Here is a 144,179-nt window from a genome sequence, read left to right as displayed (position 1 = left end):
ACTGGTCCCTGTCCTTAACCAACTTCTAAAGAGTGCCTAAGCTTAACCAGGCATGCGTTGTTCATGGGACGGGGTAGCACGGTGTGCAAGCTCACTCGCTATTTGCATATCAATAGCGCCGGTCGTCAGGTGTGTTAAATACGTTCTCAGACACATTCACACCTAACTTGTTGTGAAGACGTGTTACATTCCATTCGTAGAGGCAATTAGGCACTGTCTTTAGTCTGTGCCCAAGCGAGGGGACATTAAATGCGCATTCGCGGGAGCGCGCGCACGTGCCGGGAGCGCGCGTGCACGTGGTGCGTGTCACCCCAGATGATTTCAATAACGCACCACTGAGCTTAACCGGTGTAGAAACGATTGGGCGCACATGTCACATGAAGTAGCCAATCAGAGAGCGTCTCCGCAAAATGCGGCTACGGAAAAAAATAATGCGCCTGAGTCTCCTGAACACGGAAACCAACATAGATATAATTATGGAGACCTCGGCTCCCCAAACTCCGCATGCGCAGATTGCAACAGGGAGTCAGATCCAGTCCCTGCCCTGGGCAATCTGCGCATGCGCCGGTTGTGGAGTAGGTGCGGAAAAGCACCCCCACAACCATAGATATATAACACTAGATGGCTCAAGGCGGAGTCTCCTGCGTACTTCACCGGTGGCCATCTTGCGAGGGTGGACAACTGTTTTAAAGTGATGATCTGCACAAACAAAAATACTCTTAACTCTCTGAAATCGTGACGGATCTACAAGCAGTTTGGTTTATTACAAACGTGGCTATGATTCTTGCTTGGAAGAATTTTTTATTTTTTTTTGTATTTTATTTTTTTATTATTTTTTAAACAAACATATAAACAAACATGACAACACACGATTAACAGTGCACATCCAATGAAATCACCATTTAGTTAAATGTATTATACAGGATATACCCCTAATACCTGCTATCTAATACCCTACACCAGTCCCGGCGCCATGGGCGGGCATTAGGGGGCCGGGCCCGCCCACTGAGTCAGCTGTGCCCACCCTGGTAATTTTTTTTTTTCTTTTTTTTTTTTGTCAATCAAAGTCAACTATCCAAATCCTTAGTCGGGGACAGCCCTAGTGGGCACTGATGTCAACAACAACACTACTGAAGCTAGCACGACACTCAATTTAATTCAGTTGGCATTTGAGATGGACTTAACAAAAAAGTTCAGGAATGAGTGGAGGGGCAGTGTTTTAAGAAGATTTCACTCTGTCCCCAAACACTGCTTGCCTCTCTACTTATGATGGTGAGTAGCCTGTGGAGGAATTTTGTTTGCTTTTTTATGCACCTTATTTTTGTCAGTTCAGTTCAGTTTGTCAGTGAATTCAGAAGTGTTGAATAAATGGAGACTTTTCAAAGATATAGAATAGAAATGTATTATCCTGACAAATCACTGCAAATCACTCAACATTAAACATTTAGACAGAACAAGTCACAAATACGAATAACAAAACAAATGGCCTAAGAATAGAATAAAATGAAATAGAAAAAAATAGAATAAAAGATACAGTAAATAAATACAGTAAAAATATACTGAAGTATACAGTAGGTGTAATAATGCACAGTGCTGTTTAAAAAGTAAGAGTCCAGGAAGATGGTAATTGTCACTCTGTGCTCAGTGATGCAGTGAGGCACAGTGATGCATTGTATAGTCTGATGGCTGTCGGAATGAAGGACTTCCTGTGCCGTTCAGTGCTGCATTTAGGTAGTGTGAGCCTATAACATGCTCCTCCTGTCAGCCAAGTCTGTGTATAGTGGGTGGGAGGGGTTTTCCCTGATGGCCTGGAGCTTAGCAAGGTTCCTCCTCTCCGCCACCCTCGCTAGAGTCCAGCTCCACCCCAACCACGCTACTGGCCTTCTTGACCATCTTATCCAGCCTGTTTGTGTCCCCTGCTCTCAGTCCGCTGCCCCAGCAGGTCGGTTATATATATCCGTTCAGTCTGTTTTTGTATAAGTGAAAGTTCTTAAGATAGAGAGAAATTAGATTTTTCAATTGCCTCTCTGCTGTTTAGTTCAGCACCGTGGGCAGCGCCAAGCAAGCCACAGCGCCGCTGTCCCAGCTGAAACGTATAAAAGGGAACCTGTGTTGAAAAACCATTGTGCCCCCCCGAGAAAATGTTATGCCCCCCCACTCATTTGTTTCTGCAGCCTGGTCTGCCCTACACACATATGCTCTAGCTTGTACCCCCCCTCTCCCGGACCCCCCATTGGATAATCCATCCATTATCCCTCGCTCCTAACCAGACACTACCATTATATGCTAGCTTTTATTATCTCCACCACTTCTAACCACATTGTCATTTTGGATTCATTGAGAATTTTATTTATAATTTTTTTTCTTCATGTCAAAGTCTATTATAAGTATGCAGTATGATGACTACATCTCTGACGTTTTTAACAAACGGTTTAAATGTTAGTACATGCATGTTATGAGTGGGCGTGCTCCGCGTCTATACAAATAGTAGCTCCAGTTCTGCAGACCCCTCTCTGATTGGTTGAGCTCCATTTCTGCAGCCCCCTCTTTGATTGGTTGAGCGAAGCCCCTCTCTGATTGGTTTAGCTCGTCATGCGGTAAAAGGCGGATGTAATGTTATCATCTCAAGAAGCTAAAAATAAATGTACTACCAGATTCGCGTTTATAACGTTATTTCGCGTGACTTCGCGGTTTATTCATAACGTTATGCACATTTCACAACACAGCCAACTGTTAGAAACTGTACATTGTAACATTATATAACATAACGTTATGTTATTTCGCGGTTTATTCATAACCCTCCCTCCCAAATCATATTCAGAAAGTATCACAGAGACTTCTATTGACCAAGGAATTAGTTATTATTTCGCGGTTTATTCACATAAAAGTTATATTGTTTACACTGTCTTTCTTCTATTATAACCCTCCCAAATCATATTCAGAAAGTATCACAGAGACTTCTATTGACCAAGGAATTAGTTATTATTTCGCGGTTTATTCACATAACGTTATATTGTTTACACTGTCTTTCTTCTATTAAAACCCTCCCAAATCATATTCAGAAAGGCACACACAACATATTCCAGTTAACGGTATATTTTTTTAATGATTCGTTATGGCGTAATCAATACTTCCATGCGTATAAATTGCGTTCGCGACCTCCATGTTTTGGGGGTAGTCATCAGAAACCTCGGATCCGGGATTCGCTCCCATCCGTCGGGCAAGAACTGTGTGTTTTCAGCCTCTCTCTCTGGAAACGGAGTTTCCTCCGGAGTTTCTGGAGGAGCTTGTCGCGGCTCATGCGCATGCACGCGCTCAACCAATCAGAGAGGGGCTTCGCTCAACCAATCAGAGAGGGGGCTGCAGAAATGGAGCTCAACCAATCAGAGAGGGGTCTGCAGAACTGGAGCTACTATTTGTATAGACGCGCGCCAGTGGAATGAAAGTGGAACAGTTCCGGTCTCTTGAGTGGGTGGGATCTTCAGTAAACCAAATGCAGCGCATGTAAATTACTCGGAGGTGCGCCGTCTCCTTTCTGCAGCATCTCTGGTACAACGTGCCAAAAATATGGTTACGTCAGGTCAGGTGATGCGACATTATAAAACTCTAACATATACAGTGGTTCTCAATGTGGGGGTCGGGACCCCCAAGGAGGTCGCAAGATTATTTTGGGGGGGAATGAATGAAAACTTTATTTAACAGATTGCAGAATGGGTATGTAGATGGGTGGATTATCCCTACTTTATGAGAGTAGATGTGCACTGTCACCAGGTAGTGGGAACACAGCAGATCTGGGTCCGGCTGAGTCCCCGACTGTAGTGTAGGGCAGGCACGTGCACACATAGAGGCCAAGGGGTGCTTGAGCACCTGCCTTTTTGAGCCTCATCAAAAAAGTGCCCTTTTTGAAAAAAAAAAAAAAAAAATTTACCGTTACGCATATAGACTGCTGTGGAATATATGTATGAACTACGCCCCCTTCCTCCCCTCCCCTTCCCCCACTCCCCCCATTTTTCACCTGGTACTTAACTGCTCCCCCAACTGGGGAACTAGATCTTTTTACCTGACTGACGGAGCTGGTCTGTTTAGGTAAGATCTCCAGCCATATTCTCTATTGTTGTACTGATTTGATTTGATCTGGTTAATAAACCTTATTATCTGGACCCTCTGAGTGAGCAAGTCATTTGACTCTATTCCTATTTGAATACTATTATTATCCTACAATTTGGCGTCGCGAATTTCGAATTTTGTGCAGACTGATCTGTTCTCAGGTGTAGAGAGAAAAGGATTAGTTTAGGCCGGCCGGTATCTGGAACACATTGGTGTGATCCCCACTTCTCTCTGCACAAGGTGAGCATTTACTGTGTGTTTTAATATTCGAGACTATGGCTGGACAATAGAATAAAGTGTGTTGAATATCTGGGCTGTATTGGGATTCGTTACGGGGGAAACGCGTGTACTCCGGTCCTATATCAGGAGGTTCTGGTAGGATTTGCTATAAGTTGAAGTGCTATTCCTGGTCGAGTCGGAGCCGACCAAAAGCTAAGGCACACAGTAAGGTTGTCAACAAAAGAAGATATGTGAGCTTATTAGAGTGATATCATTGGAAAACGCGACTCTCTTAGAAACTATTCTATGATTCTTGTGGCAAAGAGGCGGGACGCTAGGACCGAGAAGCTGTTATAATCTAATTAGATTTAACAGAGTAACGATATATATTCATAGATACAACCTTAAAATAAGCTCACAACCTCTTCCATTCCTGAAAACGATATATTTGGATTGAATTAATCAATTAATCATACAGAGAGCGGGAAGGAAACCGGCGGTGCCTCGACAGTACGTAAATGTACATTTAACGGGACATTAATCGCTGGTTGAAGGGACCGAGACTATGATTAAAAGGTATATATAATCTAATATATCGCTATTAAATTTCGAAGTTCAGGATTCGGTCGTTATGCTTTAATAACGGTGCATAGTGTATATCAAGGGTATAAATGCCTTATCGCAGCAGGGTGCTGGGCGATTAAACGAACAGCGATCCAATACAGACCAGGTATATACACACGTTAACTTTTATGTATTTTCGTTTGTTTGTCTGTTTGAGTCTTGTTTGTGTGTGCACAGTATTATAACCCGCTGAGGTGTTTATTGAGTTAAGAACGAACCGGCTGATATCGCAAAGCATTGAGTTAACGTTATACGTTATACGTTATACAAGGAAGCCAGGAAAGTGATTTCCGGTAGTGATTTCCGGTTGGGAATTGTAGTTTTGGTTCCACTTCCGGTTTCACGATAGGTAATGATAACGGCGCTATAAATTACATAGTGATAACGATACATAAAGTAATTGGAATAATATGTATAAGGATTCAACATCTAAATTAGGTATAGCAGTATACAACTGAAATACATATATCTTAGAATCAGACCTGAAAAATTAACTTTGACTTGAATGAATACCTAAATTGGTTCTCTAGAACAATATAGATTGCTACAGTTAATAAGCTATAATTAAGATACCAAGTATATAAAATAAGTTATAATTAAGATACCAAATATATAAGATTGAGTGTCTGGTCTCCACCTTATATACAATTATTTAGTTATAACTAAAAATAGGGCATATGTTCTAGTTTTTTTGTCTGTCTATCTCTGTCTGTCTATTTCTCTCTCTCTCTTTCCTCCTCACTGTTTACCAGTCTGATCATATCAGGGACGTTACATCGAGGGCAACGCGGGGCATATAGCTGGTATCATGGGGCGTTCACTAAGCAAAAATGACGTTACCGGCAACTCTCCGTGCGACTTCATGCTAACAAAATATGGACCTATAGCTGTAAAATATTTGGGATTGTGGTCAAAATGGACAAAAAACAACTGGCCAGTCCTAGGGTGTTTTCATAACGGGAAACTTAGAGGCGTACGCGAAAGTTTCCGTGAACGTGCCAGATCGTTTACCGTGAGAAAACAAAGTCGTATCGAACATGCATTGGTTTTGTGGCAATGTGAAATTGATTTGAGAAATATGACACGTTTAAAAGAAGAGGCGGAAAAAAGTATTATAACGCAGTCTCAAACTAAAACGCTTGACAACGGAAAAGACAGAGAAAGTAACACAAGGCCCAATATCAAAAATGTTAAAGGCCTATATCCAAGCCTGACCGCAAGCGTGGTAGAAGACGATTCAGACGATGACATATCCACAAGAGTGACGTTTAACAGAGACGCACATGTGGTTTTAGATAGGAACCCAGACGAAAGAGAAAATGTAGAAGCAGGACCATCAAGGAACAATAGACCTGCTAGAACACAGGACAGTTCACCAACAGTGCAACCGCCGTCACCACCAGCGAATAAAATAGAAAAGGTTAAAACGCCTCCGGAACCATCACAAATGGTCACTAGATCCGAGAAACCGACCAGCACATATCCTATGAGGATTGTCCCACTAGGCGAAAATGTAAACGCTACAGTTTACCGACCATGGTCACCGACAGAATTAAAAGGACTCGTTGAACAATTTCCCAAACCCGACAGAGACCCAATGGGTTTTATCGAACAATTGGATTTAATATGCCATTGCTATAGCCCGACCCCTAGGGACATGAAACAGCTAATGTTGGGATGTCTAGGAAATAAATATCACAGCGTCTCAACGCAAATGGCTATTCCAAGCAGTGATGCCTGGAGTGAAAACAACACTAGAGAACAGTGTATTACTGCGATAACAGCCGCGGTACAAGGTTTGGCAAGGCGAAATGCATGCATGTCAAATATCACAGCTTGCGTTCAAAACGAGTCTGAAACAGTCGATGCGTTTTACAGTAAATTCAAATCGGCTTGGGCCGCGAACAGCGGATTAACGGCAGACGAGGGACTCGCAATCCAGGTATCCTATTTCGTTAACGGCCTCCTACCACACGTTGGAAAACATTTGAAAGCCGTCCAGTTAGATTGGGAGAGCTCTCCTATTACAAACGTTAAGAACGCAGCCATCAATATAGAACGACAGCATCACGACAAGAAACGTGTCATCAAAGACATCGGAGTCTTTGTATCTCGACCAGAGGTGGTAAAAGAGGAAACAATACACTGCTATCCAGCTAGAAATTATTACCCCCAGGGAAACAACCAAAGGGGTGGGGGTGGGAACACGCAAAACGGGCCTCCACAGAGGAACGGGGTACAAACATGTTACCACTGCAATCAACCAGGACACCGAATACAGGAGTGTCCCCATGTAACATGTCATATTTGCCAACAAAAGGGCCATGTGGCGTTCTATTGTCCAAAGGAGAATAGAAACAATGGGAACAAAGGGGAATATATGCAAAGAGACTCACGCAGGCCCCACAAACCCCATCCTAGCGCCCCACCATATGCAGATTACACTATGGCGGATCCGTTCAAAGGAGACGAGGCGACGAATGTCGCATAGAGGTGCCAACAGGAAAAAAAGATCTGTCTGGAGAATGTTATGCAAATATTAACAGCAAATCCCGAAGAGGAACCCAAAATTAACTTAATGATAAATAACAAAGAAGTTACTTTCATGATAGACACCGGAGCCACACAATCATCAATTGATGAGAGCACAATGGCATTACCCTTGTCTGGACAGTCTGTATTAACAGTCGGGATAAGCGGTGTCCCACAGACAATCCCTTTGTCTATACCAGTTAAAATAGAATCAACTAGCGATTCTTTTTCAACTGAACACTCTTTGTTATTAACATCTAAAGCAGCAGTTAACCTTTGTGGACGAGATTTGCTTTGTAAAATGAACGCTAACATTTACTGCTCACAAGATGGAGTCTTTTTACAGCTACCAGAGAAGGGAGAAAGAATTGAAATGCAACAGATGATGTCACAACGAGTGGGAAATGTGATAGAATACAGATGGAAATTAAATAATGATCCTATCAATGAGTTTGTTTCCACAGCATTGAAAGAAATAACAGAAGCCGACACAGGAGTGAACGCGAGGTGTTTACAGATGAAGTTCCTGGCCGAACACCACGTAACAGCGTCCAAATGGGATACAGACGTACCAAAAGTATATATAGAAAAGGTAAAATCATCCATTGGTAAGACCACACTGTTTCCAGCATTCTCAGAAATATACATCTCCCATGAGGGCATTGCAGCCACAGTAATCTTATCAGAAGTTCAAAGAGTGGCAATTCATGACTCTGATTATACCCCACACATAGCAATCGCATTCGACACGGCGGAAGGAGAACAGGACTTGTCCCCCATGATGAAGAGACTACAGACAGACAAAAGAACAGCTACCTCCCACACTGTTAAGATGAAAAATGGGTGGAATTTAACTAGATTGAAAGATGGATACATAATAGCCACACCCCCATTCATGATTGAAGGGCCATTGATATGCATACCAGAGCCCCCACACGCTGTTTTCCTTCCTGAAACTTCATTGTCTAAGGTACCCCATAAACTGTGGGCATCACACTCCACTGAAGTCGGGCTAATGACATCTGCAGTCCCCCACAGAGTCACACTGAAACCAGATTGTACCCCTCCCAAACTTGAGCAGTATCCGTTGAAACAGGAAGCCATCGATGGAATAACACCAGTAATAGAATCACTGCTATCACAAGGCATTTTAAAACACTGCGAAAGTCCTTGCAACACACCAATTTGTCCCATTATAAAGGCTAACAAACGTGATTGGCGATTTATACAAGACTTGAGAGCCATAAATCAATGCGTGATCCCCATCACCCCATTGGTTTCTGATTCATCTACAGTAATGGCATTAATCCCCACAACAACAACACATTACACAGTAGTGGATTTATCCAGTGCATATTTTAGTTTCCCAATCCATGCCGACTCACAATATCTTTTCGCTTTCGAATTTAATGGTAAACAACTGACGTGGACGAGAGCACCACAAGGATACACAGAATCAGGAACATTGTATAGTCAAGCTTTGCACCACGACCTAAAAGATATACAGTTCCCCGGCGGAAGTACACTGTTAATGTTCATAGATGACCTATTGTTGTCATCCCCAAGTGAAGCAGCATGCCACACAGACTCTGTCATACTATTGACTGCCCTTGCAAACAAAGGACACAAAGCGTCATTGCCAAAACTACAGTTTTGCAAAACCAGAGTAAAATACCTGGGACACACACTCGACGGTTCGAAACGGGTAATATCCCACACCCGAGTACAAGCTCTGCAAAACTGCCCCAATCCAAAATCAAAGACAGAAATGCTATCATTTTTGGGAGCAGCTAATTTTTGTCGCCAACACGTGTTCAACTACGCCGCATTAGACCAGCCTCTTCGTGCACTAACGTTATCTGACCAACCCAAACAGATCGCATGGACTCCGACACTACAACTTGCGTTCCAAGCAATGAAAGAAGCTTTAACCACAGCGCCCGGCCTTGGCATGCCAGACTACAGTATGGAATTCTCACTTTTTGCCGCAGAAAGAGAAGGCTATGCGACAGGGATCCTAGCCCAGAGAAATTGCGACAAGATGAGACCAATAGCATACTATTCACAAAGACTTGATAGTGTAGCCTTGGGGTATGCTCCGTGTCTACGGTCAGTTGCTGCAGCCGCGTTCTGCGTATCGAGAAGCGCCAACATTACTCTAGAACATCCAGTAACAGTCTACGTCCCACATTCTGTGTGTATTATTTTACAAAACGCAGCTACACAACACTTATCAGCATCCAGACACACTACATACACAGCGATCCTATTGGCAAACCCAAACTTGACCATAAAACGTGCACCGCCAATAAACCCAGCAAATTTTGTTCCCCTATATGAGGATAACGAAATGTCACATAACTGTATTGATACAATCTCAGCTGTCACCTCACCCAGAGCCGACTTACAACAAACACCACTAGTTAACAGTGATCTAGTATATTATGTTGACGGTAGCGCGTCAAGACACACTAATGGATGTGATTTGAATGCTGGATACGCTGTTGTTGATGACCATGTGATGATTGAAAGTGCAAAACTACCTAATAATTGTTCAGCACAGGCAGCGGAGATCTTCGCTTTGACGAGAGCGTGCGTGTTGGCCAGGGGTAAGTCTGCTACAATTTTCACCGACTCAAGTTATGCGTTCAATGTAGTGCACAATGTGGGATTAATATGGAAACACAGAGGGTTCATTAAGACATCAGGCATTCCCATCAAACATGCTGTATTAGTCACTAACCTACTAGAGGCGTGTTTACTTCCTAAGCTATTGGCTGTTGTAAAATGTGTTGCACATTCTTCTTCTCCTTCTCTGGTTGCAAAGGGAAACGCCAGAGCGGATCACTGTGCCAAAAGGGCAGCGACCGTCCCCTCCCTGTTGGTAAAACAAATGGCTATCACAATCGCCAATGATAATACTCCCACTTTTGATCATGTCGTTTCATTACAGGCAGAGGCGACATCTGAGTGGCCAGTATGGACGTCAGCAGGTTGTTCCAAAATGCCAGACGGCATGTGGAAACATGCTGACGGTAGAGTTGTAGCTCCAAAACAACTCCTCCCCCTGTTAGTAAGATTAGCACATGGACTTAGCCACGTGTCAAAATTCGCAATGGTGGGCAGTATCACTTCACAGTGGCACGCGCCAGGTATCACCAGTTTAGCTCACCAATACTGCTCAAGATGTGTTGTATGCAATCAACACAATATAGGTAAAGCTATAAAGACTAGACGTGGCGCCCACCCACCACCTTGGGGACCATTTGTTAACATCCAAATGGATTTCATCCAATTAGAAAAAAGCATGGGATACCAGTACGCGCTAGTCTTAGTAGATATGTTCTCTAAATGGGTCGAAGTCTTCCCATGCAGATGCAACGACGCTCAAGCAGTAGCTAAGGTATTAGTCAGAGAAATAATTCCAAGATTCGGGTGTCCACACTCCATAAATTCAGACAGAGGTACGCACTTTACGGCACAACTGATAAACAACTTATCTACCGCATTAGGCATGAAAATACACCTGCACACACCCTACCACCCTGAAAGTGCAGGTGCGGTAGAAAGACAAAACTCAACCATCAAGAACCGTCTAGCTAAGACATGTACAGAGACAGGCCTTAAATGGCCCGACGCCCTCCCCTTAGTATTAATGCAAATGAGATCAATGCCAAACAGAGGAACAGGATTGTCACCTCACGAGATATTATTTGGACGTCCAATGTCGACACCAACCACAATGCTTCCCCCGTTATCACAAGTCCAGTTATTGCTAGCAGACGAAATTGCTATTAACTATTACAAAGCTTTGTGTGCCCAGATGAAGAGGCTCCACCCCTTAGTGAGGCAGGCACAACCACAACCACCAACAACACCATGTCATGGATTGAACCCAGGTGACTATGTATATATAATGGTGTTCAAAAGAAAAAGTAAACTAAACCCCAGATGGTCTGGTCCATTTCAGGTGCTGCTAGTAACGGACACGGCAGTAAAGTGCGACGGAAAAGCATCCTGGATCCACGCATCCCACTGCAAAAGGGCAAATCTACCATGAGACCAATAACAATAGGAAAAATGACCACCAACTGGAACTGCTTAATCATCGCATGTGGCATAGCGGGATGCATTGTGTGGGCGACACTGGACGAACCTCAATCATGGATCAATGGGTTTAAGGGCGGTAAGGGGAAAGCAGTTGAACGCACCAAAAGATATGTTAACAGTCACCGCAACAACCTATATTTAAAGCTAAGCCAAGCAGTCGCACATTTTGCTAACCAATCAAATTGCTATGTATGCGGCTTAATACCCCATTCTACCGAAGATGGTTTTCCGTTAATGGGCCTCCCACTAACAGAATGCCACAAAGCCTCTCTAAACAAGTCCACAGGGACAGCTGAAAGCTGCACAAAATCAAACATGAAGATTCGACAAAGTCATGATACAAATGGAATACCAGTTTCTATTACCCCAGTGAAGTTTACAGAATGTGTATCTCAAAAGGGTTGGGGAAAGAATGTCGGGGTGTTGGAACATTGTGAAGTGCCCCAGGCGACCCGCAAACGAAGAACGATATCCCCCCGGACCAGAGACAATATCTACCCCATCCGCCAACAAAGATTAACACCACCCTGGGACAACATCCACCCTGTAAAGACACCACTGAAACCCACAACCAAAGAAACCCCCACCACCCAACGAACGACAACACCAGCACCGCCTGGGACCTACTGGATATGTGGCGCACAAGCTTACCCGTCCCTTCCACCCGGATGGAAAGGCACATGTGCATTAGGATATTTAGTGCCAGCCATGAGAGTGACACCGACCCTACCACAACACCCACTGACTAGAAAGACACGCCACGCAAATCACTTCCACACACATGACCGGGCCTGCAAGACATGCGACTTTTTCAGAGCACTAATCCCCTCCTATGGTGTGATGTCAGCCCTAGATCAAATCGCAGACCTATCCACACTGATAGAAGACTTAGCCAACACAGATGCTGAAGGACTGTCACTCGTCAGCAACGAACTGACATCAATCAGATTGATGACATTGCAGAACAGAGCAGCACTGGACTTCCTGCTATCTAGTACTGGAGGAACATGTAAACTAATCGGTCAAGAATGCTGTGTCTACATACCTGCAAACGACAACATGACTATACCAAGCATCATTGAACACCTGCACAACATCTCCAGAGCCGCACACATCCCGCCAACGTATACCATGTCCGATTGGATGACCGAGAAACTTGGTACAATAGGAGCAGTGGTAGTTCGGTACATTATGTATGCAATAATAATATTTGTTATCCTAGTAGTGTGTGTGCATACTATAAAATTCGGAGTTGGATACATCACAAAAGTACTCTGCACAAGCCAACCCCCCCCGATAACCATGATGATCGCCACGACCATGAGAGAAGAAACGCAAAACGAACCCACCAACCCCCTTGCACCATACTTCCACAGATACGCACTAGAATCCACAATGCAGAACCTCTAATGTTTACTATTTTAATTCATTTTATATTTCTCTTTAACATTCCTGTAAATTGTGTCATTCACTGAGCTGATGGTCATATTTGCATTAAGTCCTATTCCATTCATGTTTTTACCGTTTTATCTCATTGTTTACTATTCTAATTCATTTTATATTTCTTTTCATTTCTTTATCCAACCTTTAAATGATGTATATTTTACCGTTTTATCTCATTGTTTACTATTTTAATTCATTTTATATTTCTCTTTAACATTCCTGTAAATTGTGTCATTCACTGAGCTGATGGTCATATTTGCATTAAGTCCTATTCCATTCATGTTTTTACCGTTTTATCTCATTGTTTACTATTCTAATTCATTTTATATTTCTTTTCATTTCTTTATCCAACCTTTAAATGATGTATATTTTACCGTTTTATCTCATTGTTTACTATTTTAATTCATTTTATATTTCTCTTTAACATTCCTGTAAATTGTGTCATTCACTGAGCTGATGGTCATATTTGCATTAAGTCCTATTCCATTCATGTTTTTACCGTTTTATCTCATTGTTTACTATTCTAATTCATTTTATATTTCTTTTCATTTCTTTATCCAACCTTTAAATGATGTATATTTTACCATTTTATCTCATTGTTTACTATTTTAATTCATTTTATATTTCTTTTCATTTCTTTCATTCACGTTTATATCTGTTTGCCAACCTTTAAATGCTTTTATATTTTACCATTGACCTGATGGTCATAGCCAGATGACAGTGTATATACTAAAGTAAAAGGTGTTGCCATCAAGTAAAAAGTAAAAGGGGCGATATTCACAACCCTAAAAATACACATAGATCTTAACCCACACTGTATAAATACTGACATTCAAATAATAACTCATTTTATCTTTAATTGTGTATTTTATATTACATTCATTTTATATTTACTTTGTTTATTTTATATTTCACCATATTCTATCTCATTTATTAATTCATTTTATATTTACTTTCATTCCTTTAATTGTTTATTTTATATTTCACCAAATTATCTCATTTATTCATTCCTTTAAATTGTGTATCTCATGTGTTTACTATTTTATATTTCTTTTCATTTATTGACCCTATGACCAAAATAGGTCACAACAAGTTTATAATTTTACTATTTTATCTCATTTATTATCTCATGTTATGCTGACCTTACCTATTCCAGTCATACATCTGAGAATACTTGTCCCAGCCACATTATAAAAGAGAAAAGGACCCAACTGTGGAATATATGTATGAACTACGCCCCCTTCCTCCCCTCCCCTTCCCCCACTCCCCCCATTGTTCACCTGGTACTTAACTGCTCCCCCAACTGGGGAACTAGATCTTTTTACCTGACTGACGGAGCTGGTCTGTTTAGGTAAGATCTCCAGCCATATTCTCTATTGTTGTACTGATTTGATTTGATCTGGTTAATAAACCTTATTATCTGGACCCTCTGAGTGAGCAAGTCATTTGACTCTATTCCTATTTGAATACTATTATTATCCTACACTGCCCTTCCAACTGAAAAATGTCAGGATAGAATCAAAATATTAGGTAAAGAGAGAGAGGTGCCCCATATTCCATTGCAGTTTGCACGGCATCCTCAGCGTGCCTCTCCGCGGACCTATATATTTTATGCATAGCGTGGGTGGTGATGATGATGATGATGATAGAAACCGCTGTGGCGCATACAGTTGAATGCTGGTATTACACTCATTGAGGGACACGAAGAAGTCAAGTCCGATGGGATTTGGGAATCTCAAATACAAATCGAGATTGGAATAAAAAATGCATTTATATTAACCCTTTATCTGCCACAGATTATTCTGATCTTAATCCACTCTCTGCCACCACTATAAGTCTATGGAGATGTTCCCCTTCTTTGCAGGGCTATAATTTTTTTAATTGTATTGCTAAATTGACATTACTATGGCCCATTCAACGTCAAGTATCTATCGTTTAGGATGTAGCAACGTTCTACTTTTTCATTCACATATTCATACTAAAATACGGTCTAAAGTATAAATATGTTTTTATCGTTTTCTGCAGCATTCTGCAGAATGCGAGTTATAGCCCTAAATACATATATTAGATCATCAAATGTAGTTTGATACCGATTGACGTCAGATAAAAAATTTCAATTGTACAAGGTCCTAAACGTCATGCCTCATCATCTGCTGGTGACTGGAGGGGGGGGGGGGGGGGGGGGGGGGGTTATAAGTCCGTGGCCGACGTTAAATCATTTATTTAGTATGGGCGATATGTTGATCATAGCAGATTATACGTTTAATAATAATCAAACACGCTGAAACTCACTGCAGCTTCCTCATAGCGTTGGGCGATCAGCGTCGAGCAGAAAGTTCGCTATTATGGGATGTTGATATATGCGATCCATGTCCAGGTTGTATAATGCTATATACGTCCAAATCATGTTGTTTATCGAGTTATTGGCAACGGATCGCTATCCAGTGTGTCGAGCTGGAGTCCCGCTAGCGATAGCGAGTGGCCGGACGAAATATGGGTGAGCACCACTTCCGGCGCGTCACTTCCGGTTTTGGCGATTCGCCGATCGGCCACCAGATGGCGGTCTTGAACCGTTGGAGAGTTGAGAGGAGATCAACAGCAAGCCTCAAGTCTCCGTGGGTGAAATATGATTGCCATCACAGATTTTTGAAATATTGATCTCAAAGACGCTTTACGGCGGCATTGGCAGATTACGCATGGCGAGCAATGACGTGGTAACACGTTCTTGGCGAGAAAAGGGTTAAACAATACAGAATATACAGCACTTCTTGGGGTCTGTAGGGTAAGCACTTATTCCCTCCCCCCTGAACATTTATGGAGATGTATGGGCCTTTTAAGTCAGTGATAAAAGTGTTTTTCAAGGATAAGTGAGCTCCTGCACTGATTATTATAGTTCAATATTCAATATTTGATCACCAAAACCCCCCAAAAAGCATAAAAAGGGGGCCCCTTGCCCGAAAAGGGCCCTTAAAAATCGTGCTTGCACGCTACGCGCGCTCGGTTAATAGATACACACAAGTGTAGTGCCCTTTTCAGCCTTTGAGCACCTGCCCCTCTAAAGTCCTGTGCACGTCCCTGGTGTAGGGGTATTAGAATTGGGATTTAGCAGAGGGAGCGGATGGGGCCTAGGGTTTACTAACCTAGGGGTGCTGCGCTGGTCCTTCTTGCCCTCCAGGGCGACTTACAGTAATTCCCCAAACACCCCCACTTCCCCTATACTTCCCACACCCGGTGGCAGTAGTGATCGATGATATAATTTCTCCCCAAAGCAGTACCTTTCCTTGTTGACGAGCGGAGACCTGTCCAGAACACCTGCCCCAATGGTACATAGGCCCAGGGGCGGATTTAGGATTGTAGGAGATCCGGGGCTTAGTCCAGATAGGTGCCCGCGTGAGCGGGCACGGATTTTTTTTACTTCGACACCACAACCTTTAACTTATACCACCACCTTAAAGCGGACAAAAGGCACTAGAGAACACTTAAATTCACACCCTTTAATTAATGAAGCAAACTATAATAATTTATAATAATAATAATAATAATAATAATAATAATAATAATAATAATAATAATAATAATAATAATAATAATAATAATAATAATAATAACTGTGTTTGTATAGCACCTTTCATACAAGAATTGCAGCTCAAAGTGCTTCACAGCAGTACAAAAAGACAGGCATAAAATGAGCACAACATTGGCAGATCAAGAGCAATGCATAAAGTGCAGACATAAAGCATAAAATAGATAGCAGTAAAATAGACAAAGTCAAGGTAAGACATAGAACATTAAATCACATCGTTTTTCATATTAGGATCTAAGATCTAGGGTTAACTCGATAAAATAGAATAGTAAATTAGTATTAGAATTAGGGCTGGGCGATATGACGATATTATATAAATATCGGGTACAGTTCATTAACGATACACTTTTTAAACGTATCGTGGATATCGTGATGTTTTGCCCAAGAGGATTGTGTCGCGTCAATCTGGTCCACACGTTGAAACTTTTGAACAGCGCCGCCCCACACACACACTACTGCATCAAAGTTACTACTTATGATAACAAAGGCATTCGTTTTGTGGCATTAACGTTATATAGTTACACGTTCAATAACATCAGCGTATTTACATAGCAACGTCCGAGGTCGACCTAGATATAGCAAGCATTAGTCGTTCATATCTCAGCCCGTGCTGACTCAGTTGTGCCCATTCTGCGGTCTGTTAATAAAGTTTTCAATCAGACAGATGTATGGAAAGGCTTTTATTATAACATCCGTTGCAGTAAAATCATTATGCCTCCAGTCGTTTAGTCATCCTGCGGAGCTAAAAGCTAAACGTCGGCCGCGGGGAGCTACCGCTACCATTGTTGTTGTCATTGAGCTCTCCAATTCATAAAAAATGAATACGCGCTTGCCGATTGGTGCTAAGAACAGCAGGGCGGGTGCAAGCGGTGTGACGTAATTGGCAGACTCGACTGTCAATCAAAATGATTCTGTTTGCCGTCTGAATGAATGAAAACGTTATTAACAGATTGCAGCATGGGTACAATACAGTACAGCTCAATACAACAACAGTGGACTGGAGGATGCAGACCAGAGAAAGACTTTCGTCTTGTTTACATCAGGGTCCCCCATTTTCAATTCATCATATTTCATATCTAAATCATATAATATCTCATTGCTAAATATATGCAATATATAATCTAATAATCCAATAATCTAAATCTAATATATAATATAAAAATGCTAAATGCATGGGTATTTTATTTTGTCTTTAATGTTAGCTTGCAAACTCAAATACTGTCTTGGTAAGCCTCATAATGAATTGTTTGGGGAAAAAAAGAAAAACATTGTGATGCGTATCGTGTATCGCCGAAAGGTCAGAAAATATCGTGATATCATATTTAGGCCATATCGCCCAGCCCTAATTAGAATTACAATTAGTAAAATAGAATAAAATAATGCAATAGTGCATTGCAATAAAATAGTTATCATCGTATTTTTTCGGGAGGCCGGTAAGGAGTGCATTACAGTAGTCGAGTCGGCTTGAGATAAAGGCATGGATCTGGTTTTCAGCATCCTTTTGATTTATAAATGGCCGTACTTTAGCTATGTTTCTAAGGTGGAAGAATTATGTTTTTGTCAACTTGTTGATTGTGATTTAAAGCTTAGGTCTGAGTCTACCATAACACCAAGACTTAACTCACTCAAATACAGTTAGTAGCTGGATAGACTACAGATAGAAATGAGCTTCTGCTAAATCTGGTGCAAACATATTTTCATGTAACAATGATTAATTGTCCACAATTTTTTTTTTTTTTATTATTTATAATATATATATTTTTTTTAATAGATTCGGGGCTTTTCAGTAAACATTCAGGGCTTAAGCCCAAGTAGCCACCCCCTAGCCCCGCCCCTATTAGGCCGTGGATAAGAAGGGGTTAAACAATAATGCACATTAATTGACACACAGCGATCAGATTTGTACACCTCTCCTTTTATATAAGTTATCATGCAATCAATACAAGGCACAATGCATGGCACATAGATCTTACACTCTACAGTAATGAAACAGGTCCCTGTAAGGGTTAAGATACTTTTCATTCACCCGTAGGTAGAGAGAGAGAGGGTACTGGCGAGCTCCGCGAGCTATTCGATGGGAAAGATTATTATTATACACACGTGCTGTCTGCACAACTTAACCGCACAACACATGTAACCAGAAAATACAGTGGGCCCACAGTTGAAACAAAAAGCCTATATAAGCCGGCATTTACCTAAAACAACAAACGTCGGGGCGCCCCTAGTCACTGGTGCACGTGCCAGTTCAATGTATCTATTCTCTTCGCCCTTAGAGGGCACGCTCTCAAAAAGGAGAATGTTCGCCGTGTATATTCCAGAGCGCTCGGAGCGCTAGCAGTACCTGGTGTGAGTGTACCAACCGAGTGCTGTTCCGTCCCCACAACGAATGTTTGGGGCGTGGGTTGGCCGTCAAACGGCCCCGCGTGATACACAGGAATGCTGGCTGGGCTGGTGGTAAACAGGTGCAGGCTGCCGGCGAGTAGAGCCCTGTGTCGTCGGGCGGCGGTGTCTGCTTCGAGGGCTGGAATCGGCGTGGCGACAAGTGGAGCTAACCAGGTTACTAGTCCTATACTTGAAGCTAAGCTGTGGTCAGTGCGACCCCCTAGCTTCTCGCCTATACAATCCTAAACGCAGCGTGTTGCATATCGACAGTACAGTCCGGCAGTCGAACGTCTTCTTCTTGGTTCAAACGTACCCTAAGCACTATACTGGGAAGCTAAACTGTCGCATACGACGTTACTATCCCACCCCGTGGCAGGACTCATATTTCGTGTGTCTTTATTATATCAGGAGCTCTTCGTCCACACGTCCTCTTGCTTCAGTGGAAAACGACAAAGAGGTCGTCCCGCTGTAAGAGCTCCACCTTCAGCCAGCCTCTTCTTCACCTGTTGCCACCAGCCCAACGTCGCACCAGCTCCCCCTGGCGACAGTCCAGTTACACAACGTTATCGTGAACACAGTAGAATACAAGGAGTTAGAGTTAGACACATTGAATTACGGTTAGACATATTCAGGTGTCTACACAGGTACAATACAGTATGGCTCAATACACACAAAGGGGATGCAGACCAGAGAAAGACGTTTGTCTTGTTTACATCAGGATCCCCCATTTTCAATTCATAGTGACATTTATGACATACACAACATACATGACATTTATGGCATAGGGACATACATGACATACAGGTATTTAGTACTGTTACATTTGTGACATATACAATATTCAAATATACAGTACTGTTACCCATAGATCCTGACAGTCTGTGACAGAGTATATAGATGGGGAGGGGACTGTACATTAGGAGGGGGTGGGTGAGTGGGAGAGAAAGATACATACGGTGGGGAGAGAATATATACATACGGTGGGGAGGAGACTGTACTTTAGGAGGGGGTGGGTGGGTGGGAGAGAAATATACATACAGCGGGGAGAGAATATATACATGCGGTGGGAAGGAGACTGTCTATTTTTTTTTTGATCCACTTTTTCTCCCATTTTTCTATATTTTCTCCCATCCCAATTTCGTATCATCCAATTCAACCCTCCCCTGTCACGAACGCTGCTTCTTGCCTCCCACAAGCCGGCTGCAATGTGGACTAAGTCATACATAGCACAAGTCCCCTCCGGTACTTGAGGTAACAGCAGTCGCATCTTTTCACCTGCGCAGCTCGAACTCTCAGTGGCGAGGAGTAACGCGTGGGACTCGTGGGAGGCTCACGCTGCCCCCGACACTTCCTGATTCCACTGCGCAGGTGCACCAACCGACCTGTAGGAGTCGCTGTCCACAACGCCCGATCCCCACCCATCAGTTTCCCACCCCCTAATACGGCCAATGTGTATTAGTATGAACGACCAGCTAAACTGAAAGCAATGTGGAGCGCTGGGCTCGAACAGGCGAGCCCAGCGTCTCCGCATTTGTGGCGAGCGCCTTGCCCACTACGCCACGTAGCCGCCCCAGGAGACTGTCTATTAAGAGGGGGTGGGGTGGGGGGTTTTGGACATTTACGGTGTCCAGTTTAGAATTGCAGCCTCTCGTAGGTGCTCTTTAACACATTAACTGCCACACTTATATCCATCAATGTATGATCACTGCCACCAGTCTAAGCCTATGGAGATGTTTACCTTCTTTGCAGGGCTATAACTTTTTAAATTGTATTGCTAAATTGACATTACTATGGCCCATTCAACATCGATTATCTATCGTTCAGGATGTGGGAACGTTATACTTTTTCATTCATAGATTCATACGAAAATACCGTCTAGAATATAAATATGTTTTTATCGTTTTCTGCAGTAATTCCTAGAACGTGATTTATAGGCATAAACGCATATAGATTATCAACTGCCGTTTGTTGGTGATACACACTATATTAAACATTTCAAATGTACATGATCCTAAACGTTATGACTTATCATGCGCAGATGAACGGGGGGGGGTCGTTTATAATTCCGTGATTGTCAGTAAATGCTTTATGTAGTATGGGTGATATATTGATCAGGGCAGTTTGCATGAATAATAATAAACAAACGCGCTGAAAATGACGTTAGTGTCCTCTTACCGTTAGCCGATGAGACTGGAGTAAAAAGATCCCACTTATTTGACGGCGATCGACTCAATCCATTTCCGGTTTGTATAATAATAATAAACGCCCAAATCATCTCGATTATTGAGTTATGGCAGCGATCCATATACACGATGTGTGTCTACAGTCCCGCAACAATATGTGAGTGCTGGACGCATTTCCCCGGTGCACCGAGATCACAAGAGATCCATTTCCGGTTGCAACTCGCCGATCATCCACCAGGCGGCAGTATTGAAGCGTTGCAGAGTTGTGCAGGCTCCCACTGCATCAGACCAGGCTCCGTGAGGGAATTATGAATAACATGGCGAAAAAATTAAATATGATCTCAATAACGTCGTACGCCGTCGAATGGCAGAATTCGCATGAACTTGAAACACGTCGTAAGCCGTTTCCGGCGTGGGATGTGTTAAGAGCGGTTTTGAATGTGGGTAGGGATTCACATTCCTTTACAGCTTTGGGTAGGGTGTTCCACATTGATGTGGCATAATTGCAAAACGTGTTTAGTCCCTTGTTTGAGCCGAATCTGGGTTTAACATGATTTGTTGAGCTTCCTCTGGTGTTGTGGTCGTGGTATTCACTGACCTTTGGGAAGTATTTTGACATGTACATGGGTACCTTAGTCGTATAGTGTATCTTGTAGACCAGGCCCATTGCAAGTTGTTGTACTCTGTCGTCTACTCTAAGCCATCCTAGGTTGTCAAAGTGGGCAGGGGTGAGGTGGGTTCTAGGGGTAAGGTCAAGTAGAAGTCTGACCAGTTTGTTTTGTGATGTTTGTAATCTTGTTTTTAGCGCCTTTGAGGTGCTTTGGTATGAGGTGCACGCATAGTCGTAGTACCCTTGAATGAGTGCTCCTGCCAGAGTCTTCAGGGTATTCTTGTTTACCAGAGAGGAGATCCGGTACAAGAATCTAGTTCGTTGGTTGACTTTTTTTATTACCTTGGATGCCATTTTGTCACAGGAAAGATTTGCCTCTAGGATGGAACCTAGGTATGTAATTTCATCTTTCCTTGTGACAATATTGTCACCCACTGTAACTGAGAAGCCGTCGGTCTTGCGGAGTTTGTTATTTGATCAGAAGAGAATGGACTCTGTTTTACCCAGGTGTAATGACAAGTCAAGTCAAGTCAAGTCAAGAGTTTTAATTGTCACGGCATACAGGTATACAATGAAATGCGGGTGGTCTTGCCCGCAACGATGTGCAATACAGTGGTACATATAATAGAATCAAAAGAAGAAACAACATTGTGCAGTAACAGGTAGCAGGTAACATGGAGTGACATCTCGGTATCTGTACATAGTTATTTACAGCGCATGTGTGACATGCTAGTTAGCTTTGGTAGTGCAATACACTGTTCCTGTTATTCTAATTTAAAGTGTCCTTTCCTTTGGCCATAAGTGTGCGTGTGTGCGACATGAGTGTGTGCCCGCTCATGTTAAAGTGTTAAGTGGCTGCTCGTGTGTGAGCGTGCACAGTGTGCGTGTCGTGTGTGTGTTCATGTGTGCTTGTGTGTGGACAGTTCAATGTTCTGAGCACTCAATGTACATTGTTCATGGCTCTGATGGCCTGGGGGAAGAAGCTGAGCCTAAGCCGCTCTGTCCTAGTAGCTGGGATTTGCAGGCGCCTGCCTGACCTCAGCAGCTGAAACAGGCTGTTATTGGGGTGGTGAGGGTCTTTCATTATCCTGCAGGCTCTGGATTTGCACCTCTTGTTGTATAGAACCTGCAGGGGGGGTAGTGCAATACCCGTGGTACGCTCGGCTGAGCGCACCACTTTCTGTAGGGCCTTCTTGTCCTGTGCCGTGCTGTTTCCATACCAGGCAGTGATGTTTCCGGTCAGGATGCTCTCTACAGCTCCTGAGTAGAAGGACTGGAGTATCTTCCCCGATACTCTGAACTTCCTTAACTGTCTCAGGTGGTAGAGACGCTGTTTCGCCTTCTTTACTACTGTGCCTATGTGTGTTGACCATGTCAGGTCCTCTGAGATGTGGACCCCCAGGTACTTGAAGCTGCTCACCCTGTCCACGGTAGCCCCGTTTATCATCAGTGGTGTGTGTGTCTCCTGCTGTCCTCTCCTATAATCCACGATCAGTTCCTTGGTTTTGCCAATGTTCAGGAGCAGGCTGTTGTCCTGGCACCAGCGTTCCAGTACCTCCACCTCCTCCCGGTAGGCCTTCTCGTCGTTGTCCGAGATCAGCCCCACCACCACCGTGTCATCTGCGAACTTCACTATGGAGTTGGAGCTGAACTTGGCCACACAGTCGTGTGTGTAGAGTGAGTACAGCAGGGGGCTCAGAACACAGCCCTGGGGGGACCCGATGCTCAGGGTGATGGTGTTGGAGGTCTGACCCCCCACCCTGACCGCCTGGGGTCTTTCGCTCAGAAAGTCCAGTACCCAGGCGCTCAGGGCGGAGCTCAGACCTAGCTCGATCAGCTTGTCCACCAGTCTGGTGGGGACTATGGTGTTGAACGCTGAGCTGTAGTCAATGAACAACAGTCTCACATAGCCCCCCTTCTGACGGTCAAGGTGCGAGAGGGTGCTGTGCAGTACCTGGGAGACCGCGTCGTCGGTGGACCTGTTTGTCCTGTATGCAAATTGCATAGGGTCCATATCACTGGGGAGGGAGGCACAAATGTGGTCCTTGACCAGCCTCTCGAAACATTTCATGACCACAGAGGTGAGTGCCACCGGTCTGTAGTCATTTGGACATGCTGGGGAGGGTTTCTTCGGCACAGGGATGATGGTAGACCTCTTGAAGCAGGCAGGGACCACTGACTCCGCCAGTGATTGATTAAATATGGCGGTGAACACAGGGGCCAGCTGGTTGGCACAGGTCTTGAGTATACGTCCTGTTATGCCATCTGGGCCAGCAGCCTTCCTGGTGTTCACCTGCATAAATGCTCTTCTCACACTGTGTTCCGACAACGAGAGAGCGTCCCCCCCCCCTCGCGGTTGCCCCCCCCCCTCCACAACAGCCGGCGCGCCAGTGACGTCACTAGCCGGAGAGCCAGCAGCGCCACTGTCTACACCAAACCGAGCGTAGAAGGTGTTGAGCTTGTCCGCGAGGGAGGCGTCGTCGCTCCCCATTGAGGGGGCACTGACTTCATAGTCAGTTATTGACTTCAGTCCCTGCCATAATCCTCTTGTGTCGTTTTGTGCCATTTTTGTGACAGTTTGTTATCAGCGAGCCAGGTGCAGATTCTGCCGAGTTCACAAAACGATACACACACTTTATCATATTTGGTATAGATGTGTTTTTCATTGTGAGATAATTAATATTTGAAGTCTAAAGCCCTCATCCAATAAAATCAAAGTAATTATTTAGTGTCAGAGCTCCACTATACAGGGGTTCCCAAACTTTTCAGGCCGCGACCCCCAAATAACGATGTTTTTTGTAAGGGTCCCGCCTCCACCAATCACATGCGGCTCCCTTTGTGTGTGTGTGAGAGCAAGAGAGAGAGAGAGAGAGACAGAGAGAGAGAGAGAGAGAGAGAGAGAGAGAGAGAGAGAGAGAGAGAGAGAGAGAGAGAGAGAGAGAGAGAGAGAGAGAGAGAGAGAGAGATAGTTCTCCAACTTGTGTGAGTTGCAGTGATCTCCTGGTTGTTCCCCACCTAGGTTATCTAACTATTGCACTGCTGCAACTACACTGGTATATAGTATAATTGAGTTGCTTTTCCTAAAATAACTTCCTAATTTTGTGTGGGCTAAATTGCATCAAACTCATACACTATGTACAATGGATTTTAATCACAAAGCGTTATATCAATTTGAAAAAGATGAGTTGAGATGAGAAACTAAGTTCAGGTGAGTTTATAAAAAATATGTGTGTGCTCCATTATCTAAAAGACAAATATCGATGTGAAATGTGACATATACATGTAAATGTAACATATGTCCAATTTGATCCATGTTGAAATGATCACATAAAATAAAAACAAAATAGGTGGAAACTTAGATTTATAGAATGTTTTCTTCTGAAAAGGTGGGATAGTGCATATTTGTCCTTGTCTGATTGAATCCTGGCACTCACTACTGTTCACTACTACTACTGTTATTATTATCATTACTACTACTTCTATGTTCTAGTATTATTAGGCTACCTATCCTACCTGCACCCCCCCCCCCCCCCATGCTGCTATGACACTTGAAGTTCCCCAAGGGGATTAATAAAGGAACACTTGACTTGACTTGTTTTGTATGCAACACTAATAATGTATTTATAAACAAAAATAACAGCAATTAAAAAAAATAATAATGTAATTTTGGAACAAATAATCCAATCAAAAGGAAAACTGCATTCACATTGTATTATTATTATTAGTAGTAGCAGTAGTAGTAGTAGTATTTACTGTTATTATTATTATTATTATTATTATTATATTGTTGTTGTTTTAATTAGAGGATCATAAAATAGCACTGATGAACATACCTGCAGCACCAACTATAATGACCCAATGGTAGACGATTCATAAAGTCTAAAATCTTAATTTTGTATTTAATAGCATCAAATATTCTTAGGAACAGAAATATAAAGCTAATAATTACACTGACATTATTGGAATCAGTTGACCATTCAGTTCCATGTGCAAAAACAGGCCAAAGTAACCCGGGGACATCTCTTGCTACGTCATGCCAGCAAATTAGCTTTGATAATATCTCTACATTTTACGAAACAGGATGAAGAGAATGAATTTTACAAAATACAATGAATTTGAATCATAAAGCCTTATATCAATTTGAAAAAGATGAGAAACTGAGTTCAGGTGAGTTTATGAAAAATATGTGTGTGCTCCATTATCCAAATTTTAATACAAAGGTCATTATGTGCCCAGCTCCGCTCTGGGACTTTGCCCCTGCACCTCGAAACCGGACGTTACCGGGGGGTCACAGAAGAAGAGTGGATCTGTATTTACTGTAATATTGATATTGAGAATGAGTTTACTTTTGTTTTATTGTCCATTATATTATGAGTTGCGTCAAAAGTTATTTGACAGACTGATGCAGAAAGACTAAAATGGATATTTTTGATCACAGAGTATTTGCACTTGCAGAATATTTAGAGAAAGCTTGGGATAAACGTACGAAAAGAACATTATGATGTATTTATTTTGGCCTCTGATGGTGTGCATGGTGTAGCTTACAAACCTTGGGAAGTTAATGTTATATTCAATTATTGTTTTTGGTGTTTTATAATCCCATAAGGGATGGGTCGTCGGACATGACACGAAAATAACATTTTCATTCATACACACACACACATACTCACATAAATACACATGCACGCACACATGCGTGCGCGCATACACACACACACCTATTTTAAATTGTATTTCAATCCAATTGAATTATCGATATAAAAGACATGCAGGACAGATATTTTGAAACAGGAAACAACCTTGTGAAGTAAAACAGTTATAGGCTGATTTCAGTCATGAAACATAAAGCTGTCTTCTCTGACATGCGTCTTCCCTCCACTCATCCTGACTGATGCGTTGCCTCCTCCAGACAGACCCCACTACCTCTTTCACTTACTCTCATCCAATCAGCTCATAGCGTGTGATACAAGCCCTCCTTGAGAACCAATATGTTTCCCTCAGAGCCTGTAAAGGAAGGAACAGGATTAAAGCATGGGGTCAGAGAGAGGCTCTTCAGGGAGAGGTAGGCCGATCAGAGCAGCACTTTCGGCCACGCTCACCTCCGTCTGACAGGAGACAATGTCATTATTGTAAGAGGCCAGGTCATTTGATGGCGGACTGTCATGCATTACGCGATCGCGATCGGCAGGATACTAAAAAGCCAGCTCAGAAACCAAAGGGGGTGGGGTTGATTAGCACTGTCTCACGCCCATCACTTTATTAAACCCTCCTTCATCCCTGTATTAAACGCTCCTTCATCCCTTTAGTAAGTAGGAGGGATATGAGGACTGTGTATGTGTAACTAGGAGAGATATGAGGACTGTGTATGTGTAACTAGGAGGGATATGAGGACTGTGTATGTGTAACTAGGAGGGATATGAGGAGTGTGTATCTGTAACTAGGAGGGATATGAGGACTGTGTATGTGTAACCAGGAGGGATATGATAATTGTGTATGTGTAACTAGGAGGGATATGAGGACTGTGTATGTATAACTAGGAGGGATATGAGGACTGTGTGTATGTGTAACTAGGAGGGATATGAGGACTGTGTATGTGTAACTAGGAGGGATATGAGGACTGTATGTGTAACTAGGAGGGGTATGAGGACTGTGTATGTGTAACTAGGAGGGATATGATAATTGTGTATGTGTAACTAGGAGGGATAGGAGGACTGTGTGTATGTGTAACTAGGAGGGATAGGAGGACTGTGTGTATGTGTAACTAGGAGGGATGAGGACTGTGTGTATGTGTAACTAGGAGGGATATGAGGACTGTGTGTATGTGTAACTAGGAGGGATATGAGGACTGTGTGTGTGTAACTAGGAGGGATATGAGGACTGTGTGTGTGTGTAACTAGGAGGGATATGAGGACTGTGTGTATGTGTAACTAGGAGGGATATGAGGACTGTATGTGTAACTAGGAGGGATATGAGGACTGTGTGTGTAACTAGGAGGGATATGAGGACTGTGTGTGTAACTAGGAGGGATATGAGGACTGTGTGTATGCAGGGACACGGGAAGGGGGGGTGCGGGGGGTGCTGCAGCACCCCCTCTCAATTATTGCAAAAAAAAAAAAAAAAAAAAAATATATAATTTTTTTTTTTTTTATTGCAGTATTTATATATTTGTATATACTGTAACTGTATAACTGTAACACTGTATATTATAAGTTTATCCTGCTCAAAGCACGTCACCATTTTAATATTGTGTGTATTGAGCCGTACTGTATTGTAGCCATTCTCCAATCTGTTAAATAAAGTTTTCATTCATTCATTACACTACTGTATGTACACAATCATACGTGTAAAACCGAGTAGATTTTCTAGTGATGACAGACTGTCACAGACTGATTGAATGACAGGTGAAACAACTAATTGTATTCACCTCCTGTCTCCCGCCCTTCCCACGCGCCACGAACCACTGAGCTACTGTGATACAGTGCTTGCGCAGTCAGTCGATTTGAGCTAGTAGTCAGACTTTGCTAGCACAGAATGTCTCACTCGCAGAAAAGAAAAATATCAGATTTATTTTCGAAACGTCCCGCCGGTCCCAGTGACAGTCCCACTAAATCTGATAAACGTCAGAGAGAGACAGAGACGACAGGTTCAGCCTCAGCATCAGGTATTGAAGAGTTAACTGAGTCTGTTCCCCTATACCCCCCCTCGGGCGCCAGGGGCTTCCACTGAGGGGTGATGCAAATAGGGATGGGGTGTTATGGCAGCTCATGATGGAAAGAGTGCGCACCGAGTCTGATCCCGAGTTGAAGAATTGGCTCCAAAAGAGAGACAACTGGATGTCCAACAACATCCAAAACGAAATCTTACAGCTGCTTGCCCATGATATTCAGCGACAAATTAGAGGCAAAGCATCCAAAAGCCCAATCTTTGGCTTGAGCGCTGACGGAACCACTGATGTCACTCACTGGAAAAGAACAATTCTCGTGTAATATACAGTTAGCCGATGACAACTTGGAAGCTCAGAACTTCTTTTGGGGTTTTTACAATGCCCGGCCCAGACACAACAGCCGAGACGCTGTTTTTGTGTATAAAATACTTTTACGCCTCAACCTGCCCATGGAGAGGCTGATAGGATACTGTTTTGACGGGGCCAGCAACATGTCTGGGGGGTACAGGCTAGACCAGGGGTTCCCAAACTTTTCAGGCCGCGACCCAAAAAAAACTGTGTCAGAGAGCCGCGACCCCCACTATTATAGGAGGTAAAAAAAATTATTTTAAATGGAAATGTATGGTTGAAACATGCAAACGTTCAAACGCACACACACTAATAAGCATTGGAGGCTTTTAACCAGGGCCGGACTGGGGAAATCATTCAGGCCAGGAAATATAGCCCCAGTCAGGCCACTTTTTAAGCAGGGGGTCTGGGGGTCCCCCACCAGGAATTTCTTTGTTACAAAGACTTAATTTCCTGCATTCTGGTGCAGGCATTTTTTTTATTTGTACCCTTTAAATGCCAGTGTTTGTGATGGCATCACAACTTATTGTTAAAAAACAGGCTAGCATGTATGATTAGCAACAACACAGATTTTTATGGATTTTCAGTTTTTTGTAATTGATAAATACAATATTGTATTCAACTTCAGCCCTGATCATAACACCACATATTCATTTTATAATTCTAACCCCTTAAATGCCAGTGTGTGTGATGGCATATATTTGCAATATATCAAATGCAAAGTACATTTTTCTGGGGGGGATTATTACAGGCTAGCATGTGTCAATGATTAGCAGTTTTTCGTAAGGATCCCGCCTCCACCAATCACATGCGGCTCCCTTTGTGTGTGTGTGAGAGCAAGAGAGAGAGAGAGAGAGATAGTTCTCCAACTTGTGTGAGTTGCAGTGATCTCCTGGATGTTCCCCACCTAGGTTATCTAACTATTGCGCTGGTGCAAATAGAAACACTGGCCTGGCCTGCTTCTAAGTTCAGTGGCCTGACCAAAAAAAAATATAAATTTTTATCTGGCGACCCCCCAGCACCCCCTGCCGTTTTATAGTTCCCGCGTGCCTGTGTGTATGTGTAACTAGGAGGAATATGAGGACTGTGTGTATGTGTAACCAAGAAGGATAGGACTGTGTGTATGTGTAACTAGGAGGGATATGAGGACTGTGTGCATGTGTAAGGAGGGATATGAGGATTGTGTGTATGTGTAACTAGGAGGGATATGAGGACTGTGTGTATGTGTAACTAGGAGGGATATGAGGACTGGGTGCATGTGTAACTAGGAGGGATATGAGGACTGTGTGTACTATGTGTAACTAGGAGAGATATGAGGACTGTGTGTATGTGTAACTAGGAGGGATATGAGGACTGGGTGCATGTGTAACTAGGAGGGATATGAGGACTGTGTGTACTATGTGTAACTAGGAGAGATATGAGGACTGGTTGTATGTGTAACTAGGAGGGACTGACAAAGTGAATCTTATGTAAACCTTGTGTGGAACTTGTCCTCTATTCAGAGTTGTGCTGAATGAAAGGAAAGCAGCATGTTGGGAGAACTGCAAACATCTGTCAACTCAACATGAATATGATCATGTAATGAATCTCATCAACTAGACTTTGCAGACGATCAGGTTAATGTAGATGGCTATACACTTTACTGCACAGCCTCTGTGAAGTCTGATAATGATAATTTATCAAATGTTAGGCTCTACCTTATTTAATAATGCTATAGATAAACTCCCATTACAGGGTTTCTATATGGATTCAGGTTTAACATTCTTAAAGATGCTGTATGTGGAATCTATTTGTTAAAATAAGTGGTCTACATGTTAAAATAATAGCTCTACATTCTGACAGCCATCACTGAGAAAGAATGTCTGGTCAGTAACATGGGTCTTCCAGCCCCTCCGCTCTGCAGTAAACACAAAATACATTTACTGGTATGCCTTTCCTACTTTATCCAATCAGGAGAGAGATCTCCACACAATGGTCTGACAAAAATAAGAAGCATATACTGTATGAGCTTGAAACAAGTAAAATAATCTACCAGAGCAGTAAGCTAATTTGTCTTGGCAAGCTTTCTTGAAATAAGTAAAAATATCTAGGGCTCTCTCTCCTGATTGGATAAAGTAGGAAAGGCATACCAGAAAATTTATTTTGTGTTTAAATGGTAAATGGTAAATGGCTGCATTTATATAGCGCTTTTATCCAAAGCGCTTTACAATTGGTTCCTCACATTTTACCCATTCACTCACACATTCACACACCGATGGTGGAGGCAACCATGCAAGGTGCCAACCTGCTCATCGGGAGCAATTAGGGGTTAAGTGTCTTGCTCAAAGACACTTCGACACGCTGCCCGGGAGGAGCAGGAATCGAAATGGTGAACCTCCGGATTACCAGACGACTGCTCTACCTCCCGAGCCACTGTCGCCTCAGTGTTTACTGCAGAGTGAAGGGACCCATGTTACTGACCAGACGCTCTATATCAGTGATGGCTGTCGGAATGTAGAGCTATTATTTTAACATGTAGACCATTAATTTTAACAAACAATACCACTTACAGCACCTTTAATTCACATTGAGCCTCCTTAACCATGGCCATCTTCAAGTAGACAAGGCTCCTCCCCCTCTAAAGAAAAGAAAAACCCAACTACAACATTATTATTAATTTATTAATTAAACTTCTCAAATAAAAATTAAAGACACAAATTGACCGTTTGTAAAATTGGTAAACTCATATCAAAGGGGGGAAAAAAATCTTTACAAACATATTCCAGAAATTGTTACCAAAAATACAAAAACAATCTGGGGACCAGAAGACAAAGTACTATGAAAATGCTATCCCATAATAGCTACCAGTGACCCATGATTACTTCCTGTAGCACTGCTGTATGCCGACCTCTCCATCACAGTCAATGGTGGAATGAACTACCCATCCCAGTTAGGAAAGCCGAATCCCGTCCAATCTTTCGCCGTCGACTAAAGACTCACTTCTTCAACCATTATCTGAAATGATTAAAAAAAGAAAAAAAAATCTAACCCTGACTAACCTTACTGTCATGCACTTGTCCTAATAAACTAACCTACACTGTAAAACGCAACACTTTGATGAACATTGTTACTCAGCTGATAGAGTTGTACCCTTCTTGCTGTCTTGTCGTACAGAACTTGTAAGTCGCTTTGGATAAAAGCGTCAGCTAAATGACTAAATGTAAATGTATGTATGCCCCATCAATGTGGTCTCGTCAGAAAACGTAAATAAAGTACTGATCAACCACAGGAAAAAAGGTACATAATGTACGTTATGTTATAACCATATGTCATATATTTATGTATTGTATCGGGTTAAGTTTAGGGTTCGATCCCCAGCAGGGAAACGTAAAGGTTTTCTAAAAACATCAAAACATACATTTATTTTAATATGTGATATATGTATTTATTTGTAATACGTACACGTGTTACATTTGCGATACACGACTACGTGAATATATTACATATGGCTATAACATGGCGTACATAATGTACCTTTTTTCCTGTGGTCGATCAGTGCTTTATTTACATATTTAAGTGAGATCGGGCTGCCCCCACTTATGGTGTTACTTTATACTGATGTGTAAAATGTATTCAAAACAACAAAAAAGTTACGTGAACAGCAACCGTTGTGATTGGAGGATCAAGAAAAGGGGGCGGGGTTTGAGATGGGTACATTTTCAGGGGTGAAGGCGATCATCACCCTGATCGCCTTCACCCGCTCTCCTATGCGGTAAAGGACGCAGGTCATGGCCACCTCCAGGTGGCGCCCAGGCTTCAGGTTGTCTCCAGCCAACTGCTCTCTTCCTCTGAGATGCCCCCACTGGCCTCGTTCCTTAGTTTCTGTACACATCATCATCGCTCGCCGCCACGGCCCTATTACTGTGTAGTTCCCGGTGTGACCCGCTAGGCGGGCGACATTGGAGCCAGCGGTGTGTCTATTTGCGGAAGCGCTTGAAGAGCGGGTGGATGTTCTTGCCTGCATTGGACCTGCTGCCTCTACTATGGTACTCCATGTAGAACGAGTCATCTGCTCCAGACATAGAGCCCATGGACCCTGGTCGCCGTGAGAACTGTTGGGGAGGCGAGGAAGGAAAGAGACAATGATGATGGCAATAACAACAACAACAACAACAACAACAACAACAACAACAACAACGTGGGAAGTTAACACATTGGGCGCCAGCCATTACCCTTATCCTTGTAGCTAATGCGCCAGGTTTCCATAGTATATTTTCACTGTGCGTCACTATGTTTGGAGAGCTATATCTATATTCTATATTATAGCTATGGAGACAATACTATGGTCATTTGACAGTGACTTTCTTCTGTCGAACATGCAAAAAAGAGAAAATGTTTTCATGGATACGTTTGCGTGTTATCCCGTGGTGAATATTGTATAGTTTAGGAGTGATCCGGGCTAATTCCTGAAAAGCTGAGTTATAGGGCGCTACGTGAATTCTGCTATAAGCATTGGCATTTCTTGCCTGGACACTCTACTATTTCCAAATCAAATGAATATAATAGGTATTATGTTTCATCATGAATGCATGAAAGGGGGGGGGGGCATTTTTTTATGCTTTGATCGCCAGTAACGGCATTAGTTTTGAACACCACACACGCTGATCAGCTGGATCGATATGAAAACATTGTAGGATCAAGGTGCAATTGATGTCAGATAGTCCTTAACTTTGATCTGGGTTATTCCAAAAAGAATATTCCAATTGTCTGATCGCGATTTCCAGTATTGATGTCCATCTGGTCCCGGACATAATTTGGCACAACTTATGGATTGAGTGTGCTAGATGTGTTTCGAAGTGGTCGGATGAAGCAATTTACTTGGCTCCGTCTAAATTCTGCGCCCGGAGGGGTTTAAATGTAGCACACGTGAGATATAAGGTTTCAAAGGGTGGGCGATACTGCCGCCTAGCAGGATGCGGCCGGTATTGCACTTTGGCAATCTCAGAATGATTTCCTATGGGAACACCGAGGTCCATGAATGAATAATGAATAAAAATATCGAATAAAAGAAAAAGAAAATACCAAAACCAGAGAAATCTCAGGTCTGGCGCCCAACCGCTGGCGAGTTAACCCGGGATTTCTCGGGTCTGGTGCCGAATGTGTTAACTCAATCAGCGCCACAGCGATATGCGTGATGTGTTGTTAACAGGCCGACGCTCTAAAATATAGGAATATGTGGCGGAGTTTGCAGGGCTATAACTATATTCTATATTATAGCTATGGATACAATACTATGGCCCATTGGACATCGACTATCTATCGTTCAATTATGTGTTAAAGAAATAATTTTTTTCATCCATACATTCCCGTTTTATACCGTGGTGAATATGAGTATAGTTTTAGAGATCCTGTCTAATCCCAGAAAACAACGCTATGCAGCAATACATGGAATTCACTAAAAACGTTGCCGTTTCTCGCCGGTACACGCTACTATTCCTAAATCACATCTATATTATCGGTATTATGTTTCATCATGAATGCATGAAAGGGTGGGTCGTTTTTTGATGCTTTGATCTAGGGATGCCCCGATCACGTTTTTTGCCACCGATACCGATCACCGATCGTCGTGAGCCATATCTGCCGATACCGATAATTTTTGATAAAAAAAAATTAAAACTTATTTTATATAAATTATTATTATTTTCTTTTATAAAATATATATATTATATAATTAGACTTGTACTTGTATTATCTGCGAGACATCGCCACCACGCAACAAGTCAAAATGCTCGCTATCTGCAAACAGCTCCACTGTCTGTGTGTACTAGTAGCCTCCAGCTACGGCCAGGATTCTCCGGCGCTGCAGCTGGACCCTAGTATTGGTATAACGTTAAATCACATTCAGCAAGTCCTCAGCTCGAATACGCATCGAGTCAATGTTATAAGACATTGATATCAGGAGCTATCTGTAGCTACTGCTAGCCAGATATATAACGTTAAGACGACGCCTCAGTGAACTATTTAGTTGAATGGGACATTTAGTTTTGAACAGTGAACTTACGTCAGCTAACGCGAGCTAACGGAGGTATCAACATGCACTACAAGACTTGCTGGAGCATTTGTTGATATCAGGAGCTATCAGTAGCTAGCCGGCTAAATACCGTTAGACAATGCCTACTAAAAGTGAATAGTTGACTGGGTAATTTTGTTTAAACAGTAACGATAGCTAGGTAGCTAACGTTAGCTCAGGTCGAATGCACTATAGACTGAGCAGAGGAGCCTCCTCTTCTGTGTTTACAAACTGTACACTGGTGCGGGCGGGGCTAGGGAGGAGGAGCAGCGTCAGTTTGCAGGTCCTGTGTGTCTGAGACAGACAGCGAGTGAGATCTCCGCTTGATCGGTTTCCGCGATCGGCGAATATGACTCATCGGAATTCACCGATCGCATAATCGCATACTGATTATCGGCCGATAACGATTGGTGGCCGATCGATCGGGGCATACCTACTTTGATCGTCACCAACGTTACGTAAGGGATAATGTAACGAGGTCATTGTCGCAAAATAATTGACTGACACGGAGTTTAAAATACCGAGCCGCCTCGGCGAGTTGTTTTAAACGTCAGTGAAGGTCAATTATTTTGCGATGATGACCGAGTATAGCTATACATTATCCCGCTTATTACATGGCTAACTTACTAACAATATACCTAATTCATTTGACAAATCGCAGTTGTTCTGTGGCTCTGTCAGCCCAAATAAAGTGATTATTATTATTGCGGGCAGCCCGGCAGGTGTGTCTGATTGGCTGCACTGAAACAGTGTGTGTCAGTGGGGCTTGATTACTCCAGCTGTGAAAAACAATAATCACCGGTGGTTATCGAAAAATAATTCACCGCTGTCGGGGGCTATTGGCCAATCACAAGCAAGCATTTCGGCGAATGTGAAAACGCCATGTAATAAACACATATATTGTGATCGAAGTGAAGTTTGATTGATACCATATAGGCCTTACCTTCACTAGGATGTACCCCAAAAAGAATATTCCAATTATCTGATCACGAGTCCCAGTATTGGTGTCGATCGTGTCGCCAACATAATCCGCCACACATCATGCACCGGGAGCATTTCACGCTTCTCAATCCGATCGGGACAACCGCTCCCCTTGCCCGACCAATAAAAATCAGACCGGAGACTTTTGATCGACACACAGGCCAAGATATGTTTCAAAGGGTGCTCGATATTGCCACCTGGGTGGATGCGGCCGGTATTGCACTTTGGCATTCTCAGGATGATTCCCCATGTTAACCCAGATTCCCCCACTGGCCTTGTGCCTGTAATTTATAAGATAGTTCCCCTTTAATGGAAATATTATTGAATAAAAATAAATATCGATGAAAACCTGACTATACTCGGGTCTGGCGCTGAACGGTTGGGCGAGTTAACCCGACTATCATTGGGTCCGGCGCTGATCGAGTTAAAGATGCAATAAACAACATTTTGTGTAGAGTAATAATTAAACAAATCCAGAGCTTTTGGAAGAAAATATTGCTTTCGCCCCAAAAACATTATTGATTAATGAATTTATGATAAAAAATATTTTGGTGGGTACAAAATTAATGTTGTTATTTACATGTTGTGTGCATGTATCCCCTCCCTACTTCCCATTTCCCCACATGGAATGCACCTGATTGGATAAATGACATGCTGGTGCTCTAGTGCGACATCTAGTGGCTGAATGTTATCTCTATAGCACCTTTAACCTGAAATAAATCTCGGCCCGCAGCTTAACACATTGACTGCCAGACCCGAGATTTCTCGGGTTAAGTCGCCATGCGTTGAGTGCCAGACCCGATATTTCTCTGGTTTTAGTCGTTTTTTCTTTTCATTACAGGTTCATGGACATCTGTGATACAATCATTCTGAAATCCCAAAAGCGCAATACTGGCCGCATCCTGCTAGGTGGCAGTATCGCCCACCCTTTGAAACCTTATTTCACACTCTGTGTTACATCGTATATGGTCCAGGTGCAGAATTTAGACCAAGCCAAGTGAATCACTTCATGCACGTTCAGCACACTTGAGGCATATCCCGTGCCACTTTGTGTCAGGGACCCGATCGACATCAATACGGGAAATTGCGATCAGACAATTGGAATATTCTTTTTGGGATACCTCCTAGTAAAGCTAAGGACTATATGATAGGCTTGGGCGGTATGACGGTATACCAGGGTATTTCAAAATCCCGTCGGTATGATTTTCAATACCGTGACGTCACAGACTGTGTGCCAAATCACAGATGCGTTTCTTTAACACAGAGTTTTAACAGGGACGGCTGGTTGGTTGTAGTGCACAGCACGCGCCAGCAGAGGGCAGGGCAGTCTGTCTTTCCCTCTCTCACACTGAACCTACTGTAGCAGAGCAGAGCTGAGCAGGATGACGCCACGCGCGTGTTCCTGTCGGTCTTCCATCGCGCATGTGTGTTCATCTGCACAAAAAATAAAGACTTATTCTTCTATAGAATGCGGTTATGGACCGGTGGCCGTCCGTTTATTAAAGTCGAATTGACCATGGGTTAACTTCCAGACATCGGATGATTGCGGATTCAGGTATCGAAATGTTTTTCTAAAGTTTTGAGAGTACAGATTACAGGAGTACAGGACCCGGGAACACGTTGTTTGGGTAAGTCAGTTATGTTATGGTTAAGCGCATGGAAGATGAACATATGAGGGTCCGGATATCTTTTTTTTCGAATGCGGGACATTAATAATAATATAATTGTCTGAGTTATGAATGCCGGGAGTGTATGTTGTTTGGTAAACCTTTCCAGTTCGACTGTGTGTGCGTATTGGCAGGGGTTTAACGGCTTACGCTAGGTTTTGATTATCAGTTAATCCAGTGCTTCTCAAACTTTTTCTGTCAGGCCCCCCTTTGGCGGACCAAAATATTTTGGGCCCCCCCTCCTCGCCCCAACAAAATAGTCATGAAATGGGCCATGTTTAAATTTATTGAAATAACACCAATATCGTGACCTTTCAAATTGGCCCTATATTTTGTTTTCAGAGCTGTCATGGATGAAAAGCCAGCTTCACACAGATACTGTATGTGGTGCTGAATGGTATCAACACCTTAACTGCTGCATCATGAGATACTTGGTGGGCCATGAGATGAGATACTTGGTACTCAGCACCACACTCTGAAACTAGCTCTCTAGGTGGTATCAGATGAGATTTCAAAGAGTTCTTCCAAGAGTTCGTCCAAATGAGCCATAGTATTGTCTCCATAGCTATAATATTGAATATAGATATAGCCCTGCAAACACCGCAACGCACAGTGAAAATCCCTATACTTTACAGTGCTGGCACACTAAGTACAAATATGGGAAAACAGCGTGGCAGTCAATGTGTTAAGAGCAGCACAAATACTGGGAAATCTATTTTTGGCCTTTCTATGTTTTTCTTCCATCCCCAAATGGTGTAGACTACCCTACTGTTGGTCTGGTGAGGGTGTAGATTACCCTACTGTCGGTCTGGTGAGGGTGTAGATTACCCTACTGTCGGTCTGGGAGGGTGTAGACTACCCTACTGTCAGTCTGGGGAGGGTGTAGACTACCATTATGCCTCCTCCGATACACGGAGTCGCCAGCCGCTTCATTTCACCTGACATCTAGGAGTTTCACTGGGAGAGCTTAACACTTGCAGAAGTTCATAACGCTATCTCTATCAGATCCCCTCCCTGCTGAACAAGTACCCCCACTGACCAGCAGGAGTCACTGTTGCAATGACCAGGACTCATACCCCACCAGCTTCCCACCCACGATCACTGACAATTGTGTTCGTAGAAACAACTGACCAAGCCGGAGGTACCGCTGACAGCGGTAGGTGGTAGGCGAGTGCTTATACCTCTACACTACCCAGCCGCACCATACTGGTACAAGGTTTCCTTTCCTGTAGTAATAATAATGTAATGAAAGGGGGGGGCAGTGGAGGATGTGGTATTCTGTGTCTCCCAGGACATGGTCCTCACCTGTGGCCGTCCGCCCAGCTCCCCGATCACCACCTCCTCCTCAGCGTCTAGGTCTGAAGCAGCCAGGACCTTCTGGAGAAGCTGCTGCTGCTCGTCTTTGGTGGAGAACATCAGGTCATCTTCCTCCATACCTGCCATTTTGGTGATAACCTAGGAGAAGAAAAGGAGGAGGAGAGAGGCGAGAGCAGAAGAGAGGAGAGAAGAGAGGAGAGGGGAAGAGGAGAGGAGAGAGGCGAGAGGAGAATAGAGGAGAGAAGAGAGGAGGAGAGAAGAGAGGAGGAGAGAAGAGAGGAGGAGAGAAGAGAGGAGAGGGGGAGAGAAGAGGAGGAGAAAAGTAGAGGAGAAATGAGATGAGAAGAGGAGAAGGAGGAGAGAGGAGACATATTAAATAACAGTCTATTTGTCTGTAACCGAAGCCTGTCTCCACCATGACACCTGGAGCTGCAGGGGGCCTACCAGAAAAACCATCTAGGAGAAACACTGTACAGAGCTCCATGGAAGAATGTGTGATGTGGTATAGAGCAGGTGAAGAGAGGCGTCTGGTGTGGTATAGAGCAGGTGAAGAGAGGCGTCTGGTGTGGTATAGAGCAGGTGAAGAGAGGTGTCTGATGTGGTATAGAGCAGGTGAAGAGAGGCGTCTGGTGTGGTATAGAGCAGGTGAAGAGAGGCGTCTGGTGTGGTATAGAGCAGGTGAAGAGAGGCATCTGGTGTGGTATAGAGCAGGTGAAGAGAGGCGTCTGGTGTGGTATAGAGCAGGTGAAGAGAGGTGTCTGATGTGGTATAGAGCAGGTGAAGAGAGGCGTCTGGTGTGGTATAGAGCAGGTGAAGAGAGGCGTCTGGTGTGGTATAGAGCAGGTGAAGAGAGGTGTCTGATGTGGTATAGAGCAGGTGAAGAGAGGTGTCTGATGTGGTATAGAGCAGGTGAAGAGAGATGTCTGAAGTGGTATAGAGCAGGTAGTGAATAGAGAGATGTCTGAAGTGGTATAGAGCAGGTAGTGAATAGAGAGATGTCTGAAGTGGTATAGAGCAGGTAGTGAATAGAGAGATGTCTGAAGTGGTATAGAGCAGGTAGTGAATAGAGAGATGTCTGAAGTGGTATAGAGCAGGTAGTGAATAGAGAGATGTCTGAAGTGGTATAGAGCAGGTAGTGAATAGAGATGTCTGAAGTGGTATAGAGCAGGTAGTGAATAGAGATGTCTGAAGTGGTATAGAGCAGGTAGTGAATAGAGAGATGTCTGAAGTGGTATAGAGCAGGTAGTGAATAGAGAGATGTCTGAAGCGGTATAGAGCAGGTAGTGAATAGAGAGATGTCTGAAGTGGTATAGAGCAGGTAGTGAATAGAGAGATGTCTGAAGCGGTATAGAGCAGGTAGTGAATAGAGATGTCTGAAGTGGTATAGAGCAGGTAGTGAATAGAGAGGTGTCTGAAGTGGTATAGAGCAGGTAGTGAATAGAGAGATGTCTGAAGTGGTATAGAGCAGGTAGTGAATAGAGATGTCTGAAGTGGTATAGAGCAGGTAGTGAATAGAGAGATGTCTGAAGTGGTATAGAGCAGGTAGTGAATAGAGAGATGTCTGAAGCGGTATAGAGCAGGTAGTGAATAGAGATGTCTGAAGTGGTATAGAGCAGGTAGTGAATAGAGAGGTGTCTGAAGTGGTATAGAGCAGGTAGTGAATAGAGAGGTGTCTGAAGTGGTATAGAGCAGGTAGTGAATAGAGAGATGTCTGAAGTGGTATAGAGCAGGTAGTGAATAGAGAGATGTCTGAAGCGGTATAGAGCAGGTAGTGAATAGAGAGATGTCTGAAGTGGTATAGAGCAGGTAGTGAATAGAGATGTCTGAACTGGTATAGAGCAGGTAGTGAATAGAGATGTCTGAAGTGGTATAGAGCAGGTAGTGAATAGAGAGATGTCTGAAGTGGTATAGAGCAGGTAGTGAATAGAGATGTCTGAACTGGTATAGAGCAGGTAGTGAATAGAGAGGTGTCTGAAGTGGTATAGAGCAGGTAGTGAATAGAGATGTCTGAAGTGGTATAGAGCAGGTAGTGAATAGAGAGGTGTCTGAAGTGGTATAGAGCAGGTAGTGAATAGAGATGTCTGAAGTGGTATAGAGCAGGTAGTGAATAGAGAGGTGTCTGAAGTGGTATATAGCAGGTAGTGAATAGAGATGTCTGAAGTGGTATAGAGCAGGTAGTGAATAGAGAGATGTCTGAAGTGGTATAGAGCAGGTAGTGAATAGAGAGATGTCTGAAGTGGTATAGAGCAGGTAGTGAATAGAGAGATGTCTGAAGTGGTATAGAGCAGGTAGTGAATAGAGAGATGTCTGAAGTGGTATAGAGCAGGTAGTGAATAGAGATGTCTGAAGTGGTATAGAGCAGGTAGTGAATAGAGATGTCTGAAGTGGTATAGAGCAGGTAGTGAATAGAGAGATGTCTGAAGTGGTATAGAGCAGGTAGTGAATAGAGATGTCTGAAGTGGTATAGAGCAGGTAGTGAATAGAGAGATGTCTGAAGTGGTATAGAGCAGGTAGTGAATAGAGAGATGTCTGAAGTGGTATAGAGCAGGTAGTGAATAGAGAGGTGTCTGAAGTGGTATAGAGCAGGTAGTGAATAGAGATGTCTGAACTGGTATAGAGCAGGTAGTGAATAGAGAGATGTCTGAAGTGGTATAGAGCAGGTAGTGAATAGAGAGGTGTCTGAAGTGGTATAGAGCAGGTAGTGAATAGAGAGATGTCTGAAGTGGTATAGAGCAGGTAGTGAATAGAGATGTCTGAAGTGGTATAGAGCAGGTAGTGAATAGAGAGATGTCTGAAGTGGTATAGAGCAGGTAGTGAATAGAGATGTCTGAACTGGTATAGAGCAGGTAGTGAATAGAGAGATGTCTGAAGTGGTATAGAGCAGGTAGTGAATAGAGAGGTGTCTGAAGTGGTATAGAGCAGGTAGTGAATAGAGATGTCTGAAGTGGTATAGAGCAGGTAGTGAATAGAGATGTCTGAAGTGGTATAGAGCAGGTAGTGAATAGAGAGATGTCTGAAGTGGTATAGAGCAGGTAGTGAATAGAGATGTCTGAAGTGGTATAGAGCAGGTAGTGAATAGAGAGATGTCTGAAGTGGTATAGAGCAGGTAGTGAATAGAGAGATGTCTGAAGTGGTATAGAGCAGGTAGTGAATAGAGAGATGTCTGAAGTGGTATAGAGCAGGTAGTGAATAGAGAGATGTCTGAAGTGGTATAGAGCAGGTAGTGAATAGAGAGATGTCTGAAGTGGTATAGAGCAGGTAGTGAATAGAGATGTCTGAAGTCATATAGAGCAAGTAGTGAATAGAGATGTCTGAAGTGGTATAGAGCAGGTAGTGAATAGAGAGGTGTCTGAAGTGGTATAGAGCAGGTAGTGAATAGAGATGTCTGAAGTGGTATAGAGCAGGTAGTGAATAGAGATGTCTGAAGTGGTATAGAGCAGGTAGTGAATAGAGATGTCTGAAGTGGTATAGAGCAGGTAGTGAATAGAGATGTCTGAAGTGGTATAGAGCAGGTAGTGAATAGAGATGTCTGAAGTGGTATAGAGCAGGTAGTGAATAGAGATGTCTGAAGTGGTATAGAACAGGTAGTGAATAGAGAGATGTCTGAAGTGGTATAGAGCAGGTACTAGTGAATAGAGAGATGTCTGATGTGGTATAGAGCAGGTAGTGAATAGAGATGTCTGATGTGGTATAGAGCAGGTAGTGAATAGAGAGATGTCTGAAGTGGTATAGAGCAGGTAGTGAATAGAGAGATGTCTGAAGTGGTATAGAGCAGGTAGTGAATAGAGATGTCTGAAGTGGTATAGAGCAGGTGAAGAGAGATGTCTGAAGTGGTATAGAGCAGGTGAAGAGAGATGTCTGAACTGGTATAGAGCAGGTAGTGAATAGAGAGATGTCTGAAGTGGTATAGAGCAGGTAGTGAATAGAGGTGTCTGAAGTGGTATAGAGCAGGTAGTGAATAGAGAGGTGTCTGAAGTGGTATAGAGCAGGTAGTGAATAGAGATGTCTGAAGTGGTATAGAGCAGGTAGTGAATAGAGAGATGTCTGAAGTGGTATAGAGCAGGTAGTGAATAGAGATGTCTGAAGTGGTATAGAGCAGGTAGTGAATAGAGATGTCTGAAGTGGTATAGAGCAGGTAGTGAATAGAGATGTCTGAAGTGGTATAGAGCAGGTAGTGAATAGAGATGTCTGAAGTGGTATAGAGCAGGTAGTGAATAGAGAGATGTCTGAAGTGGTATAGAGCAGGTAGTGAATAGAGAGATGTCTGAAGTGGTATAGAGCAGGTAGTGAATAGAGATGTCTGAAGTGGTATAGAGCAGGTAGTGAATAGAGAGATGTCTGAAGTGGTATAGAGCAGGTAGTGAATAGAGATGTCTGAAGTGGTATAGAGCAGGTAGTGAATAGAGATGTCTGAAGTGGTATAGAGCAGGTAGTGAATAGAGAGATGTCTGAAGTGGTATAGAGCAGGTAGTGAATAGAGAGGTGTCTGAAGTGGTATAGAGCAGGTAGTGAATAGAGATGTCTGAAGTGGTATAGAGCAGGTAGTGAATAGAGATGTCTGAAGTGGTATAGAGCAGGTAGTGAATAGAGAGGTGTCTGAAGTGGTATAGAGCAGGTAGTGAATAGAGGTGTCTGAAGTCATATAGAGCAAGTAGTGAATAGAGATGTCTGAAGTCATATAGAGCAGGTAGTGAATAGAGATGTCTGAAGTGGTATAGAGCAGGTAGTGAATAGAGGTGTCTGAAGTGGTATAGAGCAGGTAGTGAATAGAGATGTCTGAAGTGGTATAGAGCAGGTAGTGAATAGAGAGATGTCTGAAGTGGTATAGAGCAGGTAGTGAATAGAGAGGTGTCTGAAGTGGTATAGAGCAGGTAGTGAATAGAGATGTCTGAAGTGGTATAGAGCAGGTAGTGAATAGAGAGGTGTCTGAAGTGGTATAGAGCAGGTAGTGAATAGAGAGATGTCTGAAGTGGTATAGAGCAGGTAGTGAATAGAGATGTCTGAAGTGGTATAGAGCAGGTAGTGAATAGAGGTGTCTGAAGTGGTATAGAGCAGGTAGTGAATAGAGATGTCTGAAGTGGTATAGAGCAGGTAGTGAATAGAGAGATGTCTGAAGTGGTATAGAGCAGGTAGTGAATAGAGAGATGTCTGAAGTGGTATAGAGCAGGTAGTGAATAGAGAGATGTCTGAAGTGGTATAGAGCAGGTAGTGAATAGAGAGGTGTCTGAAGTGGTATAGAGCAGGTAGTGAATAGAGATGTCTGAAGTGGTATAGAGCAGGTAGTGAATAGAGAGATGTCTGAAGTGGTATAGAGCAGGTAGTGAATAGAGAGATGTCTGAAGTGGTATAGAGCAGGTAGTGAATAGAGATGTCTGAAGTGGTATAGAGCAGGTAGTGAATAGAGAGGTGTCTGAAGTGGTATAGAGCAGGTAGTGAATAGAGATGTCTGAAGTGGTATAGAGCAGGTAGTGAATAGAGATGTCTGAAGTGGTATAGAGCAGGTAGTGAATAGAGAGATGTCTGAAGTGGTATAGAGCAGGTAGTGAATAGAGAGATGTCTGAAGTGGTATAGAGCAGGTAGTGAATAGAGATGTCTGAAGTGGTATAGAGCAGGTAGTGAATAGAGATGTCTGAAGTGGTATAGAGCAGGTAGTGAATAGAGATGTCTGAAGTGGTATAGAGCAGGTAGTGAATAGAGAGATGTCTGAAGTGGTATAGAGCAGGTAGTGAATAGAGAGATGTCTGAAGTGGTATAGAGCAGGTAGTGAATAGAGATGTCTGAAGTCATATAGAGCAAGTAGTGAATAGAGAGGTGTCTGAAGTGGTATAGAGCAGGTAGTGAATAGAGATGTCTGAAGTGGTATAGAGCAGGTAGTGAATAGAGATGTCTGAAGTGGTATAGAGCAGGTAGTGAATAGAGATGTCTGAAGTGGTATAGAGCAGGTAGTGAATAGAGAGATGTCTGAAGTGGTATAGAGCAGGTAGTGAATAGAGATGTCTGAAGTGGTATAGAGCAGGTAGTGAATAGAGGTGTCTGAAGTGGTATAGAGCAGGTAGTGAATAGAGATGTCTGAAGTGGTATAGAGCAGGTAGTGAATAGAGAGATGTCTGAAGTGGTATAGAGCAGGTAGTGAATAGAGATGTCTGAAGTGGTATAGAGCAGGTAGTGAATAGAGGTGTCTGAAGTGGTATAGAGCAGGTAGTGAATAGAGATGTCTGAAGTGGTATAGAGCAGGTAGTGAATAGAGAGATGTCTGAAGTGGTATAGAGCAGGTAGTGAATAGAGGTGTCTGAAGTGGTATAGAGCAGGTAGTGAATAGAGATGTCTGAAGCGGTATAGAGCAGGTAGTGAATAGAGATGTCTGAAGTGGTATACACTGGTTGTGATCAGATCAGAGGCGTGAGTGCAAAGATTTAAAGGAATACTTTGACATGTCCTTTTTGTTGGCTATTCACATTTACATTTAGTCATTTATCTATCCGATGTCCAGGTCCCATAACTCCCCCTCAACCTCCTACACCCAATGGGAATAAAATCTTCGGCTCTCATTGTTGATGCTTATGATTATTTTCTGTTTATCATGGGTATCTATGAAATTCTCAGCCCCTAAAGTTTCTATTTGGCTCAGTTTGTTGGGTCAATTAAGCCTGTCAGATTTGTACTCATTTTACTACCAACTTCAAGTGTGTAAAAGTCATTACATTACAAAAAGTGAATATCTTTCTTTGCTAGAAAGTGACACTTTCCCTGTTTCTGAAGTGGGATTTTGGATTTCGATTGTGCTCACTGCATGTAGGCTCCTCTCTGGTTACAGTCAAGTTGTTGTCCACTCCTGATATTAAAACAGTGATAATAAGTCAAATAGACTAGCGTCCCCTTTGAGCATATCAACGCACCCTGCATGGACTGGACGCGTGAATACTTTCCCCAAGGCAGTTGTCCTTCCGCGTTTGGTTTGCGCGCCCTGATTGGCCTCTCAGCGCCCAATCGCATTAGCCCTACTATCGCCTAACTACTCGCTCAATATACTACTATCACTCAACTCGCTACCGCCGTGCATCATACTAAAACTAACTATCACTCAACTCACTATCACTCAATTCGCTACCGCCGTGCATCATATACTAAAACTAACTATCTCTCTATATTAAATGTAGCCCATTTCCTCGTATTGTTTTCATCTCTCTATTTTAACGTTGCGCTATTCATATCAATCGACATCACATCAATATAAATAACGTATCGTTTTCATCTCTATATTAACGTAACGCGCTATTCATATCAATCGACATCAATATAAATAACGTAGTTTTCATCTCTATATTAACGTAACTAGCTATTCATATCAATCGATATCACATCAATAGTTAGTATATTGATGCACGGCGGTAGCAGTATAGCGATGCACGGCGGTAGTAGTTAGTGCATTGATGTGAGTTAGGCCATGGTTAGACTGGTGTTTTTGTGGCGTTTTTTTTATACGTTTTTGAATACGTTTCATGTCCCTATTACACAGAAATGCGTTTTTTGGCGTTTTTTTGTGGATACGGCTGAAACGCTAAATTGTGTTTGCGTTTTGGAGAACCGCTAAAAAACATGCCGACAACAGCGTGTAGTCTGCATAAGCCGTTGTTGCGAAAACGCCCATGCGCAGTAGATACCATCTGCGTGCCCTTCCGGTGACAACAGAGTGTGTGTGTGGGTGTGTGTTTGGGACATAGCTCCGTGTCCCAAATAGCTTCAGCTACCATGTGTTGTCAAGTTATTGTTATAAGGACCCCAGTCCAAGCTACAACAGTCTGCATTCCCTTAACAATTGTTTGTATTGAGCCGTATTGTATTGTACCCATATGCAATATGTTAAATAAAGTTTACATCCATTCATTCTGCTAGCATTACCGATTGCATGAGCAGCTGGCTAACGTGAGCTATCAGATCCTGTTAGCTCAAAGCTGCTCTTTCAACTTAACAAGCATTAAACAAAATGGCCCAGTCATCTATTCACCTTTGTTTAATACACACAGCGTTGTCTCTAATGTTATCTAACTACTGATAGCTCTCGATATCATAGTTTGGTGCTGGCTAAATAGCGTGAGCTAACGTTAGCTTCTAGCCACAATGCTATACTGTTATAATGGCATACTCCATTGACGTTAGCATGCAGCTAACAATGCTACCGATCTTTTTTTAGACTAAACTATCCGCTCTTGGTGGTCACTTGTGTTGATGTTAGTTTTGTTTCATCAACAAATGACAGGCAGAACACACAGTGAATGTATCCGTTTTGTTTATTGCACTTTTATTAGGCTTTGCTGAAAAAGAATTGCTGCATTGAGTAAATAGCAAGATGGTGGCGCCCATAGGCGCCTGCCTTGTTGATATTTTCTTTGCTGGAGCTTCCAGGAAGTGTATTGGCACATTCAAGTTCTGATTGGTTGAAATTGCCTTCATGTTCGCCACCTACTGCCACCTACTGCTTTGGCAGTGTACTACATCAGTGTGCTCAGGTGACAAAAACAAACAAAAAAACGAAAGTGTGACTCGAGGCGCAGGACGTCGCGGCGAAACGCGTATGACAATGAAACGAAAATGAAACGAAAGGTCTAACCGCAGCCTTAGTATATTGATGCACGGCGGTAGCAGTATAGCGATACACGGCGGTAGTATACTAGTTAGTGCATTGATGTGCTAGTTAGTTAGTATATTGATGCACGGCGGTAGCGAGTTAGTTGATAGTTAGTAGTATATTAATGCAGGTAGGTAGCTGATGGACTTGTGGAACTGAGAGAAGTTCTGAAAGTTAAGAGCGAGCGTTAGGAGTAACGCGATTGGGCGTTGAGAGAAGCGTCAGTGGCCAATCAGGCCGCGTAAACCGAACGCGGAAGGACAACTGCCTTGGGGAAAGTATTCACGCGGACTGGACTCACACGGACTAAAACGATGCAATAGCAGATCTAATAGCAGCATAATGTATAGGCATAAGCATGTCTGTGCACCACTCTTCTGTCCATGCGTTGCCCAACATTCACATACAATATGGCTCTGCATGCGCTGTTCAAAGGAGATTGGTGGAACAAAGAGCTGGTTCACCTGAAGTTCAGTTAAGTTGTACCTTTTATTAATCCCCTTGGGGAAATGAATCCTCTGCATTTGACCCATCCTAACTATTCAGGAGCAATGGGCAGCCACCCAGTGTGGCGCCCGGGGACCAACTCCAGTTGTTATGCCAGTACCTTGGTCAAGGGCAACGGCAGGAAACCTAGCATGCATGTCTTTTGGTGTGGGAGGAAACCAGAGTACCCGAAAGAAACACATGTAAACTCTAGGAGAGCATGCAAGCTCCACACAGAAAGGCCTCCTGCTGGGGTTTGAACCCAGGGCCTTCTTGCTGTGAGACAGTGCTAACCACTGATGGGGTTTGAACCCAGGGCCTTCTTGCTGTGAGACAGTGCTAACCACTGCTGGGGTTTGAACCCCAGGACCTTCTTGCTGTGACAGTGCTAACCACTGATGGGGTTTGAACCCCAGACCCGTCTTGCTGTGAGACAGTGCTAACCACTGCTGGGGTTTGAACCCCAGGACCTTCTTGCTGTGACAGTGCTAACCACTGATGGGGTTTGAACCCCAGGACCTTCTTGCTGTGAGACAGTGCTAACCACTGCTGGGGTTTGAACCCCAGGACCTTCTTGCTGTGAGACAGTGTTAACCACTGCACCGCTCAAACATTTATCGCCTGAACAGGGACTTGAACCGCTGACCCTCAGTTTCAAAGTGTGATGCTCTACCGATGCTCTGTCCATCCACATAGTTTTAAGCGTCCTGTGTTTCTAGACTACGTCTGAGCCTTGAGGAGCGTCCCAGAGCAGAGTTAGTGTGGTGGGGAACATACCTTGAAGCTGTAGCCCTGGTCCACGAGGAACCTCTGTCTCTTGGTGGAATAGGCCATCTCCTGAGTGTCCTGGGACACCAGCGAGTAGAAATATGCATTGTACTCTTCTGCCACCATCCCTGAGCAGGTAGAGAAAGAGAGAGAAATGACGTAAGGGGGCTTTCTCATTAGGAGCGGGTGCTCCGCTCCGTCCTTGGGTGCGAACTTCCCCCCTCCCTCTCCCCCCTCTAGTTTGCGTACACACTGCAGTCTTGGTACACTCCGGGTTTTGTTTACGGTTTGCGTTTTGAGCGTGTAAGCTGCCGTAGGCGATGATGTTACACTCTAACTTCAACACAGGAAGAGTTTAACATACGGTGGTGGAAACTGGATGCTGATATAAAGAAACAAATAACCAATAAATATGAAGTTATATTTGAACCTCTGTTGTCAAGCCTTGTCAATATAACCCACCCCCTTTTCTCACGAATGGAACTGGTGTCGTGGAGTCCGCTTTGAGTGTTTTCCAGGGTTAGCGGCTAACGCTAGTTAGCTTAGCCTATTTATTACTAGTTAGCAGCTAACGTTAGCCCATTGCTTGCGTCAATTATATTGCATGTCATTGATCTACCGGTCGATCACGGCCGACTGGTTGGGCACCACTGGTCTATAGAAATAAATGCATTCGAACAAGAAACCAATGTATAGTAGACATAGCAATGGCAAAAAAATTGCCAAGCCTAATGCGAGCCAGGGAAGTCTTGTGCTTGTAACGTGGCTTCATCTCGAAGTTTTCATCCACTGAGCCGTGAGGCTCAACATGCTTGTTTGGTTGAGGTCTGAACTCGCCAAATTGCCCATAAATATCGTTTTTGTGGGTATTGTCCAGTTGTTGCTGTATGTTTTTATCTGCCCAAAATTCAAGCAAGCATGAAAGCATTACAGTAAGCTTGCACACCACGCCCCCCGCTCCGTTGTCGGGGACACTGGCGCGTACCCGAGACCACCTATTCCAGCGGTCCAGGTTTGGAGCAAATCAGCGCCCCCGGGGATGGGGGGGGGGGGAGCGTTCTCATCACGCGATATTCTGGTGCGATCGCGCTCTGATTCTACCCCGATGGCTAGTGTGAAAGCCCCCTAAGAATGTCTGTCTGTCTGTTGACAGAAGCAGGAAGAAACTTAAAAGTCTTAAAGGTGCTATAGAAAACATTCAGCCACTAGATGTCGCACTAGAACACCAGCATGTCATTTATCCAATGAGGTGCATTCCACGTGGGGAAATAGGAAGTAGGGAGGGGATACATGCAACATGTAAACAACATTCATTTTTAAATGATAATGTAATCAATAATTTCTTGGGGGGGAGCAATACTTTTATTCTGCACCTTTCTAAAAACTTTGTGGATGTTTATTTTTTTTTATCCATTTATTATTATTAAAAATATATATATATATATTCTACATCAAATGTTATCTATAGCACCTTTAAATCTCAAGGCCAAAGCAGTTATGATGCTGTAGCAAAGTTCCTGTGTAAAAATAGGGCTCTACGTCAACCCCATTTCATATCTAAACACATTTAGAACAATGTGAGCATGATTATTAAACATGAGTACTTGTCGATTTGAGAACATCATATGACAACGACAATTTGTTTGACTTTTCTTCTCGACCAAAGGCTGCCTTTCTGTCATCTTCAAATGACCAAAGACGTTTCAAAATAACTGAAACGTTCTGTTTGGGCTTGAGGGGGGAAGGGCGGAGTGCACCACTGTGAAGGAAGGGTGCACTACATTTACAACACAAGACAAAATGAGAGCCACACAGCACAATAATCGTTTTATCTCAATTCTCTTTTTTTCATGATCGTGGGAAGAGAAAATTGTAATTGAAACTCAATTAACCACCCAGCCCTGGCCTACTATCAAAAAAACATGTCACTGGAATTGCCATATGTTTGGTTTGGGACAAGCAGGACAACTGGCTTCATTCTCTGTGTTGTGATGCTAAGCATCCATCTTGCCATGAGGCAGCAGAACAAAACAGACTCAGGGAGGAAGGGACATATAAACCCCAAAAAACACTGCTTTAAGAATGTTAAATAATAACCACTAATCAACCCCAAAAAACACTGCTTTAAGAATGTTAATAACCACTAATCAACCCCCAAAACACTGCTTTAAGAATGTTAATAACCACTAATCAACCCCCAAAACACTGCTTTAAGAATGTTAATAACCACTAATCAACCCCAAAAAACACTGCTTTAAGAATGTTAATAACCATTAATCAACCCCCAAAACACTGCTTGAAGAATGTTAATAACCACTAATCAACCCCCAAAACACTGCTTTAAGAATGTTAATAACCACTAATCAACCCCAGAAACACTGCTTTAAGAATGTTAATAACCACTAATCAACCCCCAAAACACTGCTTTAAGAATGTTAATAACCACTAATCAACCCCCAAAACACTGATTTAAGAATGTTAATAACCACTAATCAACCCCCAAAACACTGCTTTAAGAATGTTAATAACCACTAATCAACCCCAAAACACTGCTTTAAGAATGTTAATAACCACTAATCAACCCCAGAAACACTGCTTTAAGAATGTTAATAACCACTAATCAACCCCCAAAACACTGCTTTAAGAATGTTAATAACCACTAATCAACCCCCAAAACACTGCTTTAAGAATGTTAATAACCACTAATCAACCCCCAAAACACTGCTTTAAGAATGTTAATAACCACTAATCAACCCCAGAAACACTGCTTTAAGAATGTTAATAACCACTAATCAACCCCCAAAACACTGCTTTAAGAATGTTAATAACCACTAATCAACCCCAAAACACTGCTTTAAGAATGTTAATAACCACTAATCAACCCCCAAAACACTGCTTTAAGAATGTTAATAACCACTAATCAACCCCCAAAACACTGCTTGAAGAATGTTAATAACCACTAATCGATCAATTACCTTCACGACACAAACAACAGTAAATCACAGAAATACGTACATTGGTAGACTAAAAGAGGACACTAAGGTCTGACCAAGAGAGCATTTTTATGATGAAAAAGTACAAGTATCTGTTTCATCTCCTGACACAGATATCGTTTGGGTGAAAGACCATTGTGTCCTTGGAATGTATTCGTCATACTTGGCTCACAAGGAGTATTTACCACAAAGACCTATATTAGGCAGAACGTAGTTTACTGTCCTAGACATCGAGTTATTGCCCCTTTGAACAGGCAGATCAGTCCTTTCTTGGCTCGTAGAACCCTGTCGAGCCTCTGAGCATCCTGTCTGTGTGATCTGTTGATCAGACCTTTCTTGGCTCGTAGAACCCTGCCCAACCTCTGAGCTGCCAGTCTGTGTGATGTGTTTGAACATGCAGAAGTATCAGACCTTTCTTGGCTCGTAGAACCCTGCCAAGCCTCTGCGCTTCCTGTCTGCGAGATCCACCATGAGAGGAGATCTGGATCAGAACGTTGGCCTCTGGCAAATCAAAGGAAGTGTCTCCAACCTGTGATTAGTGACAGAAAACACAGTGAATGTAGCAGTGAGAGAGCATTTGGAGTTGCACAGACAAGCAGTGGATCTCAACCATTTTAGTAGCAACCCCTAAAAACAGAGGGTTACCTACCCCTTCCCAGTGACTTCCCCCCTTTCAGAGTATTTCACTCAGACCTCTCAAGTGTCTCCACATGTAAAAACAAAACACAAAGCTCCGTTTTCCTCACCTATGATGAAAAAAGTTAAATTGTCCCGTTTAGTCCTTTACAGTGTGTTCAGGGTGATAGGTGTATAGTTATATAGTGTATATAGTATACATATAGTGTATAGTTATATAGTGTATAGAGTATAGGTATAGTGTATAGTTATATAGTGTATAGAGTATAGGTATAGCAGGGTTTCCGTTAGCCGGTAATTACCGGTATTTGACCGGCAAAATCTGTTGAAGTCCGACATATTTAATCTCTCCGGTCATAATGTCCGGTGAAAATAATTCCCTCTAAGCACAATTTGATTATTTGAATTGTATTAAAATAGGCTAAAATTAAATAGCCTATGCGATGAACGAAACAATCATTACATTTGATTCATCGTTGCTTCACCAAGCAGGTCTAATAATGACAACGACGTTGTCAGCGAGAGCTTAGTGCTGGGTTTGCGAGTGCATGCAGCTGCAGAGCCACAGAACCCACCAGCAATGCCGGCACAGTGCAATACTCCAATTCAGCCATTGGCAATTCAGCTGTTGGGTGGGGGGCACTGCTGAGCGGTCCCCAGATAGGGCCTGAAAACAGCTGAATATGCGGCTCTGCAGCGGCATACTCTCGCAAATAAGTCGTTGGGAGGTGGAGATTCATCACGCAAACCCACGATAATGTTGCCGTCTCTCTCTGCCAAATTTCTCAGTTCTTCGCTTGATATAATTAATACAAATGTCCAATATAACGGAATTCGTTAGCTCATGAAAATGTGATTATAACAGACTGCTGTTTATTAATGTCGGGCCGACTGCCCACAGACACCTATTTGATTTAAAGTCAGCAGCAGCACGGAGTCTCAGGACTTATTTTATTTGGAATATAATGACTGTATACGCAAAAGTAGCCTAGTTTTAAGCTCAATAAACTCTGACCGGAATTTCTCTCATTTGACCGGTAGACTGAGGCCGGCAACAATTTTTTCTAACGGAAACCCTGAGGTATAGTGTATAGTTATATAGAGTATAGCATATAGTTATGTTGCTGTAGCAATGTTCTGTGTAAAAAGAGGACTCCACTTCCACTTGTGTGTAAGATACCAGAATAACTTGAAAAAGAATCTGTTGATTAGCCATTGCGACAGAAAGTCAACTGGGTCGGCAGAGCTACAAGGCAGATGTGAGCTTTTAGTCCACTGCTTTCAATGATTTCATTTTCAAACATAAGACTTGTTTGCTACTCTGTAAACAATGTCTTTTTGGATAACATAATATCAACTAGGGCTGCTTGATTATGGCAAACAATTATAATCATGACTATTTTGATTTAAAATTGAAATCACAATACGACTGAATTTGTTTGACTTTTCTTCTCGACCAAAGGCTGCCTTTCTGTCATCTTCTACAAGTTACCAAAGACATTTTTAAATAGCAATGGGGCCGTGGCTCCCTCCTCCCTCTCAACTGGATGCGGAAACTACTATATATATATATATATATATATATATATATATATATATATATATATATATATATATATATATATATATATATATATATATATATATACCGTAATTCCTCTAATAGTGACCGGTATTCAAATACAAGCCGGGTCTCTATTAATGGCCGGGTGCGCTCTTGAGCTAAGCAATTATAAGCAGACCTCCTAATACAAGCCGGGTTACTAATATACTGAGCTGCATACTGAGCTAGTTACTTGATTTCACTTTGAAAACGTTGAAATGACCAGTGACCACCTGTAATTGCACTGTTTACTATTTCATACAGTACTTGGTTTCAATAAATGAACCCAGTACATTTTACTGGGTTCAAACTGACACAAAATGTTGATTTATTCATTATGATCTCTTTGAAAATTAGAAATATAGGCCTCTCTCTTATACATGCCTCCTCCTAATAAAAGCCTGGTACCCGCTACAGTTTAAGCAAATACAAGCCGGGGTTAGTATTAGAGGAATTACGGTATATATATATTATAGACCTCTGAACAGACACCTGGATAAAAGCAGCCGCAGGCTTGTTAAGATTGTGTCTGCTTTTGTGTCAACAAGGTCCAGCTGGACCAGTGGACTATTTAACACACAGGAACCATCTACGCTACCTTGGAGATGAAGATGGTGTTGATCTTAGGGTTGTGTTTGAAGTTCTGTAAGATCTGCATGCGCTCCCCCTGGGAGGTAGGACCGTAGATATATGGCCTGGAGTGGACAGAGCAGAGAGATGAGAACATTTTGTAGTACAAACCATTTAGTTTTAACCTTTATTTAACCAAGCAGGTCAATTAAGAACAAATTATTATTTACAATGATGGTAACAGGGAAAGGGGACAAAAGATGGTATAAAATAGAAAAGAGACAGATGATCATTTTACGATAATTAAAACACACATCAAACAAACAACCAAATAAACGTACAAGTTATATAATACATGAAGTAGAACAGACAAATTACAGTTAAAAGGCAGGGTGACAGTTGCAGATGTGTGTAAACAACTCTGTGATAGAGTCCTTAACACTTTGAATGCCCATCACGAGATATCTCGGGTTATCAGCCCGCGGGTTGAATGCCCATCACGAGAATTCTTGTTTAATTTTTTTTATTAGCGATCTGAATTCATATTTCATCAACCGAGTCTACCGTTGGTAAACCTGCCCCGCCAGGCGCTCAGATGTGAAAAAAGCGCCCCCTATTGTCTCCCAGATGGTAATGCACCATTTTGGATTGGACTCAATGAAAATGGATGAGAGAAAAAAACTCCGGAATCCACATTTTACTTCTCACGCATGTAACCGGAGCCGATCAGATTCATTCTGGACCCTCAGCACAGCGTGTAATATGTGTTTTACAGTATACGCGTGGGATCAATAAAAGGATCGATTTTTGGAATGGCGATCAGGAATTGGAATAATCCATTTGGATACCATCTGATCTCAGGTAAGGAATCTCTTTTACCAGTCTTAGGATAATCAGACCTGTTTTCACGGAGATATAAGCTTTTCCCCTATAATGTGATATGGCTGTTTGACTGTAAGAGCGATCAGGAACTGAGAGAATCGATTTTCAGCTCGCGGCACCAGCGTGCACACGTACACATATACTATCAATAATCTAGCGTTTATTTGAAAACGATTAATAAATAGGCCGAAAAATTACAACGTTCTAGAATATTACAGTACAGGGCGATTATCATGGAATCTTTTTCCCCCCTTGAAAACGAGGGCTTTTCAAAATGCTATAAAACGGAAATTAACAGATAAAAAAACAAATCCGCTTTGACAATGTTGACTGGAAATGAGTCATTTGATAAGCGACGGGCAGATTAGACACATAGCCATAATTTAAAACATAGATTAGGCGATATTAATGCTAACATTGAAGTGGATGGTGGGCATTCAAGCACTAAATGTGCGCTAAGTGTTAAAAGCAGTGAGGGGGATCAATTTGTCCATTTTCAAAGTATTTTGCACCTCGTTCCAACTACTGGGAGCAGCAAATTGGAAGGAGGATTGACCAAAGGAAGTGTTAACATGGGGAACATCTAGCGAGATATGGTAAGCAGCTCTGGTTTTATAGGGAGTAGATGAACATTTTAACCAGTGTATCAAATAAGGAGAGGTCAGACCAAGGAAGGTTTTGTAAACGAGTGTTAGCAAATACATTTCTCGTTGAGAGTATAACAATGGCCAATTTACAGACGTGCATACAGTGATGTGTTGAAAAGGGGGCATTTGTAGCAAATCTAATTGCTTAGAGAATAGAGATACAAAACATAAAGGCGATCAAGGACACTCTTGCACTAAAAGCTATGCATTTAGTTTGTCTTTGAAGCTTCTATCCCCAGGCCATCAGGCTGCTAAACGAACAATGAATGAACACTACACAACAACAACCACCAAACGCACATAGCACACACATCCACACGCACACACTCACTTTAAACAAACACACTGTAGCACCCACTCCACACACTTTATAGCACACACCCACTTTAAACAAACACACTGTAGCACCCACTCCCCACACTTTATATTTATTGATGAAGGATTGCACTACAACTCGTACACCTTACTGTAAATTGTACCTAAAATTGTACCTCATCCCATTTCTGCTTTGCACTAGATAGTACTGTACATTAGTACACTGCATAGTATTGTATATTATATGGTAACTCAGAACATTGTACATATGTCTATACCGAACACTGTGACCTCATTTTTCTTCTTCTAAATTACATGCTATATTATGTTATTTGATACTATCTTGTCTAGCACAGTCTCTGGAGCGTAACAGTAAGAAGCATTTTGTATGAAAGTATTCTGTACTTCTGTATGACAACTATTAAAGAACTTGAACTTGAACTTGAACTTACTTGTTGAGACGGATAGCATATTCCTTCAAGGCAAAAACATTATCAGCGAAGACGATGATCTTGTCGTTGCGTCGTTCGTGGAAACGAATCAGGAACTGACACGCCCGGAACTTATTAGGGTTCATGGTGTAGAACAAGATACGCTTCCTGGTCTTGATTGCGACATACTCTCTGTAGAACTCTGGAGACATTGGACACCACACCTGCAAGAGACACGCACGACTCTTTCAGGCACTTGTCATCCACTCGTTCCAGAGTGAGAGAGAGTGAGAGTGAGAGTGAGAGTGAGAGAGAGAGAGAGAGAGAGAGAGAGAGAGAGAGAGAGAGAGAGAGAGAGAGAGAGAGACAGACAGACATCAACCAAAATCTGTTTCCAAAATTTGTGATCAAGGTCTTAAACTCTGCAACAGAGGGGAGAATCTCAGTCTTTAGGGGTTGTTGGAGTTCATTGCTACGAGCGCAGGACTTACCTCAGCACACTGCACCTTGGCGATGTAACCGTTGTTCTGTAGCTCCATCCAGTTGGCCTCGAACAGCTTGGGACCAATCAGGAAGTTCAGGTCCACGATCTTGTCGTCCTCCCTGACCAGCGTGGCGGTGAGTCCCATCTTACAGTGGGCCTGGACGATGGTCAGAACACGACGGAACATCTTGGCTACAGGGTGGAACACAGAACTGTTCTGTTATAACACAATCTATCTATCTATCTATTAGGGATGTTAACAATTAATCGAAGCTCGATTGATTGATCATTAAGGATTTACTTGCAAAATTAAGCGGGCTAAGAGAAGCGTTGATTTTGAACTGTGACCCACAAAGGGCAGCGAAAATAACCCAAGGCAATGGCGGTATGGTTGACGGCGAAGGCCAAATGATGAGTTGCTCGCACAGCTAGCCAACGTTACCGCTGCTCACAAAGTTGCATTGACGACAGACTGCCCCAGTGCCCTGGCGACTGAAAGCTATGTTACCGCCACTTGCCACTACATCACTACGAGGACTGGCAAGTCACCACTGCGGTGTATCTAACTAGAAGCTTGCTGGGTCGGCATATGGCAGAGCACCTCGCGTAACAGTTAAAAAAGAAGCCATTGATGAAGACTTTATTCCAGACTCAAGGTCCATATTACACATATACAAAAAAAAAATGCCAGAGGAGTACCTTGTATCGCTTTGTTTGACATCAGTAATGGCACCTATTATCCTGTTTTTGACTCTAGTAGTTGACACATAAATTGAAACATCAAGTTCCTCAGCAGAGCATGGAAGGTGGGGAAATGTTTTGTCACAAACAAATACATTAGCTACCTAGCAACTGTATCTAGCTAATACGGGCTGTGCTGGCTGACTACCTTTTAATTCGAAATGGAGTGGTGCTGTAATCAAACACGGTTCAGGGAATTTTACCGTGGTCATCATTAAAATGGTAAATGAACTGCATTTAATTTATATATAACAGCTTTTATCCAAAGAGCTTTACAACTGATGCCTCACATTCACCCATTCACTCACACATTCACACACCGACAGCGGAGGCAACCACGCAAGGTGCCAACCTGCTCACCAGGAGGAGCAGTTAGGGGTTAACGGAACGTAGACCAATCTCGGTCACTCTTTGTCTGGGAACGCCCAAAACCAAATTCGGTCACGCCCCAATTTTGCGCGACATCCAGGCTTTTTTTACTGTCAGCGTTTGGGAATTTCATGTCGACAGGTAGATGAAGTGAAATTATACTTATTTTAGAATATATATATATCAAATTTCATGAGTATTCAATTCATCTATATTTAGTCATCCAAAGACTATTAGATATGAACGTATGTACCAGTAAAAAGTGGGAATCTCTAGAGTCTAGAATGTGTTTTGGGCGACGGTGTTTACAAGTGCGGGTAGCCTCTCAACTTAACGTTATACACAACACTTTCTGTTGTCAGTAGATGGCAGCATTGGTTTAAAAGGTGAAAATGTTATGACTAAAAATCCCAAGACATTTATCACCTAGTTCACAGGTCAGCACCGGATTAGGAAAACGTGATCTGAGCGTTAAACTATTAATGCGACCTGAATATAGTGACCGAGAATGGTCACCTAATTATCTTAACAAAAGTGCATCATTAGTAGGGATGGGTACCGAATTCGGTACTTTTGAGGCACCGAACCGAAACACGTCGGTACTACCGAGTATCGAATCAAGTGAAAAACCGGGAAAAAAAAAAAAAAAAAAAAAAAAAATTGTTATTTTTTTTTTTACTTTTTTTTTTTTACTTTTTTCTTTTCATGTCAACGTTCACACGCACAATATGCTTACCTAGGATTTGACTTGATTCAACAACAAAGCAGTCGGAGCAATGACAAGCCGAAAACTGTTGAAATTGTAGTTATTTGAAGTTTGGATTTTTTTTTTATGACTGAGGTAGGTAAATAAAATTTCTTGAGACTAAAGTACCGAAAAAAGGTACCGTTGGGTACCGGTATCGATTCACAGGTACCGGTATCGGTTCAAATGTGAAAGGTACCCATCCCTAATCATTAGCATTATGTTTGTTGTCTAAAGGGGAACATAATGGCACAATTTAAGATTTTAATGTTATCCGCATATAAAGGACAAATAAAACATAGTTAATTTGTAAGAAACCTCAATGAAAACGGTGCAGGGTAAGTTATATTCACTATTGTTATGAAAATGTGATCGAATCCTATAAAAATGTGGACGAATTTGGTCACGTGACGTTAAGTGTCTTGCTCAAGGACACTTCGGCAAGCTTCTGGGAGAGGAGCCGGAATCGAACCGGGAAGCTTCAGATTACCATACGGCTGTTCTACCTCCTGAGCCTTTTCATCCCTAACTCCACTACAACCCTCAGAAGTCACATGGATATATATATATACGAGACGAATCTAGCAATCTAGAGTCTCGATCGCTCACCAGGGATCGTGTGGACCTCGTCCAGAATGATGAGTCCCCACTCCTGGCTCCGCATCCAGTCCATGACCCTCTCGGCCTCCCAGGAGCGCTTGGTGGTGTGGCCCAGCATGGAGTAGGTGCTGATGGCCACAGAGCAGCCGATGGGCTTGTCCTTGGCGTCGGAGGTGAAGCGGCAGATCTGCGAGTCATCGATGGTGGACCACATCTTGAACTGGGCCTTCCACTGCTCCACCGACACGGAGGAGTTACCCAGCACCAGGCAGCGCTTCCTCACGGTGCAGGCTGCCGTCACGCCCACCAGAGACTTACCCGCTCCTGGGGAGTAGAGGAGAGACGTTAACGTAGAGAAACATACCAGAAAAAAGACACGCAAAGCCAACTTTAAATTAATTCAATCTGTTGCTCTTTCTTTAACACTTTGAGTGCCACGCCGGGTTTTCCTTTTTACCCCCTTGATGCCACGGTCCACGGCCAATGTTAACGTTAATATCGCCTAATCTATGTTTTAAATTATGTGTCTAATCTGCCCATCGCTTATCAAAGAATCATTTTCCAGTCAACATTGGCAAGGCAGATTGTATTTTTATCGCTTCATTTCCGTTTGATAGCATTTTGAAAATCACCCGTTTTCCGGGGAAAAACAACCCATTCTATGATAATCGCCTTTTACTGGAATATTCCAGAACGTTATCATTTGTCGGTCTATTTATGAATCGTTTTCAAATAAACGCTAGATGATCGATAGTATATGTGTGCGCACCAGCGTTTCCGTTAGCCGGTAATTACCGGTATTTGACCGGCAAAATCTGTTGAAGTCCGACATATTTAATCTCTCCGGTCTTAATGTCCGGTGAAAATAATTCCCTGAGTCTAAGCACAATTTGATTATTTGAATTGTATTAAAATAGGCTAAAATTAAATAGCCTATGCGATTAACGAAACGATCATTACATTTGTTTCCTCGTTGCTTCTAATAATGACAACGACGTTGTCAGCGAGAGCTTAGTGCTGGATGTGCGAACTTTTGTGAAGCTGCAGAGCCGGAGCAGCAGCAGCACAATGCAGTATTCCAGCAGTACTCCAATTCAGCCATTTTCAATTCAATGTTGGGTGGGGGGCGCTGCTGTGCGGTCCCCAGAAAAGAGCCAATAACAGCTGAATCAGCTGCTCTGCAGCGCCATACTCTTTGCAAATAAGTCGTTGCGAGGTGAAGAGAGTCGTCACGCAAACCCACGATAATGTTGCCGTCTCTCTCTGCCAAATTTCTCAGTTCTTCGCTTGATATAATTAATACAAATGTCCAATATAACGGAATTCATAAAAATGTGATTATAACAGACTGTTGTTTATTAATGTCGGGCGACTGCCCACAGACACCTATTTGATTTAAAGTCGGCAGCAGCACGAGTCTCAGGACTTATTTTATTTGGAATATAATGACTTTATACGCAAAAGTAGCCTAGTTTTAAGTAAAAATATTAGAAATCTACATGCCTTGATGATGTCATTCTTTTGTTTTGTTGTCATTCTTTTGCCTATCAATTGTTTTTAAGCTCAATAAACTCTGACCGGAATTTCTCTCATTTGACCGGTAGATTGAAATCTACCGGACACTGAGGCCGGCAACAATTTTTTCTAACGGAAACCCTGGTGCGCACGCACGCTCGTGCCGTGCGCTGATAATCGCTGCTATTATTTCCTCATGGCTTTTACAGTCAAAACAGCTATATCACATATAGTGGAAACGCTTATATCTCCGTGAAAACGAGTCTGATTATCCTAACACTGATAACATAGATTCCTTACCTGACATCAGATGGTATCCAAATGGTATATTCCAATTCCTGATCACCATTCGAAAAAATCGATAAGTGTATTGATCCAACGGCTCAGAGGCTCCAGAATGAACTCTGGTAACCCCGGCTGCATCAGTGAGAAGTAAAATGTGGAGTCAGAAATCCGTTCTCCCATTCACTTTCATTGAGTCCATTCCAAAAGGGTGATTTACCATCTGGGAGACGATAGGGGGCGCTTTTTTCACATCTGATCGCCGACGGTCCCTGGATCTCCAACGGTAGGCTCGCGTGATGCAATATGATTTCAGATCGCTAATAAAAAAATAAAATAAAAACACCCGAATATTCTCGGGCGTGGCACTCAGCGGTCGGGGCGTAAACCTGAATATTCTCGGGCGTGGCACACAAAGTGTTAACAACATAATGTTGCTATAGTGCATGAATGTCTCTCTTGGTTGGAAGTGAAAAATCGATTTTTTTGTATTTTATTTTTTTATTATTTTTTAAACAAACATATAAACAAACATGACAACACACGATAAGATATACAAGCATTAATTAACAGTGCATATCCAATGAAATCACCATTTAGTTAAATGTCTTATACAGGATATACCCCTAATACCTGTTATCTAGTACCCTACACACATATGCTCTAGCTCGTACCCCCCCCCCTCCCGGACCCCCCATTGGATAATCCATCCATTATAACTTGTTCCTACCAGACACTACCTTTATATGCTAGCTTTTATTCTCTCCACCACTTCTAACCACATTGTCATTTTGGATTCATTGAGACCCAAAATTCTTGCTGTAGATATTTCTTGATAAATCACATCGAGATATGTAAGAATCCAGACCTTCCGGCACATTTTCTCCGGTTGAAACCATCGTGATGCTATCAGCTTTTTAGCCACTGTGATACCAGATAAAACCAATCTCTTTAGCTGTGGATGTACTGCACACTCAAAGACATCATTCAGCAGTAATACAGAGGGGTGTACAGGTATATTCAGAGTTAAGAGATTTGATAATTGTTGGGTCACTTCTTTCCAGAATATCTTAACTGGTGGGCAGTCCCAGTACATAAATGTCCCCTCGTCCCCATTTGTACATAAGGAGCATTTGGGGTCTTGTTTAAGACCCATTTTGTTCAGTCTTATAGGAGTTAAGTATGTCCTGTGAATATAGTTAAGATTGATTTGTTGATGGTCCGGGTTCCTTGATGCAAGTCGAACATTTGCCCAGGCTTCTTGCCAGTCAAAATCTATCTCCAGGTCTGGTATATCCCTCCTCCAGACTGAGTCTAGATGGAGGGTTTCATATGAGGATGTTAGTAATTGATGATAAAAATCTGAAACAAAACCTCTCGATGTCTCTCTTTCATAGAAGAATTTGTGGTATCTGTGGTGTACAATTGGTATCCTTAATGGAACACCGTGAACCTTCAAACATGCCAATAACTGTGCGTAAAAATAATATGTGGACTTGGTGAGATAATTTTTTTTGCGTATTTCATCATAACTACAAAAACCCCATTTGTTTGATATAAAATATAAAAAAAAAAAAAACTTTGTTGAAAACATCATGAGTGTATGCCTTGCTTTTCCCATCTAGGGAATCTTATAGGTTGTTTTCCAATCAAGAGTGCATTGTTATTGAATAAGGGAGTATGATTATGCCATTTCTGTGGGATAGAATATTTTTTTTGTGTTTCACGCCATATTCGGATCGCATGAGTAATTATGGGGCCAAATTTCCGTTCGCATTGCTTAATTGATAATTTGGTGTATACTATGTCCTTCAGCCTATGTGGAGCTACTATATTTTCTTCTAAATTTCTCCAGGATACTGATGCTTGGGGATCAAACCATGTTGTAAGTGGTCTTAAAGTGTACGCAGGGGAGGAAACTAACTTTTTGGCTTACCAGCCAACTGGCGAGTATCTGATTTTTTTTACCAGACAAACTGATTTTTTACCAGCCAAAAAAAATCGCTAATTGTGATAATTACTTCTTTGTATGTCTTCGTCTAAATTGATTTTCAATCATAGTAATAATCACACCGTGTCTCTACTCTTTAAAATATTTATTAGCATAAAACATTAATAACAGTCTCTACTCTTCACAATATTAGCATAACACATATTAACATGAAAGAGGGATCTATTCTGGACTGGGTTGGGCTGAACTGGGCAGTGAAAGATGCTGGGTTGGACTGGGTTGGGCAGTGAAAGAAAAAAACCGAAGTATGTTGTGAAGTGTATAGATAGATAGATGTGAAATGTATAGATGTAGCAGTACTGTCTATCTGTATGTCGTGTATGTCATATGTTATGATGAATTGAAAATGGGGGACCCTGATGTAAACAAGACGAAAGTCTTTCTCTGGTCTGCGACTGCATCCCCTTAACAATTGTGTGTATTGAGCCGTACTGTATTGTCCCCATTCTGCAATCTGTTAATAAAGTTTTCAATCAGTCAATCAAGTTAACTTTGAACCTCGGTTGTCAAGCCACGTCAATGTTGTGTATGCATCCGAGTGTTCACTGTGCCTTTAAGACGGCACGGTGGCCTTACGACAGTGCTGTGAAGTACAGTCAAGTGTTGTGGTAACGTCAGTTGGGTTGGTCTGCTGTTGTGCACTGGTTGAGCTAGCCCCTTTCGTGACTGCGATGTGCAAGCCAGGGGCTTTTGAGCATGCAATAAAATGTCTAACCTTACGTCGTAGTCCGGTGCGCAATAGACTAACATACACCTCTGTAATTTAAATGTGTCCTTGCCTTGGACTCGAGAGTTGTACTAGGGTTGGATGCAGGTCCCCGTTGCTCAGTCTGTCTGTTTTCCATCTTCTGTGTTTAACGTTATCTTTTGCGAGTGCTTCCTTGACTGATGGCCAGTACCACGGGACTTTTATTCAACATTCTATATTTCCGCGGGTTGGCCAGTACTGCAGGAACTTTTATTAAACATTATATATGTCCGCGGGTTGGCCAGTACTGCAGGAACTTTTATTAAACATTATATATGTCCGCGGGTTGGCCAGTACTGCAGGAACTTTTATTAAACATTATATATGTCCGCGGATTGGCCAGTACTGCGGGAACTTTTATTAAACATTATATATGTCCGCGGGTTGGCCAGTACTGCGGGAACTTTTATTAAACATTATATATGTCCGCGGGTTGGCCAGTACTGCGGGAACTTTTATTAAACATTATATATGTCCGCGGGTTGGCCAGTACTGCGGGAACTTTTATTAAACATTATATATGTCCGCGGGTTGGCCAGTACTGCGGGAACTTTTATTAAACATTATATTATGTCCGCGGGTCTTGTGCAGTGCTCTCGTGGCACTGTCAACTCGCCAGACTGGCGAGTGGTCTTCATGAATCACTCGCCAAACGTAAAAAATACTCGCATTTGGCGAGTAAAGTGGCCTAATTTCCTCCCCTGGTGTACGCCTTAAAATAGTGGTAGAAATCTGGAAATGCCATACCACCGGCGTCTGCTCTGTTTCTCTGTGCGGTGGATCTTTTTATACGTGGTGGTTTGTTATTCCAAATAAATTTGTATGTGGAAAAATCGATTTTTGTATTTATTAATGGTTTTCATGAGGAATGTCATAATAACAAAGCCTTAACACATTCAGCGCCAGACCCGATGATAGTCGGGTTATCTCGCCAGCGGTTGAGCACCATACCCGAGTATAGTCGGGTTTTCATCGTTTTTTCTTTTATTCGATTTTTTTATTCTATGCAATGTCACGGACCTCGTGTTACCATAGGAAATCATTCTGAGATGCCTAGAGTGCAATACCGGCCACATCCTGCTAGGTGGCAGTATCGCCCACCCTTTGAAACCTTATTTCACACCGTGTGTTACATCTAATTTCCTCCGGGCGGAGAATTTTGGTCCAGGCAAGCCTAGCGGTTCACCCGATCACATTGGAACGCGTCCATGGCCCCTCGATGCATGTGTTGTGCCGGATTATGTCGGGGATCCGATGGACATACTGGAAATCGCGATCAGACAATTGGAATATTCTTTTTGGGATACCCCCGATAAAAGGTAAGGACTATCTGACGTCAATTCCACCTTGATCCTACAATGATTTCATATCGATCAAGTCGATCAACGTATGTATTCAAAAACAAATGCCGTTGATGACGATCAGAGCATCAAAAAACGACCCCCCCCCCCCCCCCCCCCTTTGATGCATTCATGACGAAACATAATACCTACTATATACCTTGAATTGGAAATAGTAGCGTGTCCAGGCGAGCAAAGCAAACGCTTTTAGCAAAATGCACATATTGCACCATAGCGCCATTCTCAGGAATTAGCCAGGATCACTCTGAAACTATACAATATTCACCACGGTATAACACGCAAATGTATACATGAAAAAATTTATTCTTTTTCACATGTTGAACGATGGATAGTTAATGTCAAATGAGCCATAGTATTGTCTCCATAGCTATAATATAGAATATAGATATAGCCCTCCAAACACCGCGATGCACAGTGAAAATCCCTATCTCTTACAGCGGTGGCGCAGTAGGTACAAGGATAGCTAAAGTGTTAAGATCCATTTATTTTTATTTTCTTATAAAATATGTTTTTAGTTGTAATACACATGGTTATTCGACTAGGCTGCTGGAGCCTGTTTCACTTTGTCAAAAACTCACTACATTGTTTCAACGTACAGTGATATACAGAGGAATGATCAAACGGAATTTACTTCACAATCATATTAGGCAACATAATAATAAATATGAAAAATAAATATGAAAAATATTAAAGACTATTATTAAAAAATGTATTTGGGTAAGAAATAGGGCTGTACAGAATATATTTTGGTTACACACACACACACACACACACACACACACACACACACACACACACACACACACACACACACACACACACACACACACACACACACACACACACACACACACACACACACACACACACACACACACACACACACACACACACACACACACACACACACACACACACACACACACACACACACACACACACACACACAAGCCCACCGGGCCGGTCGTCTCACCGCAGGGCAGGACGATGACCCCAGAGCGAGCACGTCCGTTCCCAAACATCTTGCGCAGGCTCTTCTCCTGGTAGGGCCTCAGGACGGCCGTGGGCTTCAGGTCCATGTTGATGTCTGGGTTCACTGTGTCGTTACGGAAGTCATATTCTGCCAGGAGAGGATATTCCATCTGGATACAACGCTTCTGAAGCTCCTCTATCATATCCTGAAACATTTAAACATACACATATATATATTTAAAAACAGGCTAAAGGAAGAGGCTGATGTCAGTCACACTCCACCAAAATAAAGATAGAGATAGACAGGGAGAGGATAGAGAGACAGAGGAGAGAGAGACAGAGGAGAGATAGAGAAACATAGGAGAGAGTGAGAGACAGAGGAGAGAGACAGATGAGAGAGATGGGGAGAGACAGGAGAGAGACAGATGAGAGAGGGTGAAACATAGGAGAGAGAGAGAGAGAGAAACATAGGAGAGAGAGAGAGAGAGAGAGAGAGAGAGAGAGAGAGAGAGAGAGAGACAGAGGAGAGAGATGGAGAGAGACAGAGGAGAGAGACAGAGGAGAGAGAGGGAGAGAGTATGAATGGAAGCAGGAAGGATGTGATGTGAGATAAATTATACAATGGCATGCAAATTTCTTGATTCTGATTGGCTGAAACAGTGAAGTTGCCGGTTGTTATTTAAGGGCCCTTTCTCACTCACCCTATTCGTTTCTATTTCGTTCCGTTCTGCCCGTTCCGAGATCTGATGCGAACTCCCCCCCCCCCTCTCCCCCCTCTAGTTTGTGTACACACTTCAGTCTGGGTGCGCTCTGGGTTTTGTTTACGGTTTGCGTTTTGAGCTTGTAAGCTTGCCGTAGTCGATGATGTCACGCTCGAAATGTAAACACAGGAAGTGTTAACACGGAGACTGGAGAATGGATGTTGATATAAAGAAACAAATAACTAATAAATATGAAGTTATATTTGAACCTCTGTTGTCAAGCATTGTCAATATAACCCACCCCCCTTTTCTCACGAATGGAACTCTGTTGTAGAGTCCGCTTTTGATCGTTTTGCAGGGTTAACAATAACGCTAAGCTAACGGCTAATGCTAGTTAGCTTAACCGCATCGATTATATTGAATGTCATTGATCTACTGGTCGACCGAAAATGTAAACGGGAATGTCTTAACACGACTGCGGACTCTGGATGTTGATATAAAATGAACAAATTGCCAATAAATATGAAGTTATATTTGAACCTCTGTTGTCAAGCCTTGTCAATATAACCCACCCCATTTTATATCGAATGGATGGTGTTGTAGAGTCCGCTTTTGAGCGTTTTGAGCGATCTACTGGTCGACCACGGCCGACTGGTTGGGCACCACTGGTCTAATAGAAATAAATGCATTCGAACAATGTATAGACATAGCAATGGCAAACAAAATTTATGACGTTATGTCAGCACCAGGCGCCACGCCCATGAAAAGGTACAAGCTCGCAAAGCCACACCCCCCGTTCTCCCGGGGCCGAACCCGAGACCACCTCTGCCAGCTGATCCCGTTCAGCGGGGGGTGAAACGAATCAGCGCCGTCTCGCACCCCAAAAGGGGTGAGTGAGAACACTCCCCCCCGTGCTCCGGGACGGTACAAAAGGCTGAGTGAGAAAGCCCCCTTAGTATAACACACTCCACGTGACCCCAGATCCCTCCCACACCCGAATTACTTTTTTTTTCTGTCTGAATCAATCCGCCATAGATAGAAAAATGGAAGTATGAATAGCTTTTGAACGAATCCTCCAAAAAAGAGTCAACTGGAATATGTTAGTTCGTTACATACACATGGATTATGCAATTAATTTGTCATGACTCATTGTGAAACAAAAGAAAAATCGCAGAAAAAAAAAATAAAAAAAAATGGCTGACGTTTTTTGTTGTTGTTGTTGTTGTTAGATTTGATTGATTGAACATTTTATTAACCGTTTCGGGGCCAACCACGGATAAATCCGTGTTTCGAATCCATTCCATTGTAATAACCTACTCGATGTCACAGAGCTGCACTGCAGATCTACCCTACTCTTCGAATTCTGAAAAGTGCATTACCGGCCAGATCCTCTTAGGGGCGCTGTCTCGATAATGCAGTGTGCCCTGTGGCAGAACGGTGCACTATTTTCTTTTACTTTCAATGTAGTTTCCAGTTAGCTGGATTCTGGATGTGCAGTCTAGTAGCTTGGAATACGTTTTGGGACGCGGATTTCAGTGTGCAGTAAAGGAATATATCATCAGCCAATGGACATATGAATCTACCACATGGCGATCGATAACTGGGAAAATTTACAGTACAGCTCAATACACACAATTGTTAAGGGGATGCAGACCAGAGAAAGACTTTCGTCTTGTTTACATCAGGGTCCCCCATTTTGCATCATAACATATATGACATACATGACATACAGATAGACAGTACTGCTACATGTTGTTTAAGACGCACAGTGAAGTTACCGGTTGTTATTTGATTGATTGATTGATTGATTGAACATTTTATTAACAGATTGCAGAATGGGTACAATATAGTACAGCTCAATACACAAAATTGTTAAGGGGATGCAGACCAGAGAAAGACTTTCGTCTTGTTTACATCAGGGTCCCCCATTTTCAATGCATCATAACATATATGACATACGTGACATACAGATACAGTACTGCTACATCTAGACATTTATGATATACCAGATTTACAAATACAGTACTGTTTGTGATACATGAAGAGTCTAAAAAAAGAGAGTATATACATTTGACGTCGGTCTCGCTTTTCTCTATCAAAACGCTTCTCGTTTAGGGGCGTTTAGTCCCTTGTTTGAGCTGAATCTGGGTTTAACATGGTTTGTGGAGCTCCCTCTGGTGTCTACTAGTGGATCTACTATTGGATCTACTTTCTCTGTGGATGGTTTTGTGAATAAATCTCCATTATGCTTCAATTACTGTGTGTTTATTCTATAGCAATAAGGTTGGGTGAATTCGGCCATTGTATAAAAGACATTACACCACTTGTAGTCGTGTGTTATAGGAATTAGATCATGCCTAGGGAGGTCTAACGACCCTCCGCTGCGCATCGGGCCTAACAACCACCCCTAGGTATGATCTAATTCCTATAACACACTCCTGCGCGTGATGTAATGCTTTAGTACAGACCTGTCGAATCTCAAAGGACACAGTCTGCGTTTCCTCTTCCTCCTCCTCCTCCTTGTCCATTTGCTCATAGTAGCTGAAGATGTCATCGGGAACAGGAGCGGTTGTCGCTTGACCCTCCGGGCCGGCCTGTTGGGAGGTAGACGCACCGCCGTTGTCCTGAATGGACTTGGCGATCTTGAAGACGGAGACAGAGAGAGGGATTTGACAGGACAGTCCATTAACTCAATCAGCGCCGCAGCGATATGCGTGATGTGTTGTTATCAGGCCGACGCTCTAAAATATAGGAATCCGTGGCGGTGTTTGCAGGGCTATAACTATATTATATATTATAGCTATGGATACAATACTATGGCCCATTTGACATCGAGCATCTATCGTTCAATATGTGTTAAAGAAATAATTTTTTCATCCATACATTCCCGTTTTATACCGTGGTGAATATGAGTATGGTTTTAGAGTAATCCTGTCTAATCCCAGAAAACTACGCTATGCAGCAATACGTGCAATTCACTAAAAACGTTGCAGTTTCTCGTGATGTGACCCAACAAATATCAAAACTCGTATCTTGGAATATACCTGTACACCCCTCGGTATTACTATTGAATGATGTTTTTGAGTTTGCAGTGAATCCACAGCTAAAGAGATTGGTTTTATCGGGTATCACAGTAGCCAAAAAGCTGATCGCATCACGCTGGTTTCAACCGGAAAAAATGTGCCGTAAAGTTTGGTTTCTTACATATCTCGATGTAATTTACCATGAAATATCTACAGCAAGAATTCTGGGTCTCAATGAATCCAAAATGTCAATGTGGTTAGAAGTGGTGGAGAGAATAAAAGCTAGCTTATAATGGTAGTGTCTGGTTAGGTGCGAGGGATAGTGGAGGTACTTCTCAAGGTGGGGTCCGGGAGGGGGGGGTTCGAGCTGAGCATATGTGTGTAGGTTTTTTTAGATAACAGGTATTAGGGGTATATCTTATATAAGACAACTAACTAAAATGTGAACTCATTGGATGTGCCCTGACAATTAATGCTTGTATATCTTATCGTGTGTTGTCATGTTTGTTTATATGTTTGTTTAAAAAATTATACAAAAAAAAAATACAAAAAAAAAAAAAAAAAAAAAAAATGTCATCCATACATTCCCGTTTTATACCGTGGTGAATATGAGTATGGTTTTAGAGTAATCCTGTCTAATCCCAGAAAACTACGCTATGCAGCAATACGTGCAATTCACTAAAAACGTTGCAGTTTCTCGCCTGTACACGCTACTATTTCAAAATCACATCTATATTATCGGTATTATGTTTCATCATGAATGGATGAAAGGGTGGGGGGGGGGGGGTAGTTTTTTGGTGCTTTGATCGTCACCAACGGCACACATTGTGGAGTAACGTTACACACATATATTGTGATCGAAGTGAAGTCATGGTTAGATCACAGCAGGATTGATACCATATAGGCCTTACCTTCACTAGGATGTACCCCAAAAAGAATATTCCAATTATCTGATCGCGAGTCCCAGTATTGGTGTCGATCGTGTCGCCAACATAATCCGCCACACATCATGCACCGGGAGCATTTCACGCTTCTCAATCCAACCGTTATAACCTCTCCCCTTGCCCGACCAATAAAAATCCGACCGGAGAGTTTTGATCGACGCACAGGCCAAGATATAATGTTTCAAAGGGTGCTCGATACTGCCACCTGGGTGGATGTGGCCGGTATTGCACTTTGGCATTCTCAGGCTGGAGTTACACCTAGGCTGTTTTTCGTTTCGTTTTTCAGGTGAGTTTCGCAGCCGAGTTTCGCAGCCGAGTTAGACATTCGTTTTGCACCTTGAGCGCTTTCGTTTTGTCAGAACAAGGCTTGGTCAGACCACAACGGATCTCGTCTTGAATTCAGCACTGAGCATGCGCGGGGAGGTAGTTACTCTCCCTCGTCCCCGCTGTCGTCCACACTCAGCTGTGAGAGAATTGTTGAATAGATACACAAATGTTCTAGAATGTTTGATTATGACATCATACTGTGACATCACAAATGTTTTCGGGCATTCATAACATTATTTCGCGCGATTGTACATTGTAACGTTAACACAGCCCAGCTGTCAACTGTACTTTGTAATGCTATGTTATTTCGCGCATTCATAACGTTATTTCGCAGGACTGTAAATTGTAACATTAACACAGCCCAGCTGTCAACTGTACTTTGTAATGTTATTTCACGCATTCATAACGTTATTTCTCTGCTGCTCGGTGCTGCTCGAGACAGACAGACAGACAGCCCAGACTGGAGAGATACACGGTGCTGCGCTCGGGCTGCTCCTCGGCAGCTGCTCGGTGCTGCTCGAGACAGACAGACAGACAGCCCAGACTGGAGAGATACACGGTGCTGCGCTCGGGCTGCTCCTCGGCAGCTGCTCGGTGCTGCTCGAGACAGACAGACAGACAGCCCAGACTGGAGAGATACACGGTGCTGCGCACGGGCTGCTCCGCAGCCGCTGCTCGGTGCTGCTCCCCCGGGCTCGAGACAGACAGACAGACAGACAGACAGGAGGGATATACACGGTGCTGCGCGCGGGCTGTAGGTTACACTGCAGTCGTCTACTGCGCATGGGCGTTGAGCAAAAACGGCTCCGCGCAGATTACACACATGTTGTCGGCGAGTTTTTGGCGCTACTCCAAAACGGAAACACAATTTAGCGTTTTCAGTAGGGCCACAATTTCTATGTAAAAGGGACAGCAAACGTATTCAAAAAAAGACCACAAAAACACTAGTCTAACCATGGCCTCAGGATGATGCCCCATGTTAACCCAGATGTCAGTGTGCCTATAATGAATGGAAATATCAAATTTGCATCAAATTCAAACCAGAGTGATGCACAAAATAACTTAAAAGAAAATAATAATTTAAAACAATGAATAAAGTGTGCATGAAATAATAGGGGAAAGAAAACGTGAGGACTCACACACCCCCCCTCCCCCTCTCTCTCTCTCTATCTCTCACACACACACACTTTGAGTCAGAAACAAACATAGTATCAATGAGAGTATCAATAATACACCTGAGTGAACTCTAGTAAAAAAAAAAATTAAAAAAATTATAATAATTCTAAAACGTTAATCGTGCGTTAAGAAAATAGTGGCGTTAACTCACTGGAGGCCAAACCCGAGATAGTCCGGGTTAACTCGCCATGCTCTGGGCGCCAAACCGAGAAATCTCGGGTTTTAATCCATATTTCTTTTATTAGCGATATCCATCCAGCCTGACGTTATCATTGGGAATAGTTCTGAGCTCACAAAGGGCAAATACCGCCGCCTATCGTCTCCCGGATGGTATTGCACATCATTGGATTGGATTGGCTGGGACTGTGCATCAAAAAATAAGTCCGGTCCAGGTTTCACTTCTCGGGCATGCAGTATCGTTATAACAGATGGACTGAGGACACTCAGAACAGCGCGGATTATGTGTTTTGGATATATAACGTTGGATCAATAAACGCGATCAATATTTGGAATGGCAATCAGGAATTGGATTAATCTTTTTGTATGACATCAGATGTGAGGTAAGGCCTTTATGTTACGAATCTTGGGGTAATCAGATGTTCCTATCACCGTCATCGGAGCGCGCGCGCGCGCGTGTGTGTGTGTGAGGTTCGCGCCGACCAAAGTACGGAGAAGCGATTTTTCAGACCCTGCTTCTCTTCGTGCATGAGGACACATATACTATCGATAATCTAGTGTTTATTTGAAAACTATTCATAAATCAAGCGACAAATAGCACGATTTCTAAGGAAATACATTTAAGCTCGATTTGCTGGAGTTTATTGAGATGAGACAGAACGACCTAGAAGTATATTGATATTCATCACGGTATAAAATGGAAATGTATGTATGAAGAAATTATCTGTTTCGTGCATGTTGACTGGAAACAACTCATTGACGATCACTGTGTTATTTAGATCTATTGCTATTATATTTGATATGTTTTAAGCACTCGCAAATAAGTCCTATTCTCCATTGGATACAGCGTTGGCACCGAAGGGCCATCAGCAGAGGGCGCTGTTGGCCCTGAATGAGTTAACAGAATTGTGCGTTAATGCGTTAATGACGCGTTAACTTTGACATCCTTAGTATGTATGTATTGTGACTTAGAAAGATGTATATTCACAATTACTGAATAGTAGAGAAGGGGTAGGATTAAATAGGTTTACTAGAGGTGTTATATAATATATATAACAGGTGTTATAATTGTCTATAAAGTAGAGGACAGGTGTTATAATTGTCTGGTGAACTAGAGGACAGATGTTATTGTCTATAAACTAGAGGACAGGTGTCAATTGTCTGGTGAACTAGAAGGATGGGTGTTATAATTGTTGTCAATAAACTAGGACAGGTGTTCTAATTGTTGTCTATAAACTAGAGGACAGGTGTTATAATTGTTGTCTATAAACTAGAGGACAGGTGTTATAATTGTTGTCTATAAACTAGAGGACAGGTGTTCTAATTGTTGTCTATAAACTAGAGGACAGGTGTTATAATTGTTGTCTATAAACTACTGTTGTCTATAAACTAGAGGACAGGTGTTATAATTGTTGTCTATAAACTAGAGGACAGGTGTTATAATTGTTGTCTATAAACTAGAGGACATGTGTTATAATTGTTGTCTATAAACTAGAGGACATGTGTTATAATTGTTGTCTATAAACTAGAGGACAGGTGTTATAATTGTCTATAAACTAGAGGTCAGGTGTTATAATTGTTGTCTATAAACTAGAGGACATGTGTTATAATTGTTGTCTATAAACTAGAGGACAGGTGTTATAATTGTCTATAAACTAGAGGTCAGGTGTTATAATTGTTGTCTATAAACTAGAGGACATGTGTTATAATTGTTGTCTATAAACTAGAGGACAGGTGTTATAATTGTCTATAAACTAGAGGTCAGGTGTTATAATTGTCTGGTGAACAGGTAAAGGACAGGTGACGTACCGCTGACTTGCTGCGGATCACCTCAGTGATGAGCTCAGTGTCCACTCCTTCTGCAGTGCGGAGGCGACTATCGCGGATCACCTTATCCTGCAGGAGGCGCTGTATCACATCAGGAAAGCCACTCTCCACAAAGTACCTGAAGAAGAAAAATGGCATTGTTTAACCACATGTTATGAAGTCAAATTAAAACAGGGAACATTATGGAAGGAAAGAAGGAATTATTGAAAATATCAATACCTATTGTGCTTGAGAACGAGCTTGACTTTACCATAGCTCATCGTGCAGAGCTGAGAGAGGAAGAGAGAACATGATGATGAGTTAATCCAACGGTAAACATAACAACTGACCACAGGTTTATTTGTTTATTAGCAAAGGATCCCCATTAGCTGACGACAAGACGTCAACTAGTCTTCCTGGGGTCCAAGGTGTAATTAAATAGACAGGTATTTCATTATTCCACATCAGGCTTAGGAGTGAAGCGGCTAATCTAGTCCACAGGTGTAATGATATTCAATTAATTCATTAATCAGAAGTATTGTTATTACCTGCATTACTTCGTCTTTTCTTATTCTCTACATTACTTTTACTCTTTTCTTATTATCTGCATTACTTTTACTATTTTCTTATTCTCTACATTACTTTTACTATTTTCTTATTCTCTGCATTACTTTGACTCTTTTCCTATTCTCTACATTGCTTTTACTCTGTTCTTACTCTCTGCATTGCTTTTATTCAGTTTTTACTCTCTGCATTACTTTTACTCTTTTCTTACTCTGCATTACTTTTACTCTGTTCTTACTCTACATTGCTTTTACTCTTTTCTTACTCTCTGCATTACTTTTACTCTGTTCTTACTCTACGTTGCTTTTACTCTTTTCAAGTTTGTTTTTATTTGTCATGTATAAGGTACATGTACATTACAGTGAAATTATTGGTTCTGTATGAGCCCCTGAGAATGTGCTTCATACAGTAAAAAAAAAGTAAGTAAAAGAGGAATAACACTATACAATATGCAATACAATATACAAACTAAAGTACAACCTAAGTACAATCTAAGTAGAATGAAGTAAAAATGCAGACAATGAGTTACAACTGCAGACAATGACGTACAAAAAACGTTTTTAAGGCAAGGTGCAAATGCAAATGAGGTATGAATGTAGTGCAAATCTCTTTAATAAATAGATAAATATAATGTAGTGTTAAAGTGTCTAAAGTGAGTGTTAAGGTGAGTGTTTGTTTAAAGTGAGTGTGTGCATGTGGATGTGTGTCAATGAGTGTAGATGGATGGGTTGATGATGTTACATAGTCATTGAGCATCCTACATTTACATTTAGTCATCTAGTGCGGTGGCTTAGCAAAAAAATGTGGATGCGTCGGACAAAAGCACAAAAAGTTTCCCACATGTTCCTCATCATCCTAGCTTTCATTTTGGGGTAGGGGCCACGTCATCATGATGGATTTCAAGATGGCCGCCATGTAAAATCAAGGCCCATTAATCTGCCCATTAATAAATATCTTGGTCCATAGCGTGCTCAATAAAAATTTCATTAAGCCCAACTGTTGGGAAGGGGGTTTTAATAGGCAATGATTCAAAATTATGTTCAATTTTCGCCTAGAAAAAACTGCCATGCTCATCTTCCAAAAGGTCCCTTGGCCGTTCACATGAATATATCAGAGTGGACATTGGTTTTATAGGTACCCACAAGCCTCTTCTTTCCAGATATACCCACTTTGTCCAACTTGCATGCTATTTGGGTAGATAATCAAGCAGGTTTGTGCATGTGGTACAAATGTGTCGAACATTCTAACAACTGCCAAAAATGTGAATGTTGGGTTAGGGTTTGTTGTTAGAATGTTGAACATAGAAGATAAATTTTGGTGTCAAACTACACATTTTCTGAGTCAATAAATGTGTTAATGCTATGAAGAATGTCACCAGATGAATATTTGTACCATTCTAACAACATATTTACATCATTTTTTACTTTTTTTTTTGAAATTATCTTTTTATTGATTTTCACCATGGTCCATACAAACAATATCTTGATTTCGCCTTCTGCTGTACAAATTGTATCAATTGTTAATAATTATTACTTAACTTAAAAGTTGCAGTGCAGAAGTATCATTACGTGCGTGAGGACCCATACAGTCAATAACATCCTATACTTTTTTTTCTAGACAAACAAAAACGATAACAAAAAATAATAAATAACAAAACGCAACAAGACAAAATTATATGTTATGGTACCTCTCCAATATATGTGCATTTACCATAAAGTAAACAAATAACCAAATAATATGTTGGGGTGCATCTTCCTGATACTCTCCTCCATTTACACAAGTTTCACTTAACAATTATCCCGAATGATCATTTCTATACACCTTAAACAAATGAAGGTCGTAACGGTGTAATGTACATTATCCATCTTTCCCATTTCTTCCTAAACTTATCCTGTTGCAACCTAAGAGAAAAAGTAATTCTTTCCATCTTAAAAATATCATAAATAATATCAATCCAATCATCCACTGTAGGAATTTCTGTTCTTAACCACTTTCTAGTGATGGCTTTCCTGCTGGCCGCACTTAATATCTGAAATATATATCTATCCCCATTTTCTAATGGCCTGGCGCCGAAGTATAGGCTTTCCAATTTAAATGGGATGTCCCCCTGGAATACTTTTTCAAAGATTGTATGGACCTCCCTCCAGAAAGGCATCAGCAAGGGACATGACCAGAATATGTGGTAATGATTTGCCTCTGAGAGGCCACACTGTCTCCAGCAGTTGGAATATTTGGTATGGTGGCTCCCTTGAGCTGGAGTACTAAAGAACCTAATCAGGGATTTCCAACAAAATTCTCTCCATACTGGTGAACTTGATGTTTTCCATTGTATTTCACATAAATCCTCCCATTCCTCTTCTGTTATATTTAGGTTTCCCTCCCTTTCCCACTTCTGTTTTACATACAATGAATTACCTTTCGTCTGTTGTAATCCCTTATAGAGTCTTGAGATGGTTTTTTGGTTCGAGTTCGAGACATAAGCCCCTCTGAAGACTTTTAATAAAATATTTTCAGAAAGTGTTTGTTTACTTTGCTTCAGTAGTTGCTCAATATGGTGCCGAACCTGAAGATATCTGTAAAAATCTTCATTTTTCAAACCATGCTGCACCTTCAGATCTTGAAAGCTCTTCATTGACCCCTGATGTAAAAAGGTACAATATGCTGTTAGGCCTAGAGTCTCCCACCCTTTAAACCGTACGTCCATTCTTTTGGGTACGAACTCTGGGTCATACGCACACCATCTCAAAACTTTTATGGCTTCTTTTAAATTTTTTGGGGCTGTTACCTTACTCCACAACTTAAGTGGTAAACTAATCCATGGATTTCCCATCTCCCTTAAATCATTCATCAAAGCCTTATCCCCAATTGCAGCTTGAATTGGATACTCTGCTGTTACCGCCATCTCAATCTCCTTCCACCTGGCAAAATATTCTGGATTACACCAACACGTCATTGGTCTTAATTGAGCTGCAATATAATAGTCCTTCAAACATGGAAGTGCAACCCCTCCCCTGCTCTTTGCTAGTTGTAGACTCTTGTATCTAATTCTAGGTCTCCGCCCTTGCCAGATGTACCTTGAAATAAGTTTATCCCATTCCTGACATTTTTGGTCAGGTAGGTCTAGAGGGAGGGCCTGGAACAGATAGAGTAATCTCGGCAAAATATTCATTTTTACCGATTCAATTCGCGATCCAAAATTCAGAAGAGGTATTGCATCCCATCTCCTTATGTCTTCTTTAATCTTTTGATTCAGGGGGAGGAAGTTAATGGTGAACAAATTTGACAAATCTTTTGGTATATTTACTCCCAAATATCTCATGGATTCTGCTTCCCATTGTAATTTAAATTTCGTCTTTATATTTCTTGAAGGGCTATATTTAAAACTAAGAATTTGCGTTTTCGTTACATTCAATTTATACCCTGAGAATGACCCATATTGTTCTAAAAGCAAAAATAACTGTTTAAGTGAATGTTCTGGGCTTGATAAATACACTAATACATCGTCCGCAAATAAGGAATTTTTTTGTTCTCCCCCCTTCATATCTATCCCTTTAATATTTGTATTCTGTATAATCCACTAACTCAGGGGTTCAATAAAAATTGCGAACAATAAAGGACTAATTGGGCAACCCTGCCTAGTCCCGCGTTCTAGTCCGAAGGAACTAGACACTGTCCCATTTATCTTAATTCTTGCTCTTGGTTTATCATAAAGAGCCTGTATTGTTTTAATAAAACTGCTATGGAAGCCAAATGTATCCAAAACCCTGTATACAAATGACCAATTCACACAGTCAAAGGCTTTTTCGGCGTCCAGCCCCACCAACACTGCCTCTAGATTATGCTCTTTTATATGATTAATTACATGTAAGGTCCGTCTGATGTTGTCTTGCGTTTGTCTTTCGCGGACAAAACCTGTCTGATCTAGGCTGATGATTTGTGGTAAAAGTCCCTCTATTCGCTTTGCCAGTATATGCGTAAAGAGCTTATAATCTTGGTTGAGAACACTTATCGGCCTGAATGAACCACACTCAGATGTATCCTTTCCCTCTTTTGGAATCAGTGAGATTACCGCTTCCCTCCAGGAGGGGGGTATTTTACTCTCCTGAAGGACCCAATTAAAGGTGGATTTCAGCACCGGCATCAGCGAATCTTTCATTAATCTGTACCACTCTGAAGGAAATCCGTCAGGTCCCGGGGCTTTACCTGGTTTGAGATGAGCTATGGCCGCACTAATTTCTTCCTCCGATATTTCAATTGCGAGCTGATTACTCTGTTCACTGGTTATTTTTGGAAGATGAATTGTCTTAAAGAACTCCTCCATCTTTGTTTTGTCAAATTGGGGTTGGGAATTTTTTACTTGTTTAACACTCAGACATGCATGAATCGAAGACATTTTATTAGGATCACTCTATAAGAACAAATTATCTCGTAAAGTTATGGCGGAGGGAGGTGGCACAGAGACATAGGAACTTCAATAAATTACATGTATTATTATTATTATTATTATTATTATTATTATCATAACTCTTTAGCCCGTATAGGCGTATTTAACTGTTATGGAGTGTGGAACTAAGTATATGGTGCAAAGACTATGTGGGAATGAGCGCTGAAAGAAGGATAACAACAAAATGTCGGAACCTAAGAAGGTTGAGATGACACAAAGGGTCTATGAGGAAGATGTCCGTCAGGCCATCAATAAGAGGAGAGCTAAGTTAGGTCAACTAACTGGTCACATGAATAAGATGAATCAATTAATGGATGAGGACGACGACGGTAACTTGGAAGGTGTACAAGATTGGTAGAATTCAACAATCTATTTGGAGAGTTCGGTGAGCTTAAACTTCAGTCCAGGTGGTACTAAGCAAGACATCAGAAGAGGAGAAGAAGAAAGATCAGGATGAATGGTTCACGCCGAAGGCTGACGCATTTTACAACTTCACAGTAAAGGCTGACACATGGATGAAAGAGGTGCATCAGCGTATAGCGGAGTCTAGGAAGCACCAAGATGAGGTCAGGCCTGAAGACAGTGCATCCATCGTCTTAAAAAGGAAAGGGTCTAGAACACCATCGACTACATTTTCCAGAACATCATCTGCAAGCGTGCGTCTGAAAGTTGAATTAGAGAGGGCTGAGTTGCTAGCCCAGGCTTCCGCTCTAAAGCAAAAACGACAACTCGATGAACAGGAGGCTCTGCTCTTAGCTACCTCAAAGCTAAGAGCAGAGAGAGAGGAACGACCATGCTGCTTTAGCTGCCGCAAAGGCTAAGTTCAAAGTACTGGAAGAGTACGAGGGCCAGCGAGCCTCATCCAGAGTGTCCCGTAGGGATGGAATGAACTCTTACATAGAGAAAAAAAAGCCCTTCGAATCACAAGCAGGCTACGCCTACTCCTCAGGCCGTAGCGATAAAAGGAGAACCTGCTTACAGTAGCAGCTCCAGAGCACCTGGCGGTGCTACACAGAAGGAACAAGAGTCTCTGCAACAAGAGTCCACACGAGCCATGGTGGATTTCCTAGTGAAGCAACAAAACCATGCTACTCTGCCCCCTCAACAGATTCCTATATTCAAGGGAGAACATGGGGTACAGGCTATTCATCAGGGCCTTTGAACACGGAGTGGAGGACAAGACAGATAGTAACAGAGACCGGCTGTACTTCATGGAGCAGTACACGGATGGACAGCCAAGAGCTGATAAGAAGTTGTCTTCACATGGAACCAGAGCGAGGCTATCGCGAGGCAAGGAGGCTCTTGAAAGAACATTTTGGAAATGGATACAAGATCTCAATGGCGTATATACAATGCACTGAACTGGCCTACTATCAAGTCCGATGACGGAGAGGCGCTCCACTCCTTTGGCCTCTATCTCACTGGATGCCTCAACGCTATGGCTGACGTGGAGTACATGCAGGAGCTTTGCAGCATATCAAATGCATTCATGCATGTCAGACTGTTAAACAAGTAAAGAATGATGTAAATATGTTGTTAGAATGGTACAAATATTCATCTGGTGACATTCTTCATAGCATTAGCACATTTATTGACCCAGAAAATTTGTAGTTTGACACCAAAACTGATCTTCTATGTTCAACATTCTAACAACAAACCCTAACCCAACATTCACATTTTTGGCAGTTGTTAGAATGTTCGACACATTTGTACCACATGCACAAACCTGCTTGATTATTGCCCCAAATAGCATGCAAGTTGGACAAAGTGGGTATGTCTGGGAAGAAGAGGCTTGTGGGTACCTATAAAACCAATGTTCACTCTGATATATTCATGTGAACGGCCAAGGGACCTTTTGGAAGATGAGCATTGCAGTTTTTTCTAGGCGAAAATTTTACATAATTTAGAATCATTGCCTATCAAAACCTCCTTCCCAACAGTTGGGCTTAATGAAAATGGAAAGCTTAGCTTCTCTAGTTTACAGGGATACCAATACCTTTGTGTTCGCTCAAATATTGAGCGCACTATGGACCAAGATATTTATTAATGGGCAGAACCTTGATTTTACATGGCGGGCATCTTGAAATCCATCATGATGACGTGGCCCCTACCCCAAAATGAAAGCTATGATGATGAGGAACACGTGGGAAAAATGTTGTGCTTTTGTCCGGCGTGTCCACATCCTTCTCAAATCTGGTGCTAAGCCACCGCACTAATCCTGATGGCCTGGGGATAGAAGCTCCTTCTGAGTCTCTCTGTATTGGCCATGAGACTCCGGTAGCGCTTGCCTGACCGCAGCAGTGCAAAGAGGCAGTTATTTGGGTGACTAGAGTCTTCGGTTATGGCCCTGCAACGCTTGGTGTAAATGTCCTGGAGAGTGGGAAGCACACCTCCAATAGACCTATCTCAAACCCTGCCCCTTTTCTTGATCCTCCAATCACAGCTGTCGCTTACCAAGTCCGAGGTAAGCGACAGCTGTGATTGGAGGATCAAGAAAAGAGGGCAGGGTTTGAGATAGGTCCATTGTGCGTTCGGCTGATCTGGCCACTCTCTGTAGTCTGCTGCGGTCGTGTGCGGTGCTATTCTCAAACCAGGAGGTGATGTTGCCGGTCAAGATGCTCTCTATTGTGCATGAGTAGACGTTCTTAAGGATTTTCTGACTCACTTTGAACTTCCTTAGGCGCCTAAGGAAGTAGAGGTGCTGCCGTGCCTTCTTTACTACACTGTCAAATGTGTGTGGTCCATGTCAAGTCCTCGGATGTGGACTCCGAGCCGAGGTACTTGAAACTGTTCACTCTCTCGACCTGTGCCCTTTTCTTACTCTCTGCATTACTTTTACTCTGTTCTTACTCTACATTGCTTTTACTTTTCTTACTCTGCATTACTTTTACTCTGTTCTTACTCTCTGCATTACTTTTACTATTTTCTTACTCTCTGCATTACTTTTACTCTGTTCTTACTCTCTGCATTACTTTTACTATTTTCTTACTATCTGCATTACTTTTACTCTGTTCTTATTCTCTGCATTACTTTTACTCTGTTCATACTCTCTGCTTTTATTCTGTATATTTTATGCACATTTTATGTCTATGTCTATTTTACTCCTGTGAAGCACTTTGGGCTGCAATTCTTGTATGAAAGGTGCTATACAAATAAAGTTTATTATTATTATTATTATTATTATTATTATTATTATTATTATTATTATTATTATTATTATTATTGACCCAGGCAGCCACCCATCCGCATCAAACCTCCCAGTACACTCCCTCTCTCCAGACCTTGATGAACTGCACGATGCCGTCAGGTACGGATGTCTTGCTGAGTTTCTGCAGGTACTCCACTATGTCGGCGGTCTGCAGCCCCACGCTGACGGCTGCGTACAGAGAGTAGGCCGTCAGCTTGTACTCGTGGACCTGGACCGGCCGACACACGGGCTCTGCTATGGCCACCAGGAAGTCCTGGGCGTACTTATACACGGGTGAAAAGGCCTCCAGAAAGATGTGTCCGTCTGGGGCCTGAGAGGAGAGAGAGAAGAGAGGATGAGCAGAGTGATGAACTAACACTAGGGCAGGAAGAATAGAGAGAGACATGAATGTATTGATAAGTATGGGTAGAAATACCCCCACTGGTATCTTGCAGCATTTCACTTCAGCAATATAATACATTTACATTTACATTTAGTCATTTACGCTTTTATCCAAAGCGACTTACAAGTTATGTACGACAAGTCATAAGGAAGGGTACAACTCTATCAGCTGAGTAACAATGTTCATCAAAGTGTTGAGTGCTACAGTGTAGGTTAGTTTATTAGGACAAGTGCATGACGGTAAGGTAGGTTAGGGTTAGATTTCTTAAATTTTTTTCAGATAATGGTTGAAGAAGTGCGTCTTTAGTCGACGGCGAAAGATTGGACGGGTTTCGGCTGTCCTAACTGGGGTGGGTAGTTAATTCCACCATTGTGGGGCAAGGACTGAGAATAGGCGACTTCTCTGTGATGATGACCCTCCCGGAGCTTCGATAGGAGTAGGTCTGAGGCGGCCAGAAGATGCAGAGCGTAAGGGTCTTGAGGGTGTGTAGTTAGAGCCCATTGACCGGAGGTAGGCGGAAGCAGTTCCCTTTGCTGCACGGTATGCCAGGTCGAGGGCCTTGAAGCGGATTCGTGCTAATAATAATGCACTTCCCTAAAAGATGGTCTAGGAACACAGCCCCACTATGACAAGGCACCAGCACCACCATGTGTTTAAAAAATGAATAATACAAATGTTCTTGCAGTGACGGTTTGGGGCCAGCTTACAAACAGACTTTATTTATTATTGTCACACATTGTGTGTGTGTGTGTATGTATGTATGTATGTATGTATGTATGTATGTATGTATGTATGTATGTATGTATGTATGTATGTATGTATGTATGTATGTATGTATGTATGTATGTATGTATGTATGTATGTATGTATGTATGTAGCATGTGTTTTTGTGTTCAACGTTTACACTGTACTTAAATAAATAAGTAATTTGGAACTTACCCTTGTGTTTGCTATTTTACTGAAATTATGTTTTTAAGTTGCAGGAAATTACAGCACAGTCCCCCTCTGGACCACCCTCTAAGCCCCCCTCCAGACCACCCCCTAGTTGAGACTCAGCACCATCTAGTTTGAAAATCCTGGGGAAAGTCCTGTAACCAGAATTAATAACAATAACCACCTAGAAAGCCCTGTAACAAGTAATAATAACAATAACCATGGCACGCTGCTGCCTTACCACCCAGAAAGCCCTGTAACCAGTAATAATAACAGTAGGCCTAATAATAACAATAATTCATACCACCCAGAAACCCCTGTAACCAGTAATAATAACAATAATAATAATTCTTACCACCCAGAGAGGACGAGAGCCATGGTCGTTCTTCAGAAGCATCTGGGTACGGTAGTCCTTGGCTCCGTACTCATCCAGCTTGGTAGCAGACTCATCCACCTGTTTCCCCGCAGCAGCAGGTATCGCCTCATGCGGGTCGCTGCCCATCGCCTCTTCATCATCTTCTTCTTCCTCATAGACACGCTTTTTGGATTTCTTCTCTGTGGGCAGACAGCATGCGAGTGAGAGAACGTTTACGGTCGGAGGTTAGGGCTGCTCGACGATTAAAAATCATAATCTCTGAGTTATAAGCGAACGCAGCATAAATCTGTGGACAAACATATAACCACATAAACCAGTTTCCACTTCCCAATAGAGTTTCTGTAGCATATCAATTAGGCAAGAGATGGATCATGGACAACTGATCAAAAGGTTGCTAGTTAAAGTGTGTGGGGTGTGTGTGTGTGTGTGTGTGTGTGTGTGTGTGTGTGTGTGTGTGTTTGTAGCTAGATAAAGCTAATCATTTGTTACAATAATATTTGTATGGTTAAATAACAGTAAGCAAGTATTTCATGCAAATATGTGGGTACGGACGTTGGAATGGAATCACAAAACCGTACACAATTCATTTGAATAGCGATGAAGCGAATTGCTGCTGGCCAGTATGACTTACTACCATCGTGTCTTTTAATATCTGTATCACTGTAGCCTACATATTAATACTACGACTCTGTACATACAGCACTATTACTCAGTACTACTAATTTATATAGTCTATATACCCAGTTTAATCACCTGTACATTGTATATTACTATTGCACTTTACTGTTACATTTGCGCTTTGGTTGGATGCCAAACTTGTTTTCGTTGTGGCAGAGCTAATGTTCTAGCAGGTTCTACTATGACATTGATTGATTGATTGAAAAGTTTATTAACAGATTGCAGAATGGGTACAGTACAGTACAGCTCAATACATACAATTGTTAAGGGGATGCAGACCAGAGAAAGACTTTCGTCTTGTTTACATCAGGGTCCCCCATTTTCAATTCATCATATGACACACACGACATACAGATAGACAGTACAGCTACATCTATACATTTATGACATACCAGATTTGCAAATACAGTACCGTTTGTGATACAAAAAGTGTCCAGAAAAAGAGTGTATATACATTTGACATAGAAACTGTACATTGGAGGAGGTTGGGTAGGTGGGGTGGGGTTGGGTGGGTGGGGCTGTACATTGGAGGTGGGGGGGGGGGGGGTTGGGTAGGGGGGGCAGGGTTCGAAATTAAGGGGGGCTTGGGGCAAAATGCCCCCGAAAATTGACCAAATGCCCTCGAAAATGAGTTAAGGGGGGCAAGAAAAGCCCCAGACAGTTTACTAATTATATATATAATTATATATATGCTCTACAGTGCGAGCATTTCACTCGTATTTGCCCTTAATAATATGTGTGTGCGAACCGGAAAAATCATTTACTCGCAGTGTGCGAGTGAAGATTACAAAGCCATGAAGCCCATTCATTTTTATTTTGAGCAAAAGAGAGACGAGGAGAAAGAGGAATCCGGCGAGGCAGCTAATGTTACTGAGGGGGATAACGTTAGCGAAGTTAGCACACAAACATACACGCACACTGTGGGCCAGCCAGTGACTTTGGTGGTGTGTGCTATTGCACAGATGTGTGTCCCGTTTGCACACGCACACACGCACATAGTAAGCCATCACTGGGAACGCTCAGAGGAAAGGGGGGCTGAGAATATCTGTGTCTATCTGTGTGTGTGTGTGTGTGTGTGTGTGTGTGTGTGTGTGTGTGTCTCGCTCTCTCTCCCTCTCTACATCTTTAAATCAACTTTCCAGCCCCCTGTCAACTGTCAAATGATGTCAACTGTCAACCTGAATTAACATGCAGTATTCAATATGGTCTGATATTAACATTCAGTATTCAATATTGTCTGATTCAATATTAACAGTCAGTATTCATGTAGAACAGCTAGCTAGCTGCACAGCAAAACGGTAGGCAAGGCACCTTGGTTGAGAAATGCAGGTTTCATTCTATGTGTTGTAGGATAATTAGACAGTCTATCTATCCTGTCTCAAGATGCACAATGAGATCTTCTTCTTCTTCTTCTTATTTGAATTTCCGGCAGAGTAGACGCATCGTGGCGTATTACTGCCCTCCGCAATTCTTTTTATGGGCTCTTCTTCTTCTCCTTCTTCTCCTTCTTCACCTTCTTTTTCTTCTTCTACTGGACCCCGTCATCAACTACATTGTCCATTGGAGTGCAGCTACTGCTGCTACTTCCTGCCTGAGCCCCCCTCCGCGGGACCCTCCTTGCCCCCTGCTATCTTATCCTGGGCTGCTTTGTCCCTCGCAGCCTTGTCCCTCGCAGCCCATAGAATTGTTGAATATATATAGAACACAAATGTTCTAGAATGTACTATTATGACCAGTAATGCCACAGATTACTTGTAAAAGTAATCCGATTACTGATTACTGATTACTCCTTTAAAAAGTAATCCAAGTTACTTTACTGATTACTTGATTATCAGAGTAACTTAGTTACTTTGAAAGTAACTAGGTTACGAAGTCGTCGTCGTTCCCCCAACCGTTTTTTTAAAACGCTTTATTGAAAGTGCATAAATTGTTTTTAACTTGTTTCTCTGCACATAACGTAAATTGTTAAACTAGTGCTTCAGCTTCTGTACCATCAAGTATGGTAAAGCAACAGTCTATGATGCTCACAGCATTAGAGCAGCCAGCCAGTGGTTTTACAAAACCAGTGTATCCATTCACATCTAACAAATGCAGGCTGAACTATTCAATTATATCAACTGTAACTATTAAATTGTTTTTATAAATGTCTCTCTATAAACATACAATCAGTCTCTCTTTAACATGTAAATTAACTGTAAATCTGGCAAATAAGAGCTTTTGCTCTGCCACCATCAAATATACATTAATCAATAGGGAAAGAAACAATCTCTCTCTTTTGCTGTTTGGCTGGCCTCCGAGTCCTCCTGTACCTAGTCGAAGCGTCGTAGTGTTGTGATTCCAGATGCTTTCAATGCAATTGGATGTGCTGTTTTTAGCGGTAGACAGTATTTACGTTTAGGTCGCTTTCACATATAGTTTTGGTGGACTCGGTGCGGTTCTGGGGGTGAAGTTGCAACACATTCTTATTTTGGTTCGCCTGCTTTCACACAGAGGCTGAACAATGTCACGCGGTCGAAAAGGGCGCTTGTCTATTGGACAGTGGAAATGTGTGTGTGGCTGCTGCGATCCCGTGTGTGCGCGCGCGCGTGTGTGTGTGTCTGTGTGTGTACTGCGGAGCCCTTCAGGTCAGCGGAGCCGAGTTTTGACATGGCATTGATCCATTGTTCTATTGAAGCACATTACCACCATCCTCTCGCTAAACAACTTGTAGACCACGGTGTTTTTATGAGTGCCCACAAGTAGCTGTTTTAATAATATAATAAGCCGCGCGCCTCGGTAATAATAATAAGCCGCGTTTTTTCTTCCTGTAAGCGTTTTGGGGTGGAATTCTCAGACGAATGCAACGCAGCCCTGCTGTCACACGATTGGCGCATATGTCACATGACGTGCTGTGAAGACCCGCCCTACTCTGCCTCTGATTCGCAGACTGTGGATGGGGAATGTGATTGGGCCAAAGCAGAGTCACTCACAGACAGAGAGTCCAGTCACGCCGCGGCGGGACACATTCTTGTGTAACCCTTTCACTGCCACACCACGTCACTCCCAAATAAGAAAAACAGCTCAAAAATGTATTTTTGACTGTCGAAAACGAAATAAAATACTGCATTCCGCCTGCATTATGAATTTATGATGAGTTAGTAACGAAATAGTAATGCACAGCCACTTGGACAAGTAACTGCAATCAGATTACTGGATTTTAAAGATTAACGCGTTAGATTACTATTTTCGGGGAAAAGTAATCAGATTACAATAACGCGTTACTTAGTAACGCGTTACCGGCATCACTGATTATGACATCATACTGTGACATCACAAATGTTCTAGAATGTTCTGTTATGACATCATACTGTGACATCACGAATGTTCTATTATGACATCATACATGACATCATACTGTGACATCACTTAATGTTCTAGAATGTTCTATTATGACATCATACATGACATCATACTGTGACATCACTTAATGTTCTAGAATGTTCTATTATGACATCATACTGTGACATCACAACGGAACATGTTTGAGGTCCATTTGAATAATATAAATTATAATGTTTGGTTGTCCCCGAAGCCTGTTTTTGGGATTCAAACTTCGTCAGGGTTCTTCGAACGGACGTTCGAACCTTAGTTTTTAATTACAAAATTAAAATAAAAAAAGAAAATAATTTGTATTTTTTTTTATTACCGGTATATATCCTCAAACTAAATCCTCAATTTGAATAAAGTGATTCAAACTTCGTCAGGGTTTTTCGAACGGATGTTCGAACCTTCGTTTTTAATTAAAAATAAATAAATAAAAAATCTAATTTATTATTTATTTTTTTATCCTCAAACTAAATCCTCAATTTGAATAAAGTGATTAATCTGATTAAATTAGTATTGTTTCTTTTATTATTTTGTTAGTGATGTAATCAAAAATAACACTTGGAACCAAAAAAAACGATAATCCGATTGGTAAACACTCTGATTAACCAAAACACTTAAAAGAAAACTGGATGAATTATTATAATAATATGTGGTTGGCACTTCTTTATCGTTGCTATTGTAGATAACTGGCAATTCTAGAGTTAATACATGTAAAAATGGTATTCATTGATAACCCAAAAAAACATTATCTACTTGAGGAGAGAATGTGCATATCTGCAGCAATTCTTTGTCGTTGCCGCCATCTTTAGTGTTACAACCCCTCACACTCCAGTTCTCAGGCTGCAGCTGGTTTGAAAGCGAAAGTAAACAGGCTTCTCTGCTGGCTGTGGCTCCAGGGGAGTTGAACAGTTCTGGCTCTGCTCGTTTCTTTTCTATCTTGGCGCTTTTTTGGTGGACAATCCACCGCACATGTGCACCGTGACTCGTGACTGGAGACTAGCTCTGCTAGCACACATAGCCTACTGTGTACAGACGGTTTCAAACTGTATTTTACATTAGAAAGCAAACAAAATAAATGGACTAGAGAAAGATAAATCTCAATTTGGTCAGTATTGTCATTTGGACAAGCAAAGCCATTACTTTAAGTTGCAGGCAAGAAAGACAAGTCTGTCCACTGTCTCTGGGTTTAACGATCGATATCGATTAAAATATATTGCGATAATTATCGTTATCGTTATATCGCCCAGCCCTAACCACTTGAATGTGTAAACACCATGTCTTATGCCTCACCATAGTGTGAACAATATGTGTATATATACCATCTTATATATCTTTACATATTGTTTTCAACTGCATTTTTTTTGGTCTCACAAGTACAAAGGTGTATATGTATATTTCTCTCCCACCCACCCACCCCCTCCTAATGTACAGTCTCCTCCCCACCGTATGTATATATTCTCTCCCCACTGTATGTATATTTCTCTCCCACCCCCTCCTAATGTACAGTCTCCTCCCCATCATATGTATACTCTGTCAGGATCTATGGGTAACAGTACTGTATATTTGCATATCATATATGTCACAAATGTAACAGTACTGTATGTCATGTATGTCCCTATGCCATAAATGTCATGATGTCATGTATGTTGTGTATGTCATAAATGTCACTATGAATTGAAAATGGGGGACCCTGATGTAAACAAGACAAACGTCTTTCTCTGGTCTGCATCCCCTTAACAATTGTGTGTATTGAGCCGTACTGTATTGTACCCATTCTGCAATCTGTTAAATAACGTTTTCAATCAATCAATCACAAATGTAACACAAGACGATGTTAGATATCTATGGTGTATGTCGTAAACAAGGAGAGAGAGAGAGAGAGAGAGAGAGAGAGAGAGAGAGAGAGAGAGAGAGAGAGAGACACAGACAGACAGACAGACAGACAGACAGACAGACAGACAGACAGACAGACAGACAGACAGACAGACAGACAGACAGACAGACAGACAGACAGACAGACACCTGGAAAGCAAACAGGCTCTTGGAATGGGTGTCTGGGAGGAAGTGGGGGGTCTTTCGATGTTGATTAAACGGCAAGCAACTAATGTCATGAGTGCAAAATTAAAGGACATTAAATCTAATCTAACTGAAATTGTGTAGGACAGACCTTTCTATGGATCAAAACCTCAATATTATTATGGTGTAGTTAATACTTCATGTATCCTTAATCCCTAGGCTAATGAGGCACTAAGATGTTAGTAAAAAAAATAAAATAACGTATGCCAATGACAGGAAGTAACGGTATATGTGTATGGTATGGCTTATTTCTTAATCCCAGAGGGGAAACATGGTTTGCCACCAGAGCAAAAATTTTCACTGTGCTCCTAAATTTCTTTGTGTGCTCCTAAATTTTTATTTAGATTTGATTTATTTAAGTTTTATTTAGGAGCACATGTGCTCCTTGGGAAAAAGGTTAGCATAGAGCCCTATATATGGAGACATTAACATTACATTATCAAACATAGGGACGAAGACTGTAAAAAAAAGTGTCGACAATGTTTTATAATCTTTGTTCATTTTCATAATAAAAATGCGGTGCCCCCGAAATACAAAAAAAAGCCCCCGAAAATCAATTAAGGGGGGCAAAAAAAGCCCTGGATTTTTTTTTTTTTTTTCTAACCCTGAGGGGGGGACACACACTGTACACTAATACTGACAAAGCCATACTTGGTCTATACTGTACAACTGGGTTAGGACATTTGTAGGGGCCAGTTTCGAATTGCAGTCTCCCGTAGGTGTTCTTTGAGAGTGTTTTTGAAAGTGGGTAGTGATTCACATTCCTTTACAGCTTTGGGTAGGGCGTTCCACATTGATGTGGCATAATTGCGAAACGTGTTTAGTCCCTCGTTTGAGCCTAATCTGGGTTTAACATGATTTGTGGAGCTCCCAGGTCTCAACCTGTTATAATCCTGATTTAAAGGCACAATCAGTGATTGCAGTGTGATGACCACCATCACACCACTACTGGTCTGGTTTACATAGTGATGTATTGAAAAAGTTTTTCCATTCTGAAATGTATCGTCTGAGTCTTGTTGCAAAGATTGACAGCACGTGACAACTTAACATCCCTCTGATGTGTCTGTTGTCGGTCTGGCTGTGTCTGTCCCTCTGATGTGTCTGTTGCCAGTCTGGCTGTGTCTGTCCCTCTGTCGTGTCTGTTGTCGGTCTGGCATAATTGCGAAACGTGTTTAGTCCCTTGTTTGAGCCTAATCTGGGTTTAACATGATTTGTGGAGCTCCCTCTGGTGTTGTGATCGTGGTATTCACTGACCTTTGGGAAGTATTTTGACATGTACATGGGTACCTTGGTCGTGTAGTGTATCTTGTAGACCAGGCCCATTGCAAGTTGCTGTACTCTGTTGTCTACTCTAAGCCATCCTAGGTTGGCAAAGTGGGCAGGGGTGAGGTGGGTTCTAGGAGTCAGGTCAAGCAGTAGTCTGACTAGTTTGTTTTGAGATGTTTGTAATTTGGTTTTTAGTGCCTTTGAGGTGCTTTGGTACCATGAGGTGCAAGCATAGTCGTAGTACCCTTGAATGAGTGCTCCTGCCAGAGTCTTCAGGGTATTCTTGTTTACCAGAGAGGAGATCCGGTACAAGAATCGAGTTCGTTGGTTGACTTTTTTTATTACATTGGATGCCATTTTGTCACAGGAAAGATTAGCCTCTAGGATGGAACCCAGGTAGGTAATTTCATCTTTCCTTGTGACAATATTGTCACCCACTGTAACTGAGAAGCCGTCGGTCTTGCTGAGTTTGTTATTTGAACCGAAGAGAATGGACTCTGTTTTGCCCATGTGTAATGATAGTTTGTTGTCGGCGAGCCATATGCAGATTTTGCCTAGTTCCGAGCTGAGGGTTTTTTCAACCTGTAACTTGTTCTTGTCAGAGACCAGCAGGGCTGAGTCGTCCGCAAACAGGAACAAGTTGCAGTCACAAGCTGACGACATGTCATTTGCATAAATTAGGAACAGTAGCGGTCCTAGTATGCTTCCTTGTGGAACACCACAGTTCACTGTGAGGGGGGGGGGGGGGTAGGGTACCGTTTACCTCCACCATCTGTTCTCTCCCCTCCAGGTAGGATTGTATCCAGCTCACTGATAAACTATCAAAACCAATTGCTTTTAGGCTTAGCTTGTCAATCAGAATGGTCATGGTGTGATTGACAGTGTCGAAGGCCTTTTGTAGGTCCAGCATGACCATGCCGCAGTATTTGCCCGCGTCCACCTCTTGCTTGATGTGGTTGTTCAAATAGAGAAGGCATGTGTCAGTGGAGTGGGATGTTCTGAAGCCAGATTGGAATTCGTAGATTAGATTTTTTTCCGCAAGGTACTTTTCGACCTGTTCGTATACTATTTTTTCCATGACTTTCGAGATGGATGTAAGGATAGAAACAGGGCGGTAGTTGCCTGGGTCTAATTTGCTGCCCTTTTTGTGCAGGGGTGTTACTCTCGCAATTTTGAAGTCCTTGGGGACGTGTCCCTGTTTTATGGAGAGGTTTATTATGTGTGTGATGACTGGGGTGATGGCGGCTGCTGAGTCTCTGAGGAATTTGGAGGGGATGTTGTCATGGCCAGTGGCCTTGTTCGGTTGGAGGGCGCTCAGTTTTTTGAGTACCTCATCTGTAGTTACCATTTCCAGTTTGAAGTCGTCTTTGTGGACGCCTAGATTCTTGTAGTATGCTACTATGTGTTCTACCCCATACTGCCCTAAGTGGGAGGGTAGTTTGTTTACCAGTGTTGTGGCTATGTTTGTGAAGAAAGTGTTTAAGTAATTGGCTACATCCAGTTTGTCTGTGATGAGCGTGTTGTCCGTCTTTATGTTTATGTTTGAGAACCTGGTTTTAAGTTTTTTACTGCAGCCTAGTTGATTACATCATACATCATACTTAAACTTGAACACAGAGGCAGTTACAATACTTATACTGTACTTGTGCTGTATAATGACAATACCATTTGGATCTAATCTAAACTCATATAATCGTTATCAAATAGGCAGATTACACATACTGATGAACATAACAGTGATAACATTCAGTGATGTTGTTCAGCTCTGTTCCAATTTGTTGTCACGGTTGAAAGTGTCATCCTTTAGCTTGAAACTTACCACGATCTCCTCTGTCTTTTTTCCCCATTATAGTAACTACTGACTTGTGAAGAACTATATATCTTTCAAACTATATTAATAACAACAACCAAATAGCTAGTAGCGACTCAAGGTAAGTCATAAGCATCGCTGCGTTGCTATGAACTCCGGTTTCCTTTCCTTCCGCGTAAGGACGGCCACGTGATCTGAAACTATTCGCTCATTGGGCGAAGAGGGGATGTCGGTAGTGTTTACTTCCTGGAGCATAGGTCAAATTCGTTATAGCTGGTTTTCAGGTTTAAAAACCGTCCTGACGCTAGTTTAACTGTAACTCATTTCTACGAAAATTGTCGCTTTTGTAATAAGTATTAGTAAAAAAAAATTGGTAAATATGTCATTTGATGAAATAATTGGACCTGCTCTGCCGCCCATGTTCCAAAAGAACAGCGACGAAGACACTGATGATGAACAGGGATGTGAGTGACTTTTCTTTGGGTTGGTTTGGACAACTAATTACCACCGTTACTTATCTCATTCTATTATATGATCTATTCTTCAGCCTAATTTGTCTGTTCTGCTTCATGTATTACATACCTTGTGATTTTATTTGGTTGCTTGTTTGATGTTTTAATTCTTCCCCTTACCTCTGTGGCGTATGTATCGTCTGTGTCCAATGGTCTTATTTGATTAGTTCTTTTTGGTTGATTTATTATTATTATTTAATTGTATTTATTGTTTGTTCTATTCTGTCTCCTTTTCACTGTTACCCTTCAAGCTGTATTTTTGTCATCATTGTAAATAAGAATTTGTTCTTAATTGACCTGCCTGGTTAAAAAACGTGATTGCTACAATGGTTGTTTCTATATTCCCTTGTTCTTTCCTCCTTCTGTAGTCGCTGGTCCAGCTCTGCCTCCTGGTTATAAACTGGGAGAACCGTCGAGCTCTTCGGAGGAAAGTGACGAGGAGGAGGAGATGATGATGAAGAAGAGAGCAAAGGCCAGTCACACGGCCAGTAGCGGTGGACCCACCTCAGAGTAGGTCCAGGCAGACTGTCTCGCCTCACATGGGCTATGTTCACACTGCAAGCTTTAGTGCTCAATTCTGATTTATTGCTCAGATCCAATTTATTTTGTTTGGCTGTTCACATTTTTTTCTTTTTTTTTTCTTTTTTAATATGGCCAATATCAGATTCCAGTTGAACTAGTCATGCTCCTGAACTGACCCGCATGCGCAAATGAACAATAACGATAATGGACATAAACATGGAGGACACTGTCAGTTTATGGTTTAATTTACAAGTTGAATGCAGCTGAGGCCAGCTAATTAAAACTAAAAATGTTGGGCCATTTTTGCCTGTAGTGTGAATTTATGGTTTCACCTCATTGACTGCATTAACACAGAGTTAAACAACTGTTGCAGGAAGCAGCGCAGGGTGGAGGAGACAACAAAGGTTCAAGAAGATGATGATGATGATGATGATGATGATGATGATGATGGGTTCTTTGGGCCAGCTCTGCCCCCTGGATTCAAGAAGCAGGAGAGTTCTCCAGAGAGGCAAGCGATTAACAGACACGATTAACAGACATGACTTGCTGTGGATCACTGTTCTCACAGATAAATGCCCTCTTACTCTGACGCTGAAGGTTCTTCCTTCTCTTGCTGCATTTAAAATTATGATCTCCGCCGACCACTGTGTCGACTTGTAACTGTCTTCAATAATTTTGTATTGTTTATTCTTATTTGATAAGACAAGATAAGATATTCCTTTATTGATCTCCTTGGGGAAATGTGGGCAGCATGGGGAGGGGGAACAGGTAGCCTGTATATTTCCCCCAACGGAGTTTCACTTCCGCGTTCGGTTTGTGCGAACTGATTGGCCACTGATGTTTCTTTCAGCGCCAATCACGTTACTCCTAACAAACTGGTTAAGCTTGGCGACTCTTTCGAAGTCGCTCTCTTTCGAAGTTGGTTAGGGTTAGTTGGTTAAGGTTAGGGTTAGGGTTAGGGTAACAGCCTGCTGGCGTGATTGTTAGGAGTAACGCGATTGGCGCTGAAAAAAACATCAGTTGCCAATCAGATCGCACAAACCGAACGCGGAAGTGAAACTCCGTTGGGGAAAATATACACACGAACAGGTATGGGCAGGGTAATAGTAGAATATAGATAAATACACAATTATATACTTACATATAGGCAATAGAATTATATCTGAATATAAAAATATGAGAAACAGTGTAAACAATATAATTAACTCTGAATATAATAAATATGAGAAAAATAAACATGGAAATAAATATGTTGTGCCTATATGTATGAATCTACTGATAAACTGTCTTTTGTACGCTCGTTGTCACTGTAAATGAGGGCAACCTCAGTGTCTCACGAGTTGAAATAAAGGTTTGAAATGAAAGGGTTAGTCCTGGGAGCTTTGCTCTTTTTAAAGCTGCTGTGACAATCCCCCCTGGTTTCCCCCAGGCCAGCTGTGCTGGGTCCAGCCCTGCCTCCAGGGTTTCGCAGAGCGGCTGATAACGACGATGACGATGACAGTGAAGACCTCCCCGGTCCCGCCCTGCCACCAGGCTATAAGGCTGAGTCCTCCAGCAGCGAGGAGGAAGAGGAGGAAGAGGTGATTGGACCCATGCCAGCCACGGGAGAGGTTCAGAGCTCTGTGGCACAGGACTTTGAGCTCCGCGCTCAGAAGATGAAAGAGAAGCTGACAGGAGGAGACGTGAGTGTGTCTACCAAGCAGACTTCAATAATACTGTGTGCTTTATAATAATAATAATAAACGTTATTTGGATAATAATACACTTTATTTATATAATAATAATACACTTTATTTGTATACTACTACTACTACTACTAATAATAATAATACACTTTATTTGTATAATAATTATTAACTTTATTTGTATAGCTCCTTTCATATAAGAATTGCTGCCCAAAAGTGCTGCAAATGGACATACAATGGACATATAATGATGAGCATAACATTGACACCATAAAAGCAGAGAGTAAGAACAGAATAAAAGCAATGCAGAGAGTAAGAAAAGGGTAGAAGCAATGTAGGTAATAACAATACATATTAATGAATTAACAGAATATCATTACACCTTTGGACTAGATTGGACGCTTCTTCACACTAAAGCCTGATGTGGAAATATATAACTTGACATAAACATGAAATATATGTTTATTTCAGCATAAAATAGACGTAAATCATTGTCAAAATGATTACTAAAGAAATAATCATTGCTTTAGTAAGTTTGTTAAGGAATAACAACTTGTGTTGATTGTCTTCACAGGACTTCCATATTTTCACGGCTACACTCATGACTTATGTGATCAGTATTTAGTCTTTGTTAGAATATGATTTATTTTATTTTATTTGAATGCCCCATGTCTTGGCGTGACAAGTTAAAACGTAACACTTGAGACTGACTGCATTATAATTGAACACTGATTATTGTATTGAAAATGACAGCTATTTTATTGAACTGCTTTTATTCTGTCTATTTTATGCTCATTTTATACATCTGCGTGTTATGTCTATTCTTTACTGCTGTGAAGCACTTTTGGCTGCAATTTGTGCTATACAAATTAAGTTTATTATTATTATTCTTTGATATTGAACAAAAAATAAGGAAATTAGGAACACATTTCTTTATCAAAATGTCCAAAAAGGTGTGGTGGTTGATTCATAATTTTTCATGATGTTTCCAGGTTTTTTATGACTGAAGGAACCCTTTTACTGTTTATATCGCACCTCCCCTTGACGTGAGTTTGTTTGTCTCTGTCTCGTCCGTTTGTTGTTGTGTTGACAGGAGGGTCCAGAAGAGATCGCCAGAGAAACATGGATGACAGAACTTCCTCCAGAGCTCCAGCACATTGGCCTGGGGGCTCGCACGTTCAAGAAGAAGTCTGGTCCAGCAAACAAAGACCGCTCCATTTGGACGGATACTCCTGTAGACCGGGAGCGCAAGGTCCAGGTAGGGAGACCTCAGCCCTGGTAAAGCAACAAGGAGTTACAGCGTGTCTACATTCTGCGGTTTAAATCTGTTAAAAGATCCCATGAAATGAAACGTTTCCCTCCATTTTACCCCATTTGTCTGCAACTAGTTCTCATGTTTTTTTTTTTTTTTATCCACTTTTTCTCCCATTTTCTATATTTTCTCCCATCCCAATTTCGTATCATCCAATTCAACCCTCCCCTGTCACGAACGCAGTTTCTTGCCTCCCACAAGCCGGCTGCAATGTGGACTAAGTCATACATAGCACAAGTCCCCTCCGGTACTTGAGGTAACAGCAGTCGCATCTTTTCACCTGCGCAGCTCGATCTCTCAGTGGCGAGGAGTAACGCGTGGAAGGCTCACGCTGCCCCCGACACTTCCTGATTCTACTGCGCAGGCGCACCAACCGACCTGTAGGAGTCACTGTCCACAACGCCCGATCCCCACCCATCAGTTTCTCACCCCCTAATACGGCCAATGTGTATTAGTACGGACGACCAGCTAAACTGAAAGCAAATGTGGAGCGCTGGGCTCGAACAGGCAAGCCCAGCGTCTCCAGATTTCGTGGCGAGCGCCTTGCCCACTATGCCACGTAGCCGCCCCTAGTTCTCATGTTTTTAAAGAAATTCATACACAATAACATTTTGACCTGCGCCCTCCGAGGGTACTTTAGGATGTCAATCAAATGTGCATTTAAGTGTACCGTAGATATGTGTATGTATGTATCTATGTGATTTAGAAAGATTAACATTCACTGAGTAATAGAGAAGGGGTAGGCTTAAATATGTTTATACTTCTTCCTACTCCTTTTCAAGTTCATATTGTTTATTTGTTTGAACTATTTTGGTTTGTTGTTGCTTTTTATTATTATTATTTTCTATTTTTTAGGTATTTAGATGTTCGAAATAAATATTTAATTCACAACAATTAATTAAAACGTCAATTAAATCAAACCGATAGGTCTGTTGTGTTCAGAAATACGTCAAATGGCTAAAGCTCTCGATGCCATGAATGATGTTTCCATGGATCTTCTTACGTTTTAGTATGTTCTACTATATTCTACTCCCCCTGTCCATCGTAACTCTGTTCTTGACCAACAGGAGCGCCTCGAGGGAAAGAAGAAAGACGATGCAGAGAAAGACAGCGTCCCACAAATGTCCCACAAGGATTTGCAAATGGCAGACAAAGTGTCCAAGTATAATGTGAGTGTTGCTACTGTCGAAAATACTGTAGTCCATAGTAGTACACGGTATGTCCAGTATGTTCTGGTCTTTAAAATTTCTTGTATATTTGTTGTACTTTTATGTATGTAGTTTATTTATTAATTAAATGCGATAGTAATATACAGGTGATTAAACTGGGTATAAAATATATAAATGAGTAATACTGGCCAGCAGTAACTATTAAGAGTAGGTAAGGGATATGTACAGATATAGATATAGTATCTACAGATATGTAAAAAGGGTTATATGCAGGTATGTACAGACGGATGTGGATATATATATATATATAAGATAAGATATTCCTTTATTGATCCCCTTGGGGAAATTCAGGCATCATAGCAGCATGGGGGAGGGGAGGTACAGGTAGTAGAAGACATGGTACATGTCACAGAATTATAGTACAGTGGAGAAGTAAAAATTGAATAAAGAGGCAGTGTAAACAATATAACAATATAATTAACTCTGGACATGCACATATGGGCAACAAGGTGCGAGATGAGGGTATGTATGCCCTCTGTTATATTTGCCCTACAATAAATATAGTTACAATATAATCTAAATCGAATCTAATATATAATCTAAAAATGCTAAATGCTAAATATATACTCTGATGAAGTATACAGTATACACATAAGGTGTGGTATGCATAAGGTAAGTATATATTGTCCTTTTAGGTGAGAGTCAGCTACTAGGTTCCTAGTAGTTTGATGTCTGGCAACAGTCCCTGCCCACTGTTGTGGAGCCTGATGGCTGCTGGTATGAAGGACTGGCCGAGGCGGTTAGTTGAGTGTCAGGGGGGTATGAGTCTGTGACTGAACGTGCTTCTCATCTTGACTAGCTCATCGTAGAGGAGGTGGGAGGGATTCTCCAGGATAGCAGCCAGCTTCCTTCTCACCCCCCTCTCTGCCACCACCTCTAGTCTGACCAGCTCGACTCCCACCACGGAGCTAGCCTTCCTCACCAGCTTGTTCAGTTTGTTGGTGTCCCTCGAGTTGATGTAGCCCCCCAGCATGCCACAGCATAGAAGAGGACGCTGGCCACTACAGACTGGTAGAATGACTGCAGCAGTCTATTGCAAATGTTGAAGGACCTGAGTCTCCTCAGGAAGAACAGCCTGCTCTGTCCCTTCCTGTAGAGGGCCTCTGTGTTATCCGACCAGTCCAGTTTATTGTTCAGGTTTAAGTTTAAGTTTATTTGGATCCCCATTAGCCACAGCAGTGCTGGGGCTATTCTTCCTGGGGTCCATAACACATAAAATACAGTTACAGACTTATACACTCACAACATTTACATGTCATACAGACAATTAAAACAACAATAAAAACCCTTATACACCCATAACATTTACATGTCATACAGACAATTAAAACAACAATAAAAACCCTTATACACTCACAACATTTACATGTCATACAGACAATTAAAACAACAATAAAAACCCTAATCAAATTCATAATACAATATAAAAATATATACTCCTTATGAATGAATTCATAATACAATACAATAATACCTACTCATAATTTATTCATAATACAATACAGCATAATATACTATTTAGCTTTTACATACATTATCTATGTTCATATCAGCCAATTATACAATATTTTAATAATATATCCCTATCAGACACATGCCTTTTCATCCATATATACCCATCTCTTTATCAGACACATACATTTTCATTTACGTACACACTATCTATTAGGGAATGTCAATTTCTTTGGTTGAAAATGTTGTTTTACCACGATTTTGAAACGACATTATTCTCCTGCTTAACATGTCTGGGAAGAGAGTTCCATTCCTGCATACCACGGAACATGACAGTTCGCTTCATTGCATTCGACCTCACTTTTGGAAGTGTAAAACCTCGTGCAGAAGCATGTCTGGTGGAATGGTTGTGTCTGTCAAGACTTATTGATAAATTGTTATATAAAATTGAGGGGATCTTTGTAACAAGAATATTCCTAGTGAATACAAGGCGTGAGCAGAGTAATTTATGTTTGACAAGTAACCAAGTTAAACAACTGTGCATCGCTGCAACATTAGTTCTGTACTCACAGCGAAGCACCCCCAAGGAACTTATATGACTCCACCACCTCCACCTCATCCCCTCGGATGGTGATGGGAATCGGGGGGGGGCTCTTCTTGCCCCTCCGGAAGTCCACCACCAGCTCCTTGGTTTTACTGGTGTTGAGTTGGAAGTGGTTGCTGTCGCTCAACCCCACAAAGCTCTCCAGCACGGCTCTATACTCCTCATCGTCGTCGTATATATATATATATATTGCATACATATATATGGCATTATTGTACATGCTATCATACAGAGTTATATGGGTTATATGCAGGTGTATAAGTAGGTATATAGAAGGATTGTATTCAGGTATATTCAGACAGATATGGATATATATGGATATGCGCTAAATAAATAAATAAATATATAAATGTGTATATACAGCACTATTGTACATGTATGAGGTATGTAGTTATGATTACAGTGTAGGTCAGTTGTAGACAGTGAAAGCAGTACGGAGTCACTTCGAGACCTGAACTGTGTGTTCCGTCTCCTCTCCTCAGGAGTCGAAGCGCGGCGAGTCGCTGATGACTCTTCACGCGAAGAAGAGGAGCGCAGAGGAGCCCGCGAGTGCGCCAGTGGAGAGGAGGGCGTTCGACCGGGACAACGACCTCCAGGTCAACCGCTTCGATGAGGCCCAGAAAAAGCGCCTCCTGAAGAAGTCTGAGGAACTGAATACACGCTTCTCACACAGCAAGGACCGCATGTTCCTTTAGAATATAAACGAGAAGGAACTTGGCCTGCTGGAGAGAGCCACCCTAAGCAATGTGCCGGCGTTACGGGAAATGAGCTCACGGTCTTCTCCGGAGCAGGGAGGTCTGGCGTTTTTCTGCCGTCGCTGAAAAAAAATGTAATTGGTGGTAGAGAATGAGATGATTGTAAATAGCAGAGAGAATGCTCGCGCCACTTTGGCCGCATTGAATTCCTAATAATAGGTGATGACACCTTTTGGTTAAAAACTCAAAAGTCCCGTGGGCGGTCCGGTGGCGTAGCGGAGATTGCGTTCGTCACCAACCCCGGAGACGCTGGATTCGCCTGTTCGAATCCAGCTCACAGCTCCGGGGTTGTCACCAGCTTGGCTGGCCGTTCACACTAATACAATTGGCTGTATTAGAGGGTGGGAGAAGCTGGCGGGGTGGGTCCGGGTCGTTGTAAACAGCGACTCCTACAGTTCGGTCGGGGCGCCTGCTAAGCGCGGATAGGATCTAAGAGGGGTAGTGTGATCCTTCCACACGTTACACCCTCTCAGTGAGAGTCCGCGCTGCCAGGTGAAAAGAAGTGGTTGATTGGCTAGACGTGTGTCGGAGGAAGCACGTGATATCCTTCACTCTCCCAGACCGACTGTGGGGGGTAAGTGCGCAGCGACCAGGAAGGGGATTGGGAATTGGCATAACGACTAACATTGGGATGGGAGAAAAATCGGAGGAAAAAGGAGGGGGAAAAATATTTAAAAAAAAACTCAAAAGTCCCAAATGGAAAGAATGATCCAATTACACAGGGTTGTAGTCGAGACTTGAGGCAACATTTGGGTGCAAAAACCTTGATGTTGGCTCCTATTTAAGGGGAGTATGAAAAACGCAGACGCCATTTTGACAGGCATTTTGATGTTTGACCTCCCTATCTAGAGTCCGAGAAGAAGATGGATACCAATTTCCTCTCTGAGTTCAGTAGAAAGCTATCCGGCTGCATGCTAGCCTAGCTTAGCACAAATGAATAGAAGCGGATATGGACCAGCTAGCCTAGCTATATTGGCCAAAAACACCTAGTTTTAAAATGGAGAAAACTGTAAGCACATTTCCCATAATGTTGGTGTTTTTTAACATTGTGGTGGTGAAATACTGATCCAGGGTCAGATTGTACAATATTTCCAACTTTCCACTGATCTTGGTTTGGACCCTGGTGAGACACAAGAAATATAACAAAATTACATTATGGTTCGGCCAGTCCTCGTCAAGTGCTTTAAGTTGGGATGCACCAATACGACTTTTTCATTCCCGATACCGATACCTGGCATTTTCTTTCCCGATCCATTACGTAATTTTGGGGTCATTGGACAAAAATGATTGAGATATACATTCTTCTCCATTAGAGAGAGTTAATTAACGTGTCAGAAATGCAGCAAATAAAGTCAGTAGGCTTTGATTTCTGGCACGTTAGATGCGTTTCCTGGTATTGGATTTTACTATCTGGGAAATTCTCGGATACCAATTCTCTATTTTAGTCTGGTATCGGAGCGAAATGTGATACCAATATTGGTATTGGTGAATCCCTAGTTTTAAGTTGGAACATTTCTGAGTTTACTATACCAAGAACGGCCGACCCAAGTTGTAAACACAAGTGGTAAACTCAGGCGGGTTCCATGGTACCCAGAGTTTATAAATGATCACTAACCTTTCACCTTTTGATGTCAAACATCACAAACAATGCTTTAATCTGTACATGGAGTAGCAAGAGACATCAGAAATATGATACTGACATGCTGGGCTTCCTAAGGGTTGATGAAACCACCTGCATCAAGGAAGAAACATTGAACATCTTAACTATTTAGGAGCAGTGCTTCAGCTACACAGTGCGGCACCCAGGGACCAACTCCAGTTGGAATGTGTGATAATGCCAGACAAGCCATTGAGCCTCGTTCAGTCGGTCCTCATCAACTTGTAAACTCGTATATTTATCTGACCGTATATACATTATATAAGTGCATTATCTTGTGGCCAAGTTGTATTTAAGAGGTGATATCGTTCCAGTGCGCTAGTGAGGTCAGAACGTCAGGACCAATCTGATCCAAGGCAGAAGATTCAGATTCAGATTCTTCAACCTTTCTTTCTAGATGCAGATGGTTTGATCTACTATTATGAATCCCAGTATGTCAAGATCATATTTCTGATGATATCATACTAAACATGTGCATGTTTGCATCACAAAAGGTGAAAGGTCACTGATGCGTACAACTAGTAAACTCTGGTATCATGGAACTTTCTGACTTTTGGCGATTTGACAAGGACCAGCTGAATGCACGATCATCCCTATAAGAAATTGTGTGGTTCTAAAGATTATCCCCTGGTATAATTTGTATGTGGGGGGAAATGGTTGGATTCTATGAAAGGAAATATACATTAATGACATATTACACTAGTACACCCATCAGCAAAAAGACAGCTACTGCTAATGCAAAAAATGGGAGTTAAATGGTAAATTCTGATTAGTAGTTTGTTTAATTTGAATAGAATTGTACAGATTGTGATGTGATTGAGATTGTTACAGACTAATGTGATAATGGTGCCCTTTTAACAGTAATCATCATGGATCAGACTGCATGTACATGTTGCACCTGCTGCTCTGAAATCCAATGCCATCTTTTCCACTATGTTTTTTTGCCTATTGAGTTGATATAAACTTGTATTTTGAAATACACAGTTGTCCATATTTTCTTTGAGTCGTCTTGGCCTCATGGAGGCACCGTACCATTCTGGTGGTCCCGTTATATTTCATACTGGCTCCGTGTCTTGCTTTGCCTATTGGACTATGCTCGTGCCTATTGCGCATGTTGAAAAAAACGTTCATGCACCTAGCCACGCCCACTTCCGGTAGTATATAACCCGGTGTATTGGCCATGCTCACGCAAAAAGGCTGTTCACAAGCACCTGCAGCGCTGAGACTACGAGTTATTGTTGCTACTAGTTAGAGATGGATATTTCACCACCCAAAACGTCCTTTTCAGGACTCCCCCAGTGCATTCAGCACTTGTTGTCCGCCTCTCATCGTGGAGATCGCTGGAGCCCGGGGACAGCTCATGGCGGTCGGTGGAGGGCTCGAGCCGCCCCGCAGTCATGGTGAGGCCTTCTCGCGGGAGACGGACCCCCGGCCCCCAGCGCGCCGAGCAATCAGGAGGTGTGAGTGGCAGGCAGTCTGGAATATAATCCTCCGCTTGGCACGCCAGGGCTAAACACCCTGGCCCCGCGGAGAGAGCCACTGTGCAGATGGAGGACCCCGAATCCCCCCCCCCCCCGTTCTGTGCGCCAGGGCTAATCACCCCGGCCCCGCGGGATGTATACTTGGAGGAGGTCAGACGGCTGTCAAGGCTGTTGCTCGTCTTCCCCAGTATTATAGCCGCAGCCAATGGGGTCCCACTCCCTGTGCCCCCGCCGATGCCTGTACCCCGATGGCATGGTGGGGGATGTGCCCGGGTTTCCCCCCAATCGACCCATATGTCGCTAAAGGACAGGTGGCGTCGAGTGTCAAGGGCCTGACCAAGGCCTATCTGCCCTTTACACAGGTGGAAGGCCAGGTCAGAGGACTTAGGTCTGGCGTACCGCACTTAGACAAGCTGCTCGCCTCGATCCTTTGCCCGGAAATTATGTGGCACCCCGACCAGAAGCTGATGCCGAGGTGATTCGGCTCGGAAGGTGGCGGTGTGGGCTGATAAAGCCTACACCGCCGCCGTACAGAACCCGGCAGCGACGACTAACATCACTATTCAGCCACCCTCTTGTAAAACATTTTCTGCTGGGCGCACGGCGTCTCAAGCATGTTAAACGTACTTTGTACCCACTTTTGGCTGCCCCTTTTGAACCTCTCGAGCATGCGCCATTGAATGAGCTGTCTTTCAAGGCGGCATTTCTCCTGGCCATCACCTCCGCTAAACGCGTGGGTGAGTTTTGCGCTCTTTCTGTTCGGGCCCAATCCAGCCTTTGTGCCAAAAAATATCCGGAGCTTTTATCACTCCAGGGATATTGTGCTAAAGGCTTTCCACCCTCCCCCCCACGCAGGTGAGGTGGAAAAGAGCCTTCACCTATTGTGTCCCATTCGTGCGCTTGCAATATATCTTAAGCGCACACAGGACCTCAGGGCTACCAGTCAACTATTTGTCACATAACAAACTATCATTACACATGGGCAAAACAGAGTCCATTCTCTTCGGCTCAAATAACAAACTCAGCAAGACCGACGGCTTCTCAGTTACAGTGGGTGACAATATTGTCACAAGGAAAGAAGATATTACCTACCTGGGTTCCATCCTAGAGGCAAATCTTTCCTGTGACAAAATGGCATCCAATGTAATAAAAAAAGTCAACCAACGAACACGATTCTTGTACCGGATCTCCTCACTGGTAAACAAGAATACCCTGAAGACTCTAGCAGGAGCACTCATTCAAGGGTACTACGACTATGCTTGCACCTCATGGTACCAAAGCACCTCAAAGGCGCTAAAAACAAAATTACAAACATCTCAAAACAAACTGGTCAGACTACTGCTTGACCTTACTCCTAGAACCCACCTCACCCCTGCCCACTTTGACAACCTAGGATGGCTCAGAGTAGACGACAGAGTACAGCAACTTGCAATGGGCCTGGTCTACAAGATACACTACACGACCAAGGTACCCATGTACATGACAAAATACTTCCCAAAGGTCAGTGAATACCACGATCACAACACCAGAGGGAGCGCCACAAATCATGTTAAACCCAGATTCGGCTCAAACAAGGGACTAAACACGTTTCGCAATTATGCCACATCAATGTGGAATGCCCTACCCAAAGCTGTAAAGGAATGTGAATCACTACCCACTTTCAAAAACACTCTCAAAAAACACCTAAGGGAGACTGCAACTCGAAACTGGCCCCTGTAAATGTCCGAACACAACCCCCTCCAATGTACAGTAAATTACCAAGTATGGTCTTGTCAATAATCCAATGTACAGTGTTGTTTGTACAGTTGTACAGTGTCCCCCACCCACCCCTCCTACCCAACCCCCCCCCCCCCCCCCCACCCACCCACCCAACCACCTCCAATGTACAGTCCCCCCCCACCCCCACCTACCCAATCCAATGTACAGTTTCTACGCCTAATGTATATACTCTTTTCTTTCTGGACTCTTTTTGTATCACAAACAGTACTGTAATTGCAAATCTGGTATGTCATAAATGTATAGATGTAGCAGTACTGTCTATCTGTATGTCATGTACGTCATATATGTTACGATGAATTGAAAATGGGGGACCCTGATGTAAACAAGACGAAAGTCTTTCTCTGGTCTGCATCCCCTTAACAATTGTATGTATTGAGCTGTACTGTACTGTACCCATTCTGCAATCTGTTAATAAAGTTTTCATTCATTCATTCATTCATTCATTCATTCATTCATTCATTCATTCATTCATTCATTCATTCATCATTCATTCATTCATTCATGGCCCTAACAAGGGTAAGGCACTGTCAAAACAACGCCTGTCACATTGGTTGTGCGAGGGCATTGCCCTCTGTTATACCTTGGCTGGACAGGTTCCCCCCGCGGGCATCAGATTGCATTCCACCCATGGTGTGGCGGCCTCTGCTGCCTTGCTTAGAGGGGTCTCGTGGAGGACATCTGCGCTGCGGCTTCGTGGTCCTCCCCGGGTCCTTTCGTCAGGTTCTATCTCATGGACATGACTGAGAGCTCTGTCTCTCATGCAGTCCTTAGTGCTGGGACCTCTTCTGCATCCCGCCGCTAGTGTGTTAGCAGGGATGTGTGGTGATGTAGAGCAGGGGTTCCCAAAGTGGGGGTCGCCAGATGATTAAACAAAAAACTAATTTTTTTTTAATTTAAAAAAAATTTAATTAAAAAAAAAAGGCCACTGAACTTAGAAGCAGGCCAGGCCAGTATTTCTAGTTGCAGCAGCGCAATAGTTAGATAACCTAGGTGGGGAACAACCAGGAGATCACTGCAACTCACACAAGTTGGAGAACTATCTCTCTCTCTCTCTCTCTCTCTCTCTCTCTTGCTCTCACACACACACAAAGGGAGCCGCATGTGATTGGTGGAGGCGGGACCCTTACAAGAAACTGTTGTTGCTAATCATTGACACATGCTAGCCTGTAATAATCCCCCCCAGAAAAATCTACTTTGCATTTGATATATTGCAACTATATGCCATCACACACACTGGCATTTAAAGGGTTAGAATTATAAAATGAATATGTGGTGTTATGATCAGGGCTGAAGTTGAATAAAAGATTGTATTTTTTTCAATCTGAGATTACAAAAAAACTGAAAATCCATCAAAATCAGTGTTGTTGCTAATCATACATAATTATGCTTTGGGGGTCGCGGCCTGAAAAGTTTGGGAACCCCTGATGTAGAGGGTGGGCTTATTACGCACAGTCTACTCACATGCGTTCTATGGAAGCTGCTGCCTATTACGCATAGTGTCGGAGTTCTATCCTCCCGCTCCTTGTTAGGACGAGTGTGGGGCTAGGACCCTCCCCGCTTTGGTGGTCGTGAGGGGACCTCATATTTATCAGGGCTACGCGCCTTGCTTTTCCGCTCATTAGTCCAATAGGCAAAGCAAGACGCGGAGCCAGTATGAAATACAACGAAGGTTATTGCTTTTCGGCCCTGTTTTCACGTGAAATTCAGACTCGGAAGGGTGAGCATGGCCACTACACCAGGTTATACTACCGGAAGTGGGTGTGGCTAGGTAGATGCAGAGCCTTCTAAAAAGAAGGCATCATTATATAAGGCTCTGGGTAGATGTAAGGTGCATGAAAGGTTTTTTCAACGTGCGCAATAGGCACGAGCATAGTCCAATGAATGTACAGTTTCCTTCCCCTCGTATGTATATATTTTCTGTTAGGATAACAGTACTGTATATTTGCATATCTTGTATGTCACAAATGTAACAGTACTGTATATCTCATGTATGTCAGAAATGTCAAGATATACATCTGTATGTTGCGTATGTCATTAATGTCATTATGAATTGAACTGATGTAAACGAGACGAAAGTCTTTCTCTGGTCTGCATCCCCTTAACAATTGTGTGTATTGAGCCGTACTGTATTGTACCCATTCTGCAATCTGTTAATAAAGTTTTCAATCAATCAATCAATAGGCGAAGCAAGGCGCTTTGTCAGTAATCCTATAACTAGGGAATGCATGAATGATTGATTGATTGAAAACTTTATTAACAGATTGCAGAATGGGTACAGTACAGCTCAAAACATACAATTGTTAAGGGGATGCAGAACAGAGAAAGACTTTCGTCTTGTTTACATCAGGGTCCCCCATTTTCAATTCATCATAACATATATGACATACATGACATACAGATAGACAGTACTACATCTATACATTTATGACATACCAGATTTGCAAATACAGTACTGTTTGTGATACGAAAAGAGTCCAGAAAAGAGAGTATATACATTTGACGTAGAAACTGTACATTGGAGGAGGTTGGGTAGGTGGGGTGGGGTTGGGGACTGTACATTGGAGGTGGTTGGGTGGGGACACTGTACAACTGTACACGCAAAACTGTACATTGGAATATTGACAAAACCATACTTGGTAATTTACTGTACATTGGAGGGGGTTGTGTTAGGACATTTACAGGGGCCAGTTTCGAATTGCAGTCTCCCATAGGTGTTCTTTGAGAGTGTTTTTGAAAGTGGGTGATTCACATTCCTTTACTTTGGGTAGGGCGTTCCACATTGATGTGGCATAATTGCTAAACGTGTTTAGTCCCTTGTTTGAGCCGAATCTGGGTTTAACATGATTTGTGGAGCTCCCTCTGGTGTTGTGATCGTGGTATTCACTGACCTTTGGGGAGTATTTTGACATGTACATGGTTGGTCGTGTAGTGTATCTTGTAGACCAGGGCAGGCCCATTGCAAGTTGCTATGGGATAACCTTCGTTTTCATTCATGAATGTGGCTGGTTCTCATGCTTGCAGTTGCAGAGGACGGTGCGCGTTGTAGTGATTGTAATGGTACATAATTCACCCACAGAACTATTGTTAGGAACATTAGTTCCGCCCGAACATTCTGGAACATTTGTGATGATGTCATGACCAAGTCGACTGCAAGCAACGTAGCAGCAGCATGTTGTATTTCTGTGCTTAATAAATGCTATTAGCTCTGCCTCGAGCCACCGTCTCACATTTAACAATGTTTATAATTATTTATACATTAGTATCTTACGTATTCGAATTATTATTATTATTATTTATTTTTTTACAAACTTTTACCGTCTCTGCATTGATTGGAACTAGCGCTGTTCTCTTCCCGTCGCGGTCTTTACGCGTCACTGCACCTGAATGACTTCAACCAGAGCCGTATCTTCAACCAGGCCAGCTAGCTAACGTTAACATAAAAATGTCAGAAAAGGGAGAAGTCGATTTAACTGGTGCCAAGCAGAACACGGGGGTATGGCTGGTGAAGGTTAGTATTAGTATGTGTGTGTGTTTGAACAGGCACCGTTTAGCCAAGTTGTAGCTGAAGGCAACAACAACAAGACCGTTAGCTAATAGCTCACCAGCTTAGCGTCTGGTCACTCAACGATAGTTAAAAGATCATGTTAAATGGCTTATTTAAGCATTCGATATATATACACCTAACTAGCGAATTAAAAAAGGAATAAACTTAAATGAAAAATGTGATCGTGACAGAATGAGATCAGAAGCACAACTTAATTGAGCTTAGCGATACATTACATATCGAATTGATCAGATTCAAATGTATATTGTCATTATACAGCACACGTACAGTACAGTGAAAATACGTTTGGCATCCAACCAAAGTGCAAATGTAACAATAAAGTGCAACAGTGTTATAGTATTATGTACAGCGATACAGGCATGTAGACACGTAGTACGAGTACCAATAGTACTAACTAGGCTGTACTAGGCTATATCAATATATATATCAATTATAATGCTGAGCCCCATAAGTGTCTTTGGAAACGTTTTGCATTTGGACAGACTGATATGCGTAGATAATATGGACACACACCTTGCTTATTTAAAAAAAAAATCAGATACTGCTGCACGTCATCATTGCTTAACTGCTTCTACACTTCCTAATTATTGTTATTCCTTTCTACATTGTTAGTTAGAGAGGCATTCATATTAAGGGTGATTATGAAAACGGCTGTTCCATTCCATCAAGTGTTTGTATTTCATTATCCAGGTGCCCAAATACCTGTCCCAGCAATGGGCAAAGGCATCAGGCAGAGGCGACGTCGGGAAGCTGAGAATCAGCAAGTATGTGAAGGGGATCATTTGAGAGTCTGCCACACAGCAGAAGCGGGTCTACTCTGCTGACCTTAGCTATCGCTCAGTCGTGGACTAACATTACCAACACAGAATACACATTCACTATTACACCCACACTTCTAGAGACATGCATGTGTTTAGGAGCGTCTTGGTAGTGTAGAAGTCTAAGCACTGGAGCGTCTGGGTAGTGTAGAGGTCTAAGCACTGGAGCATCTGGGTAGTGTAGAGGTCTAAGCACTGGAGCGTCTGGGTAGTGTAGAGGTCTAAGCACTCGCCTACCACCACAGAGACCCAGACCAACAGTAGGATAGTCTACACCCTTCCCAGACCAACAGTGGGGTAGTCTACACCCTCCCCAGACCGACAGTAGAATAGTCTACGCCCTCCCCAGACCAACAGTAGGGTAGTCCTCCCCAGACTGACAGTAGGGTGGTCTACACCCTCCCCAGACCGACAGTGGGGTAGTCTACACCCTCCCCAGACCGACAGTAGAATAGTCTACGCCCTCCCCAGACCAACAGTAGGGTAGTCCTCCCCAGACTGACAGTAGGGTGGTCTACACCCTCCCCAGACCGACGGTAGTCTACACCCTCCCTAGACCAACAGTAGGGTAGTCCTCCCCAGACTGACAGTAGGGTGGTCTACACCCTCCCCAGACCGACGGTAGTCTACTCCCTCCCCAGATATCTAAAAGGATTATATGCAGGTATGTACAGCATTATTGTACTTTATTATTATTGTTATATGCAGGTGTATAAGTAGGTATATAGAAGGATTATATGCAGGTATATTCAGACATAAGGATAAGGATATATATGTGTGGTAAATATAACTAGTTGCTAATCATGTGTATCCCTGTTCTTTCAGGAACCAAGGAAAAGCTGAGGTAAATGTGAAATTACTTGAATGTAGATGCATGTTATCTTATGTATGTATTATGTAATGCATGATATCAATGAATGTGTAATTGGGGTTCGTGTGTGCAGCAAGTCCCTCCGTGGAGTCCTGCTTGCAGCCTTCATTGCATGTCCTTCCTGTCTTAAAGGCATAGTTATATTTCTTATCAATGATGTCGTTGATCAGTATAGTCCTTTCTCAGCACAGTCCATACTGTTCCTCATACTAGCTCCGGATAGTTAGATTAGATGATATAAATATATTGTCATCATAAGAGTTGTAGTATTAATATGTACAGTGATACAGGTATTAAGACACTGGTAGTAAATCATACTGGCCAGCAGCGTAACTAATAGTAGGTAAGGGATATGTATAGATATAGAAATAAAAAAAATCTAACCCTAACTAACCTTACTGTCATGCACTTGTCCTAATAAACTAACCTACACTGTAGCACTCAACACTTTGATCAACATTGTTACTCAGCTGATAGAGTTGTGCCCTTCCTGATGACTTGTCGTACAGAACTTGTAAGTCGCTTTGGATAAAAGCGTCAGCTAAATGACTAAATGTAGTGTAAATATAGTATCTACAGATATGTAAAAAAGATTATATGCAGTTATCTACAGATATATGTGGATATATATACAGTATATATACACAGTAAGAATAAATATATATATGGTATATACAGCATTATTATTCATGCTATCATACAGAATTATATGGGTTATATGCAGGTGTATACGTAGGTATATAGAAGGATTATATGCAGGTATATTCAGACAGATGGATATATATATATACCTATATATAGCCTATATGGGGTAAATATATGAATGTATAATACAGTATATACAGCACTATTGTATATGCTATCATTAGGGCTGTCTTAAATACTTCGAAGCTTTGTTCGATGGGCATGGGATTCGAATATGAAAATAAAATTCGATTATATAAAAAAATAATATATGATTTTTTTTTATTTTTTTTTAGCAAATTCAACTCTGCCTCTCTTTGTTAATTACAACAAGCAATGCTGTTTGTTATTTAAGATGAGGTCGGACTCGGCACTGACAGATTTGTGTTCATTGTGCTGCTTTTATGCCTCAAATGACGGCTTACAATATTTCATGGAAGCAAAGTGTTTAGTTTGTCTAAGATTTAAAAAGGTTTAAACTTTACAGCACTGACAAAGTTGAACAAAGTGCTGTACAAGTCCCACAATATATATATTTATAATTTCTTTTTACATTTTTTTTTTATTTCGAAGCTTTGAATTAAAATCGAATCTCGGCCTTGAAGCTTCGAATTCCAAAAAAAAAATCGAAGGTCAGCCCTAGCTATCATACAGAGTTATATGGGTAGCCACAAACCAGTGCAAAGGCAATGGGGTCAAGCTCGTACAAGCTGACTTTGCACCGTGGAGTAAATCTCAGCGTGTCCCCATTGACTTTGCATTGGCTTGTGTTTGTGGCTAACTAGCCAGAGCTAGCATGAGGGTCAGCGTGGGATTCCCTGTATTCATCAAAATGTCTATTCAACATCATTTGACATTTTACATTTAGTCATTTTTAGACAGTTCTGACACGGCTAATTGAATGACATCACATACAGTTTCACAGAGGTTAATGACAATGAGATTAGGATTCAGTAAATTTGAATACATTTGTATGTATTGTATGCATTAATGTAAATACATTTGTAAATTTGAATACAGTGGATCAGGTGGTAGAGTGGTCGTCTGGTAATCAGAAGGTTCCCGGTTTGATTCCGGCTCCTCCCTGCAGCGTGTCGAAGTGTCCTTGAGCAAGACACTTAACCCCTAACAGCTCCCGATGAGCAGTTTGGCACCTTGCACGGTCGCCTCTGCTGTCGGTGTGTGAATGTGCGAGTGAATGTGAGGCATCGGTTGTAAAGCGCTTTAGATAAAAATCTGTTTTTGAATAACGCTGCCTTTCCACAGGTGTCTTTCACTTTGAACGAAGACCTGACTTTGATCGAAGGCATGGGCGGTGCCAAGACGGTCCACGCGCCCCGCGACCACCCGTTCAGCATGCAGACGGTGGGCGGCCAGATGCTGGCGGTCTTCACTGAGACGGCCTCAGGTGAGCCGCCATACCGACCTGTCGAAAATAAAACAAAATTACTAGACGGATGGATGGGATACAAGAACAAAACACCTGTCTTGAGCGCCTCTGCTCTCTGAACCTGAAGAGCCGTTAACCACATTAATCCATGTGTGATCTCTGTTTCTAGAACAGCCGCGGGGTAAGTTCCACGTGTGGCCAAAGTTCCGCTACTGTGCAGCTTGCCGTTTTCCCTCACGCACACAACTGGGTTCACGCTCACAGACGTCCTCTCTCTCCTCTTCCCTGTGTGTCTGATTTCCCCATTTTCCCTTGAAGTGTGGTGTTGTCTGAGACCTTTAATGAGATTATTCATAACAAACACGCCTGCGTGCAGTAGAGACATTTTTCTATTTAACCAGGCATTGTCATTTAAGACCAAATTCTTAATTACAATGACGGCCTGGCCCGGCCGTAATGAGGAAAGGGGACAAAAAGATCAAATAAAATAGAAAAGAGACAGACAATTATGTGATACATACATCACAGAGGTAAGGTAAATCATTTTAAACACACCAATCAAACAACCTAACAAAATGACAAGGTATATAATACATGAAGCAGAAAAGACAAATTACAGTGAAAAGGCTGGGTGACAGTTGCAGGTGTGTGTAAACAACTCTGATAAGAGTCGTTAAAAGTAGTGAGGGGGATCAATTTGTCCATTTTCAAAGTCTTTTGCATCTCGTTCCAACTGCTGGGAGCAGCAAATTGGAAGGAGGATTGACCAAAGGAAGTGTTAACACAGGAACATCTAGTGAGAGATATGTACACATCAAGGGAACGGGGAAGATAATTTTGCTTCTAATACATAAACATCTTTCTTAATCAATCCCACCTGTCCTGCTGTTCTGTCTATACACCTACACTGCGTACATCTCTCCGTGTCTCCAGCACACACCAAATTACCCATCGGACGTCCATCCGCGTCCCATTTCTTCCCCGGGCCGCACGGGTGCAGATTATTTCTTATTGATTATTAGGAGGAATCTGGGTCACATTCGCCGGTGATCCGCTCGGCAGGGTTGGATCATCGAGGGCCTGTGGTTTAAAACCTCTTGTGATTTGGAGCTCCTTAGACCCGTCAATCAACACCGATCTGTGTGGATGTGTGGAGTGGTTCCTGCATGGTCTGGGGGTCGTATGAATGCACCAACCTTTTAATTTACCAGATCTGTGATCCAGGTCTTTTATTTGAGGTTTCTTTTGGGTGGCGCTAGTGAGCTCGTGTCGTCTCTTGTGTTTCACCTCAGGTGGATACGTGGTGTGTGTGTGTGCAGGGTGTCTTCTGTGCTCGCTTGTGTGTGAGCGCATGCTTTGCTTGCTCATGGGCACAGTGCACGCATGTGCGCCATAAAGCGTGCTGTGGGTTTCCATACACGGAAAGCTCCGTGCTGCGTCGTCTTGGAGTCGTCTCGGCGGGTGGGGGGGGGGGGGGGGGGACTAAACCCTCGATATGGTTCTTATTGACCCGCCCCCTTCGTTCCTCCACACCCCCTCTTCTGTCATTTCACCTTCCTTCCCTCCCTTCCTGTAGGCCAATCAGAAGAGAGATCTGATGGCACCAGCTCAGGTTCGGGGACGGGGTTTGGTCCAGGTGAGTCCACCGTCTCTATCCCCAGTGAGAGGAACAGAGCTGTGGGTCGTAGGGACAGGCTTTTTTCTTTCTTTTTTTCTTTTACCTTTTTGGTACCAACACTGTATCAACAGACCTTATTATAGGTAACGGTCTTGGCGCTGAAGCACTGGTTACTTTAGGTGGCAAGTGAACCCCCTGGAGTTTCCACAACAGGCTTCTTTTCCATCTGAGGAATTCTGTGGATGGCCCACATGGCGCCGCAGTACTTTGAGCTGCCTCCAGGGGTCGCTATAGGCCTGTGGTCAGACGGGGAGCTTGTTGGCTGATGGATGGGAGGGCTGGTGTCTGCCTGGAGGACCAGACTAACTGTGGTGTTGGTGTGTTCCTCTGTAGACCTGAAACAATAATATTTGAAATATTACGAATAAAAAAAATTAATAAAAAAAATAATAGTGTAGCTGAAGAGTCTCTCAAAACTAGAAACTCAACACTGACACATAAATGTCTGTGAAGTGTGAATGTAAGCATATGTTCTGGCTCAGAATCATTAACTGCTATAAAATTTAAGAAATAATAATATAAAGTCAATCTTCCAGTCTTTGCTCGTCTCTGCAACAGGGACGATGAGGAAACATGTATTTTAATCAGTCAGAACCAACTGTCTGCCACCCTGCTGCACATTCAACAGGGAAGCCATAGTCTTTCAGAGTCCACATGTATCGGTTTATTTGGACTACAAGCTGTGTTGCACAAATTCTGTTTTAGGGTGAATTCTTTACATTTTATTTTACAGATTGCCAGGTGTGACGGGTGAAAGTGCTTGCTCCTTCCCACACACACACACACACACACACACACACACACACACACACACACACACACACACACACACACACACACACACACTACTATGACATATGTATGATGCAGAACCTGGGGAGGTTGGGAGCACATCTGGAGTGTTGATTAAAGTGTCCTCTCTTCTTCAGATAAGATCGCTCTGGAGGGAGTGGTCGTGCAGAGAGCAGAATGCAGACCTGCCGTCAACGAGAGCTACATGAAGCTGAAGAGGTGAGTACACCTTGTAACATCTGACACACCTGATTATGCTTCTTATTTCCATGTCAAACCTTTATTGATACTCGAAAGGCAACTGAAGTTTCCCTCATTTACAGTTAGGTTGAGGTTACATACAGAGATACGCGTGTAACGACCACAGGTGCCTAGACTCACTAGCTCTTGGACCCTTTAGTTGACTGGTTAGCGCTGTTGCCTGTATTCAAAGAAAAATTACATTTAATCTGTTCACACACTATTCTTTTCATAATTCTACTTAAAACCGCTAATAAACCTATAGGACGACTATTTGATCCAGAGAATGGTAATTTCCCATTTTTAGGTAGTGGCATTATTTGAGCAGTTTTCCATTTTTGTGGACATACATTTTCACTGAGACTCTGGTTTATAATATGGCAGATAACGGGGGCAATTAAATCAGCAACCAGTTTAAGGAGTTTCCCGTCAATGCCGTCGACACCTGTTCCTCTTGTGACAGGATGCAGATTGAAGAATCCTCCAAACCTGTCAGGTTGTCTCAGCAGTTGGAAAAGGCCGTCACCAACAACTACAAACCTGTGGCCAACCATGCTTACAATGTATGTACAAAACAACCCTGTTATACACACATTCAGGACAACCCTATTATATACACTCAGGACAACCCTATTATGCACACATTCAGGACAACCCTATTATATACACTCAGGACAACCCTATTATATACACTCAGGACAACCCTATGATACATACTCCGGACAACCCTATTATATACACTCAGGACAACCCTATTATATACACTCAGGACAACCCTATTATATACACTCAGGACAACCCTATTATACATACTCAGGACAACCCTATTATACATACTCAGGACAACCCTATTATATACACTCAGGATAACCCTATTATACACACTCAGGACAACCCTATTATACATACTCAGGACAACCCTATAATACATACTCAGGACAACCCTATTATATCTCTAAGGCCATGTCCAGACGAAAACATCGTATCAGTCAAAGTATTTTATCGTATGCACCTTTCATCCACACGGAACTGCGTTCTGGGAGCCTGAAAACGCATTTTCTTGAACCGATGACGCGATAGCCCACCTCTACCTTAACCCGCATGTGCAAACTCAGCCAACATCACAACAACAATGGCATCGTACAGAGTAGTTGCGTTCGTGTTACAGAAGCTATTGAGCTTGATCTGGCTTTTACAGCTAAATGTACTGCCGTCGACAGCTTGACATCTCCCTTAATCCGCATGCGCAAACCCAGCCAACAAAAAATAAACATGATACATATATGTCTTATATGTCCAGATAATGTCCTGGCTAGAAGTGTTTATTAAACACCGGGAGGCTACTGTGATGAAATACACGATACTAGCTAGAGATTAGCATCACATAGCGGTAGTAGCCGCTGTTCCATAGCATACGCCTTCAGTTGATCATGACAAATCCTCTCTTACCTTGACGATTGAAAAGCCTCCATAATTTAGTAAATAGCATTCCCATGGCTGGTGTTGAGCTGTAGCCAGTTAGCTATCAACATTAGCTAACCAACTAAATACAATATACAGTGGTATCCTGAAGGTAACATTAAATACAGACAACGTTTGCTAGTCGAAAGGACTGGACACAGGGACAAGTTAAACATCAATCAATTAATTTAATACAACAGGTAGTTTGAGCTGCGCGCACCATATTATATATAGGGCTTTGACACGTTCTCTCTCCTGCCGATTAAAATCCTCCTCATCACCGATTGCCTGTAGGCTGTAGCTGCATTTTGTGCATGTGAGCTGCGGTCTCTCTCCCTCTCTCCTTTGGAAACTAGCGTTACGTTAGCTCAAAAGCACAGAACCGGACGACACAAGTTATGCTGCGAGCAAAAAACAACGATAACACTTCCGGTCAGGGGGTTTCAAAATAAAAGAGCAACGTCTAAAACAGGAAAGACATTTATTTTGTACATTTGTGGCACGCACTTATTTCTTGAGACGATTTCGTTTTTACGGAAAACTTTTTTTAAACGAAAAAGATCAAACTCGTTTTTGTCTGGACATGGCCTAAGTTAAGGTTAGGCGTAAGGTCTCTCGTAAAGGTTAAGTTCATGAACCGCCCCAGGGGTGAAATGGTGTGAAAATTACACACATTCATAACTTGTCTTGTTTCACACAACCTGCCCACCATTTTGGCTCCACAAAACAATGTGTTATCCTTATCCTATTATAAAATATAAGATTGTCCGATCATTTGGAACAAGGACAGTGTAGGACCCACAATAATGTAAACAATTTGTTTGAGTCCACGCCAGTGTAATTTCCAGACAGATTGAATGAGAACCATGTAGACTGAATCGTTAAACAACAAGCTTCTTACATGTAACGTGTACGTTATTGAGTCTACATGGTCCTCATTCCAAATTATTGGACAATTGTACTCGGTGCATTTTTAACATTCCAGTGTATTACTGCTGTGAAGCACTTTAGGCTGCAATTCTTGTATGAAAGGTGCTATACAAATAAAGGTTATTGTTGTTGTTATAATTATATAATGTTTGTGTGCCTGTTGTAGCTGGAGTATGACAGGAAGAAGAAGGAGGAGGGGAAGAGAGCGAGAGCAGACAAACAGCAGGTGTTGGACATGTTGTTCTCTGCCTTTGAGAAGCACCAGTTCTACAACATCAAAGACCTAGTGGACATCACCAAGCAGCCTGTGGTGAGTAGATTTCAGCAGCAGCTCCTAGGGACTGTGTAAACGTTATATAGTAGACTGGTAAATGGAAGCCTGCACTCTGCGATCTGCTCAGGAACGCAAGCTATTTCTACCTTTTTATGCTACATGTGTGGACATACTGTGAATTGGTGTGTAGACAGAAGCGACTTATAAGACCTCTCCGACAGCTGTAGCAACCATATTATCAACAATACAGTGATACAGTGTACAGGCGATTACAGCGACTCAGAGCATATGCAACAGGTTCTACAACTATTGGTGAATCAGGGTGCAAAACCCATCGCAGGTGGTGGTTTTCAGGGCACCATAAAGCCAGGCTGCACCTGCAGTCCAGCTTTGAACAGCAACGTGGGTAAATTACAGCAGTTATGATGCCAGGATCTTCTAAGTAAATGGTGCTGAGTCTCAACTAGGGGCTGGTCCAGAGGGGGCTGTGTCTCAACTAGGGGCTGGGTCTCAACTAGGGGCTGGTCCAGAGGGGGACTGTGTCTCAACTAGGGGCTGGTCCGGAGGGGGGCTGGGTCTCAACTAGGGGCTGGTCCAGAGGGGGACTGTGTCTCAACTAGGGGCTGGTCCGGAGGGGGGCTGGGTCTCAACTAGGGGCTGGTCCAGAGGGGGACTGTGTCTCAACTAGGGGCTGGTCCGGAGGGGGGCTGGGTCTCAACTAGGGGCTGGTCCAGAGGGGGACTGGGTCTCAACTAGGGGCTGGGTCTCAACTAGGGGCTGTGTCTCAACTAGGGGCTGAGTCTCAACTAGGGGCTGGTCCAGAGGGGGGCTGTGTCTCAACTAGGGGCTGGGTCTCAACTAGGGGCTGAGTCAACTAGGGGCTGGGTCTCAACTAGGGGCTGGTCCAGCGGGGGGCTAAGTCTCAACTAGGGGCTGGTCCAGAGGGGGGCTGAGTCTCAACTAGGGGCTGGTCCAGAGGGGGGCTGAGTCTCAACTAGGGGCTGTGTCTCAACTAGGGGCTGGTCCAGAGGGGGTCTGTGTCAACTAGGGGCTGGTCTGGAGGGGGGCTGAGTCTCAACTAGGGGCTGTGTCTCAACTAGGGGCTGGTCCAGAGGGGGTCTGTGTCAACTAGGGGCTGGTCTGGAGGGGGGCTGAGTCTCAACTAGGGGCTGTGTCTCAACTAGGGGCTGGTCCAGAGGGGGGCTGTGTCAACTAGGGGCTGGTCTGGAGGGGGGCGCTGAGTCTCAACTAGGGGCTGTGTCTCAACTAGGGGCTGTGTCAACTAGGGGCTGGTCCAGAGGGGGGCTGAGTCTCAACTAGGGTCTGGGTCTCAACTAGGGGCTGGTCCAGAGGGGGACTGTGTCTCAACTAGGGGCTGGTCCGGAGGGGGGCTGGGTCTCAACTAGGGGCTGGTCCAGAGGGGGGCTGGGTCTCAACTAGGGGCTGGGTCTCAACTAGGGGCTGGGTCTCAACTAGGGGCTGGTCCGGAGGGGGGCTGGGTCTCAACTAGGGGCTGGGTCTCAACTAGGGGCTGGTCCAGAGGGGGGCTGGGTCTCAACTAGGGGCTGGTCCGGAGGGGGGCTGGGTCTCAACTAGGGGCTGAGTCTCAACTAGGGGCTGGTCCAGAGGGGGGCTGTGTCTCAACTAGGGGCTGGGTCTCAACTAGGGGCTGAGTCAACTAGGGGCTGGGTCTCAACTAGGGGCTGGTCCAGCGGGGGGCTAAGTCTCAACTAGGGGCTGGTCCAGAGGGAGGCTGTGTCTCAACTAGGGGCTGGGTCTCAACTAGGGGCTGGTCCAGAGGGGGGCTGTGTCTCAACTAGGGGCTGAGTCAACTAGGGGTTGGGTCTCAACTAGGGGCTGGTCCAGCGGGGGGCTAAGTCTCAACTAGGGGCTGGTCCAGAGGGGGGCTGAGTCTCAACTAGGGGCTGGTCTCAACTAGGGGCTGGTCCAGAGGGGGTCTGTGTCAACTAGGGGCTGGGTCTCAACTAGGGGCTGTGTCTCAACTAGGGGCTGGTCCAGAGGGGGGCTGTGTCAACTAGGGGCTGGTCTGGAGGGGGGCGCTGAGTCTCAACTAGGGGCTGTGTCTCAACTAGGGGCTGGTCCAGAGGGGGGCTGTGTCAACTAGGGGCTGGTCTGGAGGGGGCGCTGAGTCTCAACTAGGGGCTGTGTCTCAACTAGGGGCTGTGTCTCAACTAGGGGCTGGTCCAGAGGGGGGCTGAGTCTCAACTAGGGTCTGGGTCTCAACTAGGGGCTGGTCTGGAGGGGGGCTAAGTCTCAACTAGGGGCTGGTCTGGAGGGGGGCTAAGTCTCAACTAGGGGCTCGTCTGGAGGGGACTGCAATGAAAATGTAATTTCCTGCAACTTAAAAACATAATGTCAATAAAATAGCAAGTTCCAAGTAAGTTATTTATTTAAGTACAGTGTATAAGGTTGCACACTGAACACGAAAACACATGCATGCACACACACACACAGGAACAGAGGACTGAGCAATCACGTATTGTGTCTGTTTCTAAAGCTGGCCCCAAGCCTTCACTTTTTTTAACACAATGGTGGCGCTGCGCTGCCGTGTTGTCATAGTAGCGCTGCACCCCTTTACCATTGTTTAGGGAAATGGATGCAGCCCTGAACCCAGACCAGTGTTGTTAATGTCTGTTTTACATTAAGCAGAGGTCACACGCACACTTATACACACGCAGAGATGAGTGAATTAAAACGATTTTTGAATTTGTATAGCTATTTTTGAGGGATACAAATTTGAATAATCTTAATTTTTGTATAATTTGTTTTAGTTTGAGGCTTAATTTGATAAGAATATAGGACAGACATATATAAGCATTGTGCTTCAGCCTCTACCTTTTCAGTCACTGCAATATCTGGAATGATTGTGCATATTGTAATGTGAGGATTGAATAAAACTACTACTACTAATCTAATGTCTCTCACTGTCGTTTTCCTCCAGATTTACTTGAAGGAGATCTTGCGTGACATCGGCATCTACAACGTGAAGGGAACCCACAAGAACACCTGGGAGCTCCGTCCAGAGTACAGACATTACCAAGGAGGAGAGGAGAAGACTGACGAATAGGCTTCTCCTGCCAAGGCCTTCACACCGGCGTCTAGAGCCGGGCCTTGGTGGGATCTGGAAGGTTTTTAACCGTAATGCATTACATCGTCTCTGTCTCACAGGTAGGGATGCACCGATACCGGATACCGGTCCGATACCGGGCTAAAATAGAATATCGGTATCAGAGAATTTCCGCAATACTAAAATATGATACCAAGAAACGCGTCTAACATGAAGAAATCAAAACAAAGTGACTTAATTTGTTGCATTTTTTTACACGGTAACTCTAATAAAAAACATGTATTATCAATCAATCAATAGTTTTTGTCCAATGACCCCAAAATGATAGTCCCAAGTCTATACCGTTTGTTAAAAGTAACAGATCGGATCGGTACTCGGTATCGACTGATACGGTACCAAGCCCAGGTATCGGTACTGAAAAAGTTGGATGGGTGCATCCCTACTCAAAGCACACTGGATGAAATGGCAGAGAAAAGGCTTTTTGGGAGTTGATTATAATCTCTCCAGCATCTTTTGGGAGGAGGGATGAAGGTTTTACTGAGTGTTCAAGTCTTTTCACTCGTCTTTTGGTTCCATTTCAACTGTTGGCAACACAAACAGCAGTAAAGGCACTGGCATTTGAATGAAGTCAGTGCTTCCCGTCAGAAGGCCAGCGTGGATAGATCTCATAGCTTGAGGCAACAAAGGGTTTGTGATTTAGGAACCATTAGGAGTATAGCAAGCGAAAACTGTCCGCTGTGTTCTGAAACAATTACCGGTATGTGAGGCACAGTACAGTCCTGTGGCTTCTGTCTACATGATGTCCTGAACATGCAGTATAGCTCTGTCATTTAAGAGCAATGAAACGGCAGGTATTTTGTTAAATGCTGATACAGCGGGTGGTAATTAAGGACAGAAATCTAGTTGGACTAGGACAAACATTTTTTTAAAAGCCTGAATTATTCATACGTGATATCCCGACTAAAATGCCTACCTTTCTGAGATGCTCTGACATTGAAACATTTTATGTAATTTTTTTATTGAAGCCTGTAGTGTAGGCTGTGTTTGTGAAAGTTGTTTCCTCGCAATTAAACCACTGGTTTACAGCTCTGTGACTAGCTGAGGTTAGCTCAGGTTACAGAACTTAGGACCGACGCCAGCCATACATACATCAGACCAGCAACACATCATCCACACTGACATTTTAACGGCACGCCTCTTTTAGGGGGAAACACAATTTGAGGAATAAACAGGGATTAGACTGCGTTTGTTCATAAAGATGAGATAAAATATTACTTTATTGATCCCTTGGGGGAAATCTGGGCATCATAGCAGCATTATGGGGGGGTACAGGTATGGGCAGGGTAATAGTAGAAAGACATAAATGTAGGCAATAAAATGTCATCTGAATATAACTTTAGGACAAAACACACACAACTTAGGATATAAATCACACCATATAGACCATCAAGGTAAATGGAATGGACTGCATTTATATAGAGCTTTTATCCAAAAGCGCTTTACAACTTATGCCTCACATTCATCCAAACTATGTACACATTCTGATGGGTTTTATGCCAAATACAATGGTGGTTAAATAGGAAAGGTTTGTGTTTTCCCCCAAAAAAAAGTAGGCGTAGCCATGGATGTGCCTGAGGTGAGGCCTGAAAGTGGATCGTATGTATTTAAGTTTGAGCAATTTCACTTCTTCCCCAGACAGATTTTAGAATGATGTAAAATATGTAAATAAAGTACTAATCGACCACGAGAAAAAAGACACATATTGTATGTTACGTTATAGCCATGAGTAGTATATGTACGTATTTTGTTAAAAATGTACAATGTGTACAATCATATTACAAATAAGTATTACATATTCATAAGATAACTACATTATGTACCTTTTTTCCTGTGGTCCATTATTACTATATTTACGTTTTCTGATGAGACCTTGTAAGTTTATATGACAACATACCCATTCTCTTGGGTGTTTTTAATTAGTCTGAACTATCCTGGAGTCAGTTGGAGCTGCAATGTATCCGCAAACACTGTAAATAGACAAACCTGGAGTGGCAGTAGGGGTCAATGTAAAACAGATTGTTCTGAAATAAAGTTTTTTTTATAAGATTTTGCAGTGTTTTTGTTTCAAGTTACCCACACCATGCATATAAATAAAGTGTCATACAATGTTGCCATGGCAAGACATCCAACACTCCCACAAGATCATCGGATCTTAAATCACTGCTCAAATAAATGGGCCGAGCATGTTTTAACTTCTGAAGTCCTTGGGTTTATTTTCATTTTGTGTCTTACGCTTTACTTGAGGGACACAAAATGGCTGAAAAGGGGTTATTCAAACAGGTCCATTACCATTTAAGGCAATATTGAATATTTATTTCAAGCACCGTTCGATTCAATCGTTTAAGGATTCACAGGTATACAAATTTGGAATAATTTGAGGCATTAATAACTATGTAATTGGGGCTTCCGGTATGAGAGCGGAAGAGTAGCGGTGAGGCTCCTGGTCAAAAGAGCGAAAAACGGAGAAATAAGGACCCGAAAAGTAATCAAAAATCAAGATGCAAACGAGAAGGAAGGAGGAGAAAACAAATATGAAGGAAAGAGAAATGGAGAACTCACAGGAAGAGGAGAGTTCGATGGAGCAGAACCCCCGAGGCGAGACCGAGAAGGAGCAGGCGGAGGAAGGGGGAGTCTCGGCTGAGACGGACAAGGAAATGCCAGGATGGGCAGTGCTCATGCAGGCCGGGATATTGGCGACCATAAAATTGAACTTGGACACGATGCAGGCGACCATGAAACTGAACTCGGACACGATAAGAAATGATATTGGGAAGTTACGGGAGGAATTGAGGAAGGAACAGGAGGACTTCATTGGTGAAATGAATACAGAAATCAAAAGGGTGGATGAGAAGATGGCGGAACAGGACAGAAACGTAACAGAGGTACAGACTAGAACGGCGCAAATGGAGGAATGGAACACAGAGATACACGAGGTGTTAACGTGTGCGATTCAAAAACAAGAACAGATGGAGACAAAGATATCGGACATGGAGGGGAGGTCACGGAGAAATAACATCAGAATATGGGGATTGAAAGAAGGAGTCGAAGGGGAATCGGTGATCCAATATGTGGAAGAACTTATCAAGGAACAACTGAAGGAGACAGGACTGGAAAAAATGGAGATACAGAGGGCCCAGAGGGCGTTGGCTCCGAGACCGAAACCGGACAGACCTCCGAGGGCGGTCATTATTAACTTTCTGAGATTTGAGATTAAGGAATTGATACTCAGAACCGCGTGGACCAAGAAGATAGAAATCGAGGGGAAAAGACTGTCGTTTGATCAAGATTACTCGACAGCGGTGGCAATAACACGCAGGTCCTACGCGGGACTGAAGAGATGGCGGAGGACGGAGAGGGAAGGAGACAGGAGGGCCAGACGCGGAGCCTGCAGCAGAGATTGTAGGGGGCACGCAGATGGACCAGAGTGGGAGATCGAGGCCCGGGAGAGGAGGGAGGAGAGAGGAGAAGGCCGAGGTGAGAAGTGACAGACCGAAGGCGGAGACGGACGAGGAGGCCAGAGACGGAGAAGGATAGGAGAGGAGGTGGGAGGAGACTAACGGATGAGTACACGCACAAGAGATTGAAAAACTATCCAAATAGAGACAAAATATAGAAACTGAAATAACATATACATAAACACATTCCCAGGTAGAGGCAGGATATAGGAACGAACATAACGTATACATGGACACATAATACACAGGCTGACGGAGGAAATAAATGAAAATATAATTAGGTATGATAGACGGAACACAGAACATATTGAAACAAGTACATAGACACGCTGAGAGTAACACAGTTGGAAGGGATTAAGGGGATAAATGGACATCACATAGAAAATAGAGAGGAGGAAAATAAAATAAAAAGGGGTACACAGAAGACACCACACACGGGTTTGGGAGGAAAGAGGGACATTGGAACATATGAGCCACATTGAGAGGGACCTAGGAAATGGGGGTCTTTGATCAGAATGAAGGACAGAGCGCTTTTGACCAGGAGCACGACAGCAATAAAAACAGTAAGAAAGCTGGACAAATATGACGAGCGGTTGGGGGTAAAGGTTTCAAACCCCCAAGCCGTCAGGAGGAGGCCTCTCACTAGGAGAGCAATTACTCCTCACCCACCAGCAGGGGACAGGGGGGGACACAGGGACCCCCTGAACGCCTTGGGAGCACTTTATGTAAAGTTTATGTTTTTTATTTATGTTAATCATTATGTATTCGGTGAAGAGAGCGGAGGCTACAACCGGAGGGGGGAATGAATGTGACATGGGGGGGACTGACAGACGAAAGAAGAAGAAAGATGACTATGGTTAAAGGTATAAAAATTATGTCGTTAAACGTTAATGGAATGAATAATGTGATAAAGAGTGGCAAAGTGATGTTGAAATGTAAAAAAAAGTGAGATGGAAGTGATTTTTCTGCAGGAGACACATTTGGTAGCACAGGATCATGAGAAACTGAAGAGGTTCGGATATGAAAATGCATACTATAGTTCCTTTAAACGGAACCTGAGGAGAGGAGTAATCACGTTAATCAAAAACACAGTCAAATTTGAATTGATCAAGGAAGTAAGAGACAAGGAGGGAAGGTTTGTTCCGGTGAAGGGAAAAATGGAGGGTCAAATGATTACGTTAGTGAATGTTTATGCACCCCCAGAGAGTGAGGGATTTATATGAGACCATTTTTGATATGATAGTGATGGAACTAGAAGGGATATTGATATGCGCACGAGATTTTAATGTAGTACTGAATCACAACCTAGACACCACGAGTACTAGAAAAGGACGGGCACCAATCAGTAGATATATGATTATTCAGATGACGGAAATGGGAATTACAGATGTTTGGAGGGGGATGCACGCCATGGACAGGGAATACACACATTACTCACACCCGCACGTGACATATGCGAGAATAGACTACTTTTTGATGACGACGGGGGACAGTTACAGGGTACGGGAGAGCAGAATAGGAGTAGCGGACATATCGGATCACAGTGCCATATATCTGACAGTAGATCTAGAAAGGAGACGGAGGAACACGATCTGGAGACTAAATGTAGGAATATTAAATAACAAGGGGGTGGTGAGTCAGATCAAGGAGGAGATAGCCAGGTATAAGGAAGAAAATGACAACGGGGCGGTAGATCCGAACATTCTATGGGACACACTGAAGGTGGTGATAAGGGGGAAATTGATGGAGAAGACAGCAATGCTGAAGAAGGCCAGAACGGAGACATATCACAATCTGATAGGGAAGCTGAAGAAGCTAGAAGGGAGACACCAGATATCAAAAGAACAGGAAACGCTCGGAGAAATCAAAGAAGTAAAGGCCAGGATAAATAGGGAATTATTGACGGAAATAGAAAAGAAAGCGAGGTTCATGAAACAAACGTACTATGAAGGGGGACCAAAAGCGACCAGACTGTTGGCTAGGAGAATTAGGACGCAACAGAAGTTGAACACGATACACACAATAAGGGATATAAAGACTAATGAAATATTGAGAGACCCAGCTGAAATAGAGAGGACATTTAGAGAATACTATGAGAAACTATACACACAGCCAAAAGCAGCGGGAGAAGAGGAAATAGAAGCATATCTGGAGAAGCTAGAGTTACCATCGATAGGGAAAGAACAGAATGAAGAATTAAATAAAATAATTACGGAACGAGAACTGGAAGAGGCAATTAGTAGAGCTAAAAACAACAAGTCTCCGGGGAGCGACGGATTCCCATCGGAATTCTACAAGGCATTTAGAACGGAATTAGCACCCATGTTAGGGGCGGCGTTCAGACACACGATGGAAGAGGGAAAAATGCCCCCCTCGTGGAAGGAAGCCATAATCACCACGATACCGAAGGAAGGGAAGGATAGAGAATTATGTAGTAGTTTCAGACCTGTGTCCATACTCAACGTGGATTACAAGATGTATACATCGATAATATCAAAGAGATTTGAGACGTTTATGCCAGACATTATAGATGAAGATCAAACTGGATTTATTAAAGGGAGACAGACACAGGACAACGTGAGAAAGACATTACACATAGTAGAGGAGATACAAAAACAAGGTGGTAGCGCGGTACTGATTAGCCTAGATGCAGAAAAAGCATTCGACAGTGTGAGCTGGACATTTTTATATAAAACATTGATGAGGTTCGGACTGAACGGGAGGGCGATGAAGATGAGGCGCTATATCAAGAACCGACAGCGAGGGTTAAGGTGAATGGCAGCTTGACGGATAGAATCAGATTAGAGAGGGCTACCAGACAGGGATGTTGTCTCTCACCGACGCTCTTCGCCGTTTTCATAGAACCACTGGCACAACTGATCAGACAGACCGAGGACATTAAGGGAGTAAGGATAAAGGGAACGGAATATAAACTAGGCCTATTTGCGGACGACGTGATAGTATACATGAGGCAACCAGACAAGAGCTTCCCGGCACTGATGGATCTACTGAAGGAATATGGCCACTACTCGGGATACAAACTAAACGTGACAAAGACACAGACCTTAGCATGGAACTATACCCCAACGACGGAAATTAGGGAACAGTACGGGATAAGATGGGACATGGACAAGATTAAATACTTAGGGTTGAACATCACGAGAGGGGTGGAGAAACTGTTTGAGGCGAACTATACACAGATAAATCAGAACATCAAGAGACTTAGAGAGATGGACAGTAATGCCCTTGGATTTCAATTCAAGAATAGAGGTCATTAAAATGAACATACTATCAAGGTTACTGTACCTATTCCAGTCACTACCGATACAAATACCACAGAATCAATTCAGGGAGTGGGACAGACTGATATCGAGGTTCATATGGGCGGGGAGAAGACCACGGGTCAGATATAAAACACTACAACTACCAAAGGAAGAGGGAGGGATGGCAGTACCCAGCCTACAAGATTATTACTATGCAGCACAACTGAGAGCAGTAACGTGCTGGTGTAACGACAGATATGAGGCAAGATGGAAAGACATTGAAAAAGAAGGGGAGGGATACAAGGTACAAGCTCTGGTGGGAGATAGGGAACTATTTAAAGAAAAAGAGGGACTATTAGATCCAATCACCAAATGCACCTTGACCATATGGAACAGAGTAGTAAAAACACACAAATTGGAGAAGCAGTCAGGGGTTCTGAGATGGGTAGCACATGACAAGAGATTCAAACCAGGGAGGTTAGACCATGGATTCAGAAGGTGGGAGAGGGGGGGGGGGGGGGGGGCAACAGCGATATGCAAAATGATAGAGAAGGGGGAAATGCAGACACTACAAAAATTAAAGGAGAAATTTGGACTAGAAAACAGGGACCACTTCAGATATCTACAGGTTAGAGACTACTACAACAAAGAAATAAGGGGGGCCAAAGACGAAGAACAGAATGGAATAATAAAGATGATAGTATGGGCATACGAAGGGGGGCAAGGAAGAGTAATATCAGCAATATACCGGGCTATAATGAACAGCAAGGGACACACGACCGATTACATAAGGGAGAAATGGGAGAGAGAGCTAGAGATAGAAATAACAGGGAAGGAATGGGGGAACATATGCGAGGTGCAACATTCAACAACAGGATCGAGGATATGGAAAGAGTTTGGATGGAAAAACATAATCAGATTCTTTATAACCCCAGAGCTGAAGGGAAAATATGCACCAACACAAAGAGCATGCTGGAGGATGTGTGGGAAGGAGGGGGCAAATCACACGCACATATTCTGGGGATGTCAGAAGCTGAAGGGGTATTGGGAGGAGATAGGGGAGGCAATGATCAGAATATTAGGATACGGATTACCACAAACAGGACTGGTGCTTTACTTAGGAGACCTGACACACGAGGGAATACAAGGGGGGGACAAATATTTAATAAAGATAATGTTGATAGCGGCCAGAAAAGCAATAACGAGACTGTGGTACAAGGAAGACCCACCGACAATAGCACAATGGGTAGGAATAGTGGAAGAGATACAGGATATGGAGAGGATAACACACATGCTGAGGTTACAGGAAGAGAAATTTGGAGAAAGATGGGGTAAGTGGGAGGATTACAAGGGGAACGAAAACGACATCACAGAGGAAGAACCAAATACACCACAAGAGGGCGAAGGGTAAATGAGGAAAGAGGTTCAAAGAGGGTCTCTGAACCCATGTCACACACTTAATGTTTTCTAATTTTATTTTGGTTTAAGGTATGACAACTGTTTTATGTTTTTTATTTGCTTAAGTCAGTATTTTTTATTTTTCGTCCTTTGGGTATTAAATTTTTTCTTTATTATTTATGTCTGTTTAATAGTGTTGTTGAGATTATTGTATATGGCCTGTTGTTTGTCTATAAATGTTTAATAAAAAAATTTAAGTTAAAAAAAAAAAAAAACTATAATTAATGTCGAGAAATGATTCTTCTCATTAGTCGTTATTGAAAACATAATGAGCAAGTGACCGATCCAGTACATGTACCTGCCAGCGCCAGTTCTATTCTAGAGTGGATTTGACTTTGAGCCCTGCAGTTATACATTTTTTAGGCGATGCTTTTATCCAAAGTGATTACAAATTATGTTCAAGTCAGCAGGAAGGGTACAAATCTGGCAGCTAAGGGAAAGTGGTATTGTTAGTCAGTGTTGAAACAAGTGTTAGATTGAGTGTATAGTAGTATAGACCAGTTCTAATGCAGGGTTGAGCATGGTGGTAAAATGGCTTCAGTGGTGTCCTCATGCATAAGGTGGACAAATGAATGTAAAGCCACATTATTTTGTAATAATTTTCAACACAGTACATATTTTGGCCAGTGGCCCATTTATTAACTCAAATATAATTTGTATATACATATACACATTAGAGGCGAACTGTGATCTCAGGACAGATAGATGAACAACAAACAACTTAAAGTACAAGGAATGCTTGAATAAATGCATCATTCACCAAGAACATGCAGGACAGACTACGTTTAGGCCATTTCACCACTGTTCGACATGGAGCCACCGTCCGAGCAGTTGAACAGACATGTCTTTTAAGCTATGTGGACAGCAGCAGGTGGGATCGGGCTGTGCTCTTACAAGCTGGTCCTGATGGGGCATCCTGTTGGTTCTACTCAAAGAAGTTTACTTCCCATTAGTGGAACTATTCCATAGTAGAGAAGGTAGCATTGGCATTTATCTGAGCAGTACAGCATTTTTAGGTCTACTGTATGTTGGGACAGGTCCTTTGGTGGTCTATACTACAAACCTCTTAAAATAATTGGTTGAAGGGAAATGTCATTTTTGTAAAATGTATTGATGGTTTATGTAAAATGTTGGTGTTGAGTGCCCCAGTGACCCTAGGGTCCCTGTTTTATGGGAGGGGGTGTGACAACCCTCCCCACACTGTTTGCTTGCTCTGCTTGTTCCATTGTCTCACAGGATTGGTGGGTGGAGCTGGCAGTGTCATCAAGGCAATTGGGGCACACCTGGGCCAGTGTGTGATTCTGTGTGATTCTCCTAGATCTATCTGCAGCCTTCGACACAGTCAACCACCAGATCCTCCTCGCGGCCCTCGCAGGAATGGGAGTGGCTGGCTCTGCGCTGACATGGTTGTCATCATACCTCAATGACCGCTCCTACCAAGTGTCATGGAGAGGGACCCTGTCGGCCACCCGCCCCCTGCGGACGGGTGTCCCCCAGGGCTCGGTTTTAGGACCCCTTCTCTTCTCCCTCTACACTAAATCACTGGGTAACATTATCACGTCTCATGGCTTCTCCTACCACTGTTATGCCGACGATACTCAACTCTTCCTCTCCTTCCCTCCCTCAGATATCCACGTCTCTGAGCGGATCTCGGCCTGTCTGTCCGACATCTCCGCCTGGATGACGACCAACCACCTCAAACTGAACCTAAGCAAAACAGAATTGCTCCACCTGCCGGCCAAATCCTCCCCCCTGACCGACCTTTCCATCACAGTCGAGAATGCAGCTGTGACCGCGTCCCCGACCGCCAAGAACCTTGGTGTTGTCCTCGACGACCAGTTGAACTTCTCTGCTCACATCGCAGCGACAACCAGAACCTGCCGATTCCTCCTGAGCAACGTCAGAAGGATACGCCCCTTCCTGACAAAAGAAGCCACCCAACTCCTCGTCCAATCAACAGTCATCTCCCGCCTCGACTACTGCAACGCACTGCTCGCTGGCCTCCCGGCCACTGCCACTAAGCCTCTTCAACTCATTCAGAACGCAGCGGCCCGCCTGATCTCAAACCTACCGGTCGGCCCATGTCACCCCACTTCTTAGGGACCTGCACTGGCTCCCCATTGCTGCACGAATCCGCTTCAAGGCCCTTGACCTAGCATACCGTGCGGCAAAGGGAACTGCTCCCGCCTACCTCCGGTCAATGGTCTCTAACTACACACCCTCAAGACCCCTACGCTCTGCATCTTCTGGCCGCCTCAGACCTACTCCTATCCAAGCTCCGGGAGGGTCATCAAAGAGAAGTCGCCTATTCTCAGTCCTTGCCCCACAATGGTGGAATGAACAACCCACCCCAGTTAGGACAGCCGAAACACGTCCAATCTTTCGCCGTCGACTAAAGACACACTTCTTCAACCATTATCTGAAAAAAAAAAAAAAATCTAACCCTAACTAACCATACTGTCATGCACTTGTCCTAATAAACTAACCTACACTGTAGCACTCAACACTTTGATGAACATTGTTACTCAGCTGATAGAGTTGTGCCCTTCATGATGGCTTGTCGTACAGAACTTGTAAGTCGCTTTGGATAAAAGCGTCAGCTAAATGACTAAATGTAAATGTAAATGTAAAATGTGTGTCCCAGGCCTTTATACATGGCTTCCTTTTAGGCCATGGTTACACTGGGGTTTTTGTTGCTGAATGATTACGTTTGCATGTCCAAGGTAAAAAGAAATGCTGCTTTGGCAGGAAAACGCGTTCCCCTAGCGGGAACGCTGAAAAGGTCAAGTCAAGAGTTTTATTTCAATTCAATTTCTTTAATGACCACCCAGCCAGGCTGGTGGAATTTGGTTTCAGTGCATTGCAGTTCCAACATAAAACATATAACATAACATCACTTACAACGTACATACTACATGCAGTTAAAAGAAAACACAATTACATAGATTACAGTTCAGAGTTGTCCATGTCAGCAGAGGTAAGGGGGGTTGCGGGGGGGTACTACAGGGAGTTCAGTGTCCGTATGGCAGTGGGGAAGAAGCCGTTTTTGAACCGGGATCTGTAGCGCCTCCCGGAGGGCAGTAGCTGGAAGATGTGGTGTGCTGGGTGAGTGGGGTCAGAGATGATTTTTCTGGCTCTCCTGATTGTGATTTGGCGGTGGAGTGATTCGAGAGAAGGGAGGGGGGGGGGTGCGGATTATTTGAGGATTTATTGATTGTCCAGATTGCTGTACCAAACAGAAGGTGAGGATGCTTTGTATAATGGCCTGGTAGAAACGGAGCAGGAGATGTTTTTTGACTCTGTATTTCTTGAGCTGGCGGAGGAAGAAGAGTCTTTGATTTGCTTTTTTGTGTATGTGGTCTGTGTTGGTTTTCCATTTGAGGTTATTACTTATGCGAGTGCCGAGAAATTTGAAGGAATCTGTGGTGATTATGAGTTTGCCGGAGATGGATATGGGGGTTTTGGGGTTTGGCTGGCGTCTGAAGTCGATGATGAGTTCTTGGGTTTTTTGTGATGAGGCCTATAAGGGTTGTGTCGTCTGCATATTTATATATTTTTACGGAGTTGTGGAGGGATATGAGCAGGTTAGTGTATAGGGAGAAACGCCAGGGTGAAAGGACGCAGCCTTGGGGGGCTCCTGTGCTGAGATATAAAGGGTTGGATGTGATGTTATTTATTTTGACCTTCTGTTGTCTGTTGGAGAGGAAGCTATGGATCCAGTGGCAGATGCAGGGGTCAATGTTCATGTCCAGTAGTTTATTGATGAGTTTGGCTGGGATAATTGTGTTGAATGCGGAACTGAAGTCCATAACCAGAATGCGGGCGTATGAGTTGCGGGTTTCCAGGTGTTGCAGCAGGTGATGAGTGGCTGTGTTGACTGTGTCATCCACAGACCTGTTGGTTCTGTAGGCAAATTGGTGTCACGGCATACAAGTATACAATGAAATGCGGGTGGTCTTGCCCGCAACGATGTGCAATACAGTGGTACAACATAATAGAATCCAATAAAAAACATTGTGCAATAAACAGGTAACATGGTGTTTTCGTTTTGGAAACTCGGCGACAATGGTGCCATGTAATCTGCGCAAGCCGGATACGGAGCCGTTCTGCCCAATGCCCATGCGCAGTAGAGACCTGCACGGTTATTTCCAGTGTTTACAGCAGAGCTGTCCCAAGTAGCTGCAGCTACCAACGTGTTGTCAAGTTATTGTTATAAGAAGCCCAGTCCAAAACTACAACAGTCTGCATACCCTTAACAATTGTGTGTATTGAGCCATATTGTACCCATTCTGCAATCTGTTAAATAAAGTTTTCATCCATTTCTAATAGCCTCGATGCTAACTATATACATCGAGAATGCCATTCACATTAGCATGTAGCTAACAACATCGGAGATCTTTTTGTGAGACTAAACTATTCGCTCTTGGTGGTAAATTGTGTTGATGTTGGTTTTGTTTCATCAACAAATATGAGGCAGAACACAGTGAATGTATCCGTTTTGTTTATTGCACGTTCTTTGCTGAAAAATAAATGCTACGTTGGCTAAATGGCTCACACGAGGCATTTAAAGATGGTGGATTGTTGATTTTTAGCAGGAAGTGTATTGGCACATTCAACTTTTCTGATTGGTTGAAAATGGCCTTCATGTTTGAACTACATCGCCACCTACTGCTTTGGCATTGTACTACATGTATATACATCACTGTGCTCAGGAGGCAAAAACGATGTCTAACTTGCCTGCCATTACGTAGTGTTCTGAAAACCGAAACTGAAACGAAAACCGGGCCTAGTGTAACCGCAGCCTTAGGCTAAGGTTACACGAGGGGAAAACAAAAACGTTGCATTTTCACTTGTGAAAATGTCAGTCAGGTTAGACGGCGCGTTGTCTCCTGAGCTCTCTCGTTGTCAGAAGCCCCTAGCATGGTCAGACGGCACGGCAATGATCTCATCACTGAATTCAACACAGCATGCGCAGGCAGATACTAGTCACGAGCACACAGAGCGTGCGTGTGTGAGCGATTCGAGTGCGTGTAAAAGCACAGCAGAGCCCCGCTCCTCGTGCAGACTGAGAGCGCATGTGTGTGCGACTCAAGTCGCGAGTGTGTGTAAAAGCACAGCACCGCTCCTGTTCAGACAGAGATTAGAAAACGGAAAACAAGATTAGTTTGCGATGTTTAAATTCCTCGAGAAAAAAAACTAATTTCTCAAGTACCGATAGCAGAACGGTTACGTTTAAATTGTTTGTTTCTTCCTCAGCGACGTGGACGTTGGGGTCTAGTGCGCCCGCGCTTGACTACAGCAACGGTTCGTGCAAGGTTAGATGACACTGTTCCAAGGGTCTTTTGACAACGAAGACACCTTGAGTGTTGCTGCTGGGCAAAAGAAAATGCCAGCTAAAACGCTGTTGCCATTCGACTTGGACGTGCAAACGAAATCATAAGAAAAAGCAACGTTGTTTTTCTCTCGTGTAACCTTAGCCTTAGTCTTTGCTTCCTCTCGCTCTACCGGTTTGGTTACTTTTGTTTGTTTGGAAGCATGCCTTTGTTTTTACACTTCAAACATTCATGCTGCACATACACTCTCATCCATGCACTGCCTACACACTGATACTCATCCATATTGGCCGACATATATTCTTTTCTATAGTTATATTTAAATAAATACATGTTATTTCTTAAATTGTGCTTGTGTCTCCCTTTTTGTTACAAGCTTGAGCCAGCTCGTAGCACACACACTACATGACAGTTCCAGTTCTCTTTCACGGAGGTCAAAACAGCCGTTCCAGAGGCCTGGATGTCCAGTGTGTCTGGTGGGACAATCGTGTCTGAACGAGGCGCTTCCAACAGTCATCTTTTACTATAAGGAGACAGAACAAGGGTCCAATCAATATATGGGAAATAAGAGTGGGCTGGAACATACATATATTACACTACAGCCAATTACAACAGACTAGTCCCACGTCCATGAGCAGGTATATTGTAGTTCATATCGTCCCCAATTCAATCCGAGACATCATGGTAGACGAGCAGAAAGCGCAGGGACATTGATTTAGCATCTCAGAATATTAAAACCCAGGGGTTCCTCACAAGAAGAGGTCCCAGGCTGTCAAGGATGCAGCATGTGATGAACTTGGGAGAACTTGAGCGCTACAGTCTTGAGAGCATAGTAGTATAGACATATTGGCATAGTAGGTAGTAGTATAAACATTAGCATAGTAGGTACTGGTAGTAGTAGACATATTATATTAGCATAGTAGGTTGTATATGCATATTAGCATAGTAGGTAATATAGACATATTAGCATAATATGCAGTAGTATACATATTAGCATAGTAGGTAGTATAGACATACTAGATAGTAGTATATGCATATTAGCATAGTAAGTAGTAATGACATTCAAATCTGCACATTACTAAACCATCACCTCCTTCTCCCTTGACATCCATACCACTTCAAAGCCTTACGTTACTCCCCTACAAGATTAAATTGTCATGCTTTAGTAGGAATTAATCAGTGTTCTCTGCTCACCTCAATCAGTTTAGGCTGTGATCTGCTTGACCAAACCTGGTGAATCTCCTCCTTCAGCGTAGCTCCGCGACTGTAATGAGAATGACACCTTTTAGAAACAGACCACCCTTCCAATGCTTTATTTGTTGAGACATAAGTTCACACAGAACATATTTCCACCCAATCTATTCCCCTATGAATTATAACAGACTAGTCCCACGTCAATGACCAGGTATATTGTAGTTGTTCATCATGTCGTCCCCAATTCAATCCGAGACGTCATGGTAGACGAGCAGAAAGCGCAGGGACATTGATTTAGCATCTCGGAATATTAAAACCCAGGGGTTCCTCACAATTAGAGGTCCCAGGCTGTCAAGGATGCAGCATGTGATGAACCTGGAGGGCTGTTAAACTAAATGTGTTTCTCTAGTAGTCCGGATGTGTGAGAAATATATAAACTGCAACGTTGCCCGAGATTACCATTCACACCATTAATGTAGACCAACAATGTTCAGTTCACACTACTTTACACAATTAACTTGGACCAACTATGTCCAGTTCACACTACTTCAAAAGCCTTACGTTACTCTACAAGATTTAATTTTCATGCTTTAGTAGGAATGAATCAGTGTTCTCTGCTCACCTCAATCAGGTTAGGCTGTGATCTGCTTGACCAAACCTGGTGAATCTCCTCCTTCAGCTTAGCTCCGAGACTGTAATGAGAATGACACCTTTTAGAAACAGACCACCCTTCCCATGCTTTATTTATTGAGAAATAAGTTCACACAGAGAACATATTTCCACCCACTCTATTCCCCTATGAATTATAACAGACTAGTCCCACGTCAATGACCAGGTATATTGTAGTTGTTCATCATGTCGTCCCCAATTCAATCCGAGACGTCATGGTAGACGAGCAGAAAGCGCAGGGACATTGATTTAGCATCTCGGAATATTAAAACCCAGGGGTTCCTCACAATTAGAGGTCCCAGGCTGTCAAGGATGCAGCATGTGATGAACCTGGAGGGCTGTTAAACTAAATGTGTTTCTCTAGTAGTCCGGATGTGTGAGAAATATATAAACTGCAACGTTGCCAGAGATTACCATTCACACCATTAATGTAGACCAACAATGTTCAGTTCACACTACTTTACACAATTAACTTGGACCAACTATGTCCAGTTCACACTACTTCAAAAGCCTTACGTTACTCCTCTACAAGATTCAATTTTCATGCTTTAGTAGGAATTAATCAGTGTTCTCTGCTCACCTCAATCAGTTTAGGCTGTGATCTGCTTGACCAAACCTGGTGAATCTCCTCCTTCAGCTTAGCTCCGAGACTGTAATGAGAATGACACCTTTTAGAAACAGACCACCCTTCCCATGCTTTATTTATTGAGACATAAGTTCACACAGAGAACATATTTCCACCCACTCTATTCCCCTATGAATTATAACCGACTAGTCCCACGTCAATGACCAGGTATATTGTAGTTGTTCATCATGTCGTCCCCAATTCAATCCGAGACGTCATGGTAGACGAGCAGAAAGCGCAGGGACATTGATTTAGCATCTCGGAATATTAAAACCCAGGGGTTCCTCACAATTAGAGGTCCCAGGCTGTCAAGGATGCAGCATGTGATGAACCTGGAGGGCTGTTAAACTAACTGTGTTTCTCTAGTAGTCCAGATGTGTGAAAAATATATAAACTCCAACGTTGCCAGAGATTACCATTCACACCATTAATGTAGACCAACAATGTTCAGTTCACACTACTTTACACAATTAACTTGGACCAACTATGTCCAGTTCACACTACTTCAAAAGCCTTACGTTACTCTACAAGATTTAATTTTCATGCTTTAGTAGGAATGAATCAGTGTTCTCTGCTCACCTCAATCAGTTTAGGCTGTGATCTGCTTGACCAAACCTGGTGAATCTCCTCCTTCAGCTTAGCTCCGAGACTGTAATGAGAATGACACCTTTTAGAAACAGACCACCCTTCCCATGCTTTATTTATTGAGACATAAGTTCACACAGAGAACATATTTCCACCCACTCTATTCCCCTATGAATTATAACCGACTAGTCCCATGTCAATGACCCGGTATATTGTAGTTGTTCATCATGTCGTCCCCAATTCAATCCGAGACGTCATGGTAGACGAGCAGAAAGCGCAGGGACATTGATTTAGCATCTCGGAATATTAAAACCCAGGGGTTCCTCACAATTAGAGGTCCCAGGCTGTCAAGGATGCAGTGTGTGATGAGGCTGTTAACATTCAGTAAGTTGACTTAAAGTACAGTATGTTCTTCAAAAAATTTATTATTTACTCACAGTTGCATTCATGTCTGTATGTAGACCTTTAGGTTAGTCATGTTGGAGCTGGTTTCTTACAGCTACTAGTCAGTACAATCAAGTGCCCAAGTTACCCACAGCCTCCTGCATGGCTGGACCTAAGAATATGTTGAGACGATGGGACTTTTGCAAACTAAATTATTTTGATTCTATTCATTTTATTATTAGAATATTTTTTCTCACATATCGGGCTACAAGGAAATATTACTATGCTGGTCATAAAGGTCCTATAGATAAAATGGTCAAGTAGAGTAATCATTAAAAAAAAAGTGTAGAATAAAAGTATTGCTCCCGCATCAAAAAAGGTTTATTAATTACTTTGTGTTCATTTTTTTTACATCTAATGATTTACATCGAACGATGAATGTTATCTTTAAGGTGTCTTGAAAGTTATCATTTTCTCTTGTAGCTCAATATGTGATCAACAAAACCTGATGAGTGTGTCAACATTATATATAGACACACATTATTCCTTGTTCCTGTTTTCCTATAAAATCCCATTGTCTCTACTTCCTGGGTCCAGCCATGTAAGGGGGCCATAGCTAGCCATGGCACTCATATTGACATCACAGACTGTCGAACCTGGACCCCTTGTTGATGCATGACAAGCATCTAAGTCCTCCTTCCAGCTGGCCACCTAGAAAGAGGACAAGTTGATGGGAAATGCTTTAATAAAACATGTTTTTGGTAAACAGCTTCTCTGTTACAGACAGTGGGTGACAATATTGTCACAAGGAAATATGAAATTACCTACCTGGGTTCCATCCTAGAGGCAAATCTTTCCTGTGACAAAATGGCAACCAATGTAATAAAAAAAGTCAAGATTCTTGTACCGGATCTCCTCTCGGGTAAACAAGAACAAGAATACCCTGAAGACTTAACAGCAGCACTCATTCAAGGGTACTACGACTATGCTTACACATCATGGTACCAAAGCACCTCAAAAGCCATAAAAAAAAAGACTACAAACACAAAACAAACTGATCAGACTACTGCTTGACCTACGGGAGGCTGCAATTCGAAACTGGCCACTGTGAATGTTCCAAACCCCCTCCCACCCACCCCTACTAATGTACAGTCTCCTCACCATCATGTATATATTTTCTGCTAGATTCCCTGGCTAACAGTACTGTATATTTGCATATCGTATGTCACAAATGTAACTATATAGTACATATATCTGTATGTCCCCATGCCATAATTGTCATGTATGTCATGAATTGAAAATGGGGGACCCTGATGTAAAGTTAAACAAGACAAAAGTCTTTCTCTGGTCTGCATCCCATTAACAATATTGTGTATTGAGCTGTACTGTACCCATTCTGCCATCTGTTAAATAAAGTTCTCATTCATTCACCTGTGATAAACTACCAAGTGGTAAACGTCCACGATACCAGAGTTTACGAGTTGTGAGGTTTCACTTTCACCGCTTGTTGTGCAAATACACGTATGAACATAGATTATCATGAGAAATCATCAGAAATATGACGACGACATGCTGGGATCCCTACCATTTGGTCACGTGATACATTTCCGACTTTGAGGAGCGACTGAATCCACCATTACTAAGGTGACTCGAGTGGACGTGGTTGTGATGCATTTGGTTCATACACATTAGGGTGTGTCAGCAACACACACAAAAACAAAAGACCAGTACTCCTTGTCCACAACCGTCAATGTATCACGTGTTAATGAGACTAAAACGAATCTGACATTTTAATATTAGCTACATCGTCCACGTGGATGCTGCTGCTGTTAGCCTAGCAGGATAGTTAGCTAGTGTTAGCCTAGCAGGTTAGCTAGTGTTGGCTAACGTTATAACGACAGAACGCTTAGTCATCTTAATGTAAACTATCCATTCGAGGTTGACAACACAGTGAATAACGATACTTGGTGGTGGTATTTCGCAGCAGTGATGTGAACCTGTTCACTTCCACACTCATCTATTCAAAACCGTTTACTTAGTCACTTACTTGAGTTTGGACAGAAGGGACAACGTGCCCTCATTCTAGGATCCAAGCAGAAAGAAAGGAGGAAAGGAACCAATAGCATATATCTGGAGAGCCGCAAGCCCAACGTCTGGGCGGGGCTTCGTGGCTTGGACGCGTCTCTACATTTCGTAGCCGCATTTCGAGTAGGGGGTATCTGCAGAGCCGCAGAGCCAGGCTGGACGGGTTGGAGGTGGGGCTTCGTGGTCTGGACAAGTATTATGGTGCGTTCACGTCAGGTGGGAAGAAGCGGAAGAACCAGCTTCCGACTGGGAAAAGCCATTCACGTCAGCCTCCTAGTGGTAATTCCTACTAGGTCATATGGGAGTTTTTTATATACCCCGATATCTCCCACTTCGCGTCCCGAAATGCGGAAGTATCAACCATCATGGCAGCAAGCTTGACGGCGATGTCGGCAATACAAGTTAAATGATCACTTTGATCACATAATCAGAATAATACAATCATACTGCTGTACTCTTCATATGAAAAACGAGCTATACTTGCTGCTGTTCGTCTACAGTTGATTTTAAAGTAACTTGCTAACGACTTGTAGCAGTAGGCTAACAGTAGGCTAAGATTGCCATCTTGGATGTGGGCGTTTCCTCGAGTTCAACGCGTGAATGCTTCCTAGTTGTAGCAACGAGATGTCATCTGGTTCGTCCGCTTCTTCCCACCTGACGTGAACGCACCATTAGTGGTCTGGACCATAGATATCTATAGAACACTAGATAGCTTAAGGCGGAGTCACCAGCGTCACTGAACCGCCGCCATCTTGCTCCAGTTAGCCTTGAGTGAGAGTGAGTGAGCTGCACAGACAAAAATACTCATAACTCGCTGAAATATTGACGGATTTACAAACGGGTTGGTTTGCTATAAACATCAAAGATGTAGTTATGATACTGCATACTTATAAAAAAAAAAAATTAAAGATGTTTTTTTTTACAAACCGCTTAATAGCCACGTTAATAATTCTTGTAATAAACCAAACCGTTTGTAAATCCGTCAATATTTCAGCGAGTTATGAGTATTTTTGTCTGTGCAGCTCACTCACTCTCACTCAAGGCTAACTGGAGCAAGATGGCGGCGGTTCAGTGACGTCGCTCTCCATTGGCCGGCAGCGCGGGCAAGCTATCTAGTGTTCTATATATATCTATGGTCTGGACAAGTATTGCGGATGAGGGGGGGGGGGGGGGGGGGCTCTCTCGCTATGTGTTGGAGTGCGCAATGTGTATGCGCATGCGTGTGGACTGGAGCACGTGAGAGTATAAAGAGTCAATTTTTTGAAACCTGTCCAATCTTTCGCCGTCGACTAAAGACTCACTACTTCAACCATTATCTAAATAAAAAAAATCTAACCCTAACTAACCTTACTGTCATGCACTTGTCCTAATAAACTAACCTACACTGTAGCACTCAACACTTTATGAACATTGTTACTCAGCTGATAGAGTTGTGCCCTTCCTGATGGCTTGTCGTACAGAACTTGTAAGTCGCTTTGGATAAAAGCGTAGGCTAATCATAAATGTCTAGATGTAACATTACTGTCTATGTACCTATGTAAACGAGACGAAAGTTAAGTTTACTCTATTATTTCTTCCGTCGACTAAAGACTCACTTCTTCAACCATTATCTGAATAAAAAAAATCTAACCCTAACTAACCTTACTGTCATGCACTTGTCCTAATAAACTAACCTACACTGTAGCACTCAACACTTTATGAACATTGTTACTGAGACGAAAGTTAAGTTTACTCTATTATTACTAGATCTGGTATGTCATAAATGTCTAGATGTAGCAGTACTGTCTATGTACAAGTTTACTCTATTATTACTAGATCTGGTATGTCATAAATGTCTAGATGTAACATTACTGTCTATGTACCTATGTAAACGAGACGAAAGTTAAGTTGAAAATGGGGGAAGGTAAGTTGAAAATGGGGGATCTATGTAAACTAGCATGGCTTTGTCATTATTCCAATGTACCCAACCCCCCCCCCCCCCCCACCTCCAATGTACAGCCCCACCCAACCCCACCTACCCAACCTCCTCCAATGTACAGTTTCTATGTCAAATGTATGTCAGTATTCCAATGTACAGTGTGTGTCCCCCCTACCCAACCCCCCCCCCCCCACCTCCAATGTACAGCCCCACCCCACCTACCCAACCTCCTCCAATGTACAGTTTCTATGTCAAATGTATATACACTCTTTTTCTGGATTTTTTTAGTATCACAAATAGTACTGTATTTGAAAATCTGGTATGTCATAAATGTATAGATGTAGCAGTACTGTCTATCTGTATGTCGTGTGTGTCATATGATGAATTGAAAATGGGGGACCCTGATGGAAACAAGACGAAAGTCTTTCTCAGGTCTGCATCCTCTTAACAATTGTATGTATTGAGCTGTACTGTACTGTACCCATTCTGCAATCTGTTAATAAACTTTT

The 144,179-nt window shown here is 42.7% G+C and overlaps 3 protein-coding genes and 1 long non-coding RNA gene across 7 annotated transcripts; 2 read left to right on the top strand and 2 right to left on the bottom strand.

Moving 5' to 3' along the window:
• Positions 1-31,447: 31,447 nt before the first annotated feature.
• On the bottom strand, positions 31,448-94,020 carry LOC311223894 (general transcription and DNA repair factor IIH helicase/translocase subunit XPB). Its single transcript, XM_084308655.1, has 15 exons — positions 93,872-94,020; positions 84,646-84,845; positions 83,049-83,285; positions 75,000-75,049; positions 74,763-74,898; positions 69,775-69,948; positions 66,607-66,811; positions 59,726-60,040; positions 57,269-57,453; positions 56,799-57,001; positions 54,531-54,627; positions 52,105-52,222; positions 48,710-48,828; positions 38,808-38,957; positions 31,448-32,896 (listed from the first exon to the last, which is right to left on the bottom strand). The coding sequence occupies exons 1-15, from the start codon at positions 93,897-93,899 to the stop codon at positions 32,762-32,764; spliced, it is 2,352 nt and encodes a 783-aa protein (XP_084164781.1). The 5' UTR covers positions 93,900-94,020; the 3' UTR covers positions 31,448-32,761.
• A 107-nt stretch (positions 94,021-94,127) lies between these two features.
• Positions 94,128-104,569, top strand: gpalpp1 (GPALPP motifs containing 1). The gene is made up of 7 exons (XM_084308659.1): positions 94,128-94,326; positions 94,743-94,884; positions 95,270-95,404; positions 96,326-96,578; positions 97,675-97,839; positions 98,961-99,062; positions 101,661-104,569. Exons 1-7 carry the CDS (start codon positions 94,242-94,244, stop codon positions 101,871-101,873), a joined length of 1,095 nt encoding a protein of 364 aa, XP_084164785.1. The 5' UTR covers positions 94,128-94,241; the 3' UTR covers positions 101,874-104,569.
• Positions 104,570-110,205: 5,636 nt separating this feature from the next.
• Positions 110,206-124,747, top strand: LOC311223899 (general transcription factor IIF subunit 2-like). 2 transcript variants are annotated; one of them, XM_084308660.1, is made up of 9 exons: positions 110,206-110,358; positions 111,106-111,179; positions 112,059-112,077; positions 114,055-114,196; positions 115,755-115,814; positions 116,786-116,867; positions 117,352-117,451; positions 119,446-119,589; positions 122,516-124,747. In XM_084308660.1, exons 1-9 carry the CDS (start codon positions 110,293-110,295, stop codon positions 122,639-122,641), a joined length of 813 nt encoding a protein of 270 aa, XP_084164786.1. In that variant the 5' UTR covers positions 110,206-110,292; the 3' UTR covers positions 122,642-124,747. The 2 variants fall into 2 exon arrangements, with proteins under 2 accessions (XP_084164786.1, XP_084164787.1); XM_084308661.1 differs by lacking the exon at positions 115,755-115,814 and having other exon boundaries at positions 110,207-110,358.
• A 10,617-nt stretch (positions 124,748-135,364) lies between these two features.
• On the bottom strand, positions 135,365-141,754 carry LOC311223180. 3 transcript variants are annotated; one of them, XR_014619402.1, is made up of 7 exons: positions 141,715-141,754; positions 139,721-140,378; positions 139,278-139,347; positions 138,654-138,723; positions 138,027-138,096; positions 137,405-137,474; positions 135,365-136,733 (listed from the first exon to the last, which is right to left on the bottom strand). It is a non-coding gene; the product is annotated as an uncharacterized lncRNA (long non-coding RNA). The 3 variants fall into 3 exon arrangements; XR_014619403.1 differs by lacking the exon at positions 138,654-138,723; XR_014619404.1 differs by lacking the exon at positions 139,278-139,347.
• Between the last annotated feature and the right edge of the window lie 2,425 nt (positions 141,755-144,179).

Source organism: Notolepis coatsorum (assembly GCF_963971535.1).
Source record: "Notolepis coatsorum genome assembly, chromosome: 2".
In the NCBI taxonomy this organism is placed as follows: domain Eukaryota; kingdom Metazoa; phylum Chordata; class Actinopteri; order Aulopiformes; family Paralepididae; genus Notolepis; species Notolepis coatsorum.
The sequence above is the reverse complement of the archived record's forward strand: the minus strand, read 5'-3'. Positions and strand labels throughout refer to the sequence as shown.

Coding starts and splice junctions, on each gene's coding strand:
- LOC311223899 (XM_084308660.1), top strand. CDS start 110,293: ATGTCAGAAAAGGGAGAAGTCGATTTAACTGGTGCCAAGCAGAACACG. Junction 117,452..119,445: donor TGGCCAACCATGCTTACAAT/GTATGTACAAAA, acceptor TGCCTGTTGTAG/CTGGAGTATGACAGGAAGAA. Junction 119,590..122,515: donor ACATCACCAAGCAGCCTGTG/GTGAGTAGATTT, acceptor GTTTTCCTCCAG/ATTTACTTGAAGGAGATCTT.
- LOC311223894 (XM_084308655.1), bottom strand. CDS start 93,899: ATGGGGAAAAAAGACAGAGGAGATCGTG. Junction 84,846..93,871: donor AAAAGACAGAGGAGATCGTG/GTAAGTTTCAAG, acceptor GTCTGCCCACAG/AGAAGAAATCCAAAAAGCGT. Junction 69,949..74,762: donor TGATCCGCAGCAAGTCAGCG/GTACGTCACCTG, acceptor TCCGTCTTCAAG/ATCGCCAAGTCCATTCAGGA.
- gpalpp1 (XM_084308659.1), top strand. CDS start 94,242: ATGTCATTTGATGAAATAATTGGACCTGCTCTGCCGCCCATGTTCCAA. Junction 94,885..95,269: donor AGCGGTGGACCCACCTCAGA/GTAGGTCCAGGC, acceptor CAACTGTTGCAG/GAAGCAGCGCAGGGTGGAGG. Junction 96,579..97,674: donor AGAAGCTGACAGGAGGAGAC/GTGAGTGTGTCT, acceptor TTGTGTTGACAG/GAGGGTCCAGAAGAGATCGC.